This window comes from Mirounga leonina, unplaced genomic scaffold, assembly GCF_011800145.1.
Source record: "Mirounga leonina isolate KUSES-001 unplaced genomic scaffold, KU_Mleo_1.0 Mir_224, whole genome shotgun sequence".
NCBI lineage: Eukaryota > Metazoa > Chordata > Mammalia > Carnivora > Phocidae > Mirounga > Mirounga leonina.
The window spans coordinates 4,930,567-5,074,745 of NW_023270615.1; the positions used below are offsets into that span (position 1 = coordinate 4,930,567).

General features: G+C 40.3%; 1 protein-coding gene across 1 annotated transcript; it reads right to left on the minus strand.

Moving 5' to 3' along the window:
- Positions 1–15,687: 15,687 nt before the first annotated feature.
- RORB (RAR related orphan receptor B) lies at positions 15,688–82,997 on the minus strand. Its single transcript, XM_035028965.1, has 9 exons — positions 82,839–82,997; positions 78,039–78,180; positions 69,462–69,863; positions 52,322–52,443; positions 50,616–50,748; positions 47,294–47,401; positions 45,655–45,765; positions 42,257–42,369; positions 15,688–15,873 (listed from the first exon to the last, which is right to left on the minus strand). The coding sequence occupies exons 1-9, from the start codon at positions 82,995–82,997 to the stop codon at positions 15,688–15,690; spliced, it is 1,476 nt and encodes a 491-aa protein (XP_034884856.1).
- Positions 82,998–144,179: the final 61,182 nt, after the last annotated feature.

The following is a 144,179-nucleotide window of genomic DNA, read 5'->3' on the forward strand; positions in this document are numbered from 1 at the left end:
TGGACACAAGAAGTAAAATTAATTAGAACGAGAGTAGGCTTTATTGAGCACTGTTAGTTTGATGACAGCTAGAAAATATGTCCATTATAACTTTCCTTTTGCTGCTTGAACCCCACCCATTTTCCCCCTTACCGTCCCTCTAAACAACATCATGTGAAATCAAACATATCTTGCCCTCATTTCTAAACTGCATACAACCAGCTAGCAGGCATATAAGCAGTGAGGTAAGAGTAGAAATTTACATAAGGAGCCTATTAATATACTATACAAATGAGGGTCCTGTGGAGAATGTTAATTCATTTCTTACACCAAATGGCCATGATCACTGTAAATTTTCATCACGGCAAGAGCGAAGATGGAGGTGGAAAACTTGAATGTACACAAGAGATTGGAATTGACTACATTTTATGAAGAGAGTTAATTATTGCGTACCTTTCCCACAAAGTAGAAGACCTTAAAGGGTGCTTTGACTTTAAAGCTTGGGTGCATACACTTGAAAATAATTTTTTAAAAAATTTTATTATGTTAGTCACCATACAATACATCATTGATTTTTGATGTGGTGATCCATGATCCATTGTTTTCATATAACACCCAGTGCTCCATGCAGTACGTGCCCTCCTTAATACCCATCACCGGGCTAACCAACCCCCCCTCCCCCCTCCCCTCTAAAACCCTGTTTGTTTCTCAGAGTCCATAGTCTCTCATGGTTCATCTCTCCCCCCAATCCCCCCCCCATTTTTCCCTTCCTTCTCCTAATGTCCTCCATGTTATTCCTTATGTTCCACAAATAAGTGAAACCATATGATAATTGACTTTCTCTGCTTGACTTATTTCACTTAGCATAATCTCCTCCAGTCCCATCCATGTTGAAGTAAAAGTTGGGTATTCATCCTTTCTGATGGCTGAGTAATATTCCATTGTATATATGGACCACATCTTTATCCATGCATCTGTTGAAGGGCATCTCAGCTCTTTCCACAGTTTGGCTATTGCGGACATTGCTGCTATGAACATTGGGGTGCATAGGGCCCTTCTTTTCACTACATCTGTGTCTTTGCGGTAAATACCCAGTAGTGCAATTCCTGGGTCATAGGGTAGCTCTATTTTTAACTTTTTGAGGAACCTCCACACTGTTTTCCAAAGTGGCTGTACCAACTCGCATTCCCACCAACAGTGTAAGAGGGTTCCCCTTTCTTCACAACCTCTCCAACATTTGTTGTTTCTTTCCCTGTCCATTTTTGCTATTCTAACTGGTGTAAGGTGGTATCTCAGTGTGGTTTTGATTTGGATTTCCCTGATGGCTAATGATGATGAACATTTTTTCATGTGTCTGTTAGCCATTTGTATGTCTTCTTCAGAGAAGTGTCTTTTCATATCTTCTGCCCACTTTTTGACTTGATTATTTGTTTTTTGGGTGTTGAGTTTGAGAAGTTCTTTATAGATCTTGGATACCAGCCCTTTATCTGTAGTGTCGTTTGCAAATATCTTCTCAGTTTATCAAATTTTAAAAGTGAGGCCATTTCTAGAGTACTTTTGTGAAAATTTGTGATCTCTTTTTTAAGCTGCCTAAGAACCATGGCTGATAGAGCATAAGTAGACTAAACTAGATCTTTTTGATCTTTTTGTAAACCCCCCCTCCCCAGTGGCTGCTCAATTACTTTATTGGTTGAGTCATTAATTTATTGATTTAACTAAGATTCATTAAGTGCCTAGCATTTGCCACGCACTGTGCCAAGATCAGCAAGGTGGGTACTCACAGGTCCGTGGTAAGACAGGCATGTTTAAAAACCTCACTGCACCACAAGCTACAATTGAGCCATTTGTAAAATGCTTTTGGAGTCAAGTGAAGGAGGGACTCCCTCGCTCGAGAAGGAAGGGAGGGCTTTACAGAGAATGGTAAGAATTTTACCTGGAGAAGGGAATGGCAGCCAGAAGAAATGTTTGCGGACTAATGAGTACACGGGTGGCTATTCCTTGATCATGGAATAAAGTAGGAGTTGGCAAGACGTGAAGGCGAGGAGGGGGGAAATTTGTTAAAAGCCTTTCATGGAATTAGAAGGAATTAAGTTTTACCACGCCAGCTAGGGAAGTTAGGAACTGTTCTCAACACAGTTGATACTGGGTTAACTAACTAATGAACCATCCAGTGAGTATAAAGTGCTTGGCCTTAGTACTACCACACTGAGTATAATGTAGACTCTGCCCTTAAGCTACTTGCAGTTTGGTGAGCGATGACAACCAGTAGAGATGGCTCTAGAGGTTTTTTGGGAAGGGCTTTAACTGCTCATGCCATCAACCCCTTCCAAATTCACTTCATATCACCATTAACTCTGTTTTATGTGGCTGATAGAAGTTTTCTCAATCTTCTGTCAAGGGCATTTTTGGGAAATACTGCTATTTTATTGACCTACAGCATAAAACTGATTTGAAAACAATATCCTTAAGAAACAAGCAAGAAAAGATCCCTAGTCTCTTTCAATCAGATTGCTCCCTCTCCATACCTGCCCTGACTAGGAAGTCTGGAGAAGCCAACAATGACAGGTTTTACTGTATACAAGGGGCTCTCCTAGGTATGTACTGAGGGACACACAGAACCAAATCAATTGTTATAGCACAGGGGAGGGAGGGCAGGTGCGTGCAGAAGCTCTCCTGTGGGCGCCTAATGTTCATAGCAAGGGGAGGCTTACTGGAGGGGCTCAAACTTGCACTGAGTCCTGGGGAATGAGAAGACTGGGGAAGTGGGGGGAGAGCATGTCCAGCAGAGGGCATGCCAGGGAACAAGAGCATCAGTGTTTTGGACCAACAGCTGTGGTTGCTTTGTGGAGAAGAGATTGGAGGTCGAGGGTGGGAGAATGATGTGGTCACCTTGACAAGTGAAAGGTTTTGAAGAAAGGCTCATTTGACCAAGATCTATTCCTTAGATACAATTATTTAAGTGAGATGTGTGGGGACGGGGGTGGGGGGAAGGAAGCCCACTTTTATTGACTCAGCCTAGCTGTCTCATAAATTCATTCTCTTGCTCCAAGAAATCTCATAAAACCATGAACATCAGGCCACCTGGGTGGTGCAGTCAGTTGAGCATCTGACTCTTGGTTTCATGATCTCATGGTTGGGAGATCAGGCCCCGTGTCCGGCTCTGCTTTCAGCCCAGAGTTGGCTTGAGATTCTCTCTCCCTCTCCCTCTGCCTCTGCCCTTCCCACTCATGCTCTCTCTCAAGTAAATAAATAAATCTTTAAAAAGAAAAACAAACACACAAAAACATTATGGCCCCAGTATAAACTGCTGAAGATTTCTTTGGCTGTAGTCTGCTTTTCAAGGTTGTTGGCATGTCTTTCATGATTTGTGTGTCCTGGTCTGAGAAGTTAAGTGTTGCATATTTGAGCCTAGTTAGTCCTCAGACTAAGAGGACCAACTGGTTTAGTAAGAGACCAGTGTCATTGTACCTCAGGGTCTTAACTTGGGGACTCAAGAGAAGCTTCCTGAGAAAAATATAAATAACTGAAGATACCCGTGACTCTAAACAATGGAAACTGGCCTTGCCCCATTTCATTTTTAGAGAAAGCAATGAAAGCAGAGGGTTAAAGCCTCTAGCAGGGAAGTGGCATTTCAGCTGACCAGAGAGGGTTTCTTCACATGCCATGGACCATTGGTCCTCCTCATTGGGGACATCGGCTACACACTCTTCTAGGAGGGGGAGGCATCTCATCACAGTGTGGTCTAAGCTTTCTTTACCAAGGCAAGATGAGAGCAGGAGTTTACTGAAAGCAATAAAAAGAGATGCAGTGAACTATTTTTACTTTAGCATCAACTTTCCCAACTGTGGCCATTTCAAAATGCCCTAATCTGGCACTGGCTTCCAGTAGTATCTCTTTTCCTACCACTGTTCACTGATTGACTGTATCAAACCTTTGTGGGCCTTGTGCCTGAGCGTTGTGTCTCTGACTCTTGCCTCTGTTGAAAGCAATTCTTATATCATGAGAAAATTTTTAGTGACGTACCTCTGACTCCTGCAGAGGAAGTATTTCGTGAGATTGGAGAATTAGCTGAAAATTCCACTGGCCTCTGGGTGAGGGAGGATTCTACTGCTCAGGCCTTCCCTCACAGCCACCTGCCCTCTGGGAAGGCTACTTTGCCCCTCTTTTCCAGCGGGTAGGAGACCAGATAAATCAGCAATACCAACGGCTCAGGTCCCTCTCTTCTGACACAGAGAACACCCATGCCTTCTCTTCTTATTTTTGGCCTCACTCAGGTACAGTTACCTCCCGCGTGTCCAGCCAGATCAAGACATTCACCCCAGCCTCCATACTGAGCCGTCCAGCCCCAGCACAGACTTCTTGAACTCGTGGTCCCAAGAGCGGGATGGATTAGTGCTCAGGGCTGCCACGCTGACTCTATCAAAGCTTTCCTCCGCACATCTCCATTATGTGAACAGCTCTGTTAACCAAACCTATTATCTTTCCCCCTTGGTTTCAAGTTGAGAAAGGGAAAGCAACTTCTTTAATGGCCCACAGATTGATGATTAACATTTTACATGTCCCTGCTGCTAAGTAAAAGAACTGCTTTGTGGACAGTGAAAACGCCTCGGAGAAAGAAGCAGAAGTCAGCTTGGTTTATTAAGTTGTGCTGCTTCATTAATCACAATCTTTTTTTTTTATGGCAGCACTTAAAGGCCCATCCATTGTACTTCTCGGGAAAGGGGGAGATCAAAACCAAGTGCTTTTAGTGCACCTTTGACATCTGGCATAGCAGCCGGCTATCTGTGAGATTGCTCTCAAGCAGTGTGGGGAGCTGTGTTGACTGGGACCATGCTGGCCCTTCTGATTTAAGCTACTGCAGAGGGCAATGAATTACCTTAAAGGAGCTCCACTGCCGAACTCACAAGTTTTATGCGGGACCCCTGCCAGCTTCCCCGCTTTATGAGTATGAACAATCAGACAATTGAACTGATTTGACTTTGCCACTCCCGGAGTTTCATTGCCACGAACCTGGGGATGTTATGATGGCAAAATGCCACGCTCAGTGCTGCCCTGACTCGCAGCAATGCCCGCTGCCCGTTCAAGTAGGGCGCCTGTTCTTGTTAGCTGGAAAACTCTTCTGATTTGCAGCAAGGGGGGGAAATAGATCCCATGCAATCAGATTAATTCAACTCTGAATGTTATTTTCATTTAACACTATGGAACTAGGCAGTGTCCCCGTTTTTTTGTTTTTTTTTTTTTAACGGTAAACTCATTAAAAGGCAGGGTTCTCTAGCAAGGATGCTTATAGCGCTGGTACGGAAGGCACCTGCCAAGTCCTGATGCAGATTTGCAGACACACACACACACACACACACACATGCGCGTGCGCGTGTGCATGGAAACTTACGTACATAACACCCATCTACCTACTCCAGAGGCTGGCTCAGGCTTAACTTAGTATTGCCAAAAAAGGGCATCCGGTCCAGTCGTAATCTGAAAATGGGTCATTTGCAATGTTTAAAACTCATGTCAGTACATACTCATTCTAGCTCTTTGTGTGAAACTGAAGACAAGTGCTAAGGTTTAGTTATCGTACACCTTCTGTGTCAGAGAACATATTTACTCTCAGGATTTATTACATGTAAATTTCCTCTTTTATCTTTTGAAAGTAGTGTTATCATATATGGAAGAACAGTCTAATGCCCATTGTAGAAAAAATTCAAACAGTGCAGCAAAGAATCCAAGAAGAACGTACACCCGCTGTCTTACCACCTACAGATTCCGATTATTAAAACTTTATCCAGACTTCTCTATCAATGTAACCTGATTGATTGCTGCATTCATTCATTTTGTGTCTATATGCAAATCTAAATGGTGTTAGAACACTGTGGAAAATGTGATCCCATTTATATAAAATGAACACACACACAACACACACATTTAAACAAAAAACCCACCCTAGAGTATCAGTCCCCTGTGTTCCCATGCTTGCTTGACCCTGAGCGCTAGCCTCGGAATCTAGCAGACATCCTAAGCGATTTAATACCTAAACTCCTGATTTCCCCCCAAATCTCTTTCTCCTGCATTCCCTCCCGTCTCAGTTAATGCCATCCATCCTTTCCCCCTTTGGTCTTTTGTTTCTTAAATTCCACATATGAGTGAAATCCTTGGTATCATTGATACCATCACATCATTGATTCCTCTTTGTTTCACCCCACATCCGGTTTATTCACACATGCTGTAGGGTCTGCCTACAAATACATTCAGAACATGATCACCGCTGACCATCTCCAGCGTCGCTGCTCACCTGGATGACTGCAGTAGGCTTCCTATTGGTCCCTCTGACTCCTGCCTGCAATATGATGAAACTCTACCTTCGAGGAGTGTCACAGGCTTTTATGTCCTTAAAAATTTGGTGACAGTGAGGTATTTTGGAAAGAGCAGGTATTTACCACTCGCTAGGCCTGGCTTTGAACCCTAGTCGTAATGGTTACTAGCCGTGTGGCCTTAGGATATTTGCTTATTTTCTGAGTCTCTTGGGTTCTTCATCTGTAAAGCAAGGTAAAGAATATTTACTGTCTGGGACTCTCAGGAAGATTAAGAGAATTTACACTAAGTAGCAACAGTCTGGCACACAGTAGGTGCTCTGTAATTACTTTTACGCTCCCTCGCATTTATTTAACTGGGATAGTGTCACACTCCTTTCCGTGGCATAGAAGGCCTTCACATTTGTGACCCAGCTTCTTTAGGCTAGACACTGCCACCCCCTAGCTGTGTCAGCTTACAGCAAACAACCCATCTTTCCCTAAACCCACGCTCCCTACCTCCTCCCCAAACACGTATTTAAGACACTCAAGTGGCTTCCCTGATGCCTTATTTCAGTCTCCCACATTGTTACCAGATTGACTTATCACATATAGAAATCTGGCAATATAATTAATGCCATTCTTCTGGCCCACCAGAGGGTTTCTACTGCACCTATAATAATGCCCAAACTTCCTAATGTGGCACATGGGTCCCCTTTACCTCTCTGGATACAGGTCACGGTATTCTCTGCCTTTTGCCTCCTTCCTTCCTCTTGCCTTTGCTTTGCTGCCCCTTCTGCTGGAGCTTTCTTTCTCCACCTTCTCTTTGATGGCTATGTCTTATTTAGCCTTTAAAAATCCCAATATTTCTTTATTGATGTATAGTCAATGTACGAATCTTAAGCATACAGACTGATGAATTTTTGACATCATCTAGATGAATATAGAGGACAATTCCATCCCCCTCCCCAGAAAATTTTCTCATGTGTACTTCCAGTCCGTTCCCAACCCCTGCCTTGGTACTGATTTCTATTACTGTAGATTATTTTTTGCAGGATCTTGAATTTTTTTATAAATGGAATCACAAGGTATATACCCATTTGTGTCTGACTTGTTCTGCTTAATATGTTTTTGGAATTTTTTTCCATGTGATTATGGGTATAAGGAGTTTTGTTTTTTGGTTTTTTGCTAGACATGAATATTGTAGGTAGTGGTATCTCATAGTTTTAATTTGCATTTCCCGGCTGCCTAATGATGTTAAATGTCTTTTCCTATGCATACTGGCTTATTTCTCCTTTAAACCAATGTTTTACAAACTACAGGTTTCATCCAATGGTGAGTCATGAAATCAGTTTAGTTGGTTGTAAGCCACATTTAAAAGAAAAAAAAAAAAGAGAAATAGGACAAATTATCATAGAATGCATCAGAGAGACTCATACATGGTAAGGTTAAATATTGTTTTGTGAAGCTTTTTCAATTACAGGCATGAATGTGCGTGGTGTGTGTGTGTGTGTATGTGTGTGTACTGACAGCAATTAACATTTGTGAAAAGAGTTTAAAAAGGGCTTAAAAGCAATTATTTCAATTTCAATTAAATTCAATTAATGGATATACGACATAGTGAAGGATGGAGAATGGATGGGGGGGATGAGCAAACAGGAAACAAACATCATAACTTTTTAAGGAAACTTTACCTGCTTCCCCAAGATTGAATTAGATGCCTCAACTCTGATTTTATTTTGCTAATATTTTGTCATTACTGAATGTTGACTCATGATTGTGCTTATTTCTGTTTCCCCCAAATATCCACTTCCATTTTTCTTCCATTTCTTTTTTTGTTTGTTTTAATCACCTGGTGCTCATCACGATCAAATGCCTTCCCCATCACATATTTCACCCATCCCCCTCTGGGAACCATCAGGTTTGTTCTCTATAGTTGAGTCTGTTTTTTTTTTTTTTTTTTTTTTTTTTTAAGATTTTATTTATTTGAGAGAGAGAATGAGAGACAGAGAGCATGAGAGAAAGGAGGGTCAGAGGGAGAAGCAGACTCCTTGCTGAGCAGGGAGCCCGATGTGGGACTCGATCCTGGGACTCCAGGATCTTGACCTGAGCCGAAGGCTTAACCAACTGAGCCACCCAGGCGCCCTGTTTTTTTTTTTTTTTTTTTTTTTTTTAAGATTTATTTATTTATTTGAGAGAGAGAGAGAAAGAGAGAGGTTGAGACAGAGAGAGAGGTGGGGGGCTTGATCCCACGACACTGAGATCATGACCTGAGCTGAAACCAAGAGTCAGACACTTAACTGACTGTACCACCCAGCCGTTTCAGGAGTCTGTTTTTTGTTTTGCCTCTCTCTCTCTCTCTCTTTTTCCCCCTTTGGTCTTTTGTTTCTTAAATTCCACATATGAGTGAAATCCTTGGTATTTGTCTTTTTCTGACTGACTTATTTTGTTTAGCATAATACTCTCTACCTCCATCCATGTTGTTGCACATGGCAAGGTTTTATTCTTTTTTATGTCTGAGTAATATTCCATTGTGTGTATATCTATCTATCTATCTATCTATCTATCTATCTCTCTCTCTCTCTATATATATATATAGATATATATACACCACATCTTTATCCATTCATCAGTCAGTGGACAATTGGGCTGCTACCATATCTTGGCTATTGTAAATAATGCTGCAGTAAACATCAGGGTGCATGTATCCCTTTGAATTCGTGTTTGTTTTTTTATATTGTTTGGGTAAATACCTAGTAGTGTGATTGCTGAGTCTTAGGGTTGTTCTATTTTTAACTTTTTGAGGAACTTCCATATTGTTTTCCAGAGTGGCTGCACCAGTTTGCATCCCCACCAACAGTGTGAAAGGGATCCCCTTTCCCATCCTCACCAGAACCTGTTGTTTCTTGAATTGTTGATTTTAGCCATTTTGACAGGTATGCGGTGATATCTCATTGTAGTTTTGATTTGCATTTCCCTGAGGATGAGTGATGATGAGCATCTTTTCATGTATCTGTTGGCCATCTGTATATCTTCTTTGGAAAAAAATGTCTATTCATGTCTTCTGCCCATTTTTAATTAGACTATTCATTTTTTGGGTGTTGAGTTTTATAAGTTCTTTATAGATTTTGGATACTAACCCTTTATCAGATACGTCCTCTGCAGATATCTTCTCCCTTTCTGAAGGTTGCCTTTTAGTTTTGTTGATTGTTTCCTTCACTCTGCAGAAGCTTTTTATTTTGATGAAGTCTAAATAGTTTATTTTTGTATATTTCATTTTATATAGCGGTCTTTTGGTCCTATTTATCTTTATTTATCCTATTTATCTAGTCATAATTTGTTAGCCAGATATTCTTATATTTCATCTTATGTCTTTTATCTAGCATTTTTACTTGGAAATTTACTAGAAAACTCTTTCTTTCAATTCTGAAGGACAGTCTCACCAGATAGAATATTCTTGGTTGGCAGTTTTTTCTTTCAGCACTTCGAATGTATCATTCCACTCCCTTCTGGCCTGCAAAGTTTCTGCTGAAAAATATGCTGATAGTCTTATGGAGGTTCCCCCTGTATGTAGCAAGTTGCTTTTCACTTGCTGCTTTTAAGATTCTCTCCTTGTCTCTAACTTTTAACAATTATAATATGTCTCAGGGTGGGTCTCTTTGGATTCATCTTATTGGGAATACTCTAGGATTCCTGGATCTGGATGTCTCTTTCTTTCCCCAGGGTAGGGGAGTTTTCAGCCATTGTTTTTTTGAATAAGCTTTCTGCCCCTTTCTGTCCTCTGTTTCTAGGATTCATATAATGCACATACTGATTCAGTTTATGGTCCTATAAGTCCCTTAAGCCACATTCACTCTTTTTTATTCTTTTTAAGTTTTTGCTCCTCTGATTGTATGAATTCTGCTGTCCTGTCTTTGAGTTTGCTGATCCTGTTTTCAGCTTGATCTAGTCTGCTGTTGAACACCTGTATTGAATTTTTCAATTCAATTATTGTGTTCTTTAGTTCTGTGATTTTCTTTGGTACTTTTTAGTATTTTCTGTCTCTTTGCTGAAATTCTCACTTTGTTTATGCATTACTCTCCTGGGCCACTTTATGACCATCTTTTGAATCCTATATCAGATAAATTATTTATCTCCATTTCGTTATGGAGATACGGCATAGTGAAGGATGGAGAATGGATGGGGGGGATGAGCAAACAGGAAACAAACATCATAACTTTTTTTGTTACAAAATAACTGATTTATTTTTCTGGAGTTTTATCTTGTTATTTTGCTTGGAATATATTCCTATGTTTCTTCATTTTCCCTCTTTGTGTGGGTTTCTATGCATTAGATAAAACAGCCACTTTTCTCAGTCCTGACAGAGTGTTTTCATGTAGGAGATGAACCTCGTCCATCAGCCTGGTACCAGCTCTTGGCTTTCTCACAAAGTTTTGTGATTGTCCAAGCCACTTCCTTTGTTCCTGGTGCCTCCCAGTATTTGGGATGTGCCAAGACCTCCAGTGTCCAAAAGGGGAGGATTGCAGGGGGGGACCTAGATGCAAGTTGATTGGAAGCTGGACCCTTAGACAATAGCTGGGAAAGTATGGAGTTAAGCCCCTTCCAGGGAGAAATTGGGAGATGGGTATTTTTGCCTGCTTGGTCTCTGCTTGGCTAGGTAGATAGCTGTAGGGGGGTGATCCTACACCTGTTAAGAATTGCTTCTTTGTTTGCTACAGTCTTGTGGGACTTGTGAATGCAAGCTCTACTGGCTATGAAAGCCAGGAGACCCAGGGATCCATCCTTTGGGCAGCAGCTGCAAAAACTGGAGCACAGACATGTGTTTAAGCTCCATCCAGGTAGTTCTGGTGATTTAGACTGGGCTAGAGGGAGAAGGTGGAGGACGCATCTGCTGGTTTCCCCAGTCTCTGGGGAGGATGGCAGTCAGCTGCCATTTTGATGTGTAGGTATTGCTTCCCTAGTTTTTGGAATTCTTTCAAAGGAATTTGCTTGCTCTATGTGTAGCTGTACGTTTGGTATGTTCATGGGAGGAGGAGAGTTCAGGAGCCTCCTATGTCACCATCCTGGACCAGAACTTTAAGTGATTTATCTTTATGAGTCACTTCTACTCCAGGCGGCACAGGCTGATCCCCATGTTCCAGGAGTCCTGGGCCAGGGGGGTCCTTCTGCCCTGACACTTCTGACCTGTCAGCTATTTAGCATTTTTAGATGCCTTCCATGGAAGTTTGATTTGAATCATAGCTAGACATTCTTTTAAATACCTTATTAGTGATTACATCAAAGCTTTTAAAAAAGAGCATTCCTTTTTTATTTTTCTTTAGGTTTTTATTTTTCTTTACATTTATTTATTTATTTAATAAATAAAGCCCCCAACACAGGGCTTGAACTCACGACCCCAAGATCAAGAGTCGCATGCTCCTCTGAGCCAGCCAGATGCCCCTAAAAAAGAACATTCTTAATTCTGTGTTTACCCAATCATCAATATCAAAATCAAAAGAGTTAATTTTTATTCTTTATAGGCAACGAGTTTAGTATCTTTGTTTTAAAAATGTGTTCTCTACTTTTTAATCCTCATTAATTTTTTCCTGGGATTCTTCATTGTATTCTGTACATTCAAATGATTGTATCATTTGAAACCAAAACTCTTTTTTTAGTGTTCAATTTTGTAATAATAACTGAAGTAAATATTTAGATTCATCAATTAACTTTTGTGATTATGTTCACAGCCTTATTAAAGGCAGTAAGGTGTAAGGTCTGTAAGTTTGGAATTCAAATCCAGAATGCTGCAGTTCAAATACTGGTGTACCATTTCTTATTGACTGTATGATTTTGAGCAGGAAAGTGAACCTCTCTATGTATCATCCTCCTCACTGGAAATGGGGAATAATAGTAGTAGCTACCTCACTGGTTTTCACAAAAAGGCTTCAGTGATTTACTATATGGACCTGGGATAGTGCCTAGCATATAGCAAGCACTATTAGCTATTATTATTTTCTCTTTTCTTTGTGTTTGGCTCATCCTCCAGTGTTTTGGTAAATGTCTTTTGAAAGTGTCTTCTTCTTTATCCAGAAAAAGTATATAGTTGCTATTATTCTGCAATCTTGCATATTTGAATATGATTTTTTTTGCATCCTCACATAGGAACAATGGTGGAGTAGGAATCTTGGATAATAATTTTTATCCCTGAAAGCTAGTAAAGAGCATTTTGTTGTCTTCTAGGGTTTATTGTTGCAAAAGTCAATGGAATTTTTGTCCCTTGAAGGTGAATTGTTTTATATTCTTGGATTAATTAGTTCAATAAATATTTATTATGTTGTTTCTATGTATAAGATAAAGGTATATGCTTTAGGTATATAACAGTGAACCAAAGCTGGTGAAGCTGACAACCTCATTGGGGTATGGGGTGGGAGGAAGACAATAACCCAGTTACCCAGAGTTAGCTAAAATCCAAGTTCTGAGGGAACGGTTCCCACAAGACTGCTCTCACTTCTTACACCAATTATAAATTTAGGGTATGCACAAAACCACCTTCAGATTTGATAATTCACTGAAAGGTCTCACAGAACTTGCTAGAGGCTATTGTATTCATGGATATGGTTTATTACAGGGAAAAGATAAAATTAGAACCAGCCAAAGGAAGAGACACATAGGGAAGATTCTTAGAGGGACACAAACTTCTGGTTGTCCTCTCTCCATGGAGTAATGGTGGCATTACCTCCTCCTGACCACACTGTGTGACAATTTGCACAGAGTATTGCCAACCCAGGAGACTCACCTGAGCCTTTGGTGTCCAGAGTTTTTACTGGGCTCAATCACATATGTAGCCTGCCTTGCTGTCTTTTAGTCTCTATACCCTTCTGGAGGTCAGGCTACTACCTTTAGTCTTCTGTCCCTCTGGAAGTTGGCTGATGCAGCATAGTACAAAGCACCCATCATGTTAGACCTTCCATTGACCAAGACTTCCAGACAAAGACATTCCTATTAGGACATTCCAGGGCCCTATTGTTCATCTCCCAGTAGCCAAGGGCAAAATCCAGACCTCTTTTTGGGGTGAGGTTAATTCTTCACTTCACACAAATATGTATACAATAAATGCAACAAAGAATAATAAAGCATGGTAAGGGGGATAGAGAGAGATGTGGAGGTGCTTCTTCCTGTAGATGGATTGGGCAAGAGAGGCCTCTCTTGAAGTTTGTGTGTTTTATAGCTTTTTTCAGGGTCAACTCTTTGTCTTCTTATCAACTCTCCTTAATTTTGATTAATTTTCTGCTTTTATCTGCATTCATTCTTTCAACTTTGAGTTTATTTTATTCTAATTTTTTGACTGAAAGCTTAGTTTTGTTTTTTGAAATATATAATCACATACGTATTTATTGCTTGATATATATGTGTGTGTGTATACACACACACATATTGCATCCCATAAATATTGGCATTTAGAGCTTAAATTACTTTTATTTCTAAATCATTTGTAATTTAAGCTTTGATTTCCTCTTTATCCAGGAATTATGTAAAAGTTTATTTTTAAATTTCTAGGTGCTTTCTTTCTTTGTTTCTTTTTCTTTCTTTTTTCTTTTTGCTGGTGGTGGTGTCTCTATTTTATTGTTTAACTTCTAATTTTTTCCATTGTGGTGGTTACTTTCTTCTTTTTGGAATGTATTGAGAGTTTCTTTGTGACTCAATACATAGTCTATTTTTATGAATGTCCCATGTTTTTGAAAATAATGTGCATTCTTTATTGGGTACAGAGTTAAATATTTATCTCTTAGATCAAAGTTGTTAACTGTGTTATTAAAATCTCTAAATTTTCTTGAAAAAATGTGATCTTCTATGATCTGGGATCTGTGTGATTTTTGTTCACTGTAGCTTTTTCAGTTTCTGCTGGAACTCTAATAGATTTTGATGTATATATTTCCAAACTACATTGATAGGTACATTAAAAAATAGATGACTATTGAATCTTCTAGGTGGATTTTTAATTTTTAAAAATGCTAAATAGTCCATACTATAATGTCCTTGAATCCTTTTTTGTCTGATTACTATTTCTACATTCTTAAATCATCTTTTTGTTAGCATTATCTAGGGCATATTTTTAAGTTTATTTGCAATGTTCCTGTGTCAATTTGTTTTAAGGGTCTCTTAAAACATGATATATTTAAATTTTTACAAAAACCTGATTTGTGCCTCAACCTTTAGAAAGGGGAATTAACACATCTCTTATAAATTATTACTACCATAAACTTCTTTTTGAGTCATTTTATTATGTTTTCTACAAATATGCTTTCTGTTGTTTCTTTTCTCATTCTTCCTCTAGGGATGCAGTGTGTTGAGTCTCTTTTTCTGCCTTATTGAGAAAGTTTACAGTTTTGTTCATATGAGCTCTGTACTTTTGTTAATTTGTTCACTGAACTTTCTAGTATTTATTTCTGTAGTGAATGAGATCTTTTTCCATTTCATTTCTTACTAATAGAGCAATTTAAAATTTAGGTTGTTGCATATTTATCATCCATGAAGCTAGTGAAATTATCTTTTTAATTTGAATAGATTTTGTAAAAGTCTTTTGGATTTTCTAGATATTGTGTAGGATATAAGGATGATTTTGCATTCCATAGCTGAATTTTCCAAGTACTGATTACAAATATGGATGATCATCTGTAACACCTGTTTTCCCCATAATGGGCTGTTGTGATGCTCCAGTAAAGAATATATGTGAGAAGCATTGTAAGGTGTAAAGAACTCTGTCATGGTTGGGCACTATTATTAGAGTGGGTGCTCAGTCCATATGTGCTGATTCAGTTTGATACCTAACTTGGCCACCTTTACCACATATTTCCTTTTTCAATTATCTGTGCCCTTTTCAAAAAGCATATGAGATCCTGTGCCCAGGGACACAGGAGGTCTGTGAAAATTTTTATTTAGAAATGAATGACCACATAAAGCTTCTTTTTAAAGTCAGACATTAAGGTTTTGTTTGTTTGTTTGTTTGTTTCCATTTTCCTGTTGATTCTGACAACACATCTGTAGAATACATGCATCCCTGTGGTCATTTTGGTCAAACACAAAGCTGAGCAGATGCTTGCTTGAGCCCCAACCACCCGGCAGGCCTTTGTTATCTCCTTAAGAGTCTCCAGACTAGGAAATCCAAGGGACACATTTCATTGCAGTTGAAGGCAGGATTATGAGCTGATGATTTACTGTGAGACCCAAGCTTTACTATAGGCACCATTTGGAATGGGAAGCATGGGGATTTGCATCCATCAGGCACAAGGACCAGGAGCCAGGAGGTGACTTATGGACCAAAGCTGTTTCACCAGCTGGTGAGCCTTTGTGATTTGGGTCCAGTGCAGGTAGAGTTGTGCTCATTAACAAAGGGCAGTCTGCAAGCTGTCAGTGACCTTGCCTACAGGGCGAGGGTATTTGCCTAAAAGAGCACTATCTTCCCATGAGGCAAGTGGAGACTTGGAGAAAATGTCCTCTGGCTTCTCCTAGGTTGAGTTCCATGAACCATCTCCCAACCAGAGAACTGGAGAGCTTCAGAGAGTCTTCTCTTTGCTTCATGCTCATCAGATGTGTTCGGGCGTCGGAGCTGCTGGGACTCGTGTTGCTCCTTACAGAAAAATAATACATTATTATCAAATATTAAGACTGGCCATAAAATAATTTAATACATAATTTTGTTTTAAATATTATTTCATCAGTGATTAAGTTCTACTATAAACTTAATATTGGCCAGAGCTTTTCTTTTCTGAGATCTAGCTTAAAGCATGCCAATTCCATGTCTCTGTCTAATATCAAATTAAAGAAGTCTAAACATCTTCAGAAGACTTCTGTGAGTCTCTGGATATCTAAGTCCTCAAGGCCACATAAGCATTTTGAGGTTGACATTACTGAAAATCAGGAGCCACATCAACGGGGCGTGGGGTGTGTGTGTCCCACATTGTTCACTGAGCAGCAAATAACCTGAAACCATACATTTACCATCCCTGCTTTAAAAATCCTTTGGGACATTCTGCCACCGAGAGTTTCTCATTGATCCTTTGGCCCATCGGTGCCCAAGCTTCAAGGTCTCACTGACTCCTTTCTTGGTGTCTTTCCCCCCATCTTTCCTTGTGTCCTTCCTTTGTCTTGTAGAGCCTTGGGAACTCTGTATTCTCCAAAACTTGTAAATCCCAAACCCTCAATAAAACTAAGGGTTTTCTATTTAACAGAAACTGTCTCCCTGAGCAGGTAGTTGGGGTTATAAGTAACAGACATTTTTTCCCAATACACCAACATGGAAGAGGCAACCAGTCCCAATATTAAAAAAAAAAAAAAAAGATTTTTAAGGAAAAACAGATCAACTATTTGATCCAACTTGTGGGTGACCAGTTCTGTAAGGCGTAGTCACAGAAACACCCAGCTAAAAATAAGCTTCTCAGGTAGGCATCCCAGAGCCTTTGTAACCAGCCTACTTTTGACTTTTCTCTACTGATCTTCCATCATTGCTCGCCATGAACTCACTTGTCTAAGGGGCCAGGCAGGGTAGGAAAAAATTAAAGAGCAAAACTAGAGAAAACATGTCTTGTCTAAAAGCGACAATTTTTCCAGCTGGGAATATGGGCACAATGTTGCTAGATCTTCTATTTTTTTATAAAAGCATCTGGAGATTCCAGTTTTATACAGAATTTACTCATTAAGTATAACCCAAGCAAAACACATCTGGGGGTGATAGTCAGAATGTAGCTACAGTGCTTTGTGTTCTAGACTTGTCGCTTTCAGTTTGCTGGGGCTTCTTCCCCATACTCCTTCTTCTGATAAACATCTTGTCACCCTTGAAGGCTCAGTTCAAATGGCACTGTTTCTCTAGATCTCCCCATTTTCCCCTACAGCTATTCACAATAGAGAAAATGACTCCTCCTTTACAGTTATCAGAATCCTCTCTGTAAATACTTCTTTTGAAATGTATCACTGCTTTTGTCCATCTGCCTACCCTGCTATGCTGTGAAAACCTTGAGGACAGGGACCACGTTAACCATCTTTTTATCCTTGGCGTCTGGTATAATACTTAGCACATAGCAAGCACTCTGTGTTCGTTGAATGGATGAGGGAAACAGACGTGACTCCGGGATGTGGGGCCTGAGCTCGGCTTTCTTTCCATCTGCTTATCGTTCAGATTGTTTTTTTTTTTAACATTTGATCACAATGCCTTGCCTTTTGGCAGTTCTCATCCCTGACCTCTGGGGACTCGCAGCAAAATAGCTAATACCAGCTCTGTGAAAAACTAGTGTGGAAAAAAACAATTTACTGGTCATTTTGAGCAAATATCTGGGCTCTTTCACTGAAGAGTTTATTTTTAAAGAATATTTCACTACATAGTCCATTGAGGGCAGTTGGATAGGCATTTGTTCTCGTGGGGTGAAGGGGAAGGCGTGAGTGAGGTAAAAGCAGGACATGAGGCAGAACTGTCTAGATGGCACCTGGGAGTCCTCTCTGAAACATGATTTAGAAAGAGCAGCCTGACTCTTGCCTTGAATCTGTCTGGATGAGAGGTTTAAATTCTAAGAAGTAGATCAGTATTTCCCATAGCACGAAGCCATTTAACCATCCGAGGGATGAGTGTCCACACGTTCCTATAACATTACTTTTAGGAATTTAATTCTCAATTTCTGGGGGGTGGGGGGGATGGTGTTTTGGAAGGGAGAACTTAGAGAAAACTTAAAGCCCCTATCCCCTCACAAACCTGGAATAATTAGTTTTAATAAAAAAAAATAAAGATTTTTTTTTTTTTTTTTAAGCTGGACGATGTAGAATTAAGATGTACACCAAGGGATTTTTTGCAGGGGGGTATTATTTTAATGACCGATATTTTTCTGGCTTTTTCTTCCAAGACCAGAAACCTCTTAGAGCTCAATGGCTTTAAGCACAAAAACAAACAAAACAACAGTTTCCATGTGTGTCATGTTTCTGTCTTGTCTAATATGTGTATAGGGAGTTTCCAGGCTTCATGAACAAGAATTCCCTGACCAAGGATGTGGATGAGGGGCTTGTGGAGGGAAAGTTTCTGCAGACTGAGGGACATGAGAGTTATTTTGGCAAAATCTTTCCTGACTGCTTCCCCCACTTACCAACCGCCAACCCTCAGTCAGTAAAATGGCATTTTACCCAAACGTGTTAGAAAACTGCAGGGCAAAAAAAAAAAAAAAAGAAAGAAAGAAAGAAAGAAAGAAAGAAAACTGCAGGGCTTTAGGTTTGTAAAGTGTGATGAGGATGGAGAGTACCAAGGAGGAAGTGGTGAACACATTCTAGATGATACTGAGTAGTATCCACATGGATCACAGCTCTGGTAAAAACCTCCCTGCTGTTTGGCAGATCCCTCCTATTGCCACTTGGAGCTGTACAGGGATTATTAATTACATTCTCCACCCTCCTGGTTAAACATTTTTAGCTGGCTGTGAGAAAGTATAAATTCTCAGTTCATGTTTGAATAGAGAGGTGGGACATTTGGTCTCTGGGAAAAGTGCATGGAAGGATGATGGCAGGTTTGGGATTGGCTGGCCATATTTGAATCTCCGAATTCCCACTTACTTCACTTACCCCTTAAATGCCTCCTATAGCATTCTTTAAACAACCTTATCTCTTCCCTCTGCCCCGTTATTTTCTAATGCTGCTGTGACCTCTTTCCTTTGTGTTATGAACAAGTTGCATAATCTGTGTATTGTTGGTTCATACAGACATTCAGGAAAAAACCTTTATTTTCTTGAGATCAGTTTAGAGTATCCTCTCATTGAATGGGTGGGAACTTAACAGAATATCAGAGGAATGCACACTGTCTGAGAGGAAGAAACTTGTCTGTTCATGACTCTCTCCCTAATTTTTATTAGCTGAATTGTATCCCTTAAAAAAAAAAAAGAGAGAGAGGTTGGTGTCTTAACCCCCCGGTTCCTCAGAATGTGATCTTATTTATTTTAAAGATTTTATTTATTTATTTGACAGAGAGATCACACAAGTGGGCAGAGCGGCAGGCAGAGGGAGAAGCAGACTTCCCGCCGAAGGGAGCCTGACATGGGGCTCGATCCCAGGACCCTGGGATCATGACCTGAGCCAAAGGCAGATGCTTAACAGACTGAGCCACCCAGGTGCCCCAGAATGTGATCTTATTTAGAGATAGGGACTTTACAGAGGGAATCAAGTTAAAATGAGATTCAAATATGGGCCTTAATCCAATATGACTTCTAAAAGAGAGAAATCTGGACACAGACGTGCACACAGGGGACATGCCAGGTGAAGAGGAAGGCAGAGATCGGGATGATGTTTCTATAAGCTGAGGAACACCAAAGATTTCCAGAAAACCTGAGAGGTTAGGTGAGAGGCACGGAACATTCTTTTTCACAGCCCTCAGAGGAACCAACCCTGCCGACATATTGATCTTGGACTTCGAGCCCCCAGAACTGGGAGATAATACATTTCTGTCACTAAACCACCCAGTTTGTGGCTCTTGCTCACAGCAGCCCTAGCAGACTCTTATTGTGATGACTGACACACTGTCTGGCCATAGTAGGTGCCTAATAAGAGCTGAATGAAGTATCACGGTGCCCCCCTCATAGGGAGGTCTCTGTCGTGCCTAGAAATTGGGAGTAAGTGTGTGTGTGTGTGTTCCAGTCAGCATAATCACTGCATATTTCTTCATGATCTACACCTTGAAGATGAAAATTCTCTTCCTTGAGGCTCTATGTGAGAAAGAATAATCTTTGCTGGGGCAGGGACTCAGGAGCCTGGGACTCAGTTTTCTACCTTGTAAAAGTCCTTGAAGGAAGGGATGACAAGGAACCTAAGGTGTGAATCTGAACCCAGAGGAGGGAAAATGGAAAAACACAGAGGATTATCTCAAAAAATATCTTTCCACGAAAGACAGAAATTGTTCTGTTCTTCACGTGTAAGATTTGGGATCTGGTATTTTCCCTTGTGGGTCAATGTGCACAAATCAATTTGTATTAAGCATGTCTTTTTATTGTGATGCTTTGACATTTGTGGCCTGACCCTGCAAAGACTAAAGACTTGCCCACTCCCAGGGCCAACCAGTTCCTAGGATAGTAAGTGATGCCCCTGAGTGGGCTCTTTCAAATGCATAGTGACCAATTCAGAGTCCCTGCCCCAACCACTTCTTTTATTGAGCTCTCACACTCTGCTCACTATCCCCCCACCCTAATCCCCCAGGGCCAGATACTGAGGAGGAGAGGAGATACTTCCTAAACTCCAGAGCCAGCTGAAAGGATCCAAATCCAGTTATCCAAATTAGCCAACCCTAAACCTATTTATCTTGCCTCATCAGTTCCTTGCCATGGAAACCACAAGAAAAGCTCTTTCCTGGGTTTCTCCCTCACTCCTTTGCCTCCTGACCAACCTGGTGCTTCCCCACGTGGCCTTGCATGGCATGGCATGGGTGCCCCCTTCTCTTGGGAACTGTTTGCAGCCAACTCCTTTCAGGGGTAATCCTCTCCTGATCTGTTGCCTACCTGAAGAGTAACAAAGCCTACATTTTTAAAACTCAGGCGTCTGTAAAAGCCATGTTATAAATGCACAGACGACTCCTATCGGTGATATAGAGAGAATCTGTAATTGCCCCTCATGTCATTGATCTGTGTTGCTGGTTCTGAAGAGATTCTTCAGATGAACAATACTTGTCTCTATGAGCAGATTACGTTGCCAGAGATGTTTGGGATCACTGAGAATTTTTAGTTTGCGAAAAGGAAGACCAGGAGTCAGGAGTGAAAGATGTACTTTATTTAAGGCTTTGATAGGACAAAGAGGTTTGGACACACACTTGCTCTGCCTAGTCTCAATGAGCCGAACCAGCTATAACCGGGGGTAAAAGATAGGCGAAGGAAGATTTTGTTTCACTATTAAGAAATTAATTAAATAATTAACATTGTTTTTTTTTTTTTTTTAAAAACAATGAGCAATGATGGGTGAATATTGAGTGATAATGAGTTCAAACAGTAGAGTTAAATAGTGAATAAATGATCATGTATAGGAGCATCTTGTAATGTTTTTTTTTTGTAGTTAGTGTAGTGGTTGTAATAAAATTTCCCTTTTATAGTTATTTATATTATGTCTTTGTCCTCTTGTATATCCACCTTTCTTGGACCATAAGAGCAGAGTCTTTATCTGTCATATTTCATGATTTGGATTTCCAGTGAACAGTGCCTGGCATATAGTAGTGGAAGTAAATATTTGTTGAATAAATGTTTGTTACAGTACCTGATAGGAAATTAGAGACTCTCTTGGATTCTTTTCACATTTGTGTCAGGACTGCTAAGTGTTTCCAAAACCTGGTGTCTTTTCTCTGTGGCACACAAGTAGACTACATTTCCCATAACCTTTGCTGTTATGTGGCATCATGGGATTAATTCTGATTGGTGGAAGGTGGATAAGCCTACTCTGTCCAAACCTATTATGTAATCTTACATGTTCTCTCTTGCTTGCCTCATCTTCTGGCCACATGCAAAATGTCCAGTGATGAAGGTGACATGTGACATTGGGCTCCCCATTTTGACTGCTGCATCAGGAGTGCATGAGTACAACTATAATAATTTCCGTCTCTTAAAAAGCAGTGACTTCTCTAAAATTTCTTACTTGTACAGTGAAATAGCACAAGGAGTGATTAGTTCTCCAGATTCTCTTCCTTTTGATTGAGACTTTGTGACTTGATCAGACCAGACTGGGGGAATTTGAGAGGGATATGCCAAACCCAGGCTTTTATGTCCAATTTATTTTACAAATTGGGCTCCCTGATTTCTCTATTTTTGTTTCCTGCCCGGCTCAGTCTTCTGTGAAAATCTAGGAAGTTACGTTTAACCACTAATAGTCATTCAGACTCTTTCTCTCCTTGCTTTTGGCTAAATCTTTGGAGAAGAGAAGGGAAAGAGCATTCTTTCAGTGCCTTTTGCCAAGGGGCTGCCATTTCCCCTCTCCACTGCTTATGGTAAAAAAGCATGTCTAAATCTGATGCCTCTTCAAGAGGGTCATTTACTCCAGGGTAAAACCAGTGAAATGACAGCAAATAGTTGGGAAGCTAAAATTACAAAAGGAGACCGGATCTCAGTACATGTAGTTGACACATTTATTGAGTGCTTACACAATGCCATGCCCTGCTTCATGAACTTGGGAGATTTAAAGATCTGGGAGACAGAGCTGTAAAGAATTTTATAGTATCTTATAGTAGTATTTATTCAACCAGTTAAACTTAGCAAGTTCAAGTTCAGACAACAGTGAGAGAAAGCTTGTATAGCATGGTGACTTGGGCATATGAGACACCCCGTTCCCCCACCAAGATGGCATTAGGGGGTCTGCTTCACTTCTACATCTTCTCTAATTGGGTCAAGGAGCTGTTTGCCATGTGGGATGGGGGCCAAATGCTGGCTACTCCTTCGGTATCTGAAATGTCTTATGCACACCAGCTTGGTGTGATTATGGAAACATGTTGCCAGTTCTTACTCTTAATAGGGAAGAGGATCTAGGAATGGAACAGTGCTTTGGGCACAAAAATGGCTTCATTCGTAATTTTTAATAATGCTATCGAAGGTTAATAACTGTCATTTTCTATGGTCCAACCAGAGTTTAAAAGTGGTTTCCTTCCGTGTTTTAATGCTGCCTAGATCTAGGTTTCTGGGGGAAAAAATTAGATAATTTTACAGTCAAGAGTTTTGTGATCAGTTGTTGATGGAAACTGACAGGAACCTGGAATAGCTTGAGATCATATATTTGCTGTCTCTGACCAGTCATTTGAAGACCTGATTAGAAACCATGGGACACAATGGTGCTCTAACAGAAAGATGGGGGCAGTTCTCTGTTTCTGTGTTCTCTGATCAAGGCCACGTGGGATCTGGATGTCTGGAATAGAGACACTGCTCGAAACACACTGCATGGGTCACTACTGGTTCCAAAGACATAATTATGGCTTTGTAAGGCTCATCTTGTTGTGTGGACCAGGGCAAAATCTGTTAAATCTTGTTTAAACTACTAGTGGAGCATTTCAGCTCTAGGGACCCCAACCCCAAGGGCCTCCAAGCACCCAAAAAATCAACAGCCTCTCTTAGAATTGCCTTTTTCAGCATCTCTGTGAGTCTGTGATTATCCTCAATGACTTTCTACTATATCTTCACCTAAAACTCAGAGTATTCATATGTTAGTGGGCATTGATTTTGGTGGCGGAGTAGCTTGGTGCTGCTTTGTTTAAAAAAAAAAAATCAGACCTAGAGACTTAGTCATCAATTATTTATTATCTGAAAGCTTTTATCAGGTGTAGGGATTGTTACATCTATTTGCAAGCCTGTGGCGACTTGTTCCAACAAAATGTTTGCAGAGCAGTTGCTCATGGCTCTGCTGGCTGGGGCCTCCTTTTATGAAAGTTCTAGAAAAGGAGAGCTACCATCTTTGAGAGCTGCTGCTCGTATTTTAATTGCAACTTGGTGAGCTACAAGACTGCGGTGAAGTGTGGGTCTTTTCTCAGTGAGCACTTCTAACCCAGGCCAGGTCCATGAGGACACAGGAATTTCCAGAAAAGAATTATCCATTAGATCCTGGAGAAAGGGCAACTTAAGAGCCCATGGGATAATGTTTTCAAAGGCAAATCTGTCTATCTCCTTCATCCCCTCCTTGTTCCCTGTCAGGGGTAAGAAAATGATTAGGCGAGACTTTTTTCTTTTTCTTCTTTTAATTTTGTTCAGCATTAAAGGAGGGAACTTCATAAACATTGATTGTCATTTACAGAAAACATTCAGAAATCATGTGTGCATTATCTGGGAATGCTAACAGTATTCAACTAATAATTTACAGGACATAAAATAAGGACAAAAACCTATTACATTCTAAAGTAATATAAAACTCTTTTTTTTTAGTTGTTAGGGAGTGCTGTTTTATTCTAGTATATTTATAATAATAATTAAAAAAAACAACTCAATGCTTACTTCCTAAATGACTCAGGCTGCAGTTTTACTCACGTACACAGAAATTAGGGCTTATATATTAAACAAGGAGAGAGAGATCAGAAAATTGTAGATTTTAAAACTAGATGTCACGGGGTTTATTTGTAGTTTGCCTTTTGCCTCTATAGGCCAATAATAATACATGGTAATAATGTGATTAAGCTCCAGAAAAATCAATGGTGACTATAGGAGGCATTATTCTTTTAAAAAAGTATAATTATTATGCGTCTTAGAGTGAATACTTTTATTTTACATGTGTTTGGCAGTGCAACGTTTGTGCATTGCCAACCGTGGTGTGCATGCTAATAAGACGTATCAACTGCGCTTCACGGTGGCCCCTCTAGGTGCATCCTGTTTGGGAGGCGCAGCCGAGCCCCCTGGCAGCCCGTGGTTCCAACTGCTGGAGGACTTGCAGTCGTTTTTCACTTTACACGTGTAGGCTGGAGCTAACATAAAAATCAAATCTCTGAATGTGGGAAGTAGATGAAAATCGTTTCTCTCAATCCTAAAAGCAGGGAAGCATTGTCAGGGATTTAAAAAATATTGGAAAGTCTCATTTAAATCTAAATATCTTTTTTTTTTATTATAAATCGATCATCATAAAATACTAGCCTTTTAAAGTCATATTTGGGATGCAGGAAAAGCATCAGGTTCATCAGACTTGCTCCTGCCTGTGTGGTTACAGCTCATGACACCTTCGATCTTCCTCCCTCTCGGTGTCTCCCCAACCCTCCCCCAGGTTCTTCACAACATTTATTTGGTGAAGGTCAGTTATGGCTTCAGCGAATGAGTGATCTGACCTCAGGTTATTCATAAGAAATCAACATGTACAAAAATAGTTTGTTCATCAGAAAGCAGGGTTTCTGTTCCTTAAGCTAGTCCATGCAGAAAGGATCTGGACAAAGCCACTTGCTATAAGGAAAGATGACTTACTGAGGCAACTTTTTTTTTTTTTTAAACTTTCTTTCCTCACATTGTCTAGTTCAGATAGTGTTTGCAGGTCTTGGGCCGGTCTTCAGTACAAATTCTTTGGAGCAGATTTAATGGACAGCCCTGTCCCTTTCTCAGCTGTATTACAAAAAGAAGCATACACTTAACACCAATGACCCGTCAAGATGCTTAAACGGTTAACAACCAGTTTCTGAAAAGTACATAACACGCAGAATACGCAGAAAGGAAGCAAGTACATATTTGCTCTTTGTTGGTTTTCCCCCTCTAAAAAAATTGTTACAAAGTCTTAAGCTTAAACAGAGACATAGAAAAATCAGTGTATTCACTGTCTCCAGTTATTTACAGCAAAAATTACAGAGACAGCATACATTGTATTAGACCTTCCACAAGCATATATTAAAAGTAATTACATTTGAAAAAATATTTTTATTTTTCCTCTACATTTCTACAATACATACTCAGTTTTCTGTGGGTGTAGTTTGCACTCTGTGTGTGTGTGTGTGTGTGTGTGTTCCTCAAATGAAGCAGACAGTACTGTGCTTGGATGTGCGATCTGTAGCTTTTCAGACGTACCTAACGTGTGTGTGCATGTGCTCAGGATGGAGGCACGCAGATGCCCTCCACCAGCCCCCGCCAGAAGAGTAGGGTTTAAAAGAAGGATCATGCTGCCCAGCTGGGGTGTGGACACTCTGCGCCTCCCTCAACTGGGTCTATTCAATGCCGGTCACCTTGTGCTTTAGTTTGGCCATGAGAACAATCACTGAACTGCTTTTTCTGATCCACTGGAGGTCGTGCTTACAGTCATGCAGGAGGCAAAGATTACTATGGCCAATTCACTTCGGAGGATTTTCAGCAGCTTAGGCAAAAAGTGCACAAACAGACAACCTCCATCAGCTGCATAGGAATCCCAGGTCCCGCACTTCAGAACATGGAGGACTGCGTGATCATGACTACAGAATACATTCTGCAGATACAACTAAGGGAAAGTAAACACGTGTCACAGATATCGAAGCCACGTATCCAAAGAGACACATCGAGACTCAAAAGCGTAAAGATCATGCGTTTGACAAGAAGAAAGTGGCAAGAAACCTAGCCACCTGGCTCTATGAAGCTAGGAGTCTGGGCAAGACAAATAGAAATGTCTCTCATAAGCCATCGTTAAATTGAATCGCTTGCATTTTTAGATGCCTTTTTTTTTCCCCCCTACACTCTTACTATATCCTCTGGGAGTGACAGTCAGATGTGGAAACCAAGTTGAGTATCAGTGGGCAAGAGCTCCGCACCCACCCCCACCCCCCTCTCTAATTCATTCGGAGTCCTGTCTGGCCAGACTTACTCCAGGAAACAGGCCCCTAGATTCAATTTTGCTTTAAACCAGAGGTTGCAGACCGTGGACCCTCTTCTCAGAGATGTATTTGTTTGGTCTGCCCTCAGCTCTGAATCAACTGACATCACTTACAACTAGGGAGATTTTATAAGATTCAGAAGTGTTAGCAACACTTGGGCTTTAGCTGGCCTTGGGATGTCCCTTTTCAGATGGGGCATTTCCTTGCCGGCTGGCCACTGAACTGCTCTCGCTCATTTGCTTCAACTCCCTGGCCCTTTTAGGCTTTTGAATTTTTAACCCTTGCTTCAAATGAACATGTGCCTCTGGGTCCTGAGACCTGTCCTCGCGCCCTTCCACAAAATAGGTTGTCAACTCCTGTCTAATGACCCACCTGGTTTCCCATACCAGCCTGCTGCTTTTATTGGCAGTTGGAAACAAAAAATTAAATATCACTTCATCTAAAGCAGATGGTGGACTTTTCATCTTCTTGATACAGGGGACTCTGCAAAGGTTCACTACAGATGCATACTTTCAAGTTATTGCTGTTCTATCGGACGGTGGCTCTGTCAGGGCACAGGCATCCCTGCCTGAGTTTACTGCCAACTGTAGGAACTTCACTGGAAGCACACGTTTACAGAGAGAAGAGAGTCAGGAAAAAGTTATTTCTAATTTCCAACAGCAGTGGAATTTTTCCTTGCTTCTATAATACATGGAAACAAAGCACATGCAACAAAACGCACATCATTTGCATCTGACCAATGTTTTAAAAAACTCGTTAAGTTTTAGGTTGTCCTTGGGACAGAAGAATCGCTTTTGCATTCAAGCCTGGTACACATGGGATTGTGGAGAGTGAGCGTGAGTTGACTAGTCATGTGTATGGTTTTCTACAAACAATTTAGCTTGACTGCTGTGAAGTTAGGTGTTGGACAAGGCAGCTATGATAGGAAATGTCCTGATGTCTCCCTGGCACCTCTTGCTAATAATGTCCAGAGTTCACTGTGATTTAAGGTGTCACAGATTCTGCCCAAGAAGTCACATTAACCAAGAGACCACTATTATCTCTGTTTATACCTACACAGTGGTCCTTTATTTCAGAACCCTGAAGACAGTATTCAAATGAGGGAAATCCAGAAAGGGTATGTTTGTAGAGTACATCTCTACCCTCAGCTTTCATTCTCTGGGGGGAAGGGGGGGAAGCCACAGAATAAGGGATACAAAGACGACCCAAGTTGTGGACAATAGGAATATGTGTGGCGTATCAAGCCAGATTTGGAATCCCTTCCTCTATATTCCTTCCAGAATTTGCCTTTCCTTTTCCAGATCACAGATACACTGGAATTCAAATTCACACAACTGTACCTCCCTTGGCAGAGTCCGCTAACGCCCCTAAGATTTCTGTATTTTCCCTGCTCAGGACTTGTCTAGGAAGCTTGGGTTTGCTCGGGAGATGCATATTCCCATTAATAGGGAAGCTGGATTATTTGGCTCTTAGCGGATTTTAGAAAATGAGACCAAGTTGTCCTTATTCGTGTGCAACTTTCCAGCAAGTCCACACAGTTAACAGCACAGAGTTACTGCTTATTGTTCTGAAAGCCTTGTCAGAGAGGTTCTCTTGTTGGCATATTTAATTTATGCCGTTTATGTTTTGTTGTCATTTTCCTGTTTTTTTTCCCCTTCCTCCTTGATGTATTTTTTTTTTTTAAATGAAACATCCCTGAGTGGATACAGTGCAACATCTGCATCAAGCAGTGATTGTCATTTACGAAGCATGAAGTGAAGCTCATGGGTTCTTTCGTCCAGTGCGCATTGTAGCGTGAAGGTGTTGGGAAGGGACAAAGATGGCATGTGGTACAGAAAGTTGTCCTCTACCAAATTTCAAAATACCTTGAGATGGGGTCATAGGAGATGTTCCAAAGGCAGCTTTTAAAGGCTTTTGTTACCACTGAAAATATGCCCGGGTTCTCTTTTCAGGGACAGATTTGGCAACTGGGGCGCAAAATGGACATCTCTCTTCTCTGCTGAGGCGGGCTGAGCACGTACTGGTTTCCACTGTTTTGTTCTGATTCAATCGCTAGCTGTTTCCTGTCCCCTCGCTTCAAAAGGTTCCTGCCGTCCCAGTGAAATGCTTGCACTAGTGGAAATGGCAAACAAACTCAAATCCAGGACCTCCTGAGGCAAATGTGGGGAGCAATCCTTTTTCTACATCACCCATGGGACAGGGAAGGAAAAAATTCTCAGCCACTTCATCAACTGAGCCAATTTAAATCCTCTAAGGTGGACTGGAGGAAACAAATGATTCCCTTTGCAACGGAGCAGGAATTACAGGCCGACAACGGAAAACACTAGGCCAACAGAACAATGAAAACAAAGTCTGACATAAGTTCAAAGCTCAAAGGGAAACACCAAGTAGACACATTAAGCATTGCCTATCACAAGCCAATCATAAAACATACATTGCATTTGGAAACGGCTTGGTTTAATTGAGCGCCTTCCATTACCCTGTTTTCCTAGCAATCAGTAAAGTAATCTTTCCATTAGAAGGAAATATGACTCTTGGAATTAATTCTTTATACAAAGAGCTAGCAGGAGTGACATTTACACCAGAAACAACCAAGTCCCTGCAGCGGCATAATATGCAGTCTGCAGCTGTCTTCTTAGACACCGAAGGTAATTTGGTTCAATGTAGTTAAATTAATTGAATATAACAGTAGTTGAGAAAGAGAGTCATTATTTTAAAGCCTTTTTGTTTTTCCCCATGGGTTTGGAATTCATCAATCATGAGGTGCGAAAAGGCTCTGTCCTCTAGAAGAAAAGACTAGCACTACGGTCTGATCGTGAAGGAGGGGTTCTGTGGCATCGCGGAGATGGCTCTTAAGACCATGTAACTTTAGGAGAGCATCAGAGATTAAAAGGAAATCAAAGTTTCCACTGATGGAAACTTTACGAAGCAGGTGTGCGTGCGTGTTTGATGAGGAAAGGGCGGGGCCTCGTGAGTCCGCGGCTGGGCTACGCTTACGCTTACGGGAGATGGTGCATGTCACTGTCTTTTACACAAAGCTCGGCTCTAGCTTCCTTTTTTAACTACTCTTGTTTGGGGTCAGCTACGACCCAAGGCATTGGGCCTCCAGAGCTCAGGCCGAACAGGCTGCTTGGGGTTTCTGTTTTCCTGGTCCTCAGCTGGCTTGCAGAGCAGGTGGAGCGGGAACACTTGTCCTAGGAAGTCTGAATTCACTCAACCTCATCTCGCCTCTTGCATTCTGTACTTTGTGCAAGTTGCTAAAAAAAAGTAAGCCCACGCTAGATGGATGATGCAATGTCAAACTGCATAGGAAATAGTTTTGGCTTTGGGGTGTATTAGTTCTACAGAATAACTCAGATCTGTCGAGTTCTTGCTCTGTGCTTACAGTACAGCATTTTGGAGTTGAGAGAAATTAGAGGCCCCACACTAGAAGGACATATAAAATCCTGCCTCCCCCTTTATTGCTGCGTTTTCTAACAAACTTAGCAAAGAGAATGCACATAAAGAACTGCTTCTTTACTTTGTAGGTGCTCTTTCTACTTCTTCTTTGCCAAAAACAAAAAACAACAACAACAACACAAGAAAACCCCAAAAAGCCCCCCCAAAAACCCAAACCAAAACAAAACAGGTTAGAGAGAACATGTTTACATGAAATGGCATCCGGACCCTGGGTTCTGATTTCTGCTGTGACTCTAATTTTATTAGAAAAAAATTGCTGGTGGTCAAACCTACAGACTGCATTTCTCTGCTGAAGATACAATAAGCACCAAAATCAGTTTCTTTCCCAGCCCGAAATCCAAAGGAAAAAAAGAAGTGTTTTGCGTGTCCTGGTGAAAGATAGGAAACAGTGACTGTTTGGTTAAAAAAAGTCCTGGACTCCACAATATTATCTGTGGCCTAATTCTTAAAACAGGAAAATGGCTTCCAAATACCTCCCCCCACCCCCCCTCAATATTTACCATCCTGACAAGGCTTTGATGTCACTGATAGAGCTAGAGTTCTTATACAGAGGCTGTGCGTTATATTTATTCCTTTATAGACTTCTCTGAATTGGTACCATCCTGCCGTAGACGATAGTTGAAAAGTCTGGCTGGGAAAACAAAATCCTGATTGTCTAACATAAAGGTAACATATAACACAGAAGGGAAATAATATGAGAGAGCCTGACTGAACCTCCTTCGCTAGTGGGTATGGTATTTTAAGCCACAGTGCATGTGCAGGTGTAAGTAATAGTCATATATAATATTCTCAGATATTATATACTTATTACATACATGCACAGTGCTTTCCAAGACAGCTACAAATTTACACATGCATCAACTATCTAAAAACATAGAAATAGGTAAGCCTATTAAGTGGAATTTTCTTAAATTATATTTGAACAATTAACAGGAAAAGTAATCATGTAAAGTACCGCTCTGTTCTCGTATATATCTACAATAAAATTCTATAAACAGTTGTCTCCCAAAACATACCCGAATAAAATAAAATTAAAAAAAAAAAAGATAACACCCAGTGTCCTCTATTTGTATATTTATGGTCATTTCAAAAACAAACAAATAAAAGAGCCCCACTCAGGTGCATATTTACATTCTTCAAACTGTAGCGGTGAAAAATAATTCTATTAAGTGCAGGACATTCCTAATGTTGCAGTAGACATTTTTTCTTAAGTCTTCATGAACACATTGCTTTTGTCTTAATGGTGATGCATTCCATGACTAGGAGAGAATCCTCTGGTCGCCTTCATTTGCAGACGGTGGCACAGTCAGGATTAAAGAGCTCCTTGTATAATGGAGGAAAGAGTGTATTCACTATGTCTGGATGTGATTGTTTGAATACCTGCAGCTTCTCCCCGTGCAAGTTGCAGACCGCCGTGATGGTGGGGATCTTGGCTATTAACTGCAGAGTGGGGAGAGATGGGGGAGGGGACAGAGGGGGAAGGAAGCTCATTAGTGCTCTGTCTTCTGAATCAGTGTCCTTCCTCCTCAGATGAAGGCAAATGGCTTTGGAAAAAGATGTTCGGAAAGAAAGAAGGCTCACTCTCGGCTTCTCCTTTCCGCCAAAACAAAACAAATCGCGCCTCCCACCCCCATCCTCGAAAGGTAAAATAGAGAAAGCAAGCACGCAGGGCCAGGCGTCCTGATTCACTGTTCTTAAATAAAGTGTGTATGGGAGGTAGTCGAGTTTGATTGGTAGGAGTGGGTGCTTTGCAGCCGGGCTGACTGAGTCAGAATCCTGGTTCCAAAATCGCTAAAGGGCTGGGTGGCCGTGATACACTCTATCTCGTTTTTCTCGTTTGTAAAATGGGCTTACTCACAGTTCCTACTTCCTTGGGTTGTTGTGTGGACGGAGGTAATTCATATAAAAGTGTTAAGAATAGTGTAGGCATGAATCGCAATTGTTAGCTAATATGATCTATCATTTCCCACAGAGTTTTCTGATATGAATGTGAGATTTTCAGTTTTGGAAGGCGACCATGTAAGGAAGGTGTAATCTAAACTGTACGAGGCGTGATCCATAATCCTCGGGACTGCTTTGCTCACTAGCTTGCCTGAATCTTTCTCATTCTTTTCCGCGGTAATGCATAAAATGAGACCTATATTTAATCAAGAGAGAATTTGGGAGGTCACTGGCACTTGCTTCCTCAGGGAGGCATTAAAAAAAAAACTCGTGGGGGAACAACCACTTGTAATTGCTAGATTTTGATATATATGTATTATGTGGGATGTGATTTTTTGAGTTCAAATACCCAGAAGACAGTGTTTTATAATAATTTAAAATGTCCACAGTTTGCAAAATGCTACGTAGGTCTTAGGAGATGAACAACTCTGGCTTTTAACATATTTATAATTTAGGAACACTTAGAATTCATCATTTCGTGACAAAATTAGCCTAAAACCAAGTGTCATTATGATCAAATGACTGTGGGAATAAGATGTGCCTCCTGTAGAGAACATTTTCACAAAAGATAAGCCTGCTAGTTCATACAGCTGACCAAAGGTTCACTTGAAAGTGGTGGTAAAATAAAATTAAATAAACCCCATCTAATCACCAATTAGGGTCATGTGCTCCCTGCCCTATTCAATAATAAGAAACCATTTCAGCCTTTGAAGTGAAAGAGGAAATAGATAATTAGTTACTTTGTGGCTCTTCAAAATAAAAAATTTCCACTTCCATTAAGTTTTCTTTTAACCACGAATGAGTGTATAACCACACTATGAGCAATTCAAAAACAGCATCAGGATCAGAGCTGTTGATGTATTCATTAAAGGGATCTAGAACACATAAAGAAGTCTGGGGTTTGGGCTTTCCATTCCCACAGCTGCTTAATGATAGGGGTGGAAATGAAAAATGTGAAATCTTTGTTTATAGAATGGATGTTAAATTTTAGACTGAGAATCAAGACTTTTCTTTCCAACAGGATGTTACTTGAACTTGCAACAGGCACTGCTAGACACCAAAGTGCACAAGACAGTATGGTTCTTGCTTATCACCTGCTTGTGAAGACAGATGTGAATAATGGCATCACACAGTCAAAAGCAACTGGAAAGCTGGTGGGCGCCATGCAGGAATGGGTTAGAAGTGGTAGAGAACAGAATGTTCTATTCTCAGGGCTTCCCTGAGAAAGAGCCACTTAAGCTGAGCTCTGAAGGGAGAGTGGATGCTGACTAGATGCTGAGGTCCATGCTATGCCCCGGAGCCATGGGTGATGCTGCTGTGGTACCTGGAGCATTGGAAGAACGGAGCGGTGAGTGAGCATGTTTGACGGAAAAGCGGGAGAGATGGGCATGGCCAGTATATGCAAGTTGACATCAAGGCTCTTTGGAAGGGTTTTTCAGCAAAAGAGAGAGATGATCAGAATCGCATTCCGAAAGAGTCACTTTGGGTCCAGGGTGGAAGACAGTGTCTTTTCTATATTTTCATAGGTAAAGACTATACCAGGGTCCACTTCACTGAAGTCCCCTGGGAAATTATCCAAGCTCTCTCAACCAGCTGGTTCACACAGACTGAGACTACAACAATTTGGAACACTTCTTACACATTACAATCTCCCTGAAATAGCTACTGAATGCGGAGAGGGTTTGAAAGCTTTCTATAATCATCTGCAGTTGAACTGATGATATGCAGAGCTCCGAAAACTTCCAGATGCGATTCCATAATGACTGTCAACCTTTACTCTGCATAGGAATCACTGGGGCGCTTCCTAAAAATGCAGATTCCTGGGATCTACCCTTAGGGACTGTGTCAGTAAGTCTAGGTGGCGCTCAGCCTCCATGTTTGAGACAAACACCCCTTGGGATGCTGATGGACTGGTCCGTGGAATGGACATTAAAAAAAAAAAAACTATTACAGAGGTCCAAATCTTACAAATTTACAACTGACTTTCAAAATTGAAAAGTAAATTCTGTATCATATCTGAAACAGTCCTGGGGGCTGAGTGGAAAGTTAGCTCCTTTTCAGGAGACAGAGAATTTATCATCCTCAGAGAGGGGAGGTTCCATTTGCTTGGCTCTGTTAGTTTGGTGGGGGACAAGTAATAGAATTCCTGAGTTCCCTATGGGACACAGATAGACCATAGAGAGGATTCGCCTGGTGATAACAGGGTTTTAAATCCTGACTGCTTGGGTTTGAATCCTGTATGTGCTATTTACAGCTGTGTGAGCTTGGGCAAGTCACTTAACTTCTCAGCTTCATTATCCATCAGATGGTCCCTACCTCAGAGAGTTGTTGGGAGGGTTAACTGGGTCAACACAAACCGTCTAGAGCAGTGCCTGGCACATGGTGGCGATATATGGGTTTGGTGCTATGCTTCCATTCCCACATAACGCTTCCTTCAAGGAACAGTCAAGGCCATGATTGTTCAACCCAATGACATGGGGGGTGGGCAAGAAACCAACTTAACCCTTTAACCAAGCACTGGAAATTGGGTCATGTGTTAATGCGTGTGGAAATCAGCCATTTACTTTTGTTGAAATGAAAAAAGCAAAATCATATTTTCATTTTCTTGTAGCAATTAACCTGCTCATTTAGTAAACTGGGATTTATAAAGTGGGATCCTATATACTACAATTCTTAAAAGCATTTTTTTGCTCCTTTAGGGAAGGGGAGGAATTGTCCTCTTATGCATTAATTTCTCATTAAATGCATAAGAGGACAACCCTTCTATAGTTGCTCATGTGCATTTGGAAATACTTAACTATGTGTTCGGTTTTGGGAAAGTGAGTATGGACTCTTGCTTCTTTGCTGGCCCAAACTGGGGCTCAAGTGGGTTCAGGACCCACTTCTTCCCTCTTTTATGGGATTTGGATCCTGTCCCTGCTGCTCATCTGTATAATGGGCCGGATGATGAGAATTGCTTTTTGTGAAGTGCACTGGGGCCACGTGAGCAAAGAGCACCAAGGAAAGCAAAGAGCTTCCCTAACCTGTGTGCTCTTGGAGGAGGCTGATTTAAAGGCGTCCGATCAGCTGTGGAAATAGAAATGCTGATAGGGGCATCCATCACTCCGGAGGCAAGAAGGGCCAGGAGGGCAGGCGGAGGAAGCAGCAGGTAGTCACTTATTGCTCATTAATATTACGTACTGCAGCTGGGGGACCCCTATTTCAAAGGGAGCTCCGAGCGGCCTCAGCAGCAGTTAACGGCTCAACAACTTTTTAAACAGCTGGGGAAGTGATCCAGAAGCACTTGGAGATGGAGGGGGTAGTCGATTTCAAATCATCATGAAATTTCTTCATGTTTAAATAATCCCTGCAGCAGGAGTAGACAGAGGGTCTAGAAAAAGGCATTTTCACATTCATCTCTCTCTTATGACGAGCATTTCTTATACGAAGGAAGCTTTAGCTTATACCTACAGGGGTCTATGAGAAGAAAAAGCCGCTGTTGGAGAAGAGATAATAATCCTGTGCTTCTTTCCAGAGGGTGGTTTTATGAGAAAATCCACAATTTTATAATGAGGACGTTTGATGTGGAAAAATGGAACATGCAGAAGGTAAGACTAGTGATCTTGTTCACAGGGGCTTCCAGGCCATCAAGATGCCCTCCAGCCTGAAGCAGGAAACCAACAATGGTTTGACCAAAGTGGAGGAAACTTCAGAAGCACTGATAAAAACTGGGCACATCATGTGAGGCTCAATACATCCATTTAACGTGCCCATTCGCTTTTCTTTTTTTGGGTGTTTGTCTGGCTAAACCTGGACATTTGGATTAAGACTGTAAGATTGAACTTGAGATATCTGTCCCGTTGCAAGCCTCCCCCTCCCCTCCTCACCCCATCCTTGGCATCCATGCTGAACTGGCTGGCTAAAATGAGAGTGGACACTGATTCAGCTGGGGCTGGGAGCTGGCATCGGACTGAGAGCCAGCAAGTTACTTTCTAAATGCAGCAGAAACCACAAGTAATCGAAGAAGGTAAGAGCAAGCCATATTTCACCATGTGAACCAGGGAAGCAGAGTTAGCTAGTATTCAAGGAGGGAGAAGAATGAAGGAGATGCCTAAAGAGAGATAAACATGAGCTGGAGAATTAAGAAGGCTTCTCGATTCTGCATTTTCATCCTTAGGTTCCAGGAGATCTCTCTCCATTCTTTTCTTTTCCTTTGCTTACGCTAGTGTGAGTTGGTTCCTATTACTTGTTACCAAAGAGTTCTAACGAATACATCAACTTCCGACTTGATGCATGAGAAGTCACATCAAGACCTCTCTCTCTCTTTTTTTTTAATTTATTTGAGAGTGAGAGCACAAGCGAGGGAGAGAGAGAGAAGCAGACTTCCTGCTGAGCAGGGAGCACGATGCAGGACTCGACCCCAGGACCCCGGGATCATGACCTGAGCTGAAGGCAGACGCTTAACTGGCTGAGCCACCCAGGCACCGCAAGACCTCTCTTTTTTCTTACAGACCATTAGTCTGATGGAGAACCCCTGGAATTTCTGGGTGGTGGACATGCAGTGGATGCCAGCAAACTTGGAACAGCTAAAATGGACCAAAATAATCTGGTCTTTCACAGGAACTCTGCAAGGAAACTGCCCAAGGCTAAGACCATATGTGATCACCATTTTCCACCTTGCGTCTGTCACAGAGGACAAACTCGCCATAAACGTGTGCTGAAGTAGAAAACGGGCCCAGGACAAAGCTACGCTTCTTGAGTATGGATTTGGAATTTATAAACTTGGGTGACATGCTGAATTGTTTTCTATAGTTTTTCCTATCTTTGGGTCATTTTAAAGCATAAACACCATTGTGAGGAAGCCCAAGAAGCCTGAGCGGGGCTCTCAAGTGCCCAGTTTCACCTGGGCAGTGGTTATGTTAACTTTGTGATCATTCACTGAGCTATCTACCTACTTACGATTTAAGAACTCTTCAGCACGTGTTATACTTTTAAAAAGCATAGCAATTTTGAAGTAAGAAACAAGTTCCTAGCCAAGTAGAGGAATGGGGAGGCTCATCACAGGTAGGAGCTCCTCAGGTGCTCACTGGACAGACTGCTCTTCAAATTGACCCCAAATCCCTAGAGCCACCTACTAAGAATTCTAGTTTAACACAGTTCTTGCAAGAAGAAAGCAGGCTTTAGAGAAAACATCCCATTACTAATCAGGGCATAGCCTATTTTGACCTCATTGAGAAAGCAGAAAGATCAACGGAAATGACCCTGCGCAGTTTTCACGGATCTCTCAGTCAGTATTTGCCTCACAGGCTCTATCTGCAAATCACCATGGTTGGTTTTTTTTGTTTGTTTTTTTCTAGATCTGTATCAAAAGAGCACCATTAATGTTACACTGACCAGGGATGATTTCTTTCCGGTAAAATTTCAATTTATTAACATGTGAAATAGGGCTGTCTAAGCCTTCCGTCTTGTAAGCTTTTATTTAGTAACTTGGTTCTAACAGAAGGAGAAACTTTGCTCTCTGTGTTGATGATGCAGTTTTGCTATTGTTATGCTACAAACGGGCTTAGGAATTAAGAAGTTAGTGTATCAGTTGGCTTGTACTTCACCCAGCTCAACCCCTCATGTTCTCCCTGGGAAGATGGAACCTTCCAGAGCTAAGAAGGAGATGAACCTCAAAGAAACAAATTTGTCACCACATGATGCAGCCATTCTTCTTGTCCAGGATAGTCTCTTTCCACAGGTGACTTGAGCTCTCCACTGTGTTTTCTTTAACATGGTACAACCTTAGACTACCTTATGGATGAGGGGATGTGGTGGGACATCTTCACAGGCAGCAAAGGCTGTGAAAGAGTGACTGGCAGAATGGCTAAAATTAACAAGTCAGGAAATAACAGATGTTAGCAAGGATGTGGAGAAAGAGGAACCCTCTTACACTGTTGGTAGGAATGCAAGCTGGTGCAGCCACTCTGGAAAACGGTATGGAGGTTCCTCAAAAAAGTTAAAAATAGAGCTACCCTAAAACCCAGCAATTATACTACTAGGTATTTACCCAAAGGATACAAACATAGTGTGATCTGAAGGGGCACCTGCACCCCAATTTTTATAGCAGCAATGTCCACAATAGCTAAACTATGAAAAGAGCCTAGACGTCCATCGACAGATGAATGGATAAAGATGTGGTACATCTATACAATGGAATATTACCAAGCTATCAAAAAGAATGAAATCTTGCCATTTGCGATGATGTGGATGGAACCAGAGGGTATTATTCTAAGCAAAATAAGTCAGTCCGAGAAAGACAAATACCGTATGATTTCATTCATATGTGGAATTTAAGAAACAAAACAGAGGATCATAAGGGAAGTGAAATAAAAAGCCAAAAACAGAGAGGGAGGCAAACCATAAGAGACTCTTAACTCTAGGGAACAAACTGAGGATTGCTGGAGGGGAGGTAATGGGGTAACTGGGTGATAGGAGATTAAGGAGGGCACTTGAACTAATGAGCACTGGGTGTTATATGCAACTGATGAATCACTAAACTCTACCTCTGGAACTAATAATACAGTATATGTTAATTAAATTGGAATTTAAGTAAAAAATTTTTAAAAAGGTGACTGGAAGAGGGAGAGCCACGGGGGACAAGTAATAACTTTCTGGCCATCCAGGAATAGGAAAGAGAAGCATGAAAGAGATTCTGAGCTTCAGCATAATCACTAGACTCCTCCACATCCAGAAGAATTAGAACTTCCACTAGCGCAGAACTGTGTGTTTAAAAACACCCAGAAGGGTGATGTGGTCCCTCTATAGCGCATGGCCAGGCACAAGCAATTGAACACTGTTTGGAGAAATGGATTGGCGGAGCGAGCAGTCTTGGCGGTCTGACTCCCACCAGGAGTTCTCCATGCCTTCCTGTTGGATATGTGTCATTATGGAGTTTGCTACTCTCAAACTTCTCAGTAAAGCTTTGGGCAAGAACCCAGGAGTGTTGCATGTATTTGCAGGAGTGCTAGGAATAAATAGAGTACCTAACAAGATTTCATGACTCTAATTAACCAGGAGATGTAAACAGGAGGGGATGGGCTGGAGAAGACTATCAAACAAGCTCCAGCTATGGCCCTGACCCAGAGGTTGCCCTGAGGGAAGGGCTGGGATGTGAGCAAGACAGATCCAAGCTTTGCCCTCAGTCAGTGCGCTGCCACACCCTGGCCCAAGCTAGATTAACTCCTTTTTCTCCTTTGCCCTCCATCCTCTGGCCGGAGCAATAGGAATACCAGATTCTTGTGACTTGTAATAAAGCAAGCCCATGCGCCAGAGAACCGGATTGTCGCCAGTCTCTGCAGTTCAAATATTCACTCACCCTGGCAGGGGTCATCAGCTTAATGAAAGTGACCAGTGTCATCTTGTTTCCTGACTTCAAATCCAGGATCCAGCCAAATCTAACTATTACTCGTAGCTCAAATATACCTTATACTTTCTTACCTCTTATCTTTTCTTCCATCACTTGGAAGGCCATACTCCATCTCAACCCTCCTTCTTTTTTTTGAAATAGTTCTCATCCATTAGTGATTAACTCAAATATGCCACCTTTTGGATAAAAATTTCCCTGCCAAAATAGCATTTCTTCTGTCCGCGAGAACAGTAGAACTCACATACTAGACCCATTATGGAGCATGCAGCTTGCTGATATTGAGCATCATTTAGTCCTCAAAATAACCACATAACCATGACACTATCTTTAGGCACACTTTACAAGTGAGGAAACCGAAGCACAGAGAGGTTAGGTCACTTTTCCACGGTCACTCAGCTAGGAAGTGGTTCTGCTGATTGATTATAAATATGCTACATATTAGCATTATGCTATGAGGAAAGAAAACTAGATTCTTTAATAAGGCTTTAAAAAATAAACTGATTAATATATTGGGATTGAAATCTTCTGGGTAATGGATACAGAATTACTAATTTTCACACCTTTCCTACGTCCAAATCTGGTCAAAAGTATAAGGCTTGAACTTTAATTTCAGGAAGTGGGCATGGTGGAAGTGTGTTGGAGACCGTTCTTTCAGGATCAAATCCAATGACTGTGTCTGAGCCCTGCCCCCCTCACCTGATGCCCGTTCCACTCATTCAGGGTCAAAATGGTCGGCACTGTAAATAGTCTTTGCGCATTACACAGAAGGCAGATCTACCCCACTTACTGTGGATTTACCTGAGCCCCTGGACTTGAATACCACAGTTGGGGATGTGCACATTCTTCTAGAGATAGGTTTCATGATGTCTGCCAGATTCCCCAACGTGTCTATAAATTACAAATATTAAGAATGGCTGCCACTGTTTGAGAGGCACCATAGAGGCAGAGTAGCTCCATGACTATGGGGGCAGAAGGAGCATTTCTGAAAAGATGAGAACCTGTGGTGGGATACAATATTGTTTGCTGGATACAAATAAAATTATTCCTTTTAGGGAGGGTGGGCTTCATGAGAGAGATTGTGCCTACACGTCGATGGCACCATTGTCCTTACAGTGTTAAAGCGGTTGGGAACTCAAGACACTTGCCCATTCCCAACCCCCCATCCCCAGCACTTGACAGTTTAGGAATCTAAGACTAAGATTAATAGAGTGACTCATCCAAAGCCACGAAGTTCAGGGCTGGGATCAACTAGAGTCCAGTGCTCATTCTCTTTCATGATCCCTCCCCCTTACTTCACAGAGAGAGCATCCTATTAAAATGTTGGCTTACAAGCAAGAGTCCACACAAAAACCCTACATCCATGCATGGTAGCAATGCTTTGTCATCTGGCTCCAGTGAATTCTAACACTTTCTCTTGTTTCCTTTCTACCCCAAATACCTCTGATTGCCACCCTCAGGACACCAGCAGGTAGAAAATGGTGTAAGTAGGAGAATTTACACACTGTGTATCTCATTTGAACCTCAAAACAAATGTACAGATGCAAAAAAAAAAAAAAAAAAGATAATCCTCATTATCCCCATATCAATACCTTAGTTTTAGGATAGTAGATATGGGGACCAAGGTCTTTGGGAGATCCAAAATGCAGGAAACATCCCCCTCCATTAATTGACCAGATATATTTATGGTATATTCTGCAGAGCAATTATAGAGACAGATGAATATTATTTCCATAACCATCTCTTCTGCCCAATGTATCTGAAAGCATGGAGAAGTTTTGCTCTTGACTGGGAGAAAACTGACGTGCAGAGAGCAGGTGATTTGTCCTTGCCCACATAAAAAGTAAGAATTTCTATTAAAGAGAACTATCACTCGATAGTGTAAAAATGTCTCTCCTAGTAAGGCATTCATCTTAACAAAATGTTACCATCATGAAACAGCATATGTAATTCATAGATTTTTTACAGGAGTTTCTGTATGTGCAAAGTAATATCTGATAGAATTTTCCCCCTTTTTAAAAAATAAAGAACTTTAAGAGCAGTGGGAGGGTTTTAATGATTATAGACTAGGCTTCCTATCGTCTTCAACCAAGAATATGCTCCATTTCCTAGTTGCTTGCCCTCTAAAAAATTCCATTTCTTAAGAAATCCAAGATACTTTAAGATCTAAAATAATGCTGAGTTTCAATCATTAGGAAATTACGTCTTCTCCTTATGAGAATTTTACTCTGGTAAACATCTCTTCTCAGAACTCTTCTTAAAGATCACTATCTTAATTAAGCTGAACAAAGAAATTGATGGCAGGTTGCATGCATTTTGCCCTTGGGATACTTCACCATTTTGAAGGAACCCCAGGGCAAATCTTGTGTGAAAAGATTAGAATTGAAGGAAAATTTACAAGTAACCAGTCTAATCTTCTACTCTGGGAAGGACTCCGATTTACAACACATCTGACGGAAAACCAAGCCGTATCTATTAGAATACGACCAATGCCAGGGAGCTCACTACCTCACAATGGTTTACACCTTTGTTCAGCAATTCTTATCATTTTATAGTTCTGATTTTGAATAAAAAATCTCCCTACTCTTAAGGTTGGCCCACATCTGACTTCTGAAGTGACACAGAGTCTCTTCCTTTATCACATGTCAATTCTGAAGACTTGATTCCTTGCTTCAAGCTTTTGTTCTTCATGTAAAACACCCTTAGTTTCTTTCCTTGGTCTTTGTATGCCTGGGGTTGAGATCCATCAATATCATCCTTCCTGAAGAAAGTCATTCTCCTCTCAATCTATTATAATTTACTAATCTCCTTTTTAAAAGGGGCACCTCAACATTTATGCATCTTTGGTAACTTTCCAAAGTTGTTGCTGCTGAGAAATGCCCTTGCTTTATAACTAGTCACTGTGCTTTTTTTCAGTGACATTAGGTCTGTTCTCTGAGGACCTACCTTTGCCAAGGTCTCATCATCCAGGTGATTCTTCTGAATCACATGTTGAAGTGCAAAATAAATTTTTTCCTGAAGCTTCTGGACCTTCCTTGGTTCTATCAGCCAGGCTCGGTCTGACAAAGGAAAAGAATTAGGTAAGAAGGGTAGGGAATGTAAGCTTTCACCTGCATATATAAGTGCTGAGTTTCAGACCCATTTCAATCACTTAGTTTTAGTTTGCTTCTGAAGACATATAGTTATTTACATAAAACACAAATATTTTATAAGAAATACCTGGATGACAGTAATGCTGGATACACACTGACCCCAGGAAAGGAGGATGGAGGGAAGGGCTCAATGGTTCTAATAAACATAGCGTGTTTCATATTATCTGTGACAATTTACATCTCTCTCTTTTTTGGGGGGACATATACTTAGATTCTTTCAATGTAGAAGTTAATGACTTGTGAAGAAAATGAATTATAGAAGAAAATCTATCACACAGGAATATTTTTGGTATTCAGGATCCCCCTTCCCATAAGCTAAGCTATAATGCAAAGCATAAACATGAATCAATTTCAAAAATTTAATCCTGTGTGCTCTTTTTGTACGTGGAATTTTTAAGTGGTGGATAGGATAATCCCTCCTTTCCTTTCTCCTATCCTACATTCTTTTCTTTTTTCCTTCCTATATCCCTCTCTTCACCACCCCCTTCCTTCCTTTCTTCCTAGAAGCTTTATACACTATGGTGATAAAATGCAGCCCAGCATCAATGCCTCAGGTTGGCGCTTCCATGAAGAGACATCTAGAGTCTCCAAATGCTGAACAAATACTCATGGAAAAGAACTTGGAAATGGTCCATCTGAACACAGTTCAGGTCAGGTGAGAAACTCAATTCTGTAATCCTAGACAGGGCAAGGACAAGTCTAGCCACCAGTTAAGCAAAACCCTTATGTAAGTGAGCACAAAAGCCTTCAGTGACAATTGTCAATCAGAATAAATTAGGTTTCCCTCCCTCTCTGTTCCCTAAACTATCTGGAGCTGAACAGACAGTGGCTTTTATGACAAGAACTGGGGGAGGGTGGGGTCTGGCATGAATAGAGCCGGCAGAGGCTGGACATCTGTCTTTCCTCTCTTTTTTGAATATGGCACTAGGCCTGCAGAAGCCCCTGAGTGTGGGTCTGCTACCAGGGCTGGAAGAGTCTCTGCTAGGCAGACTAAGCCAAATGTCATGCTTCCAAACTCAGCTCAGTTTGATGGCTACAGTACGTTCTTTTCAGAAAAAGGCTCCCAGTTCAGCTGATTTCTGATCCATAAACAACAGGCTTACCTTAAGTCTGGGGCAGTTATCTTCATGGATTGTTTAGGTTAGATATACCATGTCTTAAGTATTTGCTTCTAGGAATTTATGGACTTAACCATAGACATACCTAACAAGGACAGTACATTTTGCAACACTTTCTTTGAGCAAGCAGGAACCAGAATGGAACCGCTTCCCTCATCACAGACCCACAGGCCTAGAACGAGTCTTGTATTTAACTATTTTCCATGAAAACAGTCAAATGCAATGAGAAAATGGTGGGAGGAAAAGTATTTGGCAGGTGGTTTCTATCAGAAATAACTATTTCTTGTCACTTCTCCCCTTTATCTTTGTGCTTCCAGGCCTGGGAAATTTTGTAGGGTTCAAAACAAAACAAAAAACAAAAAAGGCCTAGAGGAACAACTTGATTGTAGACAGAGCCCCAGAAAAAACTGTTAGTAATAGCATGCCAAGTGATAATTTCCATTTTTGATAATGTGGTTAAATAAAAAACAAGCAAATTTGAAAATCTTCACAAAATTTAAAAATAAATAGTTAAGATAAAGCCTCACTGATAAAGAGTGTAGAGGCTGAGGGGCACCGGGTGGCTCAGTTGGTTAAGCGTCCGACTCTTGATTTCAGCTCAGGTCATTATCTCAGAGTCTTGAGATCAAGCCCCACGTCAGGCTCTGTGCCCAGCATGGAGCCTGCTTACGATTCTCTCTCTCCCTCTGCTCCTCCCTTTACCCCCTGCTCACTCTCTCTCAAAATAAAATAAAATTAAATAAAATAAAAGTGTAGAGACTGGTATTATTGGTAGATATAGCTGCAATGACATGTCAATGTGTGCAGTTACAGGTAAGATTAATTTCTTCCAGCCCCACTGAAAACTGTGTTAGGATGTAAGAAGAGCTCTCTTCTCTAAGATGAATTTTATAGAAAGAATGAGTCTCTTGGTCATAAAAATTATTAGGAATGTGTTCCAATAGAGAACTGTAAATGACACTGGCAATCCCTTCACCCAAAATCTAACCGAGCAGACAGCTGAGTGACTCTGAGTTCTCATTCTGGTTGAAGAAGGAGCCAAGTACTTATTAAGATTCTAGATATTTTCGAGCTGCTATATATTTTAAATAGCATTTCAATTGCTATGGTTCTGTTTGATCTATAAACATCACACCTTACTTTCTTTGAAAATTTTGGTATTTTATTACATTTTAGATCTAAACATGATCTTTATTTTTTTTGTCTAAGATTTATTTATTTTAGAGAGAGAGAGAGAGAGCGGGGCAGGGAGGGGCAGAGGGAGAGAACTGTAAGCAGACTCTGAGCTGAGCACAGAGCCCGATGTGGGGCTCAATCTCAGGACCTGGAGATCATGACCTGAACCGAAATCAAGAGTCGGATGCTTAACCAACTGAGCCACCCAGGCGCCCCATGATCTTTAATGAAGTCCAAACCTATTACTTTATAGATGAGGAGACTGAAGCTCAGGAGGGACGGGAGCAAGTGTTTAAAGTCACAGAGATAAATGATGACAGATCCCCGGATGGGAATGTCGGCTGCTACATCAGAGATTCTTCCTTTGCAGTCTTTAGTTGGAGTCATTTTTCCCTCTGCTGTTCTCACCTCCTTTCAAAGCCCCCAATATTGCTAATTTTGGTGGAAAAGCCAACAAAAGAGGTATTTAAAGAGGAGAGGGTGTACATGTTATTTCCTTTTGTCCTCACACTGGATCTTTCATTTAAATATATTTCTACTAAGTCTCACCTTACTGGACATTTGTTTTTGATGTCCTTTATTCTTAAAATTGAAACAGGACTTTGCTATAACTCAGGCTGCCATCCATCCTCATTAATCTGTTAAGGAATACTTTTGCTTATCTGAATCTGGAGTGACCCTTACCACATACCCTTCTCTTGCTTGTGGGGCAAAATGGCTCATATTTTAATTAATTTAAGGCTACTTTCCTTTGAATTGTCCAAAAATATCACAAGCTTGCTAAAGAAAATTTAAATTTCTCCTGAGGACGTAGGCTTGGGTAGGTGTAATCTATGTTAAAGATAGAAAAACTTTTTTTTTTTTTTTTTTTTAAAGACAGGACCTCAGACCTCCTTACCTGGAGATATCAGAACAGCAGATGAGAACAAAGCAATCTCCTCCTCAGTCAGCTGCAAGGAACATAAATTCTTTGCAAAGTCAAATGCTTCATTCACCAGGTCATCAGAACCTATAAAAGAAGGCAAATTAAATGAGAATACTTGAATGGAATGGGGCAATAGTAAGAAAAGCCCCATAATCCAAAGGGCATTCAGGGATTTAAACACTAGGCAAAAATATTTCCAAGTTCCTAATGATTACAGAATGAGGAAATTGGGCAACAATCTCGATCAAGTACTAAAAGTTAACATTACCAATGAGGGGCCAATGGGAATGGTGTGTGCCCACTGTAATATTCAACTGGGAATATATATACTAAATCTAATCTTGTAAGTTTGAAATTAGTTCCAACTAAAAAAAATTAAATAAGTGATCTGGGGATCCTTCAGGAGACAGCATTCAGAGAAAACTGAAAACATGGTGCATAACGGGCTAAGGGCCATCAGTCTTAGTGGCCCTGGAACCTGGCAGCATAGAATGCCCAGAGGCCTCAAACTGAGATGTTCAAAGCTTCTTATAGAACGAAGAGGAGGTAGCTTTCAAGTTGGTAACTTCCCTGAAAATCTTACAGAGGGGTAGGCATTCATTTATTTTTACCTTCTCCTGGATGCCTTGTAGGTCAGTTGCTTAGCAATGGTGAATTTTGGCAAAAGAATGCTTCATCCCTACACACTGATCCTCGGTAAATGTTTATTTTATGAGGCTGGAAATATACCCAAGTTGCTTGCCAAGGCTTTTCCTCCTTTCTTGAAAATCGAGCCTTGTAGACAACATGGATGTGTATCAGCTGCAGGAGGGAAACAGTACCAGCCGGACGGACTTGCTTTTTGGCCGCCGTATCAACTGACGGCACAGAAGGTGAAAGGGCATGGCCTTCTGTGGGGTCCGGGGGCCAGGGATGGAGCAAATGGCACTGCCAGTCGTTAAAGCCTTTCCTGGCATTGGCCCATCTATGCTCCCATTCTTACCTGCATCGCGTACTGATGCCTGGATGTGAATGATACCCAACACTTCCAAAGACTGACTCTGTGTGTGCCCACCCACAGGAATGGTCTGGGGATCCTTTGGGGGCAGGTCGGCACCCACTCTCCCTGTGCTCCCAGAACGTCATCAATTAATGGGAAGAAAGTCACCGCTGTGGGTGAGAAGCAAGTGAAGGAGCTCTTCTTCTCATTAAATATCTTAACTAATGATTGTACATTTACAGAAGACCCTTGAGAGATCACCCATGGACCACCAATGGTCTACCTAATATACTCTGTGAGGCAGTAAGCTAGAAGGGAAAATAAAAGCTGATCTTACAATGAATAATCTAGAATGTATCTCAGTTCTTTCAGAACCAGTCTTCGTTGATTTCTGAATGAGGTGTGGTTGATCTCAGTGGGGTCTGTGGTTCTCTCCCGCCTTTCACACTAGGATACACAACTGTAAGATCTGAAGGTTTAGATAAAACACTGGAGGCCCACCTAGTCCAGCCCTTATCAAATGAGATGCTAGTTCACATTCAAGAATCAAAGCATTCCATTTACCAACTTCGATCTGAGTGGAGAAACTGATGGCAGCTAAGAAAATTGTGTCACCATCAAAGGTAAACTCACCTAAGGCCTTGAACATCTGCATTCCTCCATATTTTCCTTCAAACAGAACAGTGTTGTTTAATGGGTTGAAGGCACGGCACATTCTCACTAAAACCACTTCCAAGCAACCTGTGAATAAAAAAATAAAGAAAATATGTATATACATGCAATAATAAAGAAGTTATTATTATACAAAGGCCACAAGACTCCAAAAAAACAAAACAAAACCTTGAGAAAACACACACACACACACACACGCAGACACACAGATGCACCCATTCAGAAATACCTCAAGATTCCTTCCCGAGTAAAAAATAAAGCTCTCTTCGTGCTTGTGTGAGGAATTAAAGATAACATAGACTGTAAAGGTGGCTAAAATGGAGGGCAGCAACTATATGTTTTTTGGGAAGCATACATATTTTTCTTTTTTTGCCTAATATTAAAGGTAGTTCCAACTCGTGAATTCACAAGGAGCTTTGAAGCAGGCAAGTCCAGCCTGTTCACTTTTGTAGACGTTTTGCTCTCGGCCACACATGCTCCCTGCCTCGGTTTCTACCATAGTCCTTGCATATTTCAGCACAGGATGACTTTACATAGCGACTCCTTCAGGGTGTTTCTGGAGGGCACCACTGACATCTGATGTCTTTGAAATGAAGTTTTCTTGGTCAAATGAGTTTTGGCAAAATGCTGAATATGATCTCACTTCGGAGAGTTATAATCAACATTGACAGGTCAAAGGCTTGGGGAAGCCTCAACATGAAGGAACTTGTTCAACCTTGCTGCTAGCATTTCTCTGACTTCCCTGTTAGCCCAGAGAGGCCAGGACCTTTGTCTGCAGACATACGTAGCTGTGGTTACTTTATTCACTATTATGTCTCCAGGACCTAGAAAAGTTCCTGGCACCTAGTAGGTGCTTACTAAATATCTATTTTATTTTTATTATTTTTTTAAAAGATTTATTTATTTATTTGAGAGAGAGGAAGAGAGTGCATGAGTGGGGGGAGGGGCAGAAGGAGACTCTCAAGCAGATTCCCTGCTGAGTGCGGAGCCCTACGCGCTGCTCCATCTCACGACCCATGAGACCGTGACCTGAGCTGAAACCGAGAGTCAGATACTTACCCGACTGAGCCACCCAGGCGCCCCTAAATATTTACTGAATTAGTTGCTGCCTTTGTTTTGCCCTCTGAACATTTACTGACGTTCTGAGGAACCACCATACGGGGATTTGACTACGCCCATGGTGTTCGCCAGGGTATCTGTGGTGTCTTTCTTATGTTGCCACTTAATATTTAGGTCTGTGTCTTATTTTCTTTGCTGATTTCTCTTTGCTTTCCCTCCTATGTCACCTAGCAGAGGGGCTCCCACAGAGAAGGGGATTTGTACATCTTAATTAAAACTGTGCTTTTCTGACAAAAACAATAACAGGTACCATTTATTATTTATAAGGTGGAAGGCACTTTCCTTGGCCCCTTACATTCGTTGTTTTATTTGCTCCTCACAATACCATTTCAGGTGAGTTTTATTAGCCCCCCCCTTTTTTTTAACGGGTGAGTTCCGGGAGGCCTAAGGAGGTTAAGTACCCTGCCCTTCATACTAGAGTCAACATTTTTACAGCAGGCAGAGATGTCAGGAGAGTATATGGTGCAGTGGTTCTCCAGTGGCAATCTATGGACTGGTTGTATCTGAGACTTAGAAATACAGTGACCTGGGTTCCCTTCTAGAAGATTCCGATCCATGGGCTTCGGACGATGCCTACGACTCAGAACCATCAGTAAGCCCCTCCGATGCTGCCAATGCAATTGTAAGTCTGGAATCCATCATTGCTACTCCATCGCTTTATTTTGCAAATGAGGGAACTGCCATCTAGAGAGGTGAGCGCAAGGTCACATATCAAATATGGCAGATTTTTTTTCTTTTTTCCCCAAAGAGAGTCACAAAAGTATCTTCCATCCCACATGCTTTTCAAGAGCCTTACCACTCCCTCATCAAGAAGGAGGATCCACATCTCCTACCCTAGAGTCCAGGTGGGCCGTCATGCTGCCTTGACTAATAGGGAGGGGTAGAAATAACACAGCTAAGCCAGGAAAATGCTCTGCACTCTGGCTTTGTTCTCTTGGAGGGCTAGCTTTTGAAACCTAGCAAGCATGCTATGAGAGGCTGTGGAGAGGCTGACGTGCCTGCATAGGAGCTGGGCTGCCGCCCAGAGCCTTGGCTGAACTCGGGACTCAACCAGCACACACTGCCAGCCATGTGAGGGGGTCCTGCTGCCCTCAGTCAAGTCGCCTCAGTGACCCCCACATGGAGCAAAAGACAAGCCATCCCTTGCTGAGCCCCACTCACAATGTAGTTTTGGGAGCAAAGTCAATGATGATTGTCGTTAGAACTAGGCTTCGGGGTCATTTGTACCCAGCAACAGATAACTGATAGACCAAGTTCATGTTCGAGTCAAGGTTTGTTTCATCTTTAATCATGTGGTAAAGCAGCGCAGCAACTTCTAACTATTCTACCTGGCCCAAGTTCAAATGGCAGCTTTGCCACATATTGGCTTTGTGATACTGAACGAAGCCCTTCACTTCTCTGAATCTTCCCGTCCTCCCATAAGATGGAAATAATACCAATGTCACCAAACTACATGAGATGGCGTGAGCAAACATGAACATATATAAAGTATGTTATGACACACACAAGTCTATATAATCATTACCATGGCCCAGGTCCATGGAGCTTAACAAACACCATGATGGTTCTTATTTTCTATTTTCAAAGGCGGACGGGGGTCAAGAAAGAAAATTTGTTTCCTGTTTGGGTAATAGCATCTGCGAAGTCACTCACGCACAGACTTTCCTAAGTGACTGTGTGTGAGTCAGAGAGCATGTGTGAGAGAAGCGGAGGGGAAGATTAGAGCTCAGGGAGTTTCTCCGGGTGTATACTGGCTGCAGGCTATCCTCATTAAAGTGATGGGAAATGACCTCAGAGGCAGCGTGCTGCTGGCCTGGATGTTTCCCCCCAACAGAAGGCAAGTAGCGCATTTCAGAGCCAGCTCAGCATTTCAGCCACCTTGACACGCTAATTACTCGCACTGCCTGTCAGGCTGGGTATCTCAACCTCCACAACTAACAGCTCTACTTTCAATAAGCAAAATTGTATTTGACTTCAAAGGGGAACTGAATGAGTATCAGGGCGTTTTTATTACCGAGAGTTTCCGCTGGGAGTTGGCGGACAGTGTGGGTGGTAAAAATGAACCCCATATTGGAAGGACGATTTTCCAGAACCAACACTGAGGGAAGGGTTGACCACATCCCGGTCTCCAACAGGCCCCCCCATGAATCCTCTTCTTGCTTACCTGACTTCAGAAGTAGAATTTGATCATTTTGACAGAGCTCCATGAAGCCTGTTATCCGCTTGGCGAACTCTACCACGTACTGGATAGCGTGCGTGATCTGGATGGCGCATTGCTGCCATAGCGCTTCCCTGGACTTCAAGAGAGAAAACACAGAATGTACATGGAGCAAAGAACAACGTGGAGAGTCCATGAAATAGGGTTTCCCTACGGTGCTTACCCAAGGGCAGAATGTACCCAGTTCCTTTAAAAGAGGTAGACGATATTTCCTAACACATTCTTTGGACCTGTTCGAACAATTGTCATACAATGTACTGAGACTAAAACAATGGAAGCATTGAAATAATATGTAAAGATAGAACTTTATAGTTTCTTTGCTCTTCTCCCCTCCTCTTCCCCTAAACAAGCTCAAGCTTAGTCCATTTTGGGAAAATAAACTCTCGCACTGAGGAGCAGTAATTTCGTTCCCAGGCTTTGATCCAGTCATGTTCATGGGCACCTAAATGAACACTAAACTTGTAAGATTTTTACATTGTGTTCTTTTTCCAGAACTTACGGAGAGTGCTGTTTGGTATAAAAAGAATTTCATGGGGAAAGACCTCAAATCAAATCACTCTCAAGTAATTTAGAATCTCTGAAATGTATTTTGATCCTTGCATTATTTTCCTTGGAACAGGAAACATCCAAGTGTGTGAATTCTGCTTTTTATTGATCATAACAATAATCATTTTTCTCATTTATGTAAGAGGGGTAAGATTTAATTGTCCCAGTGGAGAAAAATCAATATGTTATAATCATGCATTTATTCATTTACATATTTTTTTGTCTCATTTATATAAGAGGGGTAAGATTTAATTGTCTCATTTATATAAGAGGGGTAAGATTTAATTGTCCCAGTGGAGAAAAATCAATATGTTATAATCATACATTTATGCATTTACATATTTTTTTTAGATTTTATTTTTAAGTAATCTCTACACCTGACGTGGGACTCAAACTCACAATCCCGAGATCAAGATCATGATCCTGAGATCAAGCATGCTCTACTGAATGACCAAGCCAGGAGACCCGCATATGTTAAGATATAGACACATCTTTGTATTTTGTTTAAAATTTCATTTACTGGTAGATCTTGTAATTGTGGATCTCAATCCCAAAGGAAAGTAATGTGACTATATAACAGTAGCAAATTCCTTCTCTTAAAAACTTCTCAAATGGATACAAAGTAATAATAATAATAATAAATAATAATAATATGAGGTGAGTTATCCTCCTTTTTAACATTTAGGGTAAGAAAAAACATTTAGGATGCTTTATTGCCTATCTCTGTAGTGTAAATTTGCAACTATTATTATTGCTACAATTTCCCAATTGTTTCTCTTCCTTGCCTGGCCCCCAGAAGCCATCATGAGAAGTCCTAAAGTCGTCTGATGTGGACGTAGTCTCCCTGGTCCCTCAAATAGGGCAGTGTTTTTTAATTGGGGCAGTTTTGCCTCCCAGGGAGCATTTGGCAATATCTGGAGACACCTGATTGTCACACCTGTGTGAGGGGATTGCTAGTGGCATCTGGTGGGTAGAGACCAGGGATGATGTGCAGGACAGTCCCTGCACAAAGAATTATCCAACCCCCATGTCAGTGATGCCGAGGTTAGAGAAAGCCAGAAATAGAGAAAGCCCAGGAAAAACAGTCTCCTATTTTCTCAGAGTACCTTGCTTTGATACGCTTTAATTTCTTCATAGGTGTGGGTCTGCCACGCCAGCTGGTGTAGCTCCTCCATGGTGTACTGACATGTCTCCAGATGGGACTTAATGATGTTCTGTGCAATTCGATCTGTGAGAAGGAATACCAGTTTGAGGGTTTATGAATAAATTCCCGCTCTGCAAATAAACTAGCTGTTAATGTTTACTACAGGAATCCCTTTGGAGACACTCCAATTGTATTAGTGTCTTTAACACTACTACCCACCTATGTATCTCCTAACTATTGTCTTTTTTTCAATTTTAATTTTTTTTTAAAGATTTTATTTATTTGAGACAGAGAGAGAGAGAGAGAGCATGCGCACAGTGGGGGGAAGGACAGAGGGAGAAGCAGACTCCCCATTGAGCAGAGAGCCAGATGTGGGACTTGATCCCAGGACCCTGAGATCATGACCTGAGCTTAAGGCAGATGCTTAACTGACTGAGCCACCCAGTCGCCCCTCAATTTCCAGTCTTTTAATCAAAATTTGCTGCCTTTTTCTCCCCCTTTTGGTCACAAACCTGGGGCTTTACAAGTTGTAAAATGTTCAAATAGTTATTTTTAAAATAAATACAAATGACTATATTTCCTGCTTCTTGGCCTAGAAGACCACTAACACTCTTGACATTTGTACTCCAAAGACTTTAAAATGTTTTGAAAATCACTAGACTCCCACTGTTTATGTTAGAATGGGGGAATTTAAATATAACTCTATTGGCTTATATTTTTAAAGAGAGGATAAAACAATACTCTAAAAAGATAAGTTCTCTACAGAGGAAAGAGAAGAGAGTAGAAGGACAGGGTAGAGGCTAGATGCTCTGATATTATTTTTGTAGATTTGACTTTGGAACCATATAAATATCTTACATGATAAATAATGGGAGAGGGAATATAAATGAGATGGTATTGACTCATGAGGTGATAATTATTGAAGTTGGGTCACAGTGACCATTACATTCTCCTTTCTAATTTTTTGTAAGATGAAATTTCTCTTTAAAAAGGTTAAAATGAGAAAATGATTACATTCATAAAAAAGTAGGAACAAACAAAATCAGTCTTTCGGGGCCATTCATCTCAAATGAATTGTATTTGATATTGTATCTTAAATACTGAACATTCTGGGTTTGGAGGTATGGAAGTTGAACAATAGAACCAGACATAACAGATCTCCTTAAGAACCTGCAATGAGTCCCCTAAAGTTAGATAGAGTAGGCAGGAGGTTCCCTCAAAATCCCCTCAGCTATTTGAACATATGAATAGTGTGAGATCTTGGGAACCAAAGTACACAGGGATTCTGTATGGGCAGGATGAGTAGAATGAAGATGACCAAATCTTTTTTCTGTTCTTGGCTCATACAGAAATAGAATTTTTCTAGTGTTTCAGGTTATGCAATTTCAAATGCAATTTCTGTTCTAAATAGCCATATTTCAGTCCTACAGGATAACGCCCAAAGTGGTGCCGAGGTACCTTCTTTTTACCTCGCTAAGCTTCTGGTATATGTGGCGTGAAATATATTGAGTTTTGGTGTAGAGAATAGAAACATGTAAGCTTGTGCCTCCAATGAGCTTGCCAAATAAAAAATCTTGTATAGCTCATTGCCTGGTACATTATAAACACTGAATAAATGCTAGCCACAGTGATCATTATTGGGACACTCTATAGGATTTGTCATCAGGGAAGCAATGTGATGTCTCCAACGGACACAAAACAGGGATATTTAATTTTGCAATCAGTGCTACTGAAGGAAGATATTTCAATATTTATTAGAGTTTTTCAATAAGAACCATTAAGTGCTAGATGTTGAAGATGCTACAAAATGCTAAATTATGATTATAGTTATGCTCTATTGGATTCAGCATTGAGCTGAATGAATTTCTAGACTCTCACTGCTCATCAAATTCTAAAATCCTTCCTTTAAAAATCCTATATTCAAAATTTTATTGAATATCCTATGTTGTAAAAAAAAAAAAAGGGCAGGAATTACTTTATACATCATATTAAAATAGATTGGTATGTCATGGTTCATCATTTTTCAATTTCACTTGGGCAGTCTAATTACTTAGAATCTAAAAAAAAACATATCTCTTCCTAAGTATATAATGAAAACATAAGATTTCTATGGCTTTCTAGTTTTCAAACCTTTATCTTCTTGGTATAGTCTGTGTTCATCTTCAAAGATATGCTGATTTGTCAGTAAGTTACAGGCTTCAGGGTTTACAAGCAAAACTAGAAGGGCCACTCAAAACTGCATTATGAAAAACACTTCATCTGTCCCTTTATGCCATCTCCTGGGAACTCCTGGCCAAGGTTTAAAAAATCTCTAGCAGGGGCGCCTGGGTGGCTCAGTCGTTAAGCGTCTGCCTTCAGCTCGGGTCATGATCTCAGGGTCCTGGGATCGAGCCCCACATCGGGAGGCCTGCTTCTCCCTCTCCCACTCCCCCTGCTTGTAGTCCCTCTCTTGCTGTGTCTCTCTCTGTCAAATAAATAAAATCTTTAAAAAATAAAAAAAATAAAAAATAAATAAAAAATCTCTAGCCTTCTGCCACCAAAGCTTGGGGTCCTATAGGGCATAAGGAGAGGTGGGCATAATAAATACACAGACAGGTGAAGCAAAATTGGAAGTAAAATCCACACGCATGCTTTAGGACTCAGCTCAGAGGTCCACTCCCTGTGGAGTTTTCCCTGCTTCTCTGTGACCTCAGGTAGAGGGGTCGGCCGCTGTTACACTCCAGTCTACGTCCGACTGAGCCCTTATTCCGCTCAGACTTGCATTGTGCTTATTTGTGGGGATCCGTTTGTTCCATACCCTTCAAGGTTGTGTGTGTGCTTTTCAAGAACTGGACTGCAGAGCCCAGCATAGTGCCTTCGTATATTCATTCAACAAAAGCTATTATATGCCAGGTTAAGGTACAGACTTTTTTTAAAAATGACATTGTCTTTTTTTAAAGGGTCTTACAGTCTCATATATCATATCAGATATCATATCATGACATACTAAATGCCCTTGAGTTATTGTGGGAGCCCAAAGAAGAACGTATCTAACTCAGTCTGGGGGAGGCAGAAAAAGAACCAGAGAGAAGAAGCCTGTTGGTCTGAGTCTGAGCGGGGACTCGTCACGTGGCGAAGAGAGAGGTACACCTCAGGTAGAGGGACTGACCTTACAAGGGCACAGACAGACAGCTATTAGGCGCTAGATAATTTCTGCTCTTTATAAGCCTCACCTTTTACAACCAATTTCCCTTTTACTGAGGGAAAGAGTGAGTGACTCTAGAGCCATTTTTATAGAGCCAGCAAATGGTGATTTGAAATCAGGGCTGTCCTTTCTGGCCAGAACTCTGTTGTGCGGGCAGCATAGAGTGTGTGGAGGGATGGGAGAAATGAGACCGGGGATGGAAACTGGCACCAGAGACCCAATAGCTGAGCAAGCCAGGCCGAGGAACATGGGTCTTTTATCATTAGGCAGCTGGGAGCTGGGGGGGGGGGGGGGGGGCGCTGTGGAGCTGGAGAGTGACCCCGTCGGGTTTTTGTTTTACAAAGGTGACCTTAGCCAGGACAAAGAAGATGAAGGGGCATGAGGGAGTACCCGAGATTAATCAGGCTGGGGTGTGAAGTCAAGCAAGATAGGAGGAGGCTCTGGATTCAAGACAGTTCTGAAGCGGGATGCCCAGGACCAGCATGTGTGGCAGTGAGAGACAGAGAGCATTAAATATGGAAGGTGCTCAACCAATGTTGAGTTAGTAAAAGTAATACTGAAAATGTCCGCCCGTCCGTCCGTCCATCCATCCACCCACCCACCTATTCTTCCATTTTCTGGAATCCACAAAGGATTTTGGAAAGCTTATACTGTCCTGTGTTAGATGATCTTAAAGCCTAAGCACTCGCCAATGGCTTTGAGGTCAAGCATGGAACGTGCACTATTATTTCCCACACCCTTGTGGCGAGAAATAAAAGGTAAACGTCTGTTTGACGTTAAGAGTTATAAATATCAACAAAGGCGAAGCAGCTGCGAGTGGCCCTTCTCCACGTTCTCCCACGAGTCTGCCATGCAAAGGTGAGCTGCAGGTCAATAAACCACAGGATAAAGCTAGACTTGGGCCCCTGGGAGCAGGGCTTGAGGGCTCATTCTGTCCATTCGAAAGATGCACGGCCATCAGAGGAGATGGTCTGCCTGCACTGAGAGTCTGCGGTTGTGAAAAGGGGAGAAGGATTTAAGAAGAAGGGACAAAGGGAGCAACAAAGAATGCAGTATGCAAAGTTCCTGCTAGGAGCCAAAGGAACTTTCAAGAGTCCTTGCCTGGAAAAATAGAAAAGGTAATAATAGTACACTCAGTCCTCTCCAGGGACCGACGGCATGAGAAGTCCAGACAAAGAGACTGAGGTAAACGAGCAGAGGATATGGAATCTTTCTGGGCAATCGCACACCCTTCATCCGTTTCCTGGACTTGGATTGCACTTGCTGGTCAGAGCCTAGTTTTCATCAGATTCTTTAACCAGCTTGGGCTGCGGACGGCACACGTCCAAGTGGGAGCCCACCGCACTGTGCTGGGATGAAGGCTTCAACGGGACTATGGCCCAGATGGCTGACAGAGGGGAAGGTCTCCTGCCCTCAGGGGCAATGTCCATGAACCCTACCCTGTTCTCCCTGAGATCAGGGATGAGGCTAGAAGTTTCTTAAGTGGCTATAAAGACGTAGCTACATTGTCTCAGGAGTTAAGACTAGGTATATGTTCAGTGGGAGAGAGGTTTGTCCAGTTCACTAAGAGTACGGGAGCTGCTTTGATAGCTAATAAAATGATGTCAAGGAACGAGAAAAACAATCTTAAATGCTCCGTCTAGTCATTTCTTTTCAATCACGATGAGGTAAAATGCAAACACTGATGCCGCGAAGAAAAACCGGGTGTGTAATTACAGGTTAATGTCAAGTCCATGAGCCTTATTTTCTATTTGTTAATTTCACGAGCAACGTCTAGCTCTCGCTTTATCTCCACACCCCTCTCTCCCAATAAAATTGCTGTTTTGCTTTTGGACTTTGACCCTGATACTTTTCTTGAGGGAAGGCTTGTTGGAACATAAGACTTACAACCGACTAGCAAAGTTTGTAACTCCTCGTATTAAGTGACTTTATGAGACAGAAACATCCAAGTATAAGAATAATACTAGAAATCTTTAAAATAATTGATACAGGGATATGTTTATGGCACAGACTGTGGCTAACAGACTGTACTTACCTCCAAACTCACTAAGTTGTATATTTAATGATATGCATAGCTTTTTGTACGCCAATCATATCCCAATAAAGAGGCTTAGGAAATAACTGATATAAAGCAAATACACTTGATCATTTTTGATGGAAAAAAAACCTAAAAAATATTGTTAAAATTGTCACACTTCCCTGGAACTCTTAGGGGTAATCTTAAATCCACTTACGATGTGGGCAATAAGAGAAAAATTAAATTTTCGAAGGGAAAGCTAGAATAAAATTGATGGTAATTCTCAAGTGTGTGCAAAAATTATAGAACCCTGGGGCTGGAACTAACCTCCTTCTTCCATTTCCAAATGGACTGTATCTAAATAATGTCAGAAGTGAACTGGCTCCCTCTTCTCTGAGACTTAAAGGACTTCCACACCCCTCCCCCATCCTCATCAATCTTCATTGTGATCTGTTGAATAAATCTAAGAAGTCGGAAAAGAGTCCTTCCTTAACGCATTTAGAGATGGTTGAAATGTATATGATAAAGTTCACAAAGGTAAATGGAGTTTTAAAGATCAGTCATATCACACAATGTAAAAATAACATTTTGAAGTAACCCTTAAAGAAATACATGAAAAATAATTTTGCGTACGTACTGATCCGCAGAGCAAAGCGAAGTTTGGAAACAAATCATCCAAATTACCTAATTCTATGTAGAAAAAAAGACTACGTGTGTATATTTCGGTGAGAAATAAGTAAACTGACAAGCAAGGTGACAATTTCTTGTTTATAACTGTAATGCTATAAAATGAGGACCAGCTTGCAGCTTCTAAAATAGCAAGTGACCTTCTGCAGCTCTGATTTCAACCACTCAGCGGGTTTTTTCCACCAAAGGGGCTTATTTTAGCTCTCACTAGACATTTCAGCAAATGGTGCTCTCCAAAGGCTGCAGCATCTCTGACATGGATTACACAGGTGGTTTCATTAGAATCCCACATCCTGGGAGCGGGGAAAGTTGAGTATATCTTTAAAAACTGCTGCTTTCCATGCTATTACCAAGAGCACCCGTGGCCCAACTGTACCAAGGCGAGAGAAAGCTGAGACCCCAGCTATATATAGCACTCGAGGGGGGTTGCATCTGAACTTCCTAATTCTTTCTCCTCCCCCTCCTTTTTTATTTTTTTCATAAGAAAGGATGGTTTCTTCTTGGTGAACTATACCCTCTGTTCATTTTCCTCCACAAGGGATTTCTTTTAAACTCGGAAGTATTCTCCCTAAAATACTATTTAGTTCAGCCTCAATCAAAATGATTAATGAATTTTTAATTTATCGCTTGCCTTAAGGATCTAGAGAACCACTCAGTTCTCTGTTTCGTTTGTACTACTGGTGTGAAAGTGGAATTCTTAGGGGATTCACTTTGAATTAATGCCAGGATATCTCTACGGACTTGCTCGAGGCAAGTTTTAAGTGCCTGCATTAGGTTTTCAGAGTATCAAGATTCCTCAGAATCCAGGCTCTGAGGCAGTAACTATATTAGAACGACTGGCTGAAAGGTGAAACATTTAACCAAGTGCACATTTTTGTCATTTTGACCGTAGACTACTAGTTTTGTAAGTTTCCTGTCATTAAATGGAACAGGTGCACTGGTTAGGGTGTAATAGGTGACTGTCAGGGAGGAGAGTGTCAATTTCAAGACCTTTCTGATTTTTCCAATCTCTATTTGGAGACTGTTATTTTTTAGGCATAAATAGAACTGTCCTGTTAGCATAAAAACATCAATAACATTTAAGCTTAAAACAGCCACCTATTAGTGATGCATAGCCTCAATAGGAAAGTCATATGTTTTTAGCATTTAAGTTTCTCCAATTCTTTTAAGAAGGAGTTGGGGAGCATAAATAGCCTATAACTCCTTTGTTGGCTCAGTTTCATGGTCTAACCACCCATTACTCCCTCACCAGTGAATTAAGATAGCTTCTGATCTCCTTTTCATACAAATTCTATTGCTGATTATTATATCAGAAAACGATATAACAGATTTTTACTTCATGTAGACCTGAACCAAAATGTTCTTAGAATTCTTCAGAAAAATTATATTAAACAAATATGAGATTATGTAATTAACTATAAAAAATGACGAAAAGGTGATCAACACAGTTCAATGAAATATGAACACAGAGAAAAACAATGAAAAAATTAGATTACTATTACTACAAGTAATAATAATATCTAGGCAAAGACTGAGTGAATGGATGGTTAATAAAAATGGTGACTATTTTCTCAAATTTTAGGAAGCTCAGGTAAGGCACTTTATTTAAAAAAAAATTTTTTTTTAAGATTTTATTTATTTGAGAGAGAGTGAGAGAGATCACAGAAGGAGAGGGAATGGGAGAAGCAGGCCTCTCGCTGAGCAGGGAGCCCGATGTGGGGCTCGATCCCAGGACCCTGGGATCATGACCTGAGCTGAAGGCAGACGCTTAACCGACTGAGCCATCCAAATGCCCCAAAGAGCACTTTAAATAGAAGGTAAGAAAGCACAATGTAAAGCAGAAAGAAAAACTGAAAGAATCTATATTAGCATTTGTGTCTAAGCAGAGTATAAGCCAAACAAAAAAGCATCACAAAGCAGCAAAACAGATGAACCATCTAAGAGGGTGCTTTCTTCCTTAATACTTTAATAATGGAAAGCCATTTGAGATCACAAGTGTTTTGTTTTACTGTGATAATGTATATGTCTAACTTCTGGGAAATTACAGTTCCCTTTCTTCAACTAGTTAATAACACTGAGAAAGAATCTTTTATGAAAACATTACATTTCAAAGTTAACTTTCATAGTGAAAGACCTCCTTCACAGAACAATCAGGAAACATCAACTTACTTCAATGTCCTGGAACTAATGAGTTCAAAGGGAGCTATCTTGTAAGACAGAGGAAGCCAACATGGACCCCTTCAGATTTTTACTTTGTGCCCTTTGGGAAGTCACTTAACATCTTAAAGTCCTAGTGTCTTTGGGTTTGATTTTCTATCTACAGAAGGATTTGGCAGGAGAGACATCTTCTAAGGGCTATGTGAAACATGGCTACGTGAGTCTGAGGGGCTCCATGAGAATTTCTCTTTGTTTTGACTCATGAGGGGGAAGTCTTGCAGAGTTACAGAGGGTAAGAGGACAGAAGAGTCTCAGATGGGACAAACAAGAGCAATGCAACCAGAGTCCATTAAAATCTTTCCCCACTCTCTTTAAAAGACTACGCCTCCACACGTTACCCAAAGGACAATTAGCGGGTCACAAATGATGAAAACCTAATTATGAAAATTGCTCAGGGCCATCATCAGGATTGACTTTTACTATTTAGATTTTGTTGACCTATGGATTGACCGTGAATTTAAACTGAAGCAATCCCCCTCTTCCTTCTGGAAATTTAGTCAGTGCACTTCTGACCTTTAAAAAGAACTACTTCAGAGGAAATCTTGGGAGGTAAATTTTACATTTTCAAAAATTTAATCTAAATTTTAAAAAGTAACGACTCCTTAAATAATACCTTTAGTCGACTAATGTTTTAAAATAAGTGTTTTCTAAGTAGTCTAGCTCTAAGTTGTCCTACAACAAGAGAGCATTTCCACAATGGGCCTTAGAAACATGGCTCAAATTTAAATAGTACATTTTTTCTCCTTAGGGTTGAAGGTATTTTGCCACAGGAAAGTTTAGATCCTAAAATAAAATCAAAACAATAATAAAATAAAAATAAAACAAGGAAAAAAAAGTCTTTCCAGCAAGGAACATTTCCCACAGGTCCCCCCACGCTGGTAAACCTCACAGGAGTAAATCCTGCGCCTGTTGACAGGGAGAGCCTCTCAGGTTGGTTGTGTCCTACGCCAGTAAGCACCGAAGTGCCTTCACTTCCGGGGACCTGGCCATCAAATGACATTTCTGTGTTCCACGACGGCCCTCGTGGTACTTTAGCCCTAACCAAGCTCTTCCGAAGATGGGTGCGTGGAAGTATGGATAAAACAGTACATCTCCACCCCGCATCTGTGGAAAAGCAATTCAGGGCTCTTGCCAAGAGCCAGTGTCAAAGCTTGTAATGACTCGAAATGCTGTTTGACTGTGGGGGCTGTTTCAGAGGCTATCTCGTAAGCATAAACACTTCCCCCCTTGACAAGTTGTAGGCAGAACCTCTTGAAATCTCCCTTCCTCTTCCTTACTGCAGAATATTTCATATCTACCATGGCTTTTGAAATTCAGTGTATAAAGTGGAATTGGTTTTCTGACAGCTTCTCAGTAGCGCCTGCCTGCCGTCCTGCCTGCCTGCCTTCCTTCCCTCCCTCCCCCCTCCCTCCCTCCCTTCCTTGTTGGTAGATTTTAGAGTTGTCTTACGAAGTTCTGAATTCTGAGTCCAAAATTAATCCTGCACTAGTATCTCTAGGAAAAGTCCACTGAGGAAGATCAGTTTTGTGCAATTTCAACTCAAAACAGAAAAGGTGAGTTAGAATATTTACCTACTGGAGTGAATGCTAGCACATTAGGAAAGCTGTAGTAATAGAGGTAAAGCACGGAGCGACTAATATGCATACATGTACAAGCACTTGACCTGAGCACGTATCTTTGTATTGCTTATAATGTAAACCATCTTTCTATTTGTTCGGAGCCTTGCTGGTCACAAAGTGCTTTTGTATACATCATGCCATTGACTCCAGTAAGTGCACAGAGCTTGGAACTAGAGCGGCTACAACATATTACTAGGTGATTTTAGATCATCTTTGTGAGGTTATTAAAGGATATCTAGAAAGATACGGATCTGAATGACCCTAGCAAAGAACTACAGTTCTTTGTCCCAGGACACCCTAGAATAGTGCACAGCCATGGACTAGTTAATACAAGAGTGTGGCCATGGTAGAGATCCCAGAAATGTGACAACTGGAGCTGATTAGCCCAGTCCCCATATTTGGGAAACTTCTCTTGAGATAGAAAGCAGGATTCTAGAGATAGCAGCCTCTTTTGTAGGTGGCAAAGAACAAGGGGGTGTGAAAATTTTGGAGGAGTCAAGTAAGACTCTCTCCAGTGCCCAAGGTAACCTGGTAGGCCTGGGGCTAAGGCTAAGGCCCCTTAGCAGTCAAAAACATATCTTCATTTTACAGCCTCCTCTTTTCCCACAAGAGAGACTCAGGGAGGTAGTCAGGTTGGAGTGGGCCAGTGAGGACAGGCGGATTTACCCTGAAGATGTTTCTGTACAGTATCCCATCCTTTACACTGAATGAACATGAACTCGGGCTATTTGGAGATTGCTTGCCACCCTCTTCTTGAGCTGTCTCTGGTGATTTTTGATGCTCATTTTAATCTGGTTTCTTGTTTTCGTTTTGTTTTGTTTTCAGGAGGGTGGATGGAGAGAAGAGGCTGGTGCATAGTTCTGGTTTGATTGTGCCTATTAACTTTATCACTGATAGGGTCATCCCACCCCACGGGTCCTCCTCCCTGTGAGGGAGGTGTGGTTGGCGACAGCCACAGGCAAGGGACTTGAGCATCTTGCAGAACAGCCTAGTTACCTGCAGGTCCCTCCTCTCTACCACCCTATCCTTGTCTTTGGGAAGTGGCTAAAACAGAGGGAATATTTGTATAGAGGGCTAAACCTCCCACCACGAGGTGGAAGAATCGTAATCCTTCAACGTCATTTAGTCCAACCCACCTTATTTTTCTGACAAAGACACTGAACCTCAGAAAGCTGAACTAATTTTGAACAAGTTCACATGGCTAGTATGTGGAATAAGGATTTTTAATATATGGTCCCTAAACTGCCTGCAAAGGGCCTGTGGTTGGCAGGGGTGGGGGGAGCAAGAGGTATTGGAGGACAGTGGAAGTTCCCAAGGTGTCTACCCTCAAAGCAAGGAAGGGAGAATGAAAGGCACTGGGCTTTCCTTTCCCCATGCTGCTTGAATGATTTTTCTCACTAATTTGGTCTATTTTTATCTATTTCAATGACTTACTAGACAGTTGCTCCTGAATCACATGCCTACCTGTGTTTGTTACTGGTACCACTGGGGGACAAAGGAAGTGTGTAGCTAGAATTGAATTCTATTCTCTGTACCATTTCTGAACGAGTCGTTAATTATGCATAGAGAAATGTATATTTATTAAATATACATGTGAATATGCATAGATAGATTTAAGCAGTTATAAAAGATTTATCTGTAGAAGCATATGCCCTTAAAGGTGCCACCTTAAGACCATAGCACCTGCTTGGGGTTCTTAATAAGTAACAACTGAAACACCAATGTTGATAGAATTCTCCCAAATAAAGCATGCTAGTGAGATCTTCTATGTTTCTATGTAGACTGGATAGAATTCAGTAGTAGTAAAAGGGACTAGGTCACTTTCATACCAATCTCTATGTAATCTCCTCTAGTAATACTCAGCTTCTGGAATAGGTAATTAAAAAAAAAAGGTTTCGGGCGCCTGGGTGGCTCAGTTGGTTAAGCGACTGCCTTCGGCTCAGGTCATGATCCTGGAGTCCCTGGATCGAGTCCCGCATCGGGCTTCCTGCTCGGCAGGGAGTCTTCTTCATCCTCTGACCCTCCCCCCTCTCATGTGCTCTCTCTCTTTCATTCTCTCTGTCTCAAATAAATAAATAAAATCTTTAAAAAAAAAAAAAAGGTTTATGTCTAGTTTTTATGCTTAAAATTCCAGGCTCCATAAACAGAGCACACAAGAAATAGGAAATTAAATCTATATTTAAGATTATATAGGAGAGACCAAGGAATTCACATTTCTTTGTCTTTATCTGGAGAGAAAATTACCAAAAGCAACAGCAAATTCAGGAGATGTGTGTAAAAGGTAATTTATCCACTTAGCCTCACAGCTAATTTGATGGATTCCCCCCCCACCCCGTGTTTTTAAAAGCATATTGTTTGGCTATTTGAACTCTCCTGTTGTCTAGTACCTCGCAGATACGCTGCCAATCGTCTTTGAGCTTAAATGAGCTTTTGTTAAAAGTACTGGTCCTATAGAATCCCCCAACCCATCTAAGAGTTACAGTGGGGAGCACATATAGGAGCCTCCCCTTCCTTCTTTGCTCGCTCGCTCGCTGGGGATCTGTTAGCCCTTGTCCTCTCCCTGCCACCCACAACTGCAAAATTTTATCCCCGAAGATACAACGCATCCTCACGCCAGCTTGAAATAAAGTTCCAGCTAAGCCCAGTTAATACTCCTGCCTAAATATTAATTTGCAGCTTACTTTCGTCCTTGTCTTATTTCATGACTTTTCCTCCTACGGGATTTTTGAGAAACCCAAGGATATAATTCTTGAAATGTTTCGTATTTTTCTGTTTGTTTACCCGCATTTTGTTTTCTATTTCCAAGACCATGAGAATAAACCATTTCTGTTAAGAGATATGGCTCAGAGTAAGCAATACCTCCCATCTCCCTCACCTCCAGGAGGGTCTGTGGTACCATCATGTCCAAGACTTACAGTATATGACACACTGGATTGCAATAGTTTGTTCTCATGTCTGGCTCTTAGCTGGTGAGGGCAGGAGCCATGATCTGCTGGTCTTGAAGGCCTGGCACATTTCAAAAATATGTTTTCCAAAGAATGCCTGGTAGTCTAGAGTAGTAGAGTTATCTACATCAGAATTTAAGCTTTGTCACCTAACTCTGTGTTCTAGAGAAATCCCTTAATTTCTTCATCTGCAAAATGGGATGATTTCTTCACTATCCACCTCTGAGGCTCAAAAAGGTTAACATGCATTTTCTAGACTTCTCTCCATACAAACCTAAGAAGTTTGTAGCTTCTTTGGTATATTTTTAGAAAGATAAGCTTGGATTTTCTGGAGAATATTCCTGACTCTCATGACATTCCTTTAACTCACTTTTTGGGACGAGTCTACTATTGCTTATACAGTTGTTTCATGGTTCTTACACATGTGGTTTGATTAAATTAATTCCAAGCTGTAAGACCATATTCTACATGAACTATTCCCAAAACTGGTTTTTTTTTTTAATAAGGATTTTATTTATTTGAGAGAGAGAATGAGAGAGAGAGAGCACATGAGAGGGAGGAGGGTCAGAGGGAGAAGCAGACCCCCTGCTGAGCAAGGAGCCTGATATGGGACTCGATCCCGGGACTCCAGGATCATGACCTGAGCCGAAGGCAGTTGCTTAACCAACTGAGCCGCCCAGGCGCCCCCAAAACTGGTTTTAAAAAACAGCTGCTTTTATGATAAACTCAATATCAGAATAATGTCCTGCTTGTACACAGCTCATTATTCCTTCAGAAACCAGGGGAAGCAGACCAGGGCTTCTAATAGCCAAGAATGATGTTCAAAAATTCTTTAGTGTCCTATCGCCTTCAATTCACCCAGTGAGAATGTGGCTAAAATCAGATTTTCTATTTTGTCTGCACAGAGTTCTTTCTGTGACAGCTTGCCACCAGCCAGATTAGTATAGATGCTCATTAATCAAGGCAGGTCAAAATGTCAGCATTCTCACTCTGGGCGCTCTTTGTACCACCTAGAAGGATGGCAGACAGGCAGCAAACCCTGAGCATGTTTTGCTGTATGAATGCCAATTAACTTGTGAGGGGTTCCCTTTGTTTGGTGGGAGGACATAGAGCATAATGGTCCAAAGAATGGCTTCTGATGTTACTCAGACCTGAGCTCACATGCTTATTTTGCTTTTTTTTTTTTTTTTTTTAAAGATTTTATTTATTTATTCATGAGAGAGAGAGAGGCAGAGGGAGAAGCAGACTTCCCACAGAGTGGGGAGCCCGATGCGGGACTCGATCCCAGGACTCCAGGACCACGACCTGAGCCGAAGGCAGACGCTTAACCATCTGAGCCACCCAGGCGCCCGCTTATTTTGCTTTTTTACAGGTTTTGTAACTTTGGAGCCTTTTCTTTTTTCATCTGTAAAATGGACATACGGCTACCTCCGTGATAGGCACAATACAACTGTGATGAGAATTAAAAGGAGGACCTTGCTCAGCACAGTGCAGGTGCTCAAGAAAAGGTAATTATATTACTTATAATAACCACTAGTGTTATTAATTATAATGATATGAATCACATTGTAATACCAATTACATTAATAATAATAGTACAGCCTACGCTCGCTAGGTGCCCTCCTAAGAACTTATGAACATTAACTCACTTCATCAACACCCTCTTGTGGGACTATTGTTCCAGGTTTACAACAGACCCAAAGAGATTAGGGAAATTGCTGTCGGGAAAGGAAGGTTTTGAACTCAGGCAATTCAGCTTTAGAACCAGAGTTCTTCACCACCATCCCATACCACTGATGCTTTTCTGCTCAACGGTATTGCTGCGGACGTGGTGTTTTAGTACAATGAGCGACAGTTTTTTGGATGGTGCAAGAAAGAAGAGTGTACCGCAATTCTGTGGCTTGTCATAGGTTATCTGCCTTTGACACCCACAGCAGTTTGTGTCCACTAGATGGCACTGTTGTTCAAACGAAATGTGAACCAAGTCACTACTTAGGTTTGGGAGCCTGCTAAACTTGGGAATAGCAGCAGGGCAAGCCAGTTGCATCCCTCAAAGTCTGATGGAAGAAACCCCCAAAACTTCACAGCGTAGCTAGAGATCCCTAAATACTAATGGTATGGAGAAATAGGAAAAATATATGCTAGTTTTTTCTGGGTGTTGATGTCTGTAGAAACTCTGGACGAGTTTTGAAATCATCTAGTCCAAATGCATCAGTTCATTAATAAATAGACTGAGGGCCAGAGAGGAAAAGCTACTGGGAGATGCGCACCCAGACTTGATGGCTTTGGCTGTAGTTCTCTCTCCCTAATACTTCCAACTGATTCTAAATCACAAAGAAATTGTGGTTCCTGAATTCTTAGAAGCCTTTCCTTTGGGGTATGGGGCAGAAGACTGCCCAATGATTATGAATTTCTGCCTCATTATGTTTTATACGTATATTCAAAATCAAGACCAGACTCAGATATTTAGATATGAAGGAGGATAAAAGCAAAAAATGGTGCCTATTTCTTTTTCTTTTTAATATGTCTCCTTGGAAAGACTGAGTGACTCCACTTTATTTATTTATTTTTTTAAGAGAGGGAGACAGGGGGAGGGGCAGAGGGAAAGGGAGAGAGAGAACCTTAAGCAGGCTCCATGCCCAGTGTGGAGCCCGACGTGGGGCTCAATCTCACAACCCCGAGATCATGACCTGAGCCGAAATCAAGACTTAGACGCTTAACTGACTGAGTCCCCCAGGCACCTGGAGCGACTCCACTTTAAAAGACTGATCCAGTTGGTTGACAGTGCAGTTTGTGGATATTAAACCCTGAGCAGGTAGCAGGGTAATGGATAAGCAAAAGGACTGGAATCAGACTGCCTGGATGGAACCGAAGGACCCAGGAAAGGCCATGAGACACCCCTAAGCCTCTGTTTCCACATCTGTAAAATGGGAATATTTTTACTTTTAAGACGTTTGTGAAAATTAAATGCATGTGAAGTGCCTGTGACATAGTTAAAAAACCAAGGTTAAGGGTAGCAATAAAAATGAGTATTTGTTTGCTGATTGCTGATGCTTAGTTTTCTGTATCTCTCAGCTGTGAATGTCATTGCGGGTGCTTTGTCAACAACTTCTTTACTCACTGTCACATGCTAAATTGCTAAAAAAGAGACATAATGTTTCAGGTTTTGTAACTGTGTAACATCACATCTTCCTCAACCAGATGGTAGAAGTAGCCAAGATACATATGGCATGTACTTCATTATGTGTTCACATCAACTTTATTTAAAACGCTCGTAGGCTTTGGGCTCCTACTCATAGTTTAGACAGAGAAGGTGACTGGCATGCAAATAATAACCATTGAACACTTGCTGAGTGTCAAACATTGCTCTGTTTTGCAAGTATGAACTCATTTAATTCTTACTACGACCGTGTGATCTAGGAACTAATACTTTTCCTTTTTGAAAGATGAGCAAACTGGGATCCAGAAACTTGGGCTCCAGCTTAAATAATAAGCCAGAGTCAGCATCTGAACTCAGGTGGCCTGGTTCTGCCACCTCTCAGGGCAGGATATGAGGAGGAGGCTTCTCCAAGGTTCCTGAGGCCTAGCTCGCTTCCCCCCCCCCCCCCCCCCCATACCAAATAACACAATGAAGCCTGGTAGAGCCACTGTTCGTGTAGCTCTTCTAGGCTACTGTTAACAGGCAACTTCATGACCCAGGAGGCTCATGTATTAAACCTACATCAATATTTTTATGGCAGTTAGTTAATGAGATCAACTGGTTAAACATTTAATAGACTCCTGAGCTTAACAGGGTAAAATAAAGCTGGCAATATTCAGTGTAACTTATTGGTTGCTCATATGTTCTGTAACATTCCAGACTACCCTCTTTTCACTGCCAGGAATTTAGACTCTATTCCCAGGTAGAATTCTTGAATTCAGATTTACAAGAGACATAGCGGTCTTCTGGTCTACCCGTCTGCCTTTAAAAAGAAGGAAACCGAGGTACCATTTGCTTCTGGCTAGCCCCAAGTTATCTTAGAGGAAGAGCTGGAGCCCTGTTCATTCAGGTATTACATACTGCTTCTACATCCCTTAGCTATTTTATTTTGAATAGTATCACTCTGAACACTTGCTGAAATTCTCCTGTTTATACCAATAACAGTTTTCCTTCAGTGACGAACCCAAATTCGACAGGGAGCATCTGTTCTTTACAGATAGCATCTTCCTGTTGATCATGTCTTCCTTCCTCCTTCGCTTGACATCAACTTTTACGGGGCAGGGGACCAAGGACGTTTATCACAAAAAATTTTTAGATCAAACAGTGTTTTTTACTAGAAGCCACGCACACAAGCCATCGAACCTAGACCTACGACCGCGACCCTGCTCCACAGGACCAAGGCGACTTCAAAGCAGAACTGCCAAAAGGGAGCTGGGAGGCGACTCCCACTTACCGATTTCGGGCATCGTTATCCCTGGCGCCAGCTGCCCGCCGTTGAAAGAGCTATAGGTAAACAAGTTGGGGACGGACGTGAGGTCATAGATGGGCTCTTGCTTTATCTGTTTGATCCCAGTCATGTCAAGTCCTGACTGATCAGGGGACGGCTGGCCCGAATCCACGCTGTAATACCCCTCGGACTTGGGCAGGTCGATGACGTGTCCGTTGGCGTAGGCGCCGCCGGCCTCGCCGTTGAGGCTGCTGAGGCCGTTGCTGATGCTGCCGCCATAAACCCTGGCCAGGGCCTCGGCCTCCCCGCTCTGCTGCTGCCGCTGTTCCTGCAGCCGCTGCTGGTGCTTCTGCACCTCAGCATACAGGCTGTCCCTCTGCTTCTTGGACATCCTGCCGAACTTCACAGCTGCGCGGGAGGGCAGAGAGAAAAGCGGGAGAGAACGCTTGGGGTTATCATCTGGGCAAGCCCAGGGCTCGACAGCACATGCACGGAGTCCTAGCGCCCAGAAGCCCGGGAGTGCGCTCATCTGCAGCCCGCATGCGGCCGAAGGCTGCACTCGGGAGGGCTGGACTGGTTCATGTGCATAGTGAGGAGTAACTCTAAGCCACCAAGAAATGTCAAAACTTAGCTCTTTCTTATTGCTATGAAGTTAGAAGGCATAATCCTGGTTCCTTTTTTTTAAGATTTTATTTATTTATTTGAGAGGGAGAGACACAGCGAGAGAGGGAACACAAGCAGGCGGAGTGGGAGAGGGACAAGCAGACCCCCCGCTGATGTGGGGCTCGACCCCAGGACCCTGGGATCATGACCTGAGCCGAAGGCAGACCTGAACGACTGCGCCACCCAGGCGCCCCTGCTGACATTTTAATAGCAGGCACTATTTGGTAGTTTTTGGTTTGTGGATTTTTTTCCCCCACACATAAGAAGGAACCAGGATTGGGGCGCCTGGGTGGCTCAGTTGTTAAGCGTCTGCCTTCGGCTCAGGTCGTGATCCCAGGGTCCTGGGATCGAGCCCCGCATCGGGCTCCCTGCTCCACGGGAAGACTGCTTCTCCCTCTTCCACTCCCCCTGCTTGTGTTCCCTCTCTCGCTGTGTCTCTATCAAATAAATAAAATCTTTAAAAAACAAAATGTCAACGAAAACAATGAATTGTGGATCACGACATCAAAAACTAATGATGTACGGTGATTAACATAATAAAATAAAATTAAAAAAAAAATGTCAACCAACATTCATTCTTAGCTTCCCCAGCTAAGCACTAGGGTTACCAGATTGTTGGATGGGGTCCTATTATTTCACATTTTTTCTTTTTTTTAAATTTTATTTGTGAGAGAGAGAGAGAGCACAAGCAGGGAGAGTGGCAGGCAGAGGGAGAAGCAGGCTCCCGCTGAGCAAGGAGCCCCATGCAGGACTCGATCCTAAGACCTGGGGATCATGACCTATGCTGAAGGCAGATGCTTAACTGACTTAGCCACCCAGGCATCCCGTATTTCACATTTTCTAAATAGCATATTGGGTAAGACTAAGGATGTGGCACAGGGTGATAAACACGATTTTAAGCAAGCATTTGTCTTCAGTTCGCTTTTGGGACCAAATTCGAAGAGTCTTTGGAAAATAGCAGTTATGTATATCCAGTGCTTGGCAAGTGATCCCACTGTTACCCCTCCTTTCTTGTTCTACCACCCTCAAGTTTTATATTGCCCATCTCTTCTGGAAAAATCCTTAGGCATTCTAAGGAAAAAGGAGGAAGAGGCTCTGTAAGTGGTCACAGAGTAATCTGATGGTGCTTTGATCTGAATTCATTGTTTCTTAACTAGGAGAGCTTAACCTCCTGAACTGCTATGGATATTGACATTTTTCCTCACAAGCTTTTTTAGTTTTCCTAAACTCCCAGTTTAGGCTGTGACTATTTTAAGCCAAGGGGCCATCTTGTCTGAATCATCAAACACTCCGTCGTTCAGCTCATGTTAATGGTGGGCACTGTGACAAACATGGAGTTTCCCCTCTGAGTTTCCATTTTCTTTTCATTCCTGACAATGTTCCCATCACCTTCTTTTAAGAAAAGATTTTATTTATTAATTTATTTTAGAGAGAGAGAGAGAGAGAGAGTGAAGTGAGCAGAGAGGGGAGCAGAGGGAGAGGGACAAGCGTGGAGCTCACTCCAGGCTTGATCTCACCACCCTGAGATCATGACCTGAGCAGAAACCAAGAGTTGAATGCTTAATGGACCGAGCCACCCAGGCATCCCCCTCCCCCATCACCTTTTGTTATTGGGAGCCCAGGGAATGTAAAAAGAAGAAAGTGGAGGTAGAAGCAGGTCCGATTCCTGGATTCAGTCACTAGCGTTGGGGAGCTTAATTTCTGAGAAAAACTAAACGAGGAAGCGCTGAAGAGCTCTCCAGCACAGAGAGTCCTCAGAGGAGACTGCCTACTGTGAAAGAGCTACCATTTCCCAACACCCCTGTCCCCTGCCAGGTTCCATCAATGTTCATTATCTCCTTCTGGGGGTTACAGAGCTACCAAATTCTATCTAAGCATCGGCTGTTCAGAATGGAGACCACATTTCCTAGCCTCCCTCACTGGCAGGTGCAGCTATGTGACTAAGTTCTGGGTGGCAGGAAGTAAATGGAAGTGCCACTTATACTTCTGAGCGTGGGGACATGTGTCTTCCTCCTGCCTGCCTGCTGGAAGGTTGTGGCTATGAAGGCTGGATTTAGAGCAGCCCAAACTTCCTGTTTCTCCTTAATCCTCCTGAAAAGACTAAGTTCTGGTGCTGCCTAAATAGAAAAACAAAGGGGTGATTATATAGTAAGTTTTCTGACTGAAGACAATTCATATGTTTAATTCACACCAAACTCCCCTTACCACCTCAACTGTCATTTTTAGAGAGTCTGGAATCATTTAGATCATTGTGTTTAACTTTGTTGGTAGAGAAACGGTCTTTGTTAGATTCTGTTTCTCAGACACACATTTATGTGCTATGATATTTCCAGTTTGTCCATGGACCATATTCTAAAGAAAATTTTAGGGAAAGCATTCTTTGTACCTTTATATTATATCTTTACAAATAACATATATAACATTATAATAATTTCATAAATACGTAAATTTATATGTTTTATATACATATAAATTCCTTCGGGAAAAAACTTTTTGTATAAGAAAAAATAAACCATGATAACTTTTGATTCAGAAAGAAGAACGTTTTCCCCCCCAAGAAATTAACTGACACCCTTCTTTATTTGCTAACCTGTTCTTTGCATTCATGTAGGTTCAGTACAGCCATTTATTACAGAGCTATGCAGGTGGATATAAAATTTCTATCTATTGTAGATCAAAATTTTATTTTGGCTGGAGTAGATCTACTTTTTTTTTTTTTTAAATTTGAGAGAGAGAGAGGGAGGGAGAGAGGGAGGGAGGGAGGGAGGGAGGGAGCGAGCATGAGCAGGGTGGAGAGGTGGAGGGAGAGGAAGAAGCAGGCTTCCCCCTGGGCAGGGAGCCCCATGTGGGGCTTGATCCCAGGACCCTAAGATCATGACCTGAGCCCCAAGCAGATGCTTAACTGACTGAGCCACCCAGGCACCCCATGGAGTAGATCTACTTTCTGAGTTACTTTAGTAGAATAGTTTTGCATTTGTTTGTTTAAAATCTATAAAGAAAAAACAACCGGGGAGAAACTCCTCTCTCATGAAGACATAAATGCAATGTCTCTTTTTAAAACCGTTTCCATTTAAACCTTGCTTCCGATTTCCATACACTCTCTATTTAGGTGAAATATACATTGCGGTGGATTGATTGCTTTGATGACCCTGATTCCTCTTACCTATTCCCCGCCCCCCCCAAATACTCACGGCGCTTTCATTCTCCGCAGGCCCCCTGTCCCACCCTTGTCTCAGGGTCATGTGACCTGCTTGGGGCCAATGGGAGATAGACATGTGACACAAACAGAGGCTTCAGAGGTGTTTGTGTGATTGAATATCTCACCAGGAAAAGGACGTGCCTCAACTAGCTTGCTAGAGGATAAGGTTTGTGAAGCCCAGCCCCAGCCACCTCGATCTTTCCAGACAAGGCTTTCCACCTTCAGCGGAGGCACAGACTGACCTATAGCCAGCGGCCCATGAATGAGTGAACCCAGTTAAGACCCTACATTAAATAATTTTAGGTCCAGAAATCTGCTCTTAACCATAGATCTCATAATCAAAGCAAACGATGTCAAATAAGTATGCTGTCAAGACCTCTGCCCTGGTAAACTTCTGAAAACCCAGTGGTAAATAGTTATGCCCTTTCCAAGGTACTGACTTACCAGGTCAACGAACAAACTGAAATAGTTTCAGAGACAACTTAAAGCTCTCCTACATTTTGGAATTATCCGTCTTCATCCTAAATCAAGAACGTTGCTGACAATTACTATAATACTATTTTAGAATAAATTTTCCATTCATTTCAGAAACTTCGGTGAGCCAGTGTTTCAGTTTTGTGCCCCTTCCTGTAACAAAAGTAGTGACATATTTGGGGAAAAAGATTCCAGTACATGGAACAAATAAATCTACTGAAAACTCTCCTTAAAAGGCTAAGTTCTGGCGCCCTCCTGACATTTTATATATATATAAATAATTCCTTGTCACCATTTGTAAAAAAAAAATTTGTTGTATTAATAGGCCTATTTCTAACAAAAGCCATATTACTATTATATTTTCAAGTATTAGCATTCTTCTTACCACTACTCATTAATCAGAATGGCACATATTTTAAGTGTTTGCCCCTCTCAAACTTGAATTATTCTGTTGATGATGTTCACTTGAGTATAGAGGCAGCCACTTGTTAAACTGCTAGCTCTCAAACTCGCATGATTCTGTATACATCACAAGTGCTTTATAAATATTCAGGGATGATGGTATTTGCTTATGATATGCTCTTATCACTCATCTTGATCCCACACTAGCAAAGAACAATTTTATGCAAAATATTGGGAATCTTTTCATATTTATTTGGATTGTGGGATTCTAAATGGAACAGAAGCTTTTTGGAGTAATTACAAAACAAAGTCAGATTCTTTGAAGATTTCTACTCACCAACCCATGACATCTGGATATGGGTTTTTGGCTTCAAGAGAACCCAACTGTAGAACTAACATAGTCATTTTGGAAGTTATTTTATCTTACCATCTTTTGGTTGTAAAGTTCTCTATGCTTACATCTTGCTGCTTACCAAGGAAACCGGTCTTAATTTAACTCTTTTCAATTCCAAGGATGTGCCTTTTTTTAGAGTGCTCTAAGCTTTGTAGAGAAGATCAGATTCAACCTACCCAACCCTATCCATAATTTAAAACTATTCTCTCTCATCCCTCTCCTTTCCCAGCAGAACTTCCTGTGATGCTCGAATGTGCTCTACGCTTTCCAAGATGGCCGCCTCAAGCCACATGTGGCTATTGAAACACACACTAGCTGAAATATAGCTAGTGTGAGTGAAGAGGTGAATTTTAAACGTAATTAAAGATTAAATTTAATTTTATCCAATTTAAATTTAAACTTAAATTTAAATAGGGACATGTGGATACCATTCTGGATATTGGACAATGCCATTCTGGAGAAGTAGAAGCCTCATCTGTTAAACCTGTCCTTGTAGGGCAGCTCCTGTTTTTTCACAGATGCATGTCATTTAGGAGGGCACACACTCAGTTATTGCAAGGTGAGTATCATGCTTTCTCTTTGGGGCCCCAAATCTTCCTACTGACACCAAGCATTTTTTTTCTGGGTTTTGTCTGTTTGTAGTAGTATAGTTGGAAACAGTTATCCTGAAGAATCCTGCAACTAACGTTTGTGAAGGGTCCATTAAAAAGAAAAATAAAAAAAGATGGTGGAGAAGATTTGGTGGGCAAATTTGTTATTGAGTTTTTTGTCTACTCATATATGGGCCTTGACTGATAAACCACGATAGAAGTGGAAATTCAGGAAATAATGAAAGTTCAGTGATTTTAACAGTTATATCAAGTTATCTATCTATAAGAAGCCATGTTGCTTTGGCGACCAGGTTAGGTGAAATAAACATTCTTGGTGCCACGTATAATTGATAGAAAGCAAATGCAAATAGCAAAATGAAGATGCCACTTTTTGTCTGAAGGAAGATGGGCAAGGTGTACGTGGAAAGAAGTTAGGTGTGAGGGCATTTTACCTTGGCTCCTGGTACTACCACTGAAGCACCTTGAAAATACTTGCCTGATCAGTAGAAGCTAAGTATAATAAATTAGTGGCAGGGAAAGTACCACCTCTCATTCTTGAGTCCTAACTAGACATAGATAATTAACCATAACTTTAGGGCTTTTGAAATCATCAACCCACAAACAAGGCATTACATATCAAAAGATTAAACCTAGTCAGATACCTTGGCATTGATATAATTTATTTGCTATAAGGTTCCCTTTATGATGAAGGTTTAGATGAAACTTCCTCTACATAATGTAGTCAAGAAGAATCGTTTTCCCTTAGAAAGAATCATCTTTTGCTTCTGCTGGAGCCTCTTAGCCTCCTTCCCAACCACTACTCCCATCCCTGAGCATTTCTCCTCATTATTAGTTTGACATAAGACATGTTTAGGACATCTTTTTGAAGATGTCTCTGGAAGCCTCAGGACTGTCTCTGGACCTAAATCTAAGATGGATCATTATCCTGCATCCCCAGGATCCCTAGACATTGTATTGCTGTTACCTGCAAGTTTATGTGCAGTAAATTTCTTCCCCCTTGAGAGTAGACTGGGGCTCTGTCCATTAAATAACCCTTCCTCCCAACAATTTCTTTTATGCCATGGGATTCAGACAATCTCCTAGATTTTGAGAACATTGCCTATTTCTTGTGCATAATTCTGTTCACCAGCATGGACTCCCAAGACCTGCCCTTCCAAAAGAGATACTTTCTTTTATTGTAGGAAGAAGTAACAAATACAAATAACCAATGGCTTATTCTTTTTGCTCAATTATTAATATATCCTGCCAATTCATATACTGTCAATTAATATGCTGCCTCACTATGGTGAAAATGAGGTATAAAATCATCAACTCAAGTTCCCATACAATTTCACCAAATAAATCCTTAAAACCACTAAATCCCCATCCTCCACCTTCTTCACTTTAGTTATGTGGGAGTACACAGTGCAATAGATTTACCCTAGGAGTAGTCTACACAGTTAGCAAGTCTAGAAAAACAAACAAAAAGTCAGTTAATAGAAAAGTTTTGGAAACTTCTATCTCTGCAACTTTAGAAGCTACCTATAAACTGAAGGGCTCAAAGTCAGATTCTTTCAATGTTTTTGGTCAAATTTGTCTCCTGGGTATACTTTTACTCAAGGAAAAGTTAGGTGTGTTGGGAAGTAGAAAAAAGGTAAACAAAAATTTATGATATAAGTATTCTGAGAATGCAAGCTAAGAAGTAAGCAGTTTATATGTTTAGATATCAAGACTTATGGAGAACTGATTTCATTCAAATGAGTAAAAGGCTCACAGTAACTCATAAAATCCCTTTATACCAAGAGATGGTGCATGCCAATTACCCATATTTCTTTAAAGTATGAAAGCCAGCCTGCCTGCCTTCCTTCCTTCCTTCCTTCCTTCCTTCCCTCCCTCCCTCTCATTCATACTACCTTGAACTTCATTAGACGGAGTGTGACCAGAGGTAGAGAGTCCACAATGATTCACATAAAGAGAAAAAGTCCAGGGGTACTGTCTGTGTCTCAGGCTCCAGGTAAAAGAGAATTCCACGGTTCATTCAACAAACCTAAATAGGTGCCTGCTTTTAACCAGACCCTGAGGATACAGTGAGAACAAGACAGAAATGCCACCAGGACTCAGGGTTGCTCACAACCTGATACAGGAGTGCTGTAGCCAAAGTCAGTGGGGGAATAATTAGTTGAGATGAGTGCTTAAAAATGGAAGCAACACTAGATGAAATTCCTTGTGTGAGTTTATTTGTTCTCTTTCATTAATCTAAGAAATTCAGTTGGGGACCCACCTCACCCATTTGGGCCATATTATGAGAAGGACACCACCCACACAGCCCTTTTAGGACTTGGACTTCTGTTATAGCCTTTGCAATTTTCATGATGCTTCACAAAAGTCCATGCCCAGTAGTAGAACTTCTGGGCTTCCTACAGAAATGCATGCTGTTCCTTAACATCTCCACATACCAAGCAACCTGTGTACCTGTCAGACTTACCCAGTGACCAAATGGTCCCAGTTTGCCTGAAACTCTCCCTGGTTTCAGCTCTGAAAATCTCACATCCTAGGAAACCGCTCATGCGTGGGCAAACCTAGATAAGTTTCAACCTAGGCCTCTGTGGCTCTCACCAAACCTTGTTAGCACAGGTTGCTCCCTGAGTTATAGTGAAGTCTTTCCTTTCTTCCTACTTCAGAGGCAATACAATGTTTTTATACGTTCTTACTTTTCCTCTTCATGCACTACCAGCACATCGTTTTCTTTTCTTTGTATCCCCAATTCCCTTTGTCTAGAATCATTCTGGTGGTTTAAATAGACTCCAGCAAAGCATCCATGTGAAAACCTTCAAGTAAGAAACAAGAAGTCAGTGTCTCACCATCTCTCGACATTCCCAGGGCAAGACACTTTTGCAGTCGGCAGTGTTGGCAACGGTTTCTGTTGGTTCTGTCGATTAAACAGTTTCTCTGCCTTGGGCAGGAATAAGAGGCATTGTTTTGCTGGCTCCTCCTGAAGAAGCCCTAGAAGCCAAAAGAGAATGGGAGGGAGATCGATTTATAAGAAAGAAAATGGAGATAATTAACTTACATCTTTGCTACATTTTCTACAGTGACTGGAACGGAGTTTAATTAAAAAAAAAATTTTTTTTTTTGGACACTTCTCCTTGGTTAGCTTACAGATGTTTCTACTGGGGGGAAATATGTACTATCGACAGAGAGCTGAAGGTATCTTTCATTCATTCATTTAATCAATGTTTACTAAAGACATTTGTGACCTGTGTTGTTCTATACAAAGAAAAACAGAACAGAGCTCCTGCCCTCAAAGAGCAGTGAGTGAAGAAGGCATGGCAAAGGACAGTGTCACTGCCAAGCCAAGTAGGACAAAACGTGATGGGGACGATAACACAACCTTATGGTAAGTGCTGTGGGGGTGAGGAACTTGGGGTGTTGGTCATAATAGCCGTACTGAGGGCAGGCGCAGCATGTACCACGATCTTCCTAGTTTCTAAGATGCATTTTTACCTATTTGAAAAATTTTAAATTTGGCCAGAATGCATCTGGGAAGGTTGTTTTTTATTTATATTTATTTATTTTTTATTTATTTATTTATTATTTATTTATTTATTTATTTAAAAGATTTTATTTATCTATTTGACAGAGAAAGACACAGCGAGAGAGGGAACACAAACGGAGAGAGGGAGAGGGAGAAGCAGACTCCCCGCTGAGCAGGGAGCCCGATGCGGGACTCGATCCCGGGACTCCAGGATCATAAACTGAGCCGAAGGCAGTCGCTTAACCAACTGAGCCACCCAGGCGCCCTGGGAAGGTTGTTTTTTAAACCAGCGATGTGCCTTATAATTAACCTCATATTAAAAAAGGAAATATAGTATATAAAGTCTTCAATAAAAATAAGCAATAAATAAAAGCTGAACTCATGCTCTTTGCTTGGCTTCAGGCTAGGGAGATGTACGAGGTTTTCATTCAAGTAAGTTTGGGTTTTTCTGGTACAAATTTAACTGCCATGGACCATACACTACCCTCCTAAATAAATCCATAGCTGAGTTATGGATTAGTTATCTTACAGAAAACCCTACAGGGCAAAATCTGGGTTTCCTCAATTATCAACAGAAGGATAGAGCAGGGTTGGGACTAGGGTTGCAGCTAGTGAGGCAACCATCTTGGCCACAAAATTTAAGAATAGCCAAAAAACTTGTTAATCAGGATAAGTAATATTTTAACACATTATATTAAGGATCAACATTAATGCAAAACACCCCAAAAAGTTTAAAGAGGATCAAGATTATCGATTTTCCTTTAGTTTGGGGCTCTCATATGGCATGGTGTGGCACGTGAAGAGAGCTTGGCCACTCTTGTGAAGAACTTCAGAAATGGATGTGTAGCCTGGTATCTTTTTAGAGAGAAAAAATGCCAGCCGGTTTTGTGTTGTAAGCCTCAAGCCATTCAAATCAAGGAGTAGTTTGGTGCCCACAGATCCATGTGTATTACTTAGATAATATGTTGGGAACCATTTGTATAGGGAATACATCATTTTAATCCCTGGGAGCTTGGATGTGAGCTCTATTTTAAAGAGCTCCATGAATTCATTCGAACTGGACAAATGGTTCCCAACATATAATGGTGCGATTTATGATTTTTTGACTTTACAGATGGTGTGAAAGCAGTACGCATTCAGTAGAAACCATACATTGAATTTTGAATTTGGATCTTTCCCCAGGCTAGTGAGAGGCGGTCTGGTGCGCTCTTGTGATGCTGGGTAGGGCTGCAGCCCCAGCTCCCAGTCAGACTGGTGATCACGAGGGTCAACAACCCCATGCACTCCCAGCCATTCTGGTTTTCACTTTCAGTACAGTATCCAATAAATTACATAAGATATTCAACACTATATTATAAAATGGGCTTTGTGTTAGATGATTTTGCCCAACTATAAGCTAGTATTAGTGTTCCAGGCACATGTAAGGTGGGCTAGGCTAAGCCATGATGTTGGGTAGGTTAAGTGTATGAAATGCATTTTTGACTTAAGATATTTTCAACTCACCCTGAGTTTGTAGGGACATAACCCCCATGTAGGTCAAGGAAGATCTGTACCATCAAAGCTGTCAGAAGCCATAACTTCAGCCCATCAGTCTTGATAAAAGAGGATTTGGAATTTACATTTTAAGAAAGAATTGGTGGTTTTTATCTTTGGATACTCTAGTGCCACTTAGCAAAAGAGCTGACAGAGAAGACTTTTGAAGTCACAGCTACAGTCCTAATTTAAGGCAATTTGACATTAATTACGAGGCATTTCTTGCTTATCTGTTGCTCATTATTGCAAATGAGGTCTTTGGCATGAAAAAGAGATTCTGTTTCAAATTTTATTGAATGAGGAGGAATTTGAATAAGTGCACAAGCTGAATTGAGGTTATTTGAAATGGGTTGTTTATGTTGACTCAAGAACCGTATTATGAAAATTCAGAGGTTGATACTGAACGTGGGGATTCTGACATCTTATTCTGAACAGAGTTTCTTGAGTTTTCTATTTGGAGAAAAATGCAGCATATTTACACATGTGGGTTTTCCCAGGAAATAAAAAAAAGTAGTGTCGTGTACAATGTCATTTTGGCTACAACTTCAGAGTATGCTTCCGAACAGCAGTGTCATTTCTAGGATTGTGTCTTCTTCCTTTAAATAGAAAAGATGACAGGAACCTACATACTTGTTTCTGACTATTGACCTGTTGGAATATATGTGTTCCATAGTTAAATCTTCTGGAAATTACTGTTTAAAATGTTTTGCTTGTTAACATGAACATAAGCTCATATTTTGAAAGCAGGCATTTTCTTAATAGAGCTTATACAATGAAACACAAAACAGCCACACTTTGACACTGGTCTAAAAAAATGTATTTGGTGGATTCTTTGTAAACTAGACCAGAGGCCTTAAAATTGCATAATAAACCAACCCAGTGGTGGAAAAGCTTTCCCTGGAGGGTTCAGATTCTAAAATTATTAGCGTTTATGAAGAAAACTATTTGTCCACCTCCCAGAGGTAGTAATAACTTACTCTAAGGAGAGTAAAAAATTGTTTTTCTAATTTTGCTTTATTGTTTCTTCTGATGAATTGGAAACAATTGCATTAAGGTGTGATAACATGCGATTCTCAATTGTAGGCCTGCAGAGGAACAGAATGCAAGGCATGTCTCGTGATGTTCAAATATGGATTATCACTAATCACCTTTGAAGCAGGCTGTCAATGGGTTAGTTACATTCATGTTATTCTTCCCTCTCTGCATCCTTTTCCCACTTTATTTTCATTTATTTCTTTTTCTTTTCTTTGCTCCCGTTTCAATTCCAGGAATCATACTTTTTGGAGACTCTTATGAAGACACTGCCTGTTTTTTACATAGCACTATTTGATGGTTATGGTATGTTTTATTTCAAATATATTTGAATCTGTTAGGATTAAGGTTGGTTCTTAGAATTTATGATTGTGCTACATCTCCTTCAGTCTACTGATTTAAAAGACATTTTTTAATTATTTTTTTAAGTAATCTTTCTACCCAACGTGGGGCTCGGACTCAAAACCCTGAGATCAAGAGTCGTGTGCTCTACCAACTGAGCCAGCCAGGGGCCCCCAGTCTACTGATCTTAAATTAATGATTCACTCTGCTTCCATCTTTGATCAAAAATATGATTGCTTTCACCATTAACTTTGCCAACATATCACTTTTCACTCGCAGAGTGTAGCTGCATTTTGTTTGTTCTGTGACATTTTGCCCTTTGAAATTAGGTGTGGAATTGTTTTTTATTTCCTCCGTGGTATTTAGTCTCTTGCTTGTTTTTTTTTTTTTTTTCTTTCTAAGGAAGAATTTTAAAAACTTACTGTGAACTTTCAAGTTTCTCTTATTTCAGATTAGGTCTATGTTAACTGCTATTTTCAACTTCATATTTTAAGAGCAACTTCCTCATAGGAACTCGTTTGTCTTTGGTAGGGTTGGTTGAACCTCTCCTTGGAGAGGAACACTGGATTGAGAATGAAAAATCTTGTGTTTTGGGCCGTATTTTTTTTTACTAACGAGATCAGTGACATTGGCCAAGTGATATGATCTTGTTTACACCTCATTATCTCATTGAAAAATGAGGTTGGGGCAGATAATTTTTAATTGATTTAGAGATTATCTGGTACACTTCTGACATTCCATGCTTCTACTTTTATTTTTCTGGAATGTGAGAATAAAGGATGGCCATATGCATATTGCAACTGTTACCTCTGACTTCTTTCTCAAGCAGATAAATAAATCTAGGCCATTGGCTTGCCATCTTTAACCTTTAGCTGTTTTACCTAGTAATCAATGCCCTTGAGTTTACTCAAGATAATACTGTTAAAACAGCAAGAAGCTGTATTTCTTTCTCTGTAAATGTGACTAATTCAAGCTTTTAAATACCAATCCATTTTTAAGTAGCTGCTGACCAGGTAAGCAATCACGAAAAAGCTGAAAGGCCAAAGAACAGAAAACCAATCCACCCACACACCAAGCAGAAATTCCCACATGTCAGCAGTAGGCACAAGCATCCTTCAGCGGGCCCTCTTTAAAAAGATGTCACCACGTGCACGGGGAGGTATACGGATGCCCGAGGCAAACACGATGCTGTGGGCAGTGCTGTGTTGAAGTCTCCTACCTTGCAGCCTTCACACGTGATCACTCCGTAGTGGATCCCGGAGGACTTATCGCCACAAATTTTGCATGGTATCACTTCAATTTGTGCTGAAAGGGGAAAAGAGACATTTTGAGCTTCTTCCTTTTGCTCTCCTGTCTCCCTCCCCACCTCTCCCGGCATGACCTTCGTGTTTGAGGACCCTGGGGTGGGGTTGCCTGCCACTATTTGAAAGGCTTCCTGATGTTTCTTGTGAGTGAAAGGGCAGCTATCTACCACTGTTTGCTTTGTTTTTCTAAGACTGAAAAATATAACCAGGTACGAGAAGTTTTCTAAACTCCTAGTTCACTGTGAAAACGTCAACGGTGACAATATTATTGAGCATACTCCACATGACCATGAAAATAATAAAAGTTGTTGGCACAAGATATGATCTATTTATGACACAAATAATTTCACTAATACAACAAAATTAATACATGGAGAAATCCAGGGAAAATGATAAAAACAGGTGGCTACTAGGACTTCAATACAAACAAAATAATTTCGTGGAGATGAAGACATTTGGGCTGATTTTGAAGACTGTGTACCATGAGGTTAGGCTGATGTGAAGGGCAAAGGGCATTTCTGCCAGCAGAATGGAATAGAAGCGGTCTGGAACGACACTGGCTGGTGAGCGCTGGGACAGACAACTGGGCTCCACTGGAAACGAGGGCCATGTGGTTGGGGAGGGGAAGTGATATGGGACTGTGGAGCTCCTGAGAGTTAGGCAGAGGAATTTTCACCTGATACTGCTGGCCATAAGGATCCAAGGAAGGGAACAGGGTGAAGACATGATGGAAGAAGGGGTTTGGGTCCCTTAGAAAGGTGGGTTCAGCCAGCTAACCACAAATAAGCAGAAGACCAATTAAAAGCTATTCCAAACCTTGCGTTAGGAGATGAAAGTGTGGACTACATGCATGGCAGGAGAAATGGAGAGGAAGAAACAAACAGAAAGATAGTTCAATCAGGATCAATGAAAGAAAGGACACAGGTAGAAATCGATGGAGAACAAAAGGTGACTTCTAGCTTCACCCTTGAGGGTTAGGTTCCATAGCAGGTTTGACACAAATGGGGTTATTGGTAAGGCAACTGCTTTGTGGAATATGGTGGGGCATGGGATTTCCAGCTCGCCTGTGTGCACGGGTAGGCACCTGTAGATAGAACCTTTTGGAAGGATGATTTTAAGTCATCAGCATCGAGGTTATGGATGAATCCATGAGATAAACTTTATTTAGAATGTAGTAATTCCTATGTCTCTGGTAGTATTCTAAGTGTTGTTAAAATTGTACACACCAGGAAGAGCTGCTATTCCCGTTCCCAATTTAAAATAATTATGCAAAATATGCCTCAAAATGCTTTGTACATCAATCTGCCATTTGGATGCTTTTCTACAGTTTCTCACCCTGGAATATACAAAACACATAAATGTAAGACATAACCCTCTTTTTCTTATTGTTTTACATTTTTTAAAAAAGATAATACTTAGCTTTAGGAGAGCATATTCAATTTTTTGAAATCAAGAATTTCACAATAAGTTCAAGTCATCTTTGTAAGCAAAAAATTAGCATTATGGCCCTATTTTTCATATGAGAAAACTGAGGATCCAAATGGTTAATGATGCCCTTGAGTTGATTTGGGAGATGGCAACTAGAATTTAGGCAATTTTCTCGATTCTTTGTCCAGTAACCCTTTCTCCGCCTACCTCAGGGATACGATATGAACACAATTTTGAATTCTGATATTATTCCAATAGCACCAGCTAAAGAGATAATGATAAAAACATCAGGAGATGAGACAAAGTCAACTAAAACAGTTATTAGCTTAACTATTTATATTGGTTCTGTTTCTTCAGGTTTCAGATGAGAAGAACTGGTATTTGTTTTCACGGTTTTGTGATATGGGAAAAAAATGTGAGATTTAATTCTATTCTGTTTTCCTAGATTCCTGTCTCTAATCTGTTAATGACTGGGTCCATGGCCGAGATCAAATTCTTATTTTGTTCTCTGGCTTATAAGGTTTAGCTGACAAATGTCATAGATTTGTGAGGATTAAATGAGATATTTTATGTAGAAGAGCCTGGCAAATAGTAAAGAGCTACAAAATGTCAGTCTTTATCAGCATCAGAATTACTGTTAGCTGGTATTTCTAATGCTATTGGACAAGAATTATAACAGACCATGTTAATATTCCTTTATTAAAAATCTTATTTGAAAAACTCGAATGACACTATACATTATTTGTACCTTTTTTTTTTTTTTTTTTAGTGATAACCTTTCAAACAGTGGATTCTTTATAATGACTACAAAATTGACTAAAAATACCAGGTATCCACTGTACAGCTGTTAGGCTTCTATGATATTAAGTCAGAGGCATTCTTTGCATAAATTACTCCCCAGGGAGTAACTTACACATGGGGAGAATCTGCTTCAATAAGTTCTTAATTATAAAATGATCTAACTCTAAAGGAAATGAAAATAGAGGTAATTTGCCCCCTAGGGTGTGAGAAGATGTTTCTGAAAGCCACAAAGGTTATCTTATACAACTTGGAAAATACAAATGGCATAAGGAATGATTCGATAGAGCATCTGCATATTTATACATATTTATTATCCCAGCTCAACATGTAATCCTGAAGAACCATAAACATTTTAACAGTATTTTTAAAGAGAAAGAAAAAGGTATATGTGTGTTGCTATGTGTGGGAAGGGATTATCAATTTGGGAAACCTATGACCGTTTTTACCTATTACAGCAGAACACGTCATCTGAGGCATATTATAGGTGAAGATAAATTTAAATAATTTAAAGGACTAATCCTTTTCCTTTGCCATCATTTAAAATAAACTGCTTCTGAGCTACATCATAGCTCATACTATGTATTTTATAAAGCAGGTCTTCAAGGCAGAGTATTTCAGACACTGATCAGGACAACACACGACATTATTGCTCCAATGGACGCTTCTAAAGGTCTTGCCATTACACCAGTCATGGTGAGGTAGGCAGTTACCTCGCAGTGAATGCAGATCTGGTGACATGCTATTTATCATGGTTTCAAGCTGAACATCTAGGGAGGATTTGGTGGCTTGGACCACATCAGCTGTGACCATGAAGGCGCTCTAAGGAAACTCAGGGTGGGAGAGTTCAACTTTCCTACTTTTGTGTGACTCATGGATTAATTCAACAATAGTGTTCTCTGAGGAGCCGGAATGCCCTGAGAGGTGGCTTGAGATGTGCTCATTTCACAGTGTTTCCATTTCTTATATCTTCTGCTCACTTCCATTTTTCTATTGGTAATCCTCTGTGGAGACTAAAGTTAAAATTTTATTTACCAACTAGATCTTTTTGTTTATAAAAGCAATCATATATAGTATTTCGGAAATGATATTCGTACAATATCAAAGAATATCATGAAAGATTTAAAAGAATTTTTTGATGTTTTACCTTATAGAAGATCACATCATGAAGTACAATTAATACCCCATTATTTGGCAGGCAGGTCCTATTCAACAATTATACACTAATCACAGTTTGTCTCTTCTTCGAAGATGGCGGTCCTCTCCTCTCCCCCCAGTACCTCCTGAAGGCTCTCCCTTGCTTAGAGCCCCTTCCTGTCACATCGCACAAAGCCACTGTGTGTGCAATGCTTCCGGATGATCAAAATGTACATGTCTTTTGTTCTGCTCCCTCAGAACCCCCTGCTGCTGAAGGCAGGTGTGAGGTTAGATTAACTAATCCAGGCGAATGCATTCACTAGGAAATGCATCACTTTGATGCATCAAAATACCTTAATTCTTAAAAAGAATCCACCAGGAAGGTAGTAATAGTGGACTGTTCAGGTACTTTCTGGTTGAAGGAAACATTTTTACTGCATGTGTTCTTGTGGCTCTTGATTCCCCATTTTAACTCCTACAACTCAACCTGGCCGTTTTTATTGTCTGGGCATTTTAAGTCCATGGAGGAAAGGGTCTGGGTAATATTTTTATTATTTTATAGAAAGATTTTATTTGACACAGTGAGAGAGTGAGCGAGAGCGAGAAAGAGAGAGAGAGAGAGAGAGAGAGAAAGCGAGCGCACAAGCAGGGGGAGTGGCAAGCAGAGGGAGATGGAGAAGCAGGTTCCCTGCTGAGCAGGGAGCCCAACGACGTGGGGCTCGATCCCAGGACCCTGGGATCATGACCTGAGCTGAAGCTTAACTGACTGATCACCCAACATCCCAATACTTTTTTTAAAAAAATTTTCTACGGAGACCAAAAGAGAATTTGTATAACTCCTAAAAGCAGTACTCCTAATTTTCTTTCTTTCAGCACAACCAAGAGATTCAACATATTCCCTTTTATAAAAAAGGCTTTAAGCAATACTGATTTCCTACATTTGGGGTGAGAAGTAATCAGAATCTTGAGATTGGAATGGATATATATTTTGGAATAGGTCCCCAAGTGATTCCATTGAGGATTAAATGAATCAAACTGTGAACTAGGAATTCTCTGCAGCATGTGAACTGCCTGCAAAGGAAATAAAGCCCAGGGACAAGCCTATAATCCGAAAATACTAAGGAAGGACCAAGAGTTCTCTGTTTGCTGACCTTTGGTTTGGGCTATGCTTTTAGCATCTTTTGTTTTCTGCCTTTTTTCTTTTTCTTTTTAAAAAGATTTATTTATTTATTTGAGGGGGGAGGGGCAGAGAGAGAGGGAGACTCTCAAGCAGACTCCCTACTGAGGGCAGAGCCAGATGAGGGGCTTGATCCCAGGACCCCGAGATCATGATCTGAGCCAAAAATCAAGAGTTGGATGCCCAACAGACTGAACCACCCAGGCACCCCCTTTTTTCTTTTCCTGAAGAGAAATGAGAAGCATTTGCCCCATCTACAATAACTTCCATTCCTGGATTGTGGGTTTGCCCCTCAGTTTCTGTTTCCCAGAATTTCACAGTTAGGCTAAAAGTGGGCAGGGCAGGAAAAACTGAGTGAAGCGCACTTTGCACATACAAAACTTCCAATCAGGATGACTATTTTGGTTAAAATTCCTTTTGCATATGGTCTCAGGAGCCGTGTAAGTTGCATCTCACCCATCATTTGTGGCAAATCCAAATGGAAATCCCTGTTTGTAGTCTTTCTCTTTCTCACTGGCAGACTGATAAGTTTCTACCTCTATCAGGCATACAATCTTCTGATGTCACTCACAGAGGAGAAAACCTACAGGATAAAGCAAGTATTTCTAAGATCTGGTTTCACTGTAATGTTATCAGAAAAGAGCGGAAGTGTGGAAAAATGAAACCCTCAGGAAACAAGCAGAAGTTTTTGAGCTTTTCTATCATGTTAGGTGGTGATTCTAAAAGATTCCTGACATCGGATCAGGTATGCGTTCATGTACGGCTCATCGGGGCACACAGCATCTTTAATCCCAGCTTCCTGCTTAAATACCAAATACAGTGCACGCAATTCAGTACACTCGAATTCCTACTAGAATTCCTCTATCAGCATTTGGGATCTCCCTTTCTTCCCTTCCTTCTTAAACTCTCCTCTGTAATATTCTGGGCAGTAGTCTGTGTGAGCCTTTGGTTCCATTTGGTGTAGACAGCTTCTGAATGACCCACAGGTAACATTTATTTTTATATTATTATATCCCTTAACTACATGTCCTTGGAGACCAGAGTAAGAAAAATTACTATCACATGAGAATGGCCAAAAATGATTTTTTTCAAAGGCATGATGTATAGGATTATCATGAAGGGAGTTGATTTATCTTCCAGAGGAACACTCAGCCCTGAAGATTTGCTTGCGTACTCTACCTCCTGAGAAGACTGAAACAACAGAGAATGAGACCAACGAAGGACAGTAGCAGCTATTAGTATTATCATCAATAGCAATTACTGATAATAAGTTAAATATCCCCCTTGGAAGTCGAAGTGGTTTTAAACTCATAATTTATGAATTAATTCCCATTAGCTACATCTTGTCCTATCAAAGTTTTAATTATAACGAGATAATGTGTGTGTAGGACCTGACATCATTCAGGATGAAAGCAGTAATGTCATCGGTGACCATCCACAGTGTGGTCCGCACACCAGTGGCATTGGCGTGACCTGGGGGCACCTTAGAAATGCCGAGAATTGGGACTTGGATTCATAACCCAAGGCCAACTGAATCAGAATTTGCTTTTTAACAAGCTCCCTAGGACAGGATTCAGGTTTGAGAAGAATTGCTCCATGATGTCCAGGTAATTACAGTTGTAGCTTCTCTGAGAACTAACAGAATTTTTAATTTCTCTGACATTAAGGGAAATTAAAAACTTTACAAGACTCAGGAAAAGCAGTTTCTGTGGTTGTCTGTTAGGTATTTCTCTTTCGTTCAAAAGGCAGAGGGAAGGACACTGGAAGGGTTTGTTACTAAAAACCCTGGTCATTAATTGACAAGGCAGAAGAAAGAGAAGCCAGTGTATTCCCAGAAACATCTTGCATTACTGTAATTAACACCCGGTGTACCGGGTTTCCTTTACAGATTTTAACGATTGTCAGCTGCGTCTACATCTCTTCACATTGTAACACTGTGTGGTAGTATGTCCTCCCCTTTCTGTGGGACCGGCTCTTGGGGTCTGACTACTAGCTCATTCTCTGGATGCTCTGCAAAAAAAGCCTTTCAAGAAGACTTTGAAATAGTTTTTCTATTTTAAGTTTTTAATTGCACAAAGTTTACTTCTTTTGGTGGAGATAAGGAGGTCAAACAATATTTGCAACAGAGATGAACTCATTTCAGCTCTCCATGGTAATTCTGGAGAGGATACATTTGGAAAGCTATCCCATCTGGTGGAGCCATATTAGTTAACACAGAGCTCAGTAGTCCTGATGGCCACTCATCGCATTCCTCCCATCTATTATCATGCTGTCCTGAGCCATACTACTCAAAGTGTGGTCCCTGACCAGCAGCACTGCATTTCCTGGGTGCTTGCTAGAAATTCAGGCCTTAGCTTCTACCTTAGACCAAGATAATCAGAATCTGCGTTGTAACAATATCTCTGTGATTCATATGCACAGTGAAATTTGAGAAGTTCTGGAAGAAAGAAAGAGAAGATAGTCTACAATTTAACTCTCAGAGTGTCTACCCCCAAACCACAACTCCATGTGAGGAGAACTTCATCTTAAAAAAAGAAGACATGGGGTGCCTGGCGGGCTCAGTCGGAAGAGCATGTGACACTTGATATTGGGGTCAGGAATTCAATTTCCACATGGAGTGTAGAGATTACTCAAATAAATTTTAAAAACTTAAAGAAAAAGATGTGTATTCTTGATAGCTATTTTTTTCAATCATAAAAAGAAAATTGATTATTTTGCTTCGGTGAAAAACCGGATTCTCTGTAGTTCCTTCTTTTGTTCCTGAGCCTCTTTCTCTAGTCTTCATTTAGCTGAAATCTTCAACAGAAAGCTCATGTTTATGCAGCACCCCCTTTACTGGAGGAGCACAGGAAGGGATAACTCCACACACCAAGTCACACAGATGACTCAGAGTGAACAGGCAGACTTCATTCCCTTGATAAAAATTCCCAAAGAGCAAAACCCCCTCTTTCCGGAAGATGAAAAAATATAGCTTTTCTATGTTAAAAATCAAACTGCATTAAGAGCATGAACAGACAAATTACAGACAGAAAATATTGGAAAACCTCTATCTGACAAAGGACTTTTATCTAAAATATTCAGTTTTCAAAATTAAAAAAAAATGGGAAAAAGCCCAGAACAGACACCTCAGCAATGAGGTATGGATGACAAATCAGCAGATGAAAAGATGTTCAACATCATATGTCATTGGGGAGTTAAAATTAAATTAAAACAAATTAAAATTAAAACAAATTAAAACAATGTGATGCCACTACACACTTATCAGAATGACTAAAATCTAAAAAAAAAATCAAAAACAAAAACACCAAAAACAATAATACCAAATGCTGGCAAGGATGCAGAGCAAAAGGAATGCTTATTTGTTGCTGGTGGGAATGTGAAATGGGACAGCAGTTCTGGAAGGCAGTTTGGCAGTTTCTTATAAAACTACATGGTCTGACCATATGACCCAGCAACTGAATTGGCAACTTATGTCCACACAAAAACCTTTGCATTAATGTTTATGGTCATTTTATTCATACTTGCCCCACAAATGAGATATCCATTAATAGGTGAGTGGATAAACCAACTATGGTGCATCAGACAAGGAATATCATTCAGTGATAAAAAATGAGCTATGAAGCCATGAAAAGACATGGAAGAATCACATATGCATAATGTAAATGAAAGAAGGCAGTGTAATTCCAACCATTGGACATTTTGAAAAAGGCAAAATAGAGACAGTAAAAAAAAAAAAAAAAAATCAGCGGCTGCCACAGATTCAGGGGATGGAGGGGAACATAAATAGGTGAAACACAGAGAATTGTAGGTTAGTGAAATTATTCTGCATGATATAATGATGGATACATGTCTATCCATTTGTCAAAACCCATAGAATGATACAAAGAGTGAACCTAACGTAAAGTATGGACTATAGTTAATAATATATCAGTATGGGCTGCAGCAACTTCTTACTAGACACGTCTCCAGAGGCAAGGTACACAAAAGTGAAAGTGAACTACTGAGACTTCAATATAAAAAGCTTCTGCACAGTGAAGGAAACAATTGACAAAACTAAAAGACAACCTACAGAATGGGAGAAGATATTTGCACATGACAGATCAGATAAAGGGCTAGTATGCAAAATCTATAAAGAACTTCTCAAACTCAACACTCCCAAAATAAAAAATCCAGTCAAGAAATGGGCAGAAGATATGAACAGACATTTCTTCAAAGAAGACATACAAATGAAAAAAAAAAAAAAAGACATATAAATGGCTTAGTAGACACATGGAAAAAATGCTAAACATCACTCATCATCGGGAAATACAAATCAAAACCACAGTGAGAGACCACCTCACACTGGTCAGAATGGCTAAAATTAACAAGTCAGGAAACAACAGATGTTGGTGAGGATGCGGAGAAAGGGGAACCCTCTTACACTGTTGGTGGGAATGCAAACTGGTGCAGTCACCCTGGAAAACAGCATAGAGGTTCCTCAAAAAGTTAAAAATAGAACTACCCTATGACCCAGCAATTGCACTACTAGGTATTTATCCTAAGGATACAAAAATAATGATTCAAAGGGGCACCTGCACCCCAATGTTTATAGCAGCAATGTCCATAACAGCCAGACTATGGAAAGAGCCCAGATGTCCATCGAAAGATGAGTGGATAAAGATGTAGTGTATATATATATATATATATATATATACGATGGGATATTATTCAGCCATCAGAAAGAATGAAATCTTGCCATTTGCGATGACATGGATGGAACTAGGGGGTATTATTCTAAGCAAAATAAGTCAGTCAGAGAAAGCAAATACCATAGGATTTCACTCGTATGTGGAAAACAAAACTGATGAACATAAGGTAAGGGAAAGAAAAAATAGAATAAGATAAAAACAGAGACAGAGGCAAACCAAAAGAGACACTTAACTATAGGGAATGATATAATAATAATAACTATAGATAATAATCTAATTGCTGGAGGGGAGGTGGGGGGAATAGGGTAATTGGGTGATGGGCATTAAGGAGGGCACTTGATGTAATGAGCCCTAGTGTTATATGCAACTGATCAATCACTAAATTCTACCCCTGAAACTAATAATACACTACATTACCAAACTTGAATATAAATAAAATCTAAATAGTAAAAAAAAAAAAAAGTATCAGTATTGGTTCATCAATTGTAACAAATATATCACACTCATGCAAGATATTAATAGAGGAAATTGTATGTGTGGGGGTGAGTAGATATATGGAACTCTATTCTGTAACTCTAAATGTGCACTAAAAATTCTATTATTAAAAATAATTGAATTATACAAAAGCACTTCTTTTGATGGAGATGGTGAGGATCATCTGAAATAGCCCAACAAAGACAAGTAAGGAATATTTCAAAAATAATTCAGCAAGTATTTGTTTTAGGCCACAAATACAAGCAAATCCAAGTTTCTGTCTTCAAAATGAATCCAGTGATTGGACAGCCCCACAGAGGTCTAAGTAATTTGAATGCAAGGCAGACTGAGAGGGTGTTTAATGAACATGGAGTAGAAGATGTTGATTCCAAGTAGGGGGAAACTGGGAAGATTTAGTGGATGAGGTGGTTTTGAGCCAGGTCTTAGACAGTTAGCAGAACTTCAAGTGGTACATATGCAGGAAAATGGCTAAGTTAAAATTGGTGACTAAAGATTCAAAGAGGAAAATCCAATTATGAAAGTAAAATTCCAGATGAGCTATTTAAACTTGTCCTGGGGGTCTAGTTATTGGGGTTAAGTGAACAATAGCAGAATGCTTTTAGAAGTATCATAGGACTATGCTTTCTATCTGTAATCACATGCATCAGGTTGAACTACATGAAATTGCCACTTTTTTTGTGCAAGGAAGCACTCAGGATTGGCAATTTCATATGGCTCAATGCTGTACTACCGTTCACTCTGCTCTAAGGGGTGGTTCATATACTACTTTTTTTTTTTTAAAGATTTTATTTATTTATTTGAGAGAGAGAGAATGAGAGACAGAGAGCACGAGAGGGAAGAGGGTCAGAGGGAGAAGCAGACCCCCCGCCGAGCAGGGAGCCCGATGTGGGACTCGATCCCGGGACTCCAGGATCATGACCTGAGCCGAAGGCAGTCGCTTAACCAACTGAGCCACCCAGGCGCCCTATACTACTTTCTTTTCAACAGTACTTGGAAAGACCAGTTAACAGGGACATACATGATAAATATGAAAATCAAGACATTCTATTATGTATTTGAAGATAGAAAATTCAAAGGTTGGAACAGGAACACTAATTAAACACAGACAGACAGACACCCCCCACCCGGGCAAGTAACTGGTTTGGGATGGAAACCACACAATACTACTTCTCATTTTCTTCATTGATAGAAGCAGGAGAGACCATTCTGGAAGTTCTCAGCACTTTGTTCAGAGAGTTCAAAAATAAGAAAAATAGGTCTTTCTCTGCTTGGTGGCAAAGAAAGGCTAAATCTCTTGAAGTATGTTAAAAAAGAGACAAGGCAGGACCACAGGGAGAAGAACTAGGTTATATTCTAAAAGGCAGTGATCAGAATCAAATTTCAATGCCTTTGCTCTGGAAAAGAGAAACCTTACAAAATAAAAATGGCATGTCATCCCCTTTAAGATATTTGGGTGGATTATTGTCCTAAAAGAAGACAATGTCCACATAATATCAGAATGTTAGCACCATATTAACATTTTTTTCCCCTGATGCCATAATGTTATTTAACTGGCTCGTAATATTCCTACAGTTTGCTTGGATGCCCCAAAACTGAACAGTGGTACTATTTGTCCCTCTTTCATATTTACAAACATATCGGTTTTTTAAAATACGCTCTTAGCCACTGATGCAGCAAACTATTACATAAACAAACTTTAGAGCATACACGAGATATTTAATTCTGTTTTATGTGTCTGAGAGAGAGGGAGAGAGAGACAATGAAATGGAAAAGGAACAGTCACTACAAAGACTTCCTTTGCCATCCGAGGGTTGATTTGGGGAAAAATTTGTATTAAGAGACACTCCAACATGACATGAGGGAGTTTTCACTTACGGGAAAACACTTCGGACATTTAATGGCGTCAGTGATTATTCTTTAAGGACCCAGATTTTAGGCACTCATTTTTTGGATTATCTGCAAGAGCTCTGATTTTGTTTTTAACAGCTAATGCTACCATAGTAAACTATACTGCAAGTTTCTGCAGTGAGAATTACATCATCATATCATTTATGTTCTAGCAAAGGCAGGTATGGGCTCAGTTTCATCTTTACATAAATAGCCTTTTCAAAAAGGGAGATATATAGATTTTAAAGGAAGGTGTTCTCATCTTCACACGGCACCAGAAATTATGTTAGGGGTCAAATGATAATTCAGGATGTCCCTTTTGAAGCTCTGTCTTATAACTTCCCCCAATGCTAAACAACACAAAGGCCCTCTATCAGTGTGGGCAAAGGCTTAGCCACTCAACAAATGGAAAATTATGAGTGCCCAGCTCCCTCGAAGACCGAGTGCATGTTCTGCTGATACTGCACACTTTCCCTAAAGAGATTACCAGCATAATCCTAAATATTATAGGACCCAAGCTATCTTATTTTTGAGCTCATCAGATCCAGCATGCTGCGCGTAATCCGTCACAGCTTTATTCAGTGTTTATGTAAGCTGCCGAAAGGGTTATAGGAACTACGGTGACCAAGTATTAAGAACAAATATCGTGATTTTCCAATTTCACTTTAAGTTTCCTTTGTTTTTTTTTTTTTCCTATATGAAGATTCACAATCATTATTTGATAGCGTTTGCTATCAAGTTGATATTTTCACGGGCATGGTGTTAAGGCAAACATCATATTGTTGTTTTTGACAGCATTTGCATGGAGAGGTTTATGGTCGGCCCACTTGTTAACGGTCTTTCTTATACATTAATTTCTACTCAAGGCCTTCTGAGGCCACCAGTGGACTGAATTGGTAGGAAAAAGGGAAGTTTCCTTTTTTCGGTCATTTCTTTAGAGGTCTGAATTACTTCAAAGCAGCAAAGATATTTATTTTGGGGGGAAATAATAGAGGAGAAAGACTGGTGAAAACCAGAAATTGCTGAGCACAGTACTAAGTATTCTACTGTAGTAACTTAAAAAAAGCTGCAGGTTTAATTTAGGATATTCCTTTTAATTCCACTAAAATTTAAAAGGAAAGTAAAATATTTCTCTTTGCAGAACGTAAATACACATTTGCTCATATAATTTAAAAAATGCATTGTGTGCACACACACACATAAGCTCTTAAAATCAAACACTGTGTTTTATGTAGTTTTACAAGAGGGAAAACCTCCTGTTTTTCCCCCCACTAAATCAGGAGAGAAAGGAACGTTTCTGTTCACCTGTCAGCCTCTGCTAATTGTAATTCAGACCCAAAGAGGATTAAGTGCATAGACGTTAATATGTCCAGTGTTATTAATTTCTAAACAACAATAGCAACAACATCCTGAGTAAATCTGTCAGGAGTAAGGATAAATAGTTGTTTAAAGACTCCATTGATGTCAGAACTGCAATCTGCTTGTAATGGCTTATTTCACCAAGACGGTCTTTATATACATGCATTTTGAAAGCAGTGAATAATTGCTTTGAAATAATATCCATTCTTTTCTAAAATCACAAGCACCAGGAAGCTGTAAACATGCAAAGATGTAACTGAGTTTACATAACATCTGAAGGACTTTTGATTTGATTAGTAACTTTTTTGAACAATTATAAGGTTTGTATTATTTGAAACAAATAATTATGTTAATTCACATTTTCATATTTCCAACTGTTGTTCATTGCTCTCTAGTACTAGCGAAAGAAGTGGCAACAAATCATCCATCATATTGCCCTGATAGATTTTTAAAACAAATGCTCAAAGCCTGTCTCAAAACATTATGAGATAATGTGCGTTCAGGGAACTAGGGACTAATCTGTAAAAAATTTAGGAGAAAAACTCAAATGTGATTCACCTTATTGTTAATAATCACTCAACCAAATCGATTTCCTTTTTTGGAAACTAGGGTTCTTAGATATGAGAAACTGCCTGGCATCAGATATCATGTGAATTTTAAAAAAATCAGAAAAGTAAAATGATCATAATGATAGTAATGCCAATGACTAAAATCAGAGCTACCAAATTGTGATAAGGATGTTCCCAGAATTAACCTCCTGCTAGTGTAACGTGGCAGGGGACTACCTGAATTCATTCTCAGAACTTATGCATTTGGTAATACAGGATATGGTAATACTTAGACATAATATGCTCTCCAGTGGAAAATAGCGCCTGAGTGACTTATTTATTATAGACGTTCTCAAATCAGAAAATGTTTTATTGTTCCCGCACCTACCTAGCCGTCAATTCATTTTGCTGAGAGCTTATACTAGCTTCCTGTTTTCCCTGAAGGATAGTTTGTAAAGCCAAGCGTCCAAAGGGAGAAGAAAATGCAAAACTCACCAGTGGCGTCAGCCTTGGTTTTGAGCTCGTTCTCACACATTTTGACGTAGCAATTACAAGTCTAACTGAAAAATACTGCACTTTTCACTGGAGGTCTGATGACAGCCCCAGTGTTACTCCACAACTAGAATCCCAACAGACTGCATTAATGAGATTAGATGAAGGAGGGAGTTAAAGGCATCAACTGTTCCATTTCATTAAGTAAAGGGTGAAGGGCCCGCCCAGGAAAGGGAGGCAGGAGGGAGAATATTGGTTTTTCCTTCTGATACTACTTATTCCCGAAAGAAGGCAGCGTTTGCTAAATCACAGTCAGCGATTTAAAAACTGCGTATCCTCCCCACCTCCCCAAAACTGTTATTTCTGCACTGAAATTCATTCTCCTTCATTCTTAACCCTTTGGAAGCTGATCCAATAGGCCTATGGCATGTAAAAAGGGTCAGTTCTGTGATTATAAGAGCATAACGTAAATTTCCTTCGGAATTACCTTGCTCCAAAGATTTTAGACCCTCTCTGGCGGTGCAGGGATGAAGGATGGACCTCTTCTTCCAAATGCTGTATCGGAGCTGTCTATGGAGTAATTAACACAGCCACACGGGCATTTTACAGAGGAAAACACACGTGCCTTTCACCATGTCCGTACCAACAGTGTGCTAGCGGACCTCAATCAACCCTGGGCTTTAAAGTGACTTCATTCTCCCGGCATGCCTCAGTGCTCCCACTTGTGAAATAAGAATGACAAAGACACACGGACAGAATTTCTAACTACATGACTATTATGGCTAGATAAAAATTGCTTTAACTTCCATAGAGAGGAGCACTATCTTTATGTGAGAGCAAAATGCTCTCCTGAGGGGCAGCTTTATTTAACCTTTGCTTAGGGTTACCATATGGATTCAATGATGAATCTCAATCCTTTCTCTTCACCGTCACCTCCCCCTACCACCTGGGACAGCTCTCATTTTCTTTTCACTAATCACCTGTCACAAATGGTTTCTTGATCTCCTTCCCTCCTTTTCCTCTCTTCTCTTAAGCACCTATGTTTTTTCCTGGCCCACACTGTAGTGGAAAATGCTTTTCAGTGGGAAGAAAGGCAAGGAGTGGTCGGGTGGATAGAGAAGGCTGTTGCCAACCCACTCGATGTTACTGTCAGCGTGATGGAGCTGAGCCCAGTGGTTTCCGACTCTGGATGCCCACTGGAATAATCTGGAGAATTTAAAAATATCAATGCCCAGGAATTTCTCTCTTACCTCCCATTGATCTGTTCTATGTGGGGCCAAGGTATCTGGAATTTTTAAACATTTCCAGAGTGATTCTAATGGGCAGCCAGGACTGAAGCCCCTGGAGTGTTTCTCAGAATCATCAGAGACACATGTTAAATGTAGATTCCTGACCCCTCCAATTACTGAGTCAGAATCTTCTGAGGAGGAGCCTGGGAAGCTATGATAATAAGTGCTCATGTATTTGCAATGATTAGATAGTTTGGGGAAAACCCTGGACTTGGAATTAGAGCATCTGGTTTTGAATTCTTGGGTAAGTTACTTAACTTTTTCTGTGCCTCAGGTTGCTTATCTCTAAAATAAGATCACAACATGTACCCACTAGATCATTGACCACTTCATCCACCGTGATTACCCCCGATCCTATTTCTCCACCATTCATTGGTCCTGGTGTTCTTCATTAATCCTTTTTAAATGCTTACATTTCACCTTGACTATAAGCTCCTTAGGGATAAGCGCTCTCTATGTGTTTCCCAGTGTCTAGAACAGAGATTCAATAAAATGTATGGAGCCCACCAGTGGGTGAGTATACACCCCCTGATTGACTGCAGCACGGGGGGACCATACAGAAAGAAGTCTCACTGTCTACACCCACCGTTTCCTTCACCTCATGTTTCACTGTTCTAGCTCATGTTTGGGGCATGTGAGCTTATTTGCTTGTTGCTCCTTAGTGGAAATGAGAGAAGGTTAAGAAGAAAAAGCATTTGCCTCTTTTTGTTCTTTATTTAATCGTAATTGGTTCTTAACATAGGAACAAGGAAGTTGGGACAAACAAATTCTCTTGATTTCCTCTTTCCCCTTAATCTACTACCCTTCCCTTCATCCCCTCTGTCTGACATTTAATTGCCTCTTTGGACTGTTGTCCCATTGGTTTAGGTCTTTCTTCTGCCCTGTTGGCGGATCTCTTTTTCTCTGGTTAGAAATATGATCGTTAATTGACCTCTCCTCCTGGATGGCTCTCCCTCGACCCCAATCCAATGTGGTACTTAGACTGTCCCTGGTATCACAAGACATTAAGCTACTGGGGCAGAAAAGTTCTTAAAAAACAAACAGGGTGCCTGGGTGGCTTGGTCACTTAAGCGACTGTCTTCGGCTCAGGTCATGTTCCTAGAGTCCTGGGATGGAGTCCCGCAGTGGGCTCCCTGCTCAGCAGGGAGTCTGCTTCTCCCTCTACCCCTCCCGCCCACGCTCATGATCTCGCTTGCGTGCACACGTGCCTTTTCTCTCAAATAAAATCTTAAAAAACAAACAAACAAACAAACAAACAAACACAAACAACTCCCAAAATTCAGGGAGGAAATAAGAGATGAAGCTTCTGCAATAAAAGAAATCTCATGAAAGAGAAACCGCTTGATTTCATAGGAAACTGTCCCTCTTTAGCCTCGTGGTTCTCAAAGTATGGTTCCCCCCACCGGCAGGATCAGCAGCAGCACCTGGGAACTTGTTAGAAATGCAAACTCTTGGGCCCTGCCCAGATCTACCAAATCAGAATCTCTGGCGTGTGTGGGGGAGGGGTGTCCAGCATTCCATGCTTTCACAGCCTTCCAGGTGTTTCTGGTGCACACTCTTGTTCAGAGCCACCGATTTACAGCATGGGTTTTCCAATCAGGAGGAGCGAGAGGTCATTTGCAGGGCTGCCACAGACCGGCTGTGCGGTTTGAAGCAGTTACAAAGTCCTCTGACACCTCGGCTGCATCCCCTGTAAGATGGCCATGCGAACACCGGCCGAATGCAAGTGTTGAATAATTTAAAATGAGATAATGAGATGATTCCTGTAAAGTATTCAGCAGGGTCCCAAGCACAAAATGAGCACTCGGTAACTGTGTGCCATTACTCTGTCATTACCTTAGTGGAGAACAGGAAGTGTTTTGTACTTTAAAAAGCTCCACTCGTTGTTTTTACAGATGTCTCAAAACTTAGCTGCACATTAAAATCACTTGGGGAACTTTTAGAAAAAATGTCCAATTCCCAAGAGACCCACTAGAGACTAATTCAGGAAGAAGTTTTGGAAGTGAGATCAGGCATTTTTACTTTTATTTCACAGAAGATACCCAGATGATTGTTTTATTTAAAGATTTTACTTATTTGTCAGAGAGAGAGAGAGAGCACGAGCAGCGGAAGCAGCAGACCGAGGGAGAAGCAGGCTCCTCGCTGAGCAGGGAGCCCGATGAGGGACTTGATCCCAGGACCCTAGGATCATGACCTGAGTTGAAGGCAGACGCCTAACCAACTGAGCCACCCAGGCATCCCAGATGATTCTGATATATACTATAATATACTTTTATATATTAAACTCAATACTGCCATGAAAAAGAGGTGTGAGATTAAATGCAGGTAAAAATTAATCATCCATAAAGTCAGATGTCATATTTGTTATTTACATGATTTTGCCCCAATTCAATGGCAGAAAAAACATAGAGAAATGCCTAAATATAGGTTCTAGAGCAGAGTTTCCCACCTTGCCATTGCTGACATTTTAGGCTAGATAATTCTTTTTTCTGGGGAGCTTTTCTGTAAATTATAAACATTCTTGGCCTCTATCTGTCTGCCAAATGCCAATATCATCCCACAGCTGTGACAACCAAAAAGGTTTCCAAATATTGCCAAATATCCCCTGGGGGACGAAATAGCCCCCAGCTGATAACACTAGTTCTCGAGTTTCAGTGTCTGGACACAAATCCAGGCTTTATTATTTAACAGCTATAATGATCAGAGCAAGTGACAACCACTCTGTGTCTCAGTTTCTACTCTTATGAAACAGAGGTAATAATAATACCCACGTCATAGAGTTCTGTGATGCTGTTTATTTTTTTTTTAAAGATTTTATTTATTTATTCATGAGAGACAGAGAGAGAAAGAGGCAGAGGCAGAGGGAGAAGCAGGCTCCAGGGCTCCATCCCAGGACCCTGGGATCATGACCTGAGCCGAAGGCAGTCGCTTAACCGACTGAGCCACCCAGGCGTCCCTGTGATGCTGTTTAAAAGATAGAAGAAGAGAAAATGCATCTAAAGCACTGAGAACAGTATCTAGAGCATGGTAGGTGTTATAGACAGAATTAATTTTTATGTCCTCCCAGATTCAGATGCTGAGATCCTAACTCCCAGTGTGATGGTATTAAGAGGTGGGGCCTTTGGGGAGTGATTCGGTCATGAGGTAGAGCCCCATGAATGGGATTAGTGCCCTTCTCAAAGGACCCCAGAGAGCTCTCTGGTTCTCTCTCCATATTGTGAGGATACAACGAGAAGTCAGCAGTCTGCAGCCTGAATGAGAGCTCTCACCGGATCCAACCTTGCCGGCACCCTGATCTCGGACTTCCAGCCTCCAGAACTGTGAGAAATTTGTTGTTTACAAGCCACCCAGTCTATGGTACTTTGCTGGAGTAGCCTGAATACATACTAAGATAGTACGTATTGAGTAAATGTCAGCTATCATTTATGCATATGTGAGTGTGGAGATGTTGTTGTATATGCATATATATAGCATGTGTAGGTGTTATGTTATATTGATATAGATATCTCAATAGTCTTATTTTGATGCCAAAAAACTGGGAAAACTCTTTTCCTGAAGTCTTTACATACAAGTTGTATATCCATTCATAAGTAATCCCCTGAGTAATGAATCAGACTGACTAAATACTTGTATACATCTTAAGGTCTACAGCTGGTGTAGAAGACAGAGAGAAGAGCAGAAGCATGTCAGGATCGGAGCAGGGTTGTTTCCACCCTTTTTTTTTTTTTTAAGATTTTATTTATTTATTTGAGACAGAGAGAATGAGAGAGAGAGAGCACATGAGAGGGAGGAGGGTCAGAGGGAGAAGCAGACTCCCTGCCGAGCAGGGAGCCCGATGTGGGACTCGATCCCGGGACTCCAGGATCATGACCCGAGCCGAAGGCAGTTGCTTAACCAACTGAGCCACGCAGGCGCCCCTGTTTCCACCCTTTTGTAGCTCTGCATTTTTAAGAAGTGACTTAGCCTCTTGGAACCACTGCTTTGTCCTCTGTAAAGTAGGGAAAATAACTACTGCTTCATTTATTTGTTTTAAAAATATGAAAACATATACGTCAATATCCTGGCACACAATAAACATTTTAATTACGTAATGTAGGAATCACATTAGTAGGAAACAAGGTGGGCATCGTCTCTGTCTTCGTGGATACTTACTTCAAATGGCATTTCATCTAAATTGACAAGGAAGTAGTGAAAAAGGTTTCTTTAGTCATGAAAACATTTTGTTCTGTCAAAGTTGCATTTGCAAAATGAAGTTTCTGAAGGGTACTTAGTAAAATTAAATATACACTTAAAAATATATATACTTTAGTGTAATCAACACTATACATTCTCCAGAAGGTGAAAAGAATGGGTTAATCTACTGAAGGTTTTGTAAATGCAATATTTACACTATTGCTCAAAGCCAACTTGTAAACATCCTTGGCCTCTATGCACTAAATGCCAATATCACCCCCTAGTTGTGACAATCAAAAAGGTTTCCAAATCTTGCCAAATACCCCGGGGAGACACTTATCTTGTACAACAGATTTAAGAAAGTTCAACACTTTACTTTTTGAGACACTGTAGAGTAGCGATTATTGCTTTAATCAGTAGCTAAATTATTCTGGTGACAGAGCTTGTAAATATTTCACTTTGGTTCAAACCCATATTATAAAAACCATTTACATTTCCAAGCATTTTCCCTACAGTACTCCTATTTATTTTCCATTCAAGGGAAAGTTATACAGACAGTAGAATCAAAAACAAAGAGACCAGCAATATGCTTCCTGGATGATAACATTGGTACCAGAACCCAAAATTAAAATGGCAGAAATCTTGAGCCTTGGTTGCTCATATACTAACACATTTATAAATTTCCTTACAAAATATCATGTTTAAACTTTAAGAAAATGAACAGGAATAACTTGCTGGTATTCTGGACAAATAGATTTCTTTCATTATATGACTTATTAGATAGATAAAATATATAAGGTAGATTTTAGAGAGCAAGCAGTCTTTTATTTGCATTAAAAAGTGCTGAATATTTTTTCAAAGACTTTGTTTTTTAGAGCAGTTTTAGGTTTACAATAGAATTGAAAGAAAGAGATTTTTCCACATACCTACTGATCACATATATGCAAAACCTCCCCCATTATCAACATCCCTCACCAGAATGGTACCTTTTTTTAAAAATTTTTTATTGTTATGTTAATCCCCATACATTACATCATTAGTTTTAGATGTAGTGTTCCATGATTCATTGTTTGTGCATAACATCCAGTGCTCCATGCAGAACGTGCCCTCCTCAATACCCATCACCAGGCTAACCCATCCTCCCACCCCCCTTCCCTCTAGAACCCTCAGTTTGTTTTTCAGAGTCCATCGTCTCTCATGGTTCCTCTACCCCTCCGATTTCCCCCCCTTCATTCTACCCTTCCTGCTACCTTCTTCTTCTTCTTCTTCTTTTTTTTCTTAACATATATTGCATTATTTGTTTCAGAGGTACAGATCTGAGATTCAACAGTCTTGCACGATTCACAGCGCTTACCAGAGCACATTCCCTCCCCAGTGTCTATCACCCACTCACTCCATCCCTCCCACCCCATCCCCCACTCCAGCAACCCTCAGTTTGTTTCCTGAGATTAAGAATTCCTCATATCAGTGAGGTCATATGATACATGTGTTTCTCTGTTTGACTTATTTTGCTCAGCATAATACCCTCCAGTTCCATCCACGTCGTTGCAAATGGCAAGATCTCACGGAATGGGACCTTTTTTAAAACAAGGATGAACCTACATTGACACATCATAATCACCCAAAGTCCATAATTTACATTAGGGTTCACTCCTGGTGTTGCATTCTAGAGGTCTGGACAAATGCATCATGATATATATATATATATATATATATATATATATATATATATATAATATCATACAGAATATTTTCACTGTCCTAAAAATCCTCTGTGCTCTGCCTATTCATCTTCCCCTTTCCCTTCCCCAAGCAACCACTGATCTTTTTATTATTTCCATTGTTTTGTTTTTAATATTTTTGATACTAAGCAAACACTATGTAATTCAGTAGAAATCCAAGCCTTAGGAGTTGACATCTGAATATTAGGATATGGCTGAAATCTAACTTCTTGCATTTTGACACTTGTTCATTTAGCAAACACGTGTGTTGAGTGCATCCGATATTCTGGTAACTGAGTGAAATAAATACCTTCCCTTATGAATTGCCAGTATGTAAGCTTATGGTGCAGGAGAGCCAAGAGATTTCCCTGGTTCTCATGTGGCGTCTGTTTGGTGATGTTCAATGATGGGAGGTTCAGCACTTTGCAAGATGATCACTTTCACTATTGCATTCTCCTGCTGATCAATCAACTATGATTTCCTAAAGTCCACCTATTGCAGTGTGCCCACAAGCCTTACATAAATATAAATAGGATGCCTCTGTTGTTCTGTTGGTATTACCTGTATTATAAACACTATCAAAAAGTGCTTGGGGTTGGTTTGTCATTACTTAATTTCTGGTGTCTCAAGATGAATGACTTTGATACAGTTTTACCTCCCTGGTTCTATGGCTCTAGTCTGTAATTTGCTCTAAGTTCTTGCTATTGAGGGTCTTCAGTGCATATGTGTGTATATATGCATATATACGTATATCCATATCCATATCTATATACATATGCTTATAACATATACTTATATGGTATAAATACTTGCATATATGTAATTCATCTTTCTCTGCCCTGTATCTGAATGTGGGGCATTTGAGTTATTTCTAATCTTTGGGAAGCTTTTTAGTTTGCCAGCAATCTCAAAGATTACCACTAAAGAAGAAACAATCTGTAATCTCCAATATAGCACTCATCTGGAGACTTGTCCTTACTTAAAGTGGCAAACTTCACACTCATAACCTTCGATTCACTGGTGAACTTCAACTCTGCCTTAATGACCCTTGTACCTCCTTCCAGTCTGAAAGTCGTTCTCCTGAGTGGAGGAGACACCATTCTTAAAAATATGCAAAAAAGATTGATACCATGAGAATGTTGGCAAGGTACCTTAACTTGGAAGCCGACTTCAAATAAGCTCCCTCATTAGCCTATATGTGATGGAGACTACCATTATTTGGTGCCATGACAGACAGCAGTCATTCTGCTGTTGCCGAACATGCAACATCAGAGGATGAGCTTTGACTGTTTTAATCCAGGACACATGGCTACAAGCTGGTGCACCTGGGACCTGTATTACTATATACTCTTGCATGAGCTTCATCCATAGCAGCTCAGAATTTTCTAGCAAAACCATTCTTACTTCTTAAAAGCCTGGTCTTCTTTCATTGTAGTCATCAAAAAAAAAAAAAAAACAATTGTATAAACATCAGTGATTTTTAACTCTAGATCTCTAGCTTCTGTCATCTATTGCTATTGCTTAGATTCGATTATTTTTTTCTTTCTGTACAAAGGCACCAACAATATATCTTAATTTACATGAATTCATGTACAGTCACTAGTGCTAAGCCAACTCAGTTTTGCTCCAAAATCAGCAAAGGAGTTGAGTTTCTCATCTTGTATCTTCTAAGAAATATATTCACCAAGAGACAGCTTAACAACCAGATACAGCAAATTCACTTAAAAATGTAGAAAGTCCAAGAATGGTAGCATTATCTCTGTGCATAGTCCAAGTTTGTATTAGTAGAAAGAAATTTGTCCCTAAAGTATCCTACAAGATAAAACTGTATGGTTCTTTCCCTTCACTCATCCTGGGACAACTTACACATCTTACAGCCAACCAAAATCATGAATATTTTACTGAACAGAATAAGAAACAAATGGAGAGTGTAAAACCACATAAACAAATCACATGTTGGTAAACTAAATGTAGATTTAGCATCTTCAAAGGACAAAATCTTTCCTTTCTAACTCAAAAGTGAAAATAGGAGTTTAGTCTGATCTAAAGTTAAAAGGAGAAAATCCAGAGGAGTGATCAAAGGCAAATAAATATATGGGGGCTGGCTCAGTCGGTAGAGCATGCCACTCTTGATCTCAGGTGAGTTCGAGCCCCACATTGGGTGTAATGATTACTTAAAAATAAAATCTTTATTTAAAAAAAGGCAAATATATGAAGCTACTCAACTGTTTTCATTTGCAGAATCCCCTCCAGGGTCCACAGAAGTAAAGAGTAATAACAGCTAGTATAGATTGAGACCTTAGTTCATGCTAGGCATGTGTTAAGAGCTTTAACTGCATTATCTTATTTATTGTGCCAACAACTCTGGGAGGAAAGTGTGAGTACTCTTAAGTAGCTGGTGAAGAGACTGAGGCACAGTGGGGCTAGGGAAGAGAACCTTACCGAGGTGGTCTCAAAATGTGGTCCACAGACGAGTAGCCTCAGGGTTACCCCCACTCCTCTGTACCTGTTAGAAATGCACGTTCTTTGGGAACATTATACCCATCTGTGTTTTAAGAAGCCCTCCAGCTGATTTTAATGACTACTAAAATCTGAGGACCATGGCTTATATTACACATTTAATAATGGTGGATCCATTTCTGGTTTGACATTTAAACCCATGCTCTAAATCACACACATACGCTATAGACTTGTTCACAAAGATGAGTGATATTTAGGAGCACTACAATTAAGACATACTTTTTACTGTTAAAGTATTAAGCCTTGCTTGTTTCTTCTATTCGAGGAAGTCCTGAAGGCCTGTTTCCAGCCTTGGCAGTTTCAGCAGGCCTAGATGATTCCAGCAAACACGGACAAGCTGCATATGATGCAAGCCTTCCCCTCTTTATTTTTTTTTTTTTTAAGATTTTATTTATTTATTTGAGAGAGAGAGAATGAGAGACAGAGAGCATGAGAGGGAGGAGGGTCAGAGGGAGAAGCAGACTCCCCGCGGAGCAGGGAGCCCGATGCGGGACTCGATCCGGGGACTCCAGGATCATGACCTGAGCCGAAGGCAGTCGCTTAACCAACTGAGCCACCCAGGCGCCCCCCCTCTTTATTTTAAAGCAGCAGACTGACACGGGGTTATCTCCTTGCTGGGGGCAAATTGGAGATCGCCCTGGTGGATACAGTGCCCATACTGTGAAAAATGGAGCATGTCACCATTGCCGGGGTTAAAATTCCACAAAACGTCTCTCTTGGGGACACTGCAGGCCCGTAAGCGGTTTTGCTAACCAACAGTAGTGTGAGTTTTTGATCCTAAAGGCGATCTAGGATCCTCCTGGTCCTCAGGAAATTTGATTACCTGTCATCAATCTGTGTGTCTGAATGAGAAAAGAATTGTGACTTATGTTCTCTTTCTATGTTTTAATCATGATATTAGGCGTTTTTGTCACAACTATTTTTACTTAGTATCATTAGTACCTTTACTATACTTCCTGTGGAATGTTACTTCAGGACTGAAAGGAAGATTTAAACTCCAGTCTCCCTGAAGAAAGAAAGGGCAACAAAGCGATACATGTTTATGATGAGCTCTCCCTTTGCTTCCCAGGATTAAAGGGTTACCGTATACAATTTGGAGGCTTACTCTGTTTTGCCAGAACAAAGGGTAAAGTAATGCATGGGGATACAATTTAGTGAATGCAGTAGCATCTGCCCTTCCATTTTATTTATATTTTGGTTTTTTTGTCTTTAATACTTATTAGGTGTGGAAGTAGCTGTCTTAAGCACTATTAAGTGGTAAATTAAAGCTATTTTTAAACTGCTTGAAAAGCATTATCAAAATATTGTTGTTTGGGAGGTCAACAAAGCCTGGGGAATTTTTAGTGATAAATGTCATATCAAAGACTTAAAAGACTCCTTTTCTTACCCTATTTAGGCAATTTTTTTTTTTCCTGGGCTGAGATAAAATCACCAAGTAGAAATAATTGCTATTTAACACCACCACATTTACTAACAAATAATAACTGGATGATCTGCAGGAATAAAGAGTGAATTATTGTCTTATGGCTGAAAATTAAAAACCATACCCCACCGGCTAAGAAATTTTTCAGATGAGTAGGGCATGAATGCTGCAGGGACATTTCAATAAAAAAAAGGACAATACATATCTTCGACTTTGTGACAGAAACACTCATAGAGTGAATAACCCAATTTACCAATGCCCTTGCAGCTAATGGGTCCAAGAATAGTTAAGGCTTGGAATCTAAAAATTATCTTTTGTTTGCTAAAGGCAGTTGATGGGTGATGGAGGAACAGCGAGCTGCCTTAGGTATGTTTCAGAAAAGCGCTTATTCCGATTTTCTGAAAAAAGACTAAATGGCCTCGCTGAAGAATTTATGCTTAGAGTATGAAAAAGACAGAATCGTTAGGATACCTTAAAACAGGAAAGGATTCAAACATTTACTCAGAAAACGAATCAATGTAAGACTTAAGACAGAGCTAATCAGTATTGGATGCGTCCTGCCTTATTTGAGATTCTAGATCATTCGTTCTGAAAATAACTGGACTTTTTAAAAAAAGGATCCTATCCTACATAAATGATAGGGATATGTGAACAACAAAATAACATTAGATGCTTCAGCTCACATTCCATGTGTAGGAACATAATACCAGCATGCTCTGTTCTGTTCACATGTAATGGAATGAGCTCTTTGCAAGGGACCGAACATTTGTGTCTCCCCAAAATTCATATGTTGAAATCTTAACCTGCAATGTGATAGTATTAGGAGGTGGGGCCTTTAGGAGGTAATGAGGTCATGAGGGTGGAACCTCTGTGAATGGGATTAGTGTCCTTTGAAGAAGAGGCCAGAGAGCTAGCTAGCATTCTCTTTCTGCCATGTGAGGGTTCAAGAAGTCTATAACCCAGAAGGGGGCCCTCACCAGAATCTGACCATGCCGGCACCTTGGTCCCAGACTTTCAGCCTCTAGAACTGGGAGACACAAATTTCTGTTGTTCCTAAGCAAGCAAACTCTATGGTACTTTATTATAGCAGCCCCCATGGACTGACACTCCTCTTTCCCTTTCCATGTTAGCATAATGGTTAGGACAGTGGTACTGAGTCTTTTTAAGCTGAGGCACACTTAGGCAAGGCCAACACCTCAGGGCTCCGAGGCCATGTCACCCTCTCCCACTTTCCAGTAGATTTCCAATCGTCTGTGTGTTTATATATGTGAAGTGGCAACTTTACAATGTGATCTGTTAGTCTGAATTTCTCACAGAATAATAAATTAGAGCCATCCCATCTTAGAGCCATGTTAATTTTAGTTTCTGAATATCAACATTTTATTTTACTATTTTTATTTTTTATGTTGTATATATTTATTATATATTATATATAAAACAGTATTTTATTGAACTAACTTTTTAAAATTTAAATTCAATTAATTTGAATATCAACATTTAAAAAACTTGAAATCCACTAAGTGAGTTACTCGTCTTATGTAAAAATGAAACTCTGTGGACTTGTCATTTGCCTATTACAAGAACTGAAAATAAGAAGGGCTTGTAATATTTAATTAGAGGTTGGCCTTGAGGAATTCATGGCCCTCCCAGTGAATTGAGGATCATACTTTGAGAAATACTGGTTGGCAGCATGGGCCCTGACCTGCGCTCACGTCCTAGTCTACTCAAGAGATGTATACTTCGTCAGGATGCTCGACCTCTCTGCATCTAGTCTCCCTCTATCAAATTAGTGTGATGACTCCTACCTCATAGGGTTGCTGAAGGAATAAAATGATATCCTGCAGTAAAGTCATTGGTCCATGCCTGGCACACAGAACGTGGTCAGCATATGGTGGCCATTGCTAAGCACAAAAACTGCCCACCTCAGCTGAGCTTGCTGCCCAAATACTGGAAGAGAGCCTCAACCCAAGGCATGCTGGGTACCTGCAGCTTCTTTAATGCTGGAGGGGAGAGTCCTCCTGGAGATCCACCACTATGGACACATATGATTGGGGGCTGAATACCTGAAACTATGATGACTTGGCACATCATATTTCAAGAAGAGCTGTCCCATAGACCATGCACTCCTCCCCCAGATGGGACCTCACCTCCCAAGCTAGTTCTTACTCGCTATAATCCCACGACAGGAAAAATTACACCCACTGATTAATTCAGCAATAAATTCCTATCAAAAATGCATACTAACTGCCTAGGCCAGTGCTCATTTATACTCTCTAGTTATGCAGTTAACAAGCTGCCTGTTATTTTGGGAAAACATTATAAACACTATCATTCTTACACTAATTATAATAGCAATAATAGTTACTATAAGTAACAATACTTTATATGGCACATTTTTATGTACAGTTCTATGTGCATTTTAAAATTTGAAAATGTTCACCATTTATAAATGAAACCAATTTACATCATGAAGAATTTCTTGGCAAAACAGAAGGAAGGGTATTAAATAACAAGATATGGGGAAAGGAATTGCTGCCTACATAGTGGAGTTGTTCAGACACACACAAAAAATCTGCTATGTAATTCTGGAATCATCCAAGGCTGGCTCATTCAGATGAAACAGCTTGGGGCCCCAACAGCCTGTTAATAAGGTCAGCTGCAAAGTGTGGACCGACACTTGTTGCCATGTTGTGCGTCCTGTCATCATTAGGGCTTTCGAACCAAATGCTGTAACAAATCTTTCTCAAGCACAGTAACAGGTTCTTTTCTTGCCACCAGAACATCCCCCCACACTGTTTTTATTTAACATAATATACAGTGCCAAAAGGCATCATGCATGCCTCTTTAAAAAATATTCTTTGAAACAATACAAGATTCATTCATTTAGGCATCTCTTTGAAAAATTATTGAATGCTTATTTGTGTGCTGGGCTCAGGAATTCAACCAACAGCTTATAGAACAAATTTTACATCTTATGATTTTAATCTGAGGAAAAAGCACAAAGTCTCAACATAAAGCCACCATGGAAGATATTTTATTCTACCTGGAAAAACAGTGGGTAGGGTTGCTCTCTGGGGTTTGTGGTTTCCTGTAGGCACGGTGGGAGGGAGGGAGGGAGGGCGGTGGCATTGATGGAAAGCCAAGCTGGGAGTCAGATGCGCTGTGATGATGGAGCTGGACCCCTGGTCAGCGTGATGTAGAGCAGGAATACCTGGTGCTGGGTGGCCAGCATACTGCTGACCATGAGCTAAGCGAAGTTCGAGGTTAGTCTTGCTTCTAAGGGGGGAATGGGGTCCTTCCTTATCACTACAGCTTGTGCCAAGATTGGGGGGTTACTTGGCTTATTCTACTAAAATTATAGTCTTCTGGTGGCCACCCTCTAGGCTTAGAGAAAGAAAACTCATCCACCCTCATTCTCCCACCAAACTATAATAGGTTGTTGGGAGTCTGGAGAGAAAGTGCTTGCATGAATACAACTTCTTATTTCTTTAGCTCTTGATCACAGGTCTCTATAGAGATGTGGGTAAATTGGATTTCTAGCAATGTCACATGGTATTAACTCCTTCTTCTACAATGAACTTTTGGAAATCTCATAGGAAGCTTTATAGTAAGAGTCAAGATATTTAGAGTTGAGTAGTAATCTCTTTTAAAGCTTACAAATTTAATATGAGTGTCCTCAAGGGAAAATAAACATTTTATTCACACTTGTTAGAACTTGTATATGCATAAAATATCTCTGATATGATAAATGAGAAACCAGTAATACTATTTGTTTCTGGGGAGATGGTTAGAGGTGAGGGGGGCATTTAACAGAATACATTTGAACCATTAAAATATTGTGTATATATTAAATATTCACTATGCAAAATTAAATTCAATTAAAATTTAAAAAACCAAACAGTTGTTAAAATATTCTCAAATAAACATTACTTTTATTAGATATGTAGTACTTCTTCACATGGTTTGACTTAATTTATTTGATTTTATCATAAGTGGGTATTTAAGTTGTTTCTAAGACTTTTTGCCCCTATAATAAAATGCATATTTCTGTTTACTTCTCTTAGATTCCCATTAAAGGAATAGCTAAGAAAAAGGGCATAAGTATTTTAAAGGTTCTTTGAAACACTGAGCATGTTATGAGCATGCCTATCTCATTATACTCTTTCTGACACTATTATTATTTCAAAACAGTAATTGCCAATGGAATAGGTGAAAAACGGCCTCTTGATATCTCAAGGTTATAATACGATAACATACTTACCCCAGAGTGACTTCTATTTACCATTTAACATGAAATTTTGGTTCTTATGTTTTGTATCTGAGGAAGGCAAATTACCAAAAGTATTAATCTAAGAAAATTATAATTTTAAGGGGAAATCTGATCAACCCTGGTAGAAACAGTCTTTAGGTTTCCCATGATTTGGATAAAGTCTGCACTATTTCAGTTTTTCGCTGGAAAACAATGCAGAAGATATTTTACTATACAATAGGATTGTACTTCAGCAAAAGTTTTTAATTTATTGATGTTTCCTGCTCTGAAATTCATCTTTGGAATCTTTTACTATCTTAACATCTGAGTCTCTCTCAGTAAAACCATACCAAAGCCAATAGGAGATCTTTGAGTTGGTTCAGTTCATGTTGCATCAAATGACCAACCGTGGTTCAGAGGATGATCTGAAATGATGACCATGAATGACAGGCCGTGTGGCCCATTAGTGGTCTCAGGGACACCAAGTGTCCTCAGGAGGGACTTTGTGAAGGTTTCTGCATCCTGACTAACTTTAGGGAAGATGGCCAAAGCATTTCAGTGGTGAACAGGAAGATCTACTTTAACTAACTTTGAATACTTGACCTATAGATAGACAATTCCCATAATTTGACTAAGGACACCACCAAAAGTCTGTAAATATCTCATTTCTGGTCTTCCCTGTGTCTGAAATTTCCCATTTGATCACTTACTCCTTTGTTGAAGACATTGCTATCTCTAAGGAATTACTTTTAAGAATGAAACCACCCCTACGGGCCACTTCTATTCTGAATGTGAACTAATGGCTTAAGGGTCAGGAGCTCAACAAAGCTCTAAGTGAAGCAGACCCAGGAGGAGTAAGTTTTAATGGAGAAGGGGTGAGGGATGTGTCTAGGCTTCCCTGAGTGCCATCATTGAAAAGTAGTCTTTAGGAAGCAGTGGCAAAGTTTGGCTATCTTGCAAGAAGACATGAGACCAGCCAGGAGATGGCAGGATAAGAAGGGAAGTTAGAAATTTGTTAAAGAAAAAATTCAACCCCTCCACAATTCGTCTAGGGCTGGTCCTCGTCTTTATTGGTCTGGGAAAGTTCCATACCAGTAGTTTCTAAAGTAGTTTGGGTTTCTGGGACGTTTGAAGTTTGCTTGGCATGGTCTGGCTCAGAGATGATCACGGGGCGGCCATTAGGACCACGGATGAAAGTCAGATATGGTGTGTAGATAGAAGACAGAGTCCTGGTTCTGCCACAACTTACCCTTACGATCCTGGGCATGTCACTAATCTACCACTCCTCCTCTCCAGCCTACGACTACCAATAACTGACGGGCAATTGATAGTCCAAGAGAGTGAGTAAGTTCTAGATCAGCACAGTCCAACAAAAATATAATGCAAACCACATATGTAATTTAAAGTTTTTCTAGTAGCCACATTAAAAAGTAACAAGAAACAGGGAAGCCTAATTTCAGTATGTTTTATTTAACCTAGTATGTACCAAATATTATCATTTCTGCGTGTAAACAATATACAAATTATTAGTGAGATATTTTACCTTCTCTTTCTGTATGAAATCTTTGACATCTGATATGCATTTTACACATACATCTCAATTTGGATGTTACATTTTCAATGGTTTAAGTTAAATATAGTTCTGCCAAAACAATATAGCTGAAATAAATGGGAAAATATTTCACAGTGTTTTAATATTTGAATTCTAATTAATTCAAGTTAAATAGCATTCACATTTTAATATTTAGGTGCATATTTCTAGTGCTCACTAGCCATGTGTGGCTAGTGGCTGCTGTATGGGATGGTGCAGCTCTAGATAATACTCATTTTCAGTTACAGAATCAAGGCTTGATATTTGTAGCCCTGTACTTACGCTGGTATTACTCCTACTACATATAAAGCATGGTTCTCAAAGTGTGGTCCTAGTGAATGGCAGCTTCTGCATCACCTGGGAACTTGTTAAAAACGCAAATCTGAGGGGCCCTTCCTAGACCTACTGTGTCAGAAATTCTGGTGGTAGGGTCCAGCAATCTGTATTTTAGCACGTTAAATGGTAAATAGAAGTCACTCTGGGGTAAGTATGTTATCGTATTATAACCTTGAGATATCAAGAGGCCGTTTTTCACCTATTCCATTGGCAATTACTGTTTTGAAATAATAATAGTGTCAGAAAGAGTATAATGAGATAGGCATGCTCATAACATGCTCAGTGTTTCAAAGAACCTTCAAAATACTTATGCCCTTTTTCTTAGCTATTCCTTTAATGGGAATCTATTTAGGTGATTCAGATTCATGTTCAAGCTTGAAAACTATCACAATAGGTCTAGAGGTGTTCCTCGGGGTGGGGATGCCAAGACAACAAGAGCTTCTAAACTACAATGCTCTCCAACAGAACTTTCTGCACTGTCCAATATGGTAGCCACTAGACACATGGCCATTGACCACTTGAAATGTGGTGAGTGCAAATAAGGAATTAGGTTTTAAATTCTATTTAATTTTAATTACCTTAAATTTAAATTTAGTTAGTCACATGTGACTAGTGGTTATCAAATGAGCCTCTCTTACAGACAGGCATGGGGTTCAGTAACTGTGCAGATCTTCAATCCAAACCTGGAATGAGTTCAGGGTTAACTCAGAGGTGGACTCTGATAGGCAACAGCCCTGCCTTCTCCAGGGCTACCCTCTTAGAACAGAGATGAAGTGGATTCACTGAACCGGTGTGTGTTCTAAACCCAGGATTATGGTAATCAAAACAACATGTAGCCCTCTGCTTGATCAAGACCAAGGGACTTACTTTTCCAGGTCTGAAGTAGAACCACAGATTCTGACAAGAAGGCCATGACACCATAATCTTATTTTGTAATTAATGATTGCACAGGCTGTTCTCTTCCTTTGGCCCTTGAGTTATTATAACTGACAGTCTATTAATTTTTTAATGGTCCAGGCAATCTGCCTGTGCTTATGGTGACCTTTCTTATTTGTTAATTCTCTTTTCTGAAAAGTGCTTTCTGGAGCTGACAAATGTCCCTACCTTTATCTTGGACCCTTTCTCCTTCTGCAGTTCTTGAGCAATTACTATGGTTTTCTTGCACTTTCGAAGTACAAGCCTTTTCCATAATGACAGAGAGAAAAAGAAAATGACTGTGTTTTCAGGTACTAAGATGAAAAATCCTTGGTTCTATGGCTCTTATTACCTAAAATGAGAGTGGATGAGAAGAAAAGTGGCTTGGTTTTTTTTTTTGTTGTTGTTCAGATCATCACACTTTCCTGAAACCAACTTAAATCCCGTGTTTCCCTGGACATGAGTCCTATTTGATCATGTGACTGAAGTGGGTCCTATGGAACCAGGATGTGATTTCTGATGAAGTGGACCTGCCAAAACAGAGGGACGGCACAGCTTGAGGCACCAGTGGGCCCCATCACAACGTGCTTTGTAATGCAGGTGCACCCAAGGGGATAAGGGAGACCTCAAAACAACTCCAGCTCCTGAACCTGATGCCCATCTGCTTATTCTTCCCAGAGATGGGAGACTTGATTTGTACCTAGTCGTAAATGCTAGAACTCATATGATGGCCATTTTTATTTGTAAGTAGAACCAAAAAACACCATATAATGCACAGAGGGTATCACGTAAACTGATAAACTGGCAAAATACTTCTGTCTTTGACCAAAGGAAAGTGATACAAAGCTGTTGTCTTCAATACGTCTACCTGAAACCTTCCCAGACAATAGTTTACCTCATCCATCTAACGCTTTAATTGGCAGACAGTAAAGTCTGATGGGAAAATAATGATCTCTTAAATACCTGAGAATGAAAAGCAAATTAAGTTAGCACAGTGTAAAAGGCAAGTAATTACATAATGTCAATCCCATTTTATACTGTTTAGTCTAAATAGCATACAAAGAAAGGGCATGTTTAGGAGAGAAAAAATAAAACTACCTCCTTGGATGAGTTATGCCCTGCTTACTTGGCTGAGCAATGACTCTACCCAATGAGAGGCTGACTGTACCCAAAGTCTTCTCTTTCTCCAGCCTGTCCTAATATGCACCAACCCATGACAATGTGACCATCATTTTGAGCCAAGGATTGTTTTTTGGTTCATAGATGTGTTTCTGAATAGGAAGATAACCAGACTGCATATGGGACAGAAAGAGAGCGTCACAGAGGGCCTTGTGTGGCTGGGAGAGAGACTCAGCTGAGGGAGGGTCCCTGATCTTTGGCTGTACCCAAGTCTAGCTTTGTGACTTCAGGCTGGTTTTTATCATCTACCCAAAAAGGACATTCTCAGGGAGTGGGTGTGCAAAATGATCTGTGGCGATGACATGGAAGTCCCATATATTAAAAAGGATAGGACATCCCAGAATGAAGAAGGATGAAGGGAAGCTGGCTCAGTGGCACTCAAGAGATCAATGAACCGACTTGCTCATTCTCCCAGGCCTCCTTCCCTCCCTTCTTCCCTTCCTTCCTTTCTTCTTCTTTCTCTCCCTTTCTTTCTTCCTTTCCTTCCAAATGGAAATACTGGTAATTTATATATAGAAAGGTGTGAGTGCATGTGTCTGTATGTGTGTGTGTTCTTTGCAAAAACTTCACAAAAGGCAGAGATCTAAAGAAGAAAGTAAATGCAACTAATTTTATTTCCCAGAGAAAAACCACTGCTAAAGAGTTTGAGTGTATTTTTTATGAACTTTTTCCTGGCATATTCCCATCTCTCCCTTTCTCGCTCTTTTGCTCATATATGTGTGTGATAATAGAATATAAAATATATATGTGTGTGTTAAATAAACTATATCAACAAGTTATGTACAAATTGTACATACAATTTCCATGATCCTTTATACTCAGATATCCCTATTTCTGCATATTTCCTAAGGAGCAGGCAAATAAGAGTCATGGTTCTTTTGTTTGAAGTTGAGTTGAAATGATCTTCAAGAACCTGGAAATGGGGGTTGAGATATGAGAAGGGTGTGCTGACAGCTCTGAGTCCTCAGATGTCATAGGCAAATGCTATGCCATGTTCATAAATGTACAGCTGGGGATAAAAACTTCATTCATGCAAAAGACATGTAGAATAAATTAGGGTCCATTTAAGACAGTGTTCCTAATTTCAATTTGTTGATGTCATGCCAAGTAAGTTTAATCCCTTAAAAAATATACTAAAGCCTCACATATCCAGAATTTTATAGCTTGAGCCTTTGCAAATTCCCCTAAAATGTGTGTTGCTCTTTCAAGCATTATGATTTTTCTACTGGAGTCTCTTTTCAGGAAGAGCTTTCTAAAATATGTTACATAAGTTTTATTTTTCTTTAAACTGGTATTCTGAATATGATTCAACTTTTTTTTTTTTTAAAGGTTCAGCTCCCTTTTAAGGATCCAATGCACTGATGTAACACACCATGGCCCAGATCTTGTGAGGTAAAGGGAAATGTTGGTCTCTACACAAAAATGGCTTCAGATGGCTATGCTTTCTGAGCTCTTGTCTTCTATTTGCAAATCTCTGTCTCTTTATTTAAGGACAATCTATTGCCCTTCTGGCTGAATCAGGACATTTTCCCGGGGCAACAGCATTAACCCTTTCTCTCCATCTGCACCATTCACTCCTCCTACAGAGGACTTGGAAACCAGATAACTGAGCTTGCTGGAATTGTGTGTAAAGTAGACTAAAACAGACAAATAAAAATAGACTCAGAATTAGGCCCACCCTGATTCTATATGGAAGAATGAGCTACATGAGCTTAAGTAATGAATTTTGTTGCCTATTTTGGTTACTTGGAGGGTTTTTTTTTAAATTAAAAAATACGAGTCATGAGTATGGCACCTGACACATGAGATCAATAAATATTTGTCAAATTGAATGAAACTAAATTTCTGATGTGTATCTGGGGAAATGACAGTGCGAGGTAGTTGAGTTACAGATGGATGAAGGGCTATACCTGGACAACTGTAAGAATCTGGGCAGGCCCTCTAACCTCCATGGGTAGAAAGCTGCTGTGACTGCTGTCAGCTCAAGAAACAGTCTAGAGACACAAGGAAGACCTTCCTAAGGTTCAGCAAGCTCTTCACAGGCCTGTCACTGATGGCATTCCCCAGTTTCCTATCTCCCTTCACTCCTGAATCGTGGCTTTTGGAATATCCCTGACAGGTTCACAGTACCTCCTGTAGGTTTTGAGGCATGTTACTGACCATGACTAGCTAGCCTTCATCTGGCTTCTCAGATGATATAAAGGCAGTATCTGCTTTCCCCCTTGAGGTCCTTCACTTTCTACACTTTCACCGGCCCTTAAATCACCTATTCCTAGAAAATCTGTCCAGTGGTGAGTGGTGAAAGAATCACATTTTCTTGACACCTTGGCTGTTTCTTATTCTCCCATTCTACAAATTGTACAGCAATGTCATGAGGATATTCCAAAAAACCTGGGGGTTGGAAGTAGCCAGCAGCATAGGGGACCTCCCAGGGCAGTGCTTCCTAAGCCTTAATGTACACACAAATATTTTAAAAATGCAGATCCTGGTTCAGTGGGTCTGGTAGGGGCTTGAGAGTCTGCATTTCCGATAAATCCTTCTACTCTGGGAATTATATTTTCTCTAACAAGAAAGCGAGCTCTTGTCTTGTCATTCCCGAAGTTCTGCATTCCCACCATTTATTTTCCAGGAAATAAGGCAGGAAGCAGGAGATTGAGGATTCCTGGGAAAGTGGATATGGATGGCTATGGTCAGTCACTGAACTACCAAAATCAGAGCCACTCTAGATAGTCATCCACTTTCCATTTTGCTAAACCAAAGAGAAAACAAATATAAATAATGGTACACTGTCAAAACCTTATTCTCTCTCTTTCTCTCTCTCTCTCTCTCTCTCTCTCTCTCACACACACACACACACAAACACGATCTCTCAGTAACATTCTAGGCATTAGAAATGATGAGAAACATATTTGGTTAAACGTAGGAGTTAGGGTCTCTTCTATTTGTTGTACATTAATAAATGAAATGTAGTTTATCTACGGGAATCCCTGTGATGTAAACAATTTAATGTGAATATATTTGGCTTCCAGCTGTCAGTGAATTTAGGTAAATCCAGCCTTGAGAAAAAAAAAAAAACATGCTTTATGTGAAAAACAATTTCAAATTCCATGAAAGCACCTATTTATTATCTGAACCATATCTCTCTAGAGCAGTTAAAGGAATAATCAGACCAGTCACCAGCACTTTATGATCTATGTCCATTTAATACAGCTACCCACCTTTTAAATTAGAATGTTTATGACTATGTCTTCTCTACGTTTATTTGCTATAAATCTGAAGTTTTCTTTCCTTGGTAACTAGAGCGTGTGTAACTTTTGTGTTCTCCTAAAACACTTTTAATGCTAAGGGACTTCATCTTAAAAAGAGAATTAGTGAGAAGACCATGATGTTTTGTGTGCTGGATAGACACTGGTTCCCACCATGGAAAAGCCATTTTGTCACAAGCATAGACTATCAATGGTCCCAATTCAATATCGGGGTCACTTTTTAAAGGCAATAGAAGGTCAGTTAAATTGTAGAAGTTCAGTCTGTATTAAAGTCCATTTTACAAGAACTCAATTTGGCTAGAAATTTCAGGGCTTTCTAGTATTTGGTTGAAGATGTCTTCATCATTCCCCCCTTTTTGCTGCCATACAGTTGGCTCTGAAAATTTCATTTAAAATAAGCAAATTGCTCAGATTAGGAAGATTTCCAAAGAGAAAATACAAATAACTCCTAATGAGCAATAACGTGCTCTCACAAAGTACCCTTGGGTGCCTTGTGAGGGACAAGCTGGATGGGCCGGAGGTCGCTCAACATGACAGCAAATCATGGAAAGAGCCTTACAGTGTGTAAGTCAGTATGCATAACACTTTATATGTATTATCTTATTTAATCCTCATGACAATTCCCATTTACAGGTGAGGAAATAGAAGATTATGGGGGGCATGTAAGTTTCCCAAAGTCAAGTGTAGACTTGGACTTGAACTAAGGTCTGGCTGAGGTCAGAGTATAGACTCCAGCACCACAACTCTTAGACCATAACCCAGACGATTAGCAAATACTGTTATTATATGACTGATAATTTATACGACATTTTATTTATTTATTTATTTTTAAAGATTTTATTTATTTATTCATGAGAGACAGAGAGAGAAGCAGAGGGAGAAGCAGGCTCCTAAGGAGCAGGGAGCCCCATGTGGGACTCGATCCCAGGACCCTGGGATCATGACCTGAGCTGAAGGCAGACGCTTAACCATCGGAGCCACCCAGGTGCCCTACATGACATTATAGAGGGCCTCATAATTGGTCCAAAAGTCATCAGTCTGTCAACAAACATATCTGAGTGCCTCCTATGGGCCAGACACAAACCTAGGTAGGCCCTGAGGATGGTGCTAAACCAAAGAGATGTGCCTTTCAGTCCAGCAGGGGGTGCTGCTCCTCCCAGTGCTCTGAGTACACCTAGGGCTAGGATCAGTAACTAGTGCTCTTCTCCTACTCCTATTGCTGCACTATGACTCGGAGCTTGCTCTGTGCCAGGCACGATTTTAAATGCTCTCTCTCTATTATCTCCTTGAGATGGGTGATAGTGTTATTTTCGTGTTACAGATGAGGAAACTGAGGCACAGAAGTATTAAGTAACTTGCCCAAGGTCATACAGGTCATAAGTAGAGGAGTTAGAGTTAGAATCCAGGCAGCCTGACCCCCAAAGTCCATGTTCGTAGCCGCCACAGAGAGCCAATCATTGTCAGGGTTTAATTTAGTAATAGCATTAATATTTAATGTTATATAAGGAATTAACAGCAAGTGTGCAAATTGCAGCGAAGAAGAATAAGGTGTGTGTAACTGGACATCCAACCTCATCTCTGGGTTTGAAAATGCTTCTCTGAGGAAGACCGGAGGCTTGCAGTTTTGGGGCAGAGTGCAGAGAGGGCCAGCTCTACCGATCCTGGAAAGAGGAGAGAATGGGCTATGCAGGAGGGCATGTGAGAACCTCTGTGATGCTCTCGTCCTGTGGTTTTTCCTTTTCCTTTTAAATTTAGTTTCATGGATGTGGAGATGAGGTAGGAAAGTGTGAAAAAGAAAACTAATATTTATTGAGTTAGGATACTTTGCTAGATGCATCTCACACAATAAATGTGTTTAATTTTTTTTTAAGATTTTATTTATTTATTTGACAGAGACACAGTGAGAGAGGGAACACAAGCAGGGGGAGTGGGAGAGGGAGAAGCAGGCTTCCCGCTGAGCAGGGAGCCCGATGTGGGGCTGGATCCCAGGACCCTGGGACCACAACCAGAGCCGAAGGCAGACGCTTAACGACTGAGCCACCCAGGCACCCCCGGTGTTTCGTTTTAAAGAAAAATTATGGTTAGAATCATTCTTTTGCCAAGCACGCATGTAAAGCCTTTGCTTTTTTCTGGGTTTCTTGTTTTAAAAAAAAATCTCATCTAATGGTCAGAGCCAAATCCAAAGGAAAACCAGAAGAAATAAGAAACGTTAACAGTGAAAGCAGGCCAGAGAAATACACAACTGTTTTCCTCACAGGATTAAAAGATATCTTGCTTTGAATCACTTTGTACCCGTACAACAAGGTAATACATGTACTTTAGCTGACTAAACAAGATTCCATTGATAGCCTAAAAGCTCCGAGTGTTCTTATGTAATGAATATACTATTTCATGTACTAATGGCCCCCAAAAGAGAAATGTTTTTTATCTTTCCTTCAGAAGAAAAGTTAACTGAATGATGAATTAAGAGTATACTATCTTTGTTCTAAATCAAAGAATATCCAACCGTAATAAATGATGATCTATAATAATATTATATTGTATATAATGCATTTATTAGGATGAGAGGTAAACTCATTTCCATCACTAGCTTTGGCTCTTGAAAGCATTATTTTATGTGGAGATAAAAAAGTGGGTATTGAATTTTTTTTTAAGGCAAACATCAAAATTTATTGACTTGTGTTTGCCAAGGTCAATATTTTCCTCATAGAGCAATATATCCATATGTTTACTGAAGCACAGATTCAAGTTGTCTACTGTTATACATATTCTGGACATCTTGTGTTGTAGACTATCAGAGTCAGAAGGAGGCTTAACCCAAATTCCTCATATTTTAGGTGAAGAGATTGATTCTCACTGAAAGGAAGCTCTAATGGATTCAAATCCAAATCCCCAAACCATCAAACCATCCATACAGAGCACTGTGGGTCAACGTAGACTGAACTCCTTTAATTATTTTATCTTTTTTAATTCCTAAGTATTCCTATAATTTATCATATCACTGTCCATTTAGATGAAGTTGTTAATTTTATTTATGGAGAAAGTGAAGCCAAAGTTAAACACTGTTCTGCAAGGAATTTCCAGCTAATATTGGTACTAAGAAAATGCATACATTGGTTAGGAGCCTATCAGACATGACTTTTAAATATGGAGCATTAGATACGGAAACTGAAAAACGCACTTACTTTGACATAGGCAGGAGAGGACTATGCTGTTAATTTTATGATTAAACCAAAGTTAAAAATTGTTCTCAGTCTGACCAATCTCCTGAGTGATGCTAGGGCACATTGTTAGCATTTCTCCCACAATCTTTTCTCTACTCGAAATTCAAGAACATGGCAAAATGCAAATAAAAACGTTTGCCAGACTCCGAGAAAAGATCCAACTTTGTCCATGTGGAGTCGTATAACACAGAGGCAAAAAATAAGAATTCCAAAAATAAAATACTCTGAAAACACACACATAACACACACACACATACACACACACTCATACATACACAATTTTATTTTTCCTGAATCAATAAATACAAACAAAAAGAAATGAAATCTATTTCTTTACAATATAAGGCAGCTGTTCATTCTAGAATTTCATATGCCATTGGCATCTATGGATTATCAGCACTTTGGTAAATTATGGACATATTCTGTGCTAATATCTTCTGTGAAAAAGAGTGCTGTGGGTGAGGGTGGTGAGGAGGGGTGAAAAGGCAGAGCACAGAGGATTTTTAGGGCAGTGAAAACACTTTGTATACTATTATAATAATGGGTACATGTCATTATACATTTATCCAAACCTATAGAATGTATAGCACTAGGAGTGAACCCTAAGGTAAACTGTGGACTTTGGGTGCTTATGATGTGTCAATGTAGGCTCATCCTTGTTAGATAATATACCATTCTGTAAGTGATGTTGATGATGGGGGAAGCTATGCGTGTGGGGGCAGGGAGTACATGGGAAGTCTCTGTACCCTCCTCTCAGTTTTACTGTGAACCTAAAACTCCTCTAAAGTCTAAAAATAATGTCTCAAAAAACTGTTGTGTAAATTTTTAAAAGTCTATATAAGTGTTCATAAACTTAGAGTGGGTGAGAACTAAGTGATAATATGAACAAGCCTAAAAGTATGAGTTGAAAGCGAAATCTGAATAGCTTCTTATGGGGGAGAAAAAAAGGGACGAGTTGACAGTATACAGTAGTTCCCCCTTATCTGTGGGGAATATGTTTCAAGACCCCCAGTGGATACTGGAAAGTGTGGACAGTCCAAACCTTATATATACTATGGTTTTTTTTAATATACATACATATGTATAATAAAGTTTAATTTATAAATTAGGCATAATAAGAGATTAACAACAATAACTAATAATAAAGTAAAATTATAATAACATGCTGTAATAAAAGTTCTGTGAATGTGGCCTCTCTCAAAATATCTTATTGGAACGTATTCACCCTTCTTCTTGTGATGATGTGAGATAGTAAAATGCCTACGTGATGGGAGGTGAAGTGAAGTGAATGGCGTAGGCATTGTGATGATGTTAGACTACTGTTGACCTTCTGACAGTACTTCAGAAGGATGGTCTGCTTCCAGATGGTGGTTGACCACAGGTAACTGAAACCGTGGAAATCAAAACCGTGGAGAAGGTGGGCTACTATAGCACCAATGAAGTTCTTCTTCTTCATAACCTAATGGCTAGGACAAAGGGTAGACTATGGTCGTCATCTGCATTCCCTCTAACATTAAAAATTCAGAGAGAGAGGAAGAAGACTTACCAAGATTGCTGAAAAGCAACAGATCTTCAGTTTGACAAACCTTGAATAATTTATGATCTGGTTGAAAAATCTGAGAGCAGACACTTGCTTATATCCTTTACAAAAACTCCATATAACATATGATTATTTAACCTTTGGAGAACTCTAATAACTTTTGTATTTTCATGCATTGCTCTTTTGGTCCCTGATATTTTTTGAAATTAGGCTAGGGAGAGTGGCTTCTAAAATTTGGAATAAAAAGACTTACTTAGGGTAGGCAGATTTTCAGATCCATCCTAAGAATCTGTTGATGTGGGGTGCCTGGGTGGCTCAGTTGGTTAGGTGACTGCCTTCGGCTCAGGTCATGATCCTGGAGTCCCTGGATCAAGTCCCGCATCGGGCTCCCTGATCGGCGGGGAGTCTGCTTCTCCCTCTGACCCTCATGATCTCTCTATCTCATTCTCTCTCTCAAATAAATAAATAAAATCTTAAAAAAAAAAAAGAATCTGTTGATGGGGAAGAGTCACAGTTATAAAATGCTACCAATGCCCTCAGTAAAGCATCTACATTTGAAAAATGGTCACATCTATCTGTACAAGGTAACATTTTTTAGCCTCACGCAACACTCTGTGCACATATAGATTGGGTGACTCTGCCATTACCCGAGTGTCTCTTGTTGGACCATTGCATTGGTGCTGAGACTGAAAGGGAGAATGGAGACCTTGTCCACCAGAGCCCTGGGTATATCGTCCTATAGCATTACATTATGTATGGTTGTTTTGTATGTGACAACACAACTTTACATCCACTGACAGTCCCAGTGCCAGAAGCCTTACGACATTTAACTGGTGATCTCACTTTGAAGGCAGCCTCCAGATTCATTCCATTTCTGCTTCCCTTTTACTCACAGCTCCATTAATCTAAGGGTCTGCAACAATAGTCACCGAAGACAGAATCACAACTGTTGGCAGGGCGTGTGTCTCCATTACCAACGAACAATGAGTTTAAATAGAATAAACTAAGGTCTACCTAAGTGTGTTCTTAATGGCTTCTGTCCTCTGTGATACGGAGCTGGCGTGAAGAACAGTAGACTCTTGCATAAACAGATAACCTTTCCAATGAACGAATGGCACCGTGACAGTCCCAGACTGTTCTGAAAGCCCAGCACACTACGCTGCCTGGAGGAATAATCAGAAATCAACATTTAAGTAAGTGCTTGCTACATGCCAGTCATTATAGTAAGTCTTGTTTCATAGACTATCTCATTTAATCCTCACAACAACCCCATAGGTGGTTCTATTATCATAATACTCATTTTGCACAAGGAAACTGAGGCAGAGAGAAGAAAAATATTTTGCCCAAGGTCATGCAGCCAGGGCAACCCAGACAGGGCAAAGGACCTCTCCGCTGCTTCATTAAACTGTCTACAGTGCTGCAGAAATGACAGAGCTGTATTAAAAAAAAGAAAAAGACAAAACTCAGGTAATTGGTAAAATTGCAGAGGGATGGGAATAAAATTCTGTATGATTTGCTACACAGAGCCTAGGAGAAATAGCCACTTAATGATATCAGTGGTCTTTAATTTTTCAGTCTGTCCAGCCAGTGTCTCAAAGTTGGAGAGAATATCATCAGGACTAGCATGCAGAGGGATGGCACAAGCTAAATCCTCTGAAATGGTTTCTCACCATCATAGAAGCCCTCATGGAAAAGTTTCAGTTTGTCCCAGCTCTACCCAAAGATAACATTTGCATAAATTTGAGCAAAGCCAACAAAATTCTGAGCCTGTTTCCTAGTGAATTTATTTTCTGGCTGGGCAAATGCTGAATTCTGCCTTGTAGAGGGAAGAGACATCTTTAACTTGTAGACTGCCCATCAGAACTCACACGGAGTGTAATTGGATTCAGCCAGCAGAGTCTCAAAGTTTGAGAGGTTTAGAGCTAAGTAGTATTTACTCCTTAGATGCTACATCTCAACCGTCTGAATTATTTATCTTTGGTAACTGACAGATCATCAGCCTGGGGACAACTTCTGGAAGTCTATTTGACTAGACAAAACAATTATTTGGCAAATAATTACCTGTACCAAATAAAACACAGATAATAAATATTTGGAATTATAAATAATCCTGAAGAGGGAGGAAAAGGAGGCTCTGTTTTGCAGAATTGCCAGGACTCTGTACAGGAAATTGCTCAATGCGGACTGTCTGGATGTTTAGGGAAGATGATGCCTGGGGCAGGTGAAACTTTGGGAATTGCCTGTATGTGTCTATGCCAGTTCTTTAGTCCATAAACTGCTTTATAAACAATCTACTTAGGCAATAGTAAATTTCTAAAGAGAAACATTTACATGAGCCCTAGAATTAGAAAGTAGGTTGGTGTCAATTCTTGAAGTGGTAAACCTTGCAGACTTTTGGAGAAAGAGAATGGGTACGGAAAGCTAGGTATGCATTCCCTAACCTTCCATTTTTACACACCACGGCTCAGTCCACATGCCACATGATTGCCTCACACATCAACGGAGCCTTTAGGACACACAGTCCGATGCAGAGATCTGAACAAGTGATATAAGTTCTTTACTCTTCTCTTAAAGATACAGCAACTTTCACTTTACTATCCTTTTGAAACAAATTTTGACATCTGCCAAAGAGTGGATCTTTCTTTCCCCAAAAGATCAACTACTGCGATTCTACAACTATTTGTCTTGTGCATATGTGATCGTTAGGAGGTTGCAAGCTCAAGTACCTTCTTGGGCTTGGGTAGGTAACATATGTGGCTAAAGGGATTGTAGCACAAGACAACAGAGCATGGTGGGGACTGTGGTGAACTTGTAAGCACATGCTCTGTCCAAAGGAGCAGCTGCTGCTCAGATCTAGCTGACTATTGCTAAGCAAAAATCTAGATACAAGGAGCACCCCAAATTTTGTGTGACATCCTCCAATTCTTTAACATTGGTAACTGATAAGGGTATTTTTAAATACTGTCAGGGTCAAACAAAATAACATTGTTGCATGTATTTTGCAAACAGGCTTTAAATTTGTAACTTTTGTTGGGTTCTTTTCAATTTAATAGTTTGTTCACATATTTAAGTGACATTGGCATTCCTTACCTGCCATTCCCAGGCCATGGGCTCTGAGCCATTTTTCTAATATTGATGACAACTTCCACTGGTCCACTTACCCTCTTGGCTAAGTTCTTTTTTGTACACATAGTAAAAGCCAACTGGAAATTGATGTCAGAAAGTGGGAGTAAATTACCACAGTATGGCTAATAAGCTCACAATTTCAACCCCAAACCTTGGTCTTATTAATGTCATGGCCTAATAAACTAAGTAAACTGGTCATAAACTTTTTCCATTTCACATAAAATATAATGCTATTTTGGGTGCTATTTCTTCTGACAGAATGCAATATTTCATCCATGCTGGGAATTTCAAGAAGAGATATACACAGACACTGGATAGATGACAGAATATTTATATTGTCACCATAAATCCAAGGAATCTGATTTTTCTTTGAACTGACTGATATGGGTGAGAATTCTTTATTTCACATCATGAGTACAGACTTTAAGAACTAAAATAATAATGCTACTTTTTAAAAAAAATGTAAAATAACAACCTACATGTGTATAAAGTATGTAGCAGGTATCTGAGTTTCTAAATCTCTAGAGAAATAGCATAAAATATATTATCAAATAATCTATCAGAGGAATGTCCCATGCTCTAATGCCTACTGGTAGTCATGAATTCAATACCAAATGATGTTGGCTCTTGGGAGGATCACTTCATTTTTTTTTTTAAAGATTTTTTATTTATTTATTTGAGAGAGAGAATGAGATAGAGCGAGAGCATGAGAGAGGGGAGGGTCAGAGGGAGAAGCAGACTCCCCGCCGAGCAGGGAGCCCGATGCAGGACTCGATCCCAGGACTCCAGGATCATGACCTGAGCCGAAGGCAGTCGCTTAACCAACTGAGCCACCCAGGCGCCCCGGGAGGATCACTTCATTAAGAGAGAATTTCACTGCAGGTCAGACAGACTGGGGCCTTCAGATAGATTGATGCAGATACATCTGTAGGGAGAGTGGGAGGGGATGGAGGCTCACATTTTATCATTAATGCCTCTCTCCTTTGCCTTTTGGTTTGAGGTCTACACACTCTTCCCTCTCAAGCAGATACAGGTATTTCCTATCAATTTATTGCTGGCAAACCTTGCTTGCTAAGTCTGCCATTGGTCTTAAGCTCCTGGGATAGGAGATAAAAAAACAAACAAATCTGGTCTCCTTAGTAAATGTTCTCTTCCCATCTCTATCCTGAAACTGGTGTGAGTTTATTTATCTGCTGATGTAGGAATGGAGCACATAGAAAATGTTTGTTTATAGCTCAAGAAAAAGGAGACCTTCTGGATCCTATGTCATGCCCCCACCTTTGACCATGATCAGTTTTCTGTGGAATGGTAACATTTTTGATGCCTGAGATGCATAAGCCTGTTCTCTAGGGCTCTGGATTTTTAAGAAGGTATGGGCTGGGATTCTCAAGATGTTGGTGAATTTTTGTAAGGGAAGAGAAAAATTAGGAAATACATTCTTACGTCCACCTTGGGACCCAAAGGAGTTATGTAGGGTCTCTTGGGTTCTCTGCTACCAATGTCAGGGAATTAAGCCTTCAGCGAAGGAGTCAGGCTGTTTTCCCATCTGAACTTCTGGCTCTTCTCCACAGCCTGATGCAACAAAACTTCGTTTGCATAAGGAGACTCAATGGACTATTTGATTCTAAAAGAGCCTATCACTTCCACTACTGACTTTTGGACTTACTAAAGAAATTTTCCTCGCTGCTACTTGTGCTGTTATAGAAATTCCCATTATATAGTCCAAGTCCAAGGGGTCAGGAGGCATGGCTTATTTCAGTGACCATCCCAAGGTAAGGTGATATCATTATAAGTCATCGGTACCTAGAGTGTTCTTGCCACTAAATTGGACTGATTTCTGTGAATTACTTGGGACCAGCAGCTTCCTTGGGTCCCCAGAGGGAGCTACAACTAGTTACTTGATCTACCACCCCTTATGAATAAATTTTAGTGGCCTTAATTCCTTCCTTGGAAAAACAGTATATTCCTTAAAAATCATTATAGAATTCTTTTTGAGGAGCTGCAGTAACAGGTAAGAGAAGTGACGTTTTCTCTCTAATCTTTCCATAACCACCATTAATTAGTATACCAAAAACACTTCCGTGTCTTACACTCTCTTGCTGGCAGTAATTCTTGGAAAGATGCTTCTGGATCCCAATCAAGGGGCAAGATCAGAGAAATAAGTCAGAGAAAGACAAATACTGTGTGGTCTCACTTGTATGTGGAATCTAAAAATGTTGAACTCGTGGAAACAGAGAGTAGAATGGTGGTTGCCAGGGGCTGATGGGAGTGGGAAATGGGGAGATGTTGGTGAAATGGTACAAACTTCCAGTTATAAAATGAATAAGTTGTGGGGACCTAATGTACACCATGGTGATTATAGTTAACAATATCGTATCGTATAGCTGAACATTGCTAAGAAAGACCTTAACTGTTCTCTTTATAACAAAAGCAACAAAATGGTAATTATCTGAGGTGAAGGGGCACCTGGGTGGCTCAGATGGTTAAGCGTCTGCCTTCAGCTCAGGTCATGATCCCGGGGTCCTGGGATCGAGCCCCGCATCGGGCTCCCTGCTCGGCGGGGAGCCTGCTTCTCCCTCTCCCACTCCCCCTGCTTGTGTTCCCTCTCTCGCTGTGTCTCTCTCTGTCAAATAAATACATAAAATCTTAAAAAAAAAATTATCTGAGGTGAAGGATGTGTTAACTAACCTTATTGTGATCATCATTTTGCAATGTATATGTGTATGAAGTCATCGCATTTTACACCTTAAACTTGCCCAATGTTATGTGTCACTCGTATCTCAATAAACCTGGGGGTGGGAAGGGGGCAAAACCAGAAGAATCATTTCACTTTTTTGAACATTCATGCAAATCTTGGCAAGACATAACATTGGCTTAGCAAATTAACATAGAACATAGAACACTCAAGTGTATTTCATGCCTATTTTGGAGACTGTGTGACAGGGAAGTTTATGTTAAACTGATGATTTCCTCATCCTTCCAGTTACACCTCTTGTTGGGGCTTATGACACCTGTGTCATTTCCAAATGTTACCTCCTCCTAAACAAAAGCCTTTTTTAAAGCTATTCTGAAATGCCTTCCAATGTTCTCCCGACAAATATGTCTACCCAGAGGGAACACAAACTGGCCGCCGACAGCCAAGGCTGACTGACACAAACTGAAATCAAACTCTAGTATTTTCAAATTCTTACAGTTGATGTTTTATAAGATACGCCCATTGTAGTGATGTGACATGATAGGAAAAGTGCTTCTCAAGTTCAGGATTGCAATTTACATTCTTAGGCAAATGAAACTTCTTTTCCATCTTTCATTTATTTACCAATTTATTTACCATCAACACTTTAATCTTGTGTGTCTATCCAACTCTTGCGCATGACAACACTGTAGCTTTTAATAAGAAAAAGCATGGCCTACTCCTCAGAGCTCAGTTAGCCCTGATGTGACTCAGGGAGGAAAGCCTTTGGGAATTCAGCCCTTTAATAATGCTCAAAGATGCTGCCAGGGGGCCTGGGTGGCTCAGCTGGTTAAGCGGCTGACTCTTGATTTCTGCTCAGGTCATGATCTCGGGGTCAGGAGATCAAACCCTGTGTCGGGCTCCACGTGGCGCCGGCTTGAGATTCTCTTTCTCCCTCTGCTCCTCCTCCCCACTCACTCTCTCTCTCCCTCTCTCCCTCTCTAGGAAAAAAAAAAAAAAGGCACCAGAACTTAAAATAAACAAAAGAAAGAACATTAAACAGAAAAAAGTGAACGTACACATCTGCAACATGTAAATTATTGTTAAAGTATAAATAATAAATAGTAGTTTTGCTATTACCTGACACTTAATATCTAATTTTAAGTTCCATGTCCATATGCTAGACTTGCTGAAGGTCAAAATTGAAAATGTCTTAAAGAACTAAAATTATGTACTAAATGTAAATTATTATTTTAGATGAGGAAATAATGGAATAGGCGTTAGAAAAATCACAAAAAGAACTTAATGATCAAATATTCATTTATATGTAATATGCATATATTTATATATAAAATGAATACAGTATATAAACTGGCTTGCCAGGAAGAGGTATATATATATATACTCTTTTTTTCACATGTGGACAATTGCTGACTGCTGAGCTAGAGTAGGGCAGAAGGAAAAGGATACATACAGAAACACATCAACTGGCAGAGGGCTTGACTGGCAATTGGAACTTGTGCATATGAGTTAGGTGGCCTTCAGAGGAAAGACAGAGCCCCAGTGGTGATTTTAACCATAAGAGCCTTCACTTGGAAATAGTGCAGAAAAAACTAAGGGCTTGTACCATTTCGGCTAAGTCACTGGTACCCAGCATTGATTAAGTATTTTTAAGAGAATCTTTAAGTAAACTTCTAATATTCAAAATAAAATCTTTTTCACTACATTTTTATGGCACAATTTTAAGGATCCATTTGCAAGACACCTGTATCACCTGGTTGTCATAACTGACTTCTTAGAGTCCTTCATGCCCTGGACCTGAACATACTCCACTGAACCAAATAAAAGGTAAAAGGACCATCCCCAAAGAATATGTTCAGTTTGCATCTTAGTCACCACCTGTAAACTGTCACTGTTCTTTCTCACATGAGCATTCGAAGGCCTAATATAACTTATACTTTTCCTGACCTTCCTAGAGCCCCTATTTTTTTCTTCTGATCTTGATGGTCATTAGAAACCGGGCTAAAAATTTAGAAGTAGGATTGCTCTTGGCTGACCCCTACTGGTCTAAGACTTTCAATACAGAAAAAATAAGCCGCAAGAGCAATGAAAAATGCCCAGAAGGCAGAGTGTTTAGTTCCAATTTTAGTTCAGTCTTATTGCCCCCATTTACAGAGTTGGAAACTGAGGATCAGAACGACTAAATAACTGGAAAATAGGAGAGCTGTAAGTTAAACTCAGATTCGTCTTGTTTCTGAGTCTGTTTAATTTCACTTTGCACCCAGAACAGGTGTCACCCTCTCTACTAACTTCCTCTGAGGAAGTGTTTCCTCTTGATTTTGAAGGTGACCTACCACTCACCTCATAGTCTGCAGAACCCAATTTCTTTCCAATGGAAATACGCTAACTACTTTCCCTATTAACTAGCATGTTCCGCGTGAAGATTCATGTCCAGCGATGCCTGCGGTTGCTCTCTAGAGCAAATGTAGGATGAGGCAAATGAAACCAGGTAGATTCCTAAAAGTAGACCTTGGTCGCCCTGCATTGAAGCTCCTGACTCTAATTTAGGGCAGTGATGACTCAGAAGGCAAAGGGAAAAAACTCCAAGTCCACTCTCAAAAGGTAGATGGGACTCTTCTATAGAACCATGTTGACATAGTGAAGAAACAAAATCCAACTGATAGAATCAATTTCAGAAAGAAACTGAATAACATTTTAAAGGGAAGGAAAACAGCAAAATTCAATTGCTTCCATGCATAAAATACACAGATCATGTAGACACACACACACACACACACACGCAGCCTCTCTCATAACCTGCGTATGCCTGGAACCGCTGTGGCTCTAGGTGGGGAGGCAGTACAGTGTGGTGGGTGACAGCACGGATTCTGCATCCAGTCCGCTTGGACACAGGAACTGACTCCTCCCATGTGACTGGAGACTAGTTCAATAGCACTAGCGTGCCTCAGTTTCCCCATGCGTTCATTAGGAGTATTGAGTTAAGAATATATAAAGCACTTGCCAGTATATGGCATGTTGCAAGCTCTAGTTAAATGCTAGCTAGTATTATTATATAGAATGTTCTTCATAAAAGGCTTTTGGAACCCTACCGGTATGAAACTTAAAAAAAAAAAGGGGGCTTTCAAAATAGCATTTTCTTAGTCTATCAATTGCTTCCATAGGCAGTATCAAAAAAACAGACGCTGATTAAAATTTTCAGTTTAACAGGAAGCTATTACAGGCTGATGGGATAGTTTTCCAAAATGAAATCCAGAGGTTTCCCTGCTAGTCTTTGAAAAAAAAAAAAAAGATATTTGTTTGCATTATAATCATGGTGCCATGTACAAGCACAATTCCATTTTCTCCCTCCTACCGAGCCTTCTTTTGTCCACTATGAAATCTTGAATTTCCTTTAAGTTCCTTTCTCCCTGAGCCTAGCTAATGCTCTGGTCTGCCACTGTTGCCCTTATCCTCACTTCTGTGATGTTTCCATACTTCAAGGCGGGCCACAGAATGGCTGGCATACAACTGGGAATTCCTGCAAGGCTCGCCAAGTGAACGGTGATTAGCTGTTACAGACAGGAGCCAGGATCAGGGTAGATGGTCCCAAACAATGGAGTCTAACATTCATCCACAAAAGCTTTCATCTTGAGAACATAACCTCTTGTGAGATATAACCGGAAGTCTCAAGGGTAATTGCATTTTGCTGGAATCAAACCTAACAAGTATTTTATAATTAAAGATCATGCTGGTTTCCTTTACCATCACCTGCAACTTAATCATGTACTTGAAACTTCCCACAAATAGCAAGGCTGTTTAATATTTATTGAACATCCACAATTACTTCTACATTTTGTTTCTCTGGAAACACACTCCTTTGGTCTGGCTTCTAGAGACCTTGAAGAAGACCATTATTTCATTAAGAACGGAGGCAGGGAAATCCTGTGTGATAATATCATTAATAACACCAGCTTACATTTTAACGGTGACTTTTCATTTGCAAAGTGCTTCCGCGGGCCTTATCTCATTTGATCTTCACAAAATTCTGTGTCCCGCTTTGTCCTTTCTATTCTGTGGAATGTAATATTCCCTGTATCACTCGGCAAGGAGATCGCTCTTTATCCCTTCCCGTTCTGACTTTTAATGTGTGCAAAATTTCAGGAGGCAAATCCCTCACTTGTGGACAGGAGAGTGGGAGACATTTTCTGGGGCCAGTCCGACCTTTAAAAATCGGACCCTTTGGAATAGTTAGCCTATTCCTGGGTGAATGTCCAGGCATGCACCATGATTTTGGAAGCCTGTAACCGTCAAGAAAGTTGCCATTGATGGAATATTTTGCAAGCAGTCTATAATCATCCTGGCTCTGCCACTATCGGGTAGACTTTGGAAAAGTTTCTCACCTTTCCTGGTTAAGAGAGGAGCAGTGCTAAGCCACGTGCATCAATAATCAAGTTAAGGGAGAAGAGAGTGACAGTCAAGCAAAGGCAGTGCCCTCCCTTTCTCCGTGAACCGCCTCTTGTACGTGGACATTGCCTTTGAGAAATTCTAGAGCCGCCCCTGAGGCTGAGCCTCAGTTTCCTTGCTTGTAAAGTAAAAGGAAGAACACCTATTTTTTTCAGGGTAATTATAAAGAGCAAACAAGGGGATTCTTTTCGAGTAGAGGCATAGAAAAGGACATTCTGCAGTTGCTGTTATTAAGAGCGAGGCGCACTTTCCTCCCCTTCTGTACTAGTCCGGATATTTGAGGTGTCCAGACTCCTTTTACACATGGCTCAACCAACGTTTAAAGGAATGGGGACATATTTAGAGTAGTCTGAATTTCTTGTAATTGTATTCTTCCTGAACAAATACTCCTTTGCCCCGGACCAGTGCCAGGCTTCAGTCCCAGACGGGCTTCGGAGTGAGCAGCTGCTGGCGCGGGCTGTCCCTAACAGGATACTCCTTTCTGCAGCGTAGCCCCCCTCTTCTTCTCCTCATTTATGATCTCAGAAGTCACTAGAATAGAAAAGATTTCTCCCTCATGGTAGGTAGGCTTGGATTCTCAAGTGCATCGCTAGTTTGGGGCTCTTTCGTGGTCTTTCCAGGTTGCAGTTTTACATGATAAATTTATCTGTCACTTACAGCAGATCCAGGAAGCCTGCAGTTTTTGCACAGTTCCCACTGCTGTAAGACTTTGCTCCTTCACAATCATCTGGTTGCGCTACAGTGGGGACGGTGTTCTATCCCTGAGGACTAAACAAATCTGCGTGCTCTCACCGCATACCATGCCTTGTTTTAGAGCCTTTGAACGCTCCTTCTTTGTGCAGTTGTTAGGAACAGTCTATGTAAATGAACAGAGAGAAGGATACGAAGGGAAAATGTCTATGAGGCGAAAGGAGAAGATAATTTGAAGATAAACATTCAAGGAAGCCAGCTTGAAATATTAAAATGACATAACAACATGGCAGGATATTGGCTTTTTCTCTCATAAACTCTCTAAATTAAGATCGTGCTTTATTTACTCAACACTGTGTTTGCAGAGGACTCCTGAAAGTGACTCAGCGCTGGGGCTGTTTGCTGACAGCATAGTGGGAGGCTTGGATGTGAATGCAAGCTGTCCTTGCCCCCTTTTGGGGGAGGGGCGCGTATGATAAGGACAGTGCCGCCGATCAGGGAAGCGACAATGGGGAGGCAGTTAGTCAAAGCTGCGGCTATCTAGAATGGACATCGTCTTCGCCTTGCTGGGGTGGTGCGGGTATCATAATGGCTTCTCTGTTCCTTTAAAATGCTGCTCAGATAATGGCCCGGCCTCCCACACATTCGGAGGGGGTGCCTCTAGCTTTACGGAAACCCAATCCCCACCCCAGACCTTATTTCCCCTCGCAGCTTTGATACCCTGTCCAGCCAAGTTACCCTCCAGGGACGCAGTAGCTGTTTCTTTCGGTGAGCTCCGCAGTGGTTTTCGAAGTCGCTTCGAGAGCACCTGAGGACAGAGGTGCCCCCCGCCCCATCCCCCTCATGGCACACAGATATTGTCAAGAGTTTCATTAGTGAGGTTCTTTAACATTCATCTATGGAGACAAGCTGGCAGTTCACGATCGTACTGAAAAGCGACCAAAAGGAGCTGAAAACCAGACTGTAACCGGGAGAATTTTTGCCAAGTGCTTTGTCCTCGCCACCTTTTGAAGCAGGGTAAGTCATTAGCAAGCCCATGCTAATTGAATTTGATTTAATGTCAACACTGTCACAGTCACAGAGAGGACACCAATAAAATCCCAGCCCTGTTTGCTGCGATCATTAGGCCCAGTTTTTCTTGACAACAAAAGTTCAGCCTCTGGTTGAAGGTTGTCCCGTCGAGCTTAGAGAACACAGTGCTTTCCTGGCCTCCCGGGGAATAAATTCAAGCGCTGAAGTCATCGTGTAGAGTGGAACCAAAACTCAATGGGAAAATCCACTTGTACAATTGACATGAGCAGCTGATTGGCCCCTCGTCAGTATCTGATGTGGAGTCCCTTCGAGACAGTGACAGATCACACTTGAATTTTTTCCAAGATATACCAGTTAATTAAATGTCCAAAATGGCACTCCGTACTCTGTTCAAAAAAGCAAGACTGATAGAGTTAAGATGTGGAAAAAGCACATTTGAGAACTTGCCAGTCTTTTCAGCAGTCAAAATACATGTGAAGCTTTTGTTACTTTTACCTCAAGTCATATATTTTATAGGGTGGGAAGGTGGGCCTCCTGATGAATTACCAAAATAATTTAATACAAAAAAAAAAAGGTGAGATCTTAGTAATCTACAGTCAAAAGATTCTGAAGGGTGAAAATTACCCATTGAACTTCAGCTACAATTTGCTGATCTTTAAACAGTCATGCGATAAGCAATTTCCTCACATTCTAGAAATTCTCGTCCTTTGTGCCACATACAGAAGAAAATTGGGACCTGTTTGAGCATCAGACTGTCCTGTTACACCCGGATGAGGGAATATATGAAGTAATGAAGAGAATTCTGCCGAGGAACAAGGCGATTTCAGCTGATTTTAGTTAATTAGTCCCAAGACCGGCCCCGAGTGAAGAAGGAAAAATATTCCAAGGGGTTTTCCTTACCGGTTTTAATTTAGCTCCGGGCAATGGCAGTGTGGTTCTGCTGGGTTTGTATCTTGGTGCCCTCAAGATCACCCTGTTTTCCTCCTGTGACCTGCGCTTAACAGACGATACCATCACCTCATCAATTGCCAATGCCACCAGTCCAATAACCGGATATCACTGTGGGACATCTCTCTCGAGGAGAAGCAACTACAGGTCTTGGCTTTCTCCAAAAATAGCCTGCACCTCCATGCCAGGCGCATCCCAGATTTCTCAGTCGTCCAAGCTCCGGAAAGAGACTGTTCATCCCTGCGCTTTCTTTGAGACGCTTTCCTACTCAATGAAAGATTGTGTTTCCTGTGACTTTGGTCTTGAGACATAACTGACGATAATATTTTCTCTAACGCCAGTACCCACGACTCCCATCTTTCTTTAAAACCAGTGACAATCGTCTATATGAATAAATGTTATCTGTGCACCCCCTTCCTGTTCCATTTCGTGGCTTGGATTTTAAAAGACAGAGAGCAAAGGAGAGGTTTTCGTTTCGTATCGCATGGCACCACAAGGGTTCCTCTAGGGAACCTGCTTTCACTAAACCCTGGCAAAAGTTGCAAATTGATAGCTCAGGGGGAGATACGGTAGAATTTAGAAGTCCTTCCCCAGGTAGGGACAGAAGGTTCCCAGAAGGCTCTGTATTGTGCAACACAATGTAAGGTGGCAAGAGGCAAGAGTTGCAGGTGGGAGGGAGCAGAGATGGGGACAAACTGGAATGTTGACCGAAGGAATAGTCCCCTCTTTGCTCTGCTGGGGGGAGATGGCTTGCGCCACCCTGTACTTCAGCCTCGCCTGTCCTCCAGGAGAACAGAGGGCTCCGCTAACATCTGCAACCCCCTGTTTCATCAAACTACAGGACACAGTAGAGATGAAAGTTCAATTAGATACCAGCACTCTCATTTAAGGACCTTTTAAGTTCAAAGTTAACAAGAAAATCATTTTCTTTCTATTATGAACTGCAAAGGGAATTATGACAAAACACAGCTGAACTTTTGGTGATGACAGGTGCTCCCCAGAAATGGTAATGTTTGATGAAGACATCATAGATTATTTAAGTGAAAAAACAGGATAAAATTTAGTTTTTAAGGGGTTTTTATTTTTATTTATTTATTTCAAAGATTTTATTTATTTATGTGACAGAGAGAGACAGCGAGAGAGGGAGCACAAGCAGGGGGAGTGGGAGAGGGAGAAGCAGGCTTCCCGCCGAGCAGGGAGCCCGATGCGGGGCTTGATCCCAGGACCCTGAGATTATGACCTGAGCTGAAGGCAGATGTTTAACCATCTGAGCCACCCAGGTGCCCCTTTAAGGTGTTTTCAATACTGGTAACATTTTTCAAGTAAAGAGATGAGATAGTGAACAGAGAATTCTACCTTCTTTTGAGAAAAACAACTACTGTCCAACTCTAGTAATTAAAAATGTTAGCTCTTTTAAATGGACAGGGGCAAATGCTATAGTAAAAAATACTGTCCTTGCATACTCTGCAGGTAGTAATAGAACTCACCAAATCTCACAAGCGGCTGCACATTACATTACTCTGAAAAAAGTGTATAATTTAAGGGACAAATTATTAGTCATGATATAGGTGAAGTACTTTGTTTCAAATGTAATTTGGACAATATATATTTAAACTCTATTTTTTCTGAACAGCAATTTTGTCCAGCTTTACTGAGGTATAAATGATGAATAAAATTATAAGATATTTATAGTGTCCAAGGTGATGACTTGATAGACATATGCATCGTGAAGGGATTCCACTCATTGAGTTAATTAACACATTTGTCACCTTACATATTTACCTTTTGTGTTGTATGTGTGTGTGTGCGCACGCACGCATTTGTGGTGAGAACATTTAAATTAAATCACAGAAACAGAGAGTAGAAGAGTGGTTGCCAGGGGCTCAGGGGTGGGGAAAATATGGAGAAGTTGGTAAAAAGGTACAAACCTTCACTTATCAGATAAATAAGATCTGATTATCTAGTGTATAACATGGTGACTACAGTTGATCACACTCTATTGTAAAGTTCACATTTGCTAATAAGGGTAATTTAACTGTTAGGAAACTCTCTGACTGCTGTAGATACCAACATCAACCACACGATGTCACCAATAACTACAGTACCAACTTAGAGCTCTGGGGAAGAACTTTAATGCATGCATTTCCTCATAGGTTAAATTATTTTCTATTTTGTTCATGAGTTTTCTTTCTATTCATCAAACTAGAAACACTTAATAGCCATCTATTACTATATTATTATTATTAATTTACAACTACAGTGTAATTCTCAGAATTTATACATTTCTAAATTTATTTTTTAAATATTAATAATGAAATTTTTAAAATATCTTTTCAAAAGATCTATTTGCTTATTAACCTACACATATGTTATGATGATATAATTCAGGGGTGAGTAAGAATTGATCAAGGACTCAATATTGAATGCTATTTATCAGGCACTTTGGTGACTTTCAGGAATAGACACATTTATAACACATACACACACACACACACACACAGCTGTATTATACTGTAATCTCAATCAATACTGCCTTCTGGAATTCTCTTTTTATGTGGAAGTTGGAAAAGATAGGGTAATCGTACCCCTTAAAATTGTACCAATCATGTTTAATATTTATTACATAATTATGCTTTTTGGCATAACACCAGATTAATTAAAATAATATTTTACTTCTCTTCATGAAGCAAAGCCAAATTTTTCTACCTCCAATTGTTTTCACAGATGCATTCTGAGTATACAAGGTTAAAAGAAGTAAACATATTGTGAGGGTAAAACCTTTTGTTCTTTGAAATGGCTTATCATAATATTATGCTTAATTATGCAAATATGCTGGAGGATTTTTTTATGGGTACATCAGCCAAATTCAAATACATTAAAGATGACAAATACATATTCATTTACACATTCAGCACATATATGCCTGTATGCAAGTTTCTATTAATTTAACAAATAATGGCATGTAATGATACATTAAAAAGTGAGAAAGTGCGGAACAAAGTTTTCCACAAACTTATGTAGAAATCCCTTTTACTAAAAATAATTTTAAGTTCTAAGGAATCACATTTTTTGTTGTTGTCAATTATTCTCTATATCATTCCCAAAAAGATTTCAGAGGAAGAAAGAACTTAAGTGTTAGAAGACTGATACAGTTTCATTAGCCTTAAAAAATATCAACTGAAATTTTCAATTATTGGAATGCATATACTGTTCCTTTTTAAGGTATACAGGAGGAGGGAGAATTAAAAAAAATGACCTTAATCAAACACTTTAATAAGATCTGAAAAAGATGGAATAAAAATTTAAAATGTTTCCAGATGGGCACCTGGGTGGCTCAGATGGTTAAGTGTCTGCCTTCGGCTCAGGTCATGATCCCAGGGTCCTGGGATCGAACCCCATATTGGGCTCCCTGCTCTGCGGGAAGCCTGCTTCTCCCTCTCCCTCTCCCCCTGCTTGTGTTCCTGCTCTCGCTGTCTCTCTCTCTGTTGAATAAATAAATAAAATCTTTAAATAAAATAAAATAAAATAAAATAAAATGTTCCCAAATATTTGGCAGACAGAACATAGAACTGAATTTTTTATTGACTGTGCCGGATGTTTGGCTTTATTTGTATACCGCCAAAGAAAGAGAAATTAGCATTTGTATTATAGTTGTCAAAGAGTCATATTTGTGGAAAATGTAGTACATAGTTTTCTCTATAAGTTCCCTGAAGTACTTTTAACTTACTTATAAACAAAAAATGTCAAAATTTTAAAATTTTGTAGATCAGTTTTGAGGTCTCCAGGTTGTTTCAAGAATGAATTACGGCTCAAAATCAGCATACATTTTACCTTTGAGGCAAAGTATCTGTGACTGGTCTTTACAGGATATTTCAATGCAATACATCAAATTTATGAAATAATCTTACCCCCAGAGACACCATAAAGTACAATGTAAATAGTTATTACATATTTTTGTTGTTTTTAACAAAGGCTTGAATTGGCCTCACTTTTTAAACTGTCATCATAATGAACTTTAGCAAAAAAGAACATTGACTTTTTTTTTTTTTAAAGTAGGCTCCATACCCAGCATGGGGTCCGACATGGGGCTTGAACTCACAACCTTGGGATCAAGACCTGAGCTGAGATCAAGAGTTAGACACTTAACCAACTGAGCCACCCAGGAACCCCAGCATTGATATTTCTAATAAACCCTGACTATGGCCACACCATATAACTTAATATGTATATATTTAATATTATACATTTCTATATGTATATGTGTACATTCCTAATTCCTTTGAATACAATCCTTTTAACAACAACAATTTAAAAGATGAATCTCACATAGTTATAAAAACTAAGAAAAATACATATGAACTTTATAAGCTAAAGCTTGAAGTAATGGCAAATAGGTCATTATATTCATTAATAAAATGAAGAAAAGTTGGGCTATAACAACAATTTCCTTTTATTGTGGTCCATTAAAATTTTGTCCCACTTATGTGCTGTGATTGAAGTAGACTGATATATGCTTTATTCATATGATAACGTCTCAATAGTTTATATTCATTCTAGGAACAAACTCTTCATTTAATATTGGTACATTCACTATAATTGCAGGGGGGTATCTGTTGTATGTTCTTAGGAGAGTATTTCTTGTAATGGGAATTTTTTTGATGTTTATGATTTTCAATATTTGGTAAAATTATGATGAAGGATTTTCATAGCTGCAGAATTGTGACACTGTAAATATCCTCCAGAAATTATAACTATTTTAATATATATTTATATTTAGAAATATAATCTTAGATTTAGATTTTACCTGTTTAATCTAGATGGAAGTGCTATTCAAATCAATCTAACGTTTTTAAGACAAATATCGAGATTTTTTGGGGGTGGGGGAAGAAATTATTACTACTCTCATAGTCATATTTTTTTGCTAATTTTAATTATTATTAGGTGACCTTTCTTTATCCCCAAAGTAATGACCTAAAAAAAATCACAATAATTTTGCTGGATTTCTATTTTCAGAAAATTTACATAAATATTTGCCGCAGGCCTATATGGAAATAGAGTACTTTTCACCTGAACCAAGCAGCTTTGGGGAGTGCTGTCCAGTGCTGAATTTTATTTATTTTGTTTTGTTCAGCAAAACTGCACTTTTAACATGTGAAAGATGTTATAAAAGTTTGAAATATTTGGATCTAGTTGGAGTATGGAGAGCAGGAAGAAATGGAAAATACGAATGGAAATGATATGTTCGATTATTAAACAGGAGAATTTGTGTGTTTAAGTTACAGATTTATGATTAGTGAACATTATAGAAAGCCTCTGAGTTGTTAAAACCTGGGGTTGTAAAAATAAAATGACACTAGACTTAAAAGCTCTGTGACAGGTCATCTGACAGTTTTTGATGTTTGCTCTGTAATTGGTAAAAATGTGTTTTCTTTCAAGGCACTCTATTGCAAAGGAAGCACAGGTATTTGCAATATATTTGAATAAAAGCACTGGCTCACTCAAGGAAAGAGATACGCTGTTTCAGAGTATTGAAAATAAGACTGCTGAGTCTTTATATTCATGAGAGGGATCGTTTTCCTTAAGATTAGCAGCAAAGTTTCAGAAAGAGGGGAGATTATGGTGCTGAATTAAATTTGATATGTGTCATTGCTTTGGAAAAGATAGTACCTATCAAAACTATGGTTTCTGGGTAGATCCTGATTGTCATTCCCCACCATGGTTATCATGTTCCTGTTCCTAAGAGCCAGGACACTGGGGAAGTCTACTTTTCATTCCTTGCCTCCTTTCATTCCTCTTTTTCCTATTTTCGTTATGTGAGCTTAATTATCAAAAGAACATGTGAATGCCCAATTCAATTGTGTCCCAGATGAATATGGCTTAATCTCCTTTGGAATGCACCCAGCTTTCCTAGGACTAGAGGGTCTCATCAAATAGAGGGCATCTCTACCCCCAAATGAGGCAGGTAAGCAACAGCTTTCAGAAAACCGAAATCTACAGATCAAACTCCTTTTTAGCAGAAATTTCTAAGTTATTTTAGGTTCCTGCATAGGCAGATAATTCATATCAAGTGACAATGAATATGGTTCCGTTGCTGAAATACTAATGATTTCTCTGATTTAATTGGGGCTATTAGCCTTACATCTTACCCCACGTCCCACAGCTAACTTAGGAAGGGGTAATCAGAAGCCTTAGAGACTTAGAAAAGATGAAGATTTAGGGGGCATAAGGAACCGCTGTAGAAATAGAAAACGGTTGTTAATAGTATAGGCAAAGATAATAAAATGAACACTACTAATAAAATAGTGGAAAACAGCAGAAATAACATGTTCTTTTTTTTTTTTTTTGCGAGAGAGAGAATGAGAGAGAGCACGAGAGGGAGGAGGGTCAGAGGGAGAAGCAGACTCCCTGCTGAGCAGGGAGCCCGATGTGGGACTCGATCCCGGGACTCCAGGATCATGACCTGAGCCGAAGGCAGTCGCTTAACCAACTGAGCCACCCAGGCGCCCAGAAATAACATGTTCTTAAAACATGATAAGAAATGCATGGTAAGAAATCCAACAGCTGTATGGAGCAGGCTTATTTTTGAGATTCTAACTTAAAAAGTTTAGATTTCATAAAGCTGGTAAAAGTTGGAGAGGTGTGAAGGCATTAATGGAGAGAGTATTTTGGCTTATGCATTCCTGGTCTTGAATTTTTATCATTTCCTTACTCTTCCTTTCAACATTTGAGGTGATAGGGGTTGGTAAAAGACAGAAGAGAAAGGGAGCAGATTTACCCCTGGGTAGGGTACTATTCCACCACCTTCAAGAGATAACAAATACATGATGATTATGGTCTTTTTCACTAAGACTTTGTCAGTGCTTGAAAGCAAGATTATGATGCATGAA

Bases quoted from the DNA above. Each gene is read 5' to 3' on its own strand.
- RORB (XM_035028965.1), bottom strand. From the start codon at position 82,997: ATGCCGGGAGAGGTGGGGAGGGAGACAGGAGAGCAAAAGGAAGAAGCT. The intron at 42,370-45,654 runs GTAAGGAGGTCT...TTCCTTTGTCAG, and splicing joins TGCTGTTCTGATATCTCCAG to ACCGAGCCTGGCTGATAGAA. The intron at 15,874-42,256 runs GTAGGTCCTCAG...TTTTTCTGTAAG, and splicing joins ATGATGAGACCTTGGCAAAG to GAGCAACACGAGTCCCAGCA.